At 36.3% G+C, this 144,179-nt stretch overlaps 3 protein-coding genes across 5 annotated transcripts; 1 reads left to right on the forward strand and 2 right to left on the reverse strand.

Annotated features, from left to right (window-relative positions):
• Positions 1-2,551: 2,551 nt before the first annotated feature.
• LOC121417201 (tryptophan 2,3-dioxygenase-like) lies at positions 2,552-54,487 on the reverse strand. The gene is made up of 11 exons (XM_041610858.1): positions 54,380-54,487; positions 44,042-44,294; positions 42,655-42,815; positions 25,352-25,485; positions 24,368-24,505; positions 23,216-23,326; positions 20,273-20,380; positions 16,070-16,181; positions 10,023-10,160; positions 4,055-4,145; positions 2,552-3,534 (listed from the first exon to the last, which is right to left on the reverse strand). Exons 2-11 carry the CDS (start codon positions 44,071-44,073, stop codon positions 3,198-3,200), a joined length of 1,362 nt encoding a protein of 453 aa, XP_041466792.1. The 5' UTR covers positions 44,074-44,294; positions 54,380-54,487; the 3' UTR covers positions 2,552-3,197.
• A 5,419-nt stretch (positions 54,488-59,906) lies between these two features.
• On the reverse strand, positions 59,907-96,702 carry LOC121417287 (exocyst complex component 1-like). 3 transcript variants are annotated; one of them, XM_041610970.1, is made up of 25 exons: positions 96,650-96,702; positions 89,710-89,783; positions 88,978-89,150; positions 88,513-88,640; positions 87,809-87,904; positions 86,892-86,961; positions 85,980-86,167; positions 84,916-85,041; positions 81,223-81,457; positions 80,755-80,864; positions 80,036-80,185; positions 79,251-79,508; positions 77,358-77,456; positions 76,494-76,570; positions 74,756-74,797; positions 73,323-73,358; positions 68,867-68,947; positions 68,079-68,214; positions 67,362-67,445; positions 65,449-65,602; positions 63,676-63,696; positions 63,113-63,237; positions 62,756-62,878; positions 61,021-61,092; positions 59,907-60,157 (listed from the first exon to the last, which is right to left on the reverse strand). In XM_041610970.1, exons 3-25 carry the CDS (start codon positions 89,099-89,101, stop codon positions 60,005-60,007), a joined length of 2,688 nt encoding a protein of 895 aa, XP_041466904.1. In that variant the 5' UTR covers positions 89,102-89,150; positions 89,710-89,783; positions 96,650-96,702; the 3' UTR covers positions 59,907-60,004. The 3 variants fall into 3 exon arrangements, with proteins under 3 accessions (XP_041466904.1, XP_041466987.1, XP_041467062.1); XM_041611053.1 differs by lacking the exon at positions 73,323-73,358; XM_041611128.1 differs by lacking the exons at positions 73,323-73,358; positions 74,756-74,797.
• A 14,120-nt stretch (positions 96,703-110,822) lies between these two features.
• Positions 110,823-141,878, forward strand: LOC121417481 (exosome complex exonuclease RRP44-like). The gene is made up of 19 exons (XM_041611233.1): positions 110,823-111,159; positions 116,731-116,793; positions 117,218-117,312; positions 118,311-118,492; positions 121,386-121,474; positions 122,050-122,223; positions 123,393-123,536; positions 124,159-124,281; positions 126,095-126,232; positions 130,433-130,579; positions 131,031-131,147; positions 132,539-132,640; positions 133,821-133,970; positions 134,612-134,739; positions 136,189-136,275; positions 137,686-137,842; positions 140,346-140,566; positions 140,815-140,905; positions 141,740-141,878. The coding sequence occupies exons 1-19, from the start codon at positions 110,935-110,937 to the stop codon at positions 141,839-141,841; spliced, it is 2,535 nt and encodes an 844-aa protein (XP_041467167.1). The 5' UTR covers positions 110,823-110,934; the 3' UTR covers positions 141,842-141,878.
• Positions 141,879-144,179: the final 2,301 nt, after the last annotated feature.

The raw sequence follows: 144,179 nt of genomic DNA on the forward strand, positions 1-144,179 counted from the left end.
TCAATTTTTACGAATTTGATGATTAGGAACTCCTTGCCTGAAGCACAAAATTCCACGTGTTCAGGGAGGAATGAAACTTCATTTCACATGACAATGACGAGAAAATAAAAATATTTCATATTTCAAACAATAAAAAACAAAAGAAATAGTGAGTGAGTGACATCATCAACTCTCTCATTTGGATGTAACTGGCTCGTTCATATAACTGTTTTGTGAAATGAAGCGAAACTTTAAAATGTCATAACTTTCTTATTTTACATCCGATTTTGATGAAATTTTCAGTATCACGCTTGTTGAATTTTTCTCTTTTTATTCAAATCAAGTTTTTGTTGGGGTGGACTTGTCCTTTAACTAACAAATAGACAATTACAGAAGTACTCAACAAGCATTCACTAAAATGTATGGAGCTGGTCCCAAGGAGAAAAGTGAGAGGGTCACGCAATCGTTACAAGAAATGAAGTCACTTTCTTTTTTTATGATGTAGAAAGATTCATTAATTTCCTCACTAATATCCATTGAAAATCATAAAACAATATAAACATCCCCATTTTTGCATAAAAATTCATGTTTTCCTCAGTCACAAACAACATTTCAAGACATCAACATATACGTGCAATGATAGGAAAATAGGAATATAAACACTTCTCATACATAACATTTATATAAACAGGTGCAGCTGATTTATGAAAAAAATATAGATTGTACTCTTCAGACGAACGGTTCTGTGATAAATATCAAATCCAATTGTGCATTTTTTTCAGCTGCATTATTAAGGAATATTTGTAAAAAGGAAATTTCATATTAAAATGAAGACATCATACATCATGACAAATAAAATAATTTATTAGAAAAAAATAATTTATTAGAAAAAAATGATAGAGATCACTGAGAAACTTGTGGCAATAATAGTTAGATAATGATAATTTTAGATTGACCTGGATAGAAGTCTCATGATTTTCAGCACACTAGACATGGATTGTGCAATTCAACAGTATAAAGTCAAAACTATATTTAAACTTCTGTGTGCGCATCTTTCTAGGCGACACAGATTGGCATGATCCTAAAACAAATACGCCTTTGAATGTCTGACAGATATATGGCGCTATACAAATGCTGTGCATCATCATCATCATTATTGGTAGATTCAATTAATCAACCCAGAACATTATCAGTTGATTCAACAATGCACCCAAGCTTTTCAATAGCCTCATCCACCCAATTTCTGCTTAAATCACCATATCTCTTCATGTCAGTGATAATAATTATCTTATTTTGCCAATTATCAATTGAATAAAATTCACCAATTCTGGTATCGTGTATCAAGCACAGTAGAGTATACAGTAGATATGCATATGGTAACTGCACTATATAATTGGACCACACTAATATCATATTATTTTCTTTTTCATTTTTTTTTCAACTTTCAACATACAAATCTGTAATTACAGAGAAATGCTAAGAATAAATGAGCAAAGACTACAAACATCCAATTGTAAATGTGCAATATTGAGATGAGACAAACACATAAAATTGTCGCGCCAATACTCTAATATTGTATAGAATTCAATGTATTGAATATATGATTAATTGAGCATACGTTTTCCAATAAAAGAAGAAATGAACAAACAAACAATGAAGCACAGCTTGTTGGCCTTTGGAATACATGGATAAGTATGAGTACTGCATAATATATTCCTAGTCACGGAATAACAAGGAGAGGTACGCGTAGAGGTACAGATTTGTTTGGACTGTACTACCGGTAATCTAAGTTAGCATTTCATACAAACCATTTTGGCTTAAAAATATCTCTGCAGATATCAAACACATATCGGCCAATTATGTACAAAATACAGTAATCGCTGAAGGCACATGGAGGAATACATAATATCCTATATAGGAATTTCAGACAGATGATTATCAAATGGGATTACACTACAAGCAAACAAAAACACACTGGAAAATTATTGTGACCAATTACCTCAATAATTAAGTTGCTGTAACAAAGTATAAGAGGGGTTGCATGAGTATCAGATGAATACATATGTGGGAACTTTTTCCAATATAAAAAATAGTATTAGTGGATTAAACATGCAGCCTTGGAATTTAACAAAACATGTTCATGTACAAGAAGGTCCAAACCTCTCTAATACCACTTTCATACAGTGACAGCCCAAATGGAGTTACTCCATAGTCCAGAGGGAATTACTCCACTTTGGACGGCAGTATGAAAATTCTAGGATTATTTTGGAGAGTCAAAAGGGGCCTAAGCTTTAGGGTTAGGGATTATTTTGATCAGGATTCAAAGCACAGTACTCAACCCACTTTGAGAAGAGGGTTTCAAACGGAGTAAGTCCGCACTAGAAGTGCGGTATCTCGCGCATAACTTCATTCATTTCCGCATGGGGGAGATTCTGCACGCCACACATCATGGCGCAAACTCACTTGGAAACCACAGTGGATACACCGCTGTTTAAAAGGGGGTGTAATATCGGTCTGCAGTACAAGCGTATCAACTCAATCCAAAGCTACTCGGAGCAACGCCACCTCGCCTTCAGTATGAAAGCGACCTAAGAGTAGGGACTTATCTAAAATGATTTACCATAATTTTATCTACTAATTTTGTTAATATGAAGGAATGTGCTCTCATTTTCTCATGACCCAAGAAGAGAAGTAAAATGAGAAAAACAGGTCAGAGGTACAAGACAATATCATTTCATGGAACTGCACATCCATCATATCTAAATACAATTGATACATATGCAGCATGTGTGCACAGGAAATACCATCATCCCATGGAAATGACCTCCTGATCGGCTCCTACATCTGTCTTGGATATTAAGATTCAAGTCTTCATCTCAGACTTTCAGCCCACTCAGACTATAAAAAAACAGATCTAGACATAATCATTACTTTTAAAAAAGAAAGAAAAAGATTTGTCTTCAAAATCAAATTGTTTTTGATTGCATGTAAACAAAACAGTGTTAGATTCAGTCTTTCATAGAAAAGATATACTTTACACTTTGCAAAGACAAGAACATTTTCAATATAAAAAAATTTAAAATACAAAAATAAATGCTCGATATATTCATTTCAGTAAACGTATCAACTTTGTCTGTGGCCATCTGTATTTTTACTCAATAAATGGTCCATTTAAGTTCCTTCAACTTTGCAGATGCATCTCTGCATGGTAGCATCCTTTATGCAGAGAATACAATTTGACCATTACCCTGAGGAGATTGGTCACTATCCTCCTCATCACCATCGGAAGAACTCAGCCCTTCAAAAATAGCATCTTCAGGTGTCCCAGGCAAGCTTCCCCTCCCAAGTGAGCTAGGACTAGATGATAGGAGACCTCCTCCACTCCTACTAGGGCTGCCGATGTGAAACCTGCGGAACATTCCACCGTCCACGCTGGTGTTGAGGTTGGGGATGGACAGTGTGCGCTTCATAACGGGAGTGAGGGGAGGGATGTAATTCCTGGGGAGGAGGTAGTTAGAGAGATTGAACAGGTCAAGGAATACCTTGTACCGGTCACTGCAAAGAGAGATTGAGATGAAGAGAGGGAGAGAAAAACAAATTCTATGAATAAATCACATATTTATATTTACAATTACTTATCTTTTATCCATATGGCACTTTCTACAAACATAGCATTAAAAACAATATCAACATGTGATATTACAAAATAAAATGAAAAAATGACAACAGATGCTAATCCAATTTTGTAGCCGTCTATCTGCAGTGAATGGCAAAGAAGAAAGGAAAGGAAATTTAACTTCGGACCAATCTGCCAGGTAGGTCAAGGCATCTCACTTCATCATCATCTTCTTAATTATATGTTTTATATGCTGGTTTTACAAACATATTGATAAATTGGTAGCTGACACTAGCTATTCAAAACTTTTGACAAATTCAGAGTTGAACTTTCTGCACTCTGACACCATCTGACAAAATAGTTAAGAAAGCATCAGACGACATAATCGGCAGGAGGTGATATGGCCCTTAGGCAGATCAATGCTAAGCGAGGTTTATTACAGGGATTCTCATTACTTACCTAACAGTAGATCGAAGATAGTGATAACCAGATGAGCCACCTGTTCCTGGTTTAGAACCAATCATTCTCTGAACCATCATAACATGATTATCTATGATAAATATTTTCAAATTGAGAAGGAAAACAAAAATAATGTATGGTAATATATACTGATTTTTTTCTATTATTATAGTAAACCTGCTAATCCACAATATTGAGCCTATGAGGATCAGACTTCAAAAAATAATAAGAATAATCAGTTATAATACACAATATCTTTTAGAAAAAAATCATTTGTTAACATACTGGGCTTGGGCCCAACCTTTTTTTTAGTTTGTTTGAGAGAGAGAGAGAACAGGCTAAACAATTTGTTTGATTGATCACAACTTTATAAATTCTTTACTCTCTTTTTCTTTATTTGTTTTTCTTCAGCTTTCAGTGCCCAAAGATCCACTGCTTCTATTTTGATTACACAATGTCCTTAGCTTTAACCTCATTGAAAAGGAGAACTATAAAAAAACAAGTGGAATGCTTCTGGCCGTCTCACCTGCATCACGAGATTCAACATAGCAGCAGTGCTGACTTGGAAAACTACTATAACTCGCACAAGATGTTCAGTGATACTTGGTTACTCTTATTTCCACCTTTATGAACTAGACCAATACACTTCACAGAGATAGGATGGTAATTCAACAAATACCCCCAATGTGGCCAAAGTTCATTGACCTCACATGACCTTTGACCTTGATCATGTGACCTGAAACTTGCACAGGATATTCAATGATACTTGATTACTCTTATGTCTGAGTTTCAAAAGTCAAATCAATAACTTTGCGAAGTTATGATGGTAATTCAACAGATACCCCCATTATGGCCAAATTTCATTGACCTTTGATCTTGGTCATGTGACCTAAAATGCGCACAGGATGTTCAGTGATACTTGATTACTCTTATGTCCAAGTTTTATGAACTAGACCAACATACTTTTAAAGTTATGATGGTAATTCAACAAATACCCCCAATTCGGCCAAAGTTCATTGACCCTAAATGACCTTTGACCTTGATCATGTGACCTGAAACTTGCACAGGATGTTCAGTGATACTTGATTACTATTATGTCCAAGTTTCATGAATCAGATCCAAAAACTTTTAAAGTTTTGATGGTAATTCAACAGATACACCCAAATCGGCCAGTTCATTGACCCTAAATGACCTTTGACCTTGGTCATGTGACATGAAACTCTAATAGGATGTTCAGTAATACTTGATTAACCTTATGGCCAAGTTTCATGAACTAGGTCCATATACTTTCTAAGTTATGATGTCATTTCAAAAACTTAACCTCAGGTTAAGATTTGATGTTGACTCCGCCGCCGTCGGAAAAGCGGCGCCTATAGTCTCACTCTGCTATGCAGGTGAGACAAAAACAAGTAGAATACCTCTGGCGGTCTCACCTGCATCATGCGATTCAATACAGCAGCAGTGCTTACTTTGAAAACTACTATAACTCGCACAAGATGTTTAGTGATACTTGGTTACTCTTATGTCCACGTTTTATGAACTAGACCAATACACTTACAGAGATACAATGGTAAATCAACGAATATCCCCCAACATGGCAAAAGTTCATTGACCTTACATGACCTTTGACCTTGATCATGTGACCTGAAAATTGCACAGGATGTTCAGTGATACATGTACTTGATTACTCTTATGTCCAAGTTTCATGAATCAGATCCATAAGCTTTCAAAGTTATGAAGGTAATTCGACAGATACACCCCCATTATGGCAAAAGTTCATTGACCTTTGTCATGTGACCTGAAATACGCACAGGATGTTCAGTGATACTTGATTACCATTAGGTCCAAGTTTCATGAATAAGATCCATAAACTTTCAAAGTTATGATAGTAATTCCACAAATACCCCCAATTTGGCCAAAGTTCATTGACCTCACATGACCTTTGACCTTGATCATGTGACCTGAAACTCGCACAGGATGTTCAGTGATACTTGATTACTATTATGTCCAAACAGGGGTCCACAGAAATTTGAAAACAGAATGCCATGACTTTTCCATGACTTTTCCATGACTAAATTGCTGCTTTCCATGACTTGCTTTCTGGCACGGTTTCCAAAATCAGACACATTATGATGGCCTCCATAACCTCCCTTACAGCCATCCATTCAACCCACTACCTTACTCATGACATGTAAATCTACATGTATTATCATTGGTACATGTATATGGTATGTTTCTGACCAGGGTACAGTACCATTTTCGTTTCACCAACATCAAGATTCAAAATTGTCTTGAACACAAACTCATGTAATTTCTTGAACTGACAGATTTCCAAGAACTATTTCCAAATTTTCATAGCATAGCATGCAGATCTTGTCACAAACGTGAACTATACAATAGATGTAAATGTCAAATTTTCCAGGCATATTGAAATTAGGATCCTGAATTCACTTTTACTGCAAAACTTCCACATAAAAGTCATGGAATTCTGTTTTCAAATTTCTGGGGGAACCCTGAATTATATGAAGATGAAACACTTTACATATATGCCACACATGAACCAATTATTACAAAAGAGTGACATTTAAGTTTTACAATAAGTTGACATGAAAAAAAGGCTAACAAAGACATCCTCATCCTAAAATTCTCAACATACATGTAGTGCTGCATTTCACTCTACATTACAAAAAATGAGGCCATTTGTGATACAACTTGAGGACACCAGCTAAATTAACAAGTGTATTTCTCTATATGCTCCAAGAATAATGAGGATATCTTGAAAATTGGACATTTGATGTCTATTTTGGTATTTCATTAAACTTCATTTTCAAGTAACTTTTCCAGAGAGGACACATTATTTGATGCTAAAATAGCAATTGAAACATCTTAATGTGTAACTAAGAGATTCAGAACCTTTTGAATGTATTGTGTTCTGATAGCGATGCTGGTAGTGCTTGATCAGTTGTGACTTGATATGTCAAATAATTGCCATGAATGGTGGGTAAAATTGTACAAAGCTTGAAATTTAAATTCTCTAAAATAAAATAAGAATGCAAAACTGGTTACAAAATGTGACATATTAAAATACATTGACTAATTGGCATCTTACATCATTGCAAAGAAGATGAAATTTTCATTAGTCTGGTTGTCAGAATTTAATGTCAGGAGCAATCAATTTATTCATGGCCATGAGTATTTTGAGTGAGGAATGTGGATTGTGGCTGTGTTATTCACAAAAACCTTTTTTAATTAAATGTTATTTCAACCTTGCTAGCCCTAACACTAATTGCCAGTAGTACTGGCAACTAATACCTTGGTCACATTTGTTCTACGGTGGCCGTACGGCGAGTCGAAAACAGTCGTTTTATTCATTTTTATTCAAACCACCTACATGTTGCTGGTACAAAAAACGTTAAAACAGCCGTTTTCGACTCGCCGTACGGCCGCCGTAGAGCAAATGTGACCAAGGTATAAGTAACACTGCAATTATAGTGAAAGTGGAAATGCTAGCTACCACCCCTGTGCATGTACCATATTATGATGCTAGCCACCACCCATGTACCAGCACCCCTATGCACCAGCATGCCTGCGCACCAGCATGCCTGCTCACCACAAGACCCAAAACCACTACCAACAAAACAGAATGTATGCAGACTACATGACTGTAGACCAAATAACATTGAAAAGCTCTGGAGGCAAGGGACACCACACCCTTTCAGCTTTCCACTGGAAACTATGTCCCAGGAGTTTTGTAGAATTTGGGATGTCACAAAACTGGGAAAAATGGAAATTATGAACAGCAATTATAATAGCAGAGTATGATAATTAAGTATGAGAGAATTTTGCGAGACACAAAAAACGGAAAGCTGCAATAAAAATGAGGTAAATGCAATTCCATGACTTTTCCATGACTTCATAAATTTTCCAAATTCCCTGACTTTTCCCTGATTTTCCAGGACCACAAATTTTTCCAGTATTTTCCATGACCGTTGGAACCCTGCCAAGTTTCATGAATCAGATCTATAAACTTTCAAAGTTATGATGGTAATTCAACAGATACCCCCAATTCGGCCAAAGTTCATTGACCCTAAATGACCTTTGACCTTGGTCATGTGACGTGACACTCATGCAGGATGTTCAGTGATACTTGATTATCCGTATGTCCAAGTTCCATGAACTAGGTCCATATAATTTCAAAGTTATGATGACATTTCAAAAACTTAACCTTAGGTTAAGATTTTGATGTTGATTCCCCAAACATGGTCTAAGTTCATTGACCCTAAATGACCTTTGACCTTTATCATGTGACATGAAACTCAGGCAGGATGTTCAGTAATACTTGATTAACCTTATGGCCAAGTATCATGAACTAGGTCAATATACTTTCTAAGTTATGCTGTCATTTCAAAAACTTAACCTTCAGTTAAGATTTGGTGTTGATGCCGCCGCCGTCGCCATAGGAAAAGCGGCGCCTATAGTCTCACTATGCTATGCAGGTGAGACAAAAACCTTTCTCATCAGGGTGATCTTCCTCTTGAATAAAAATAGGAAGCAAATGATTGCTGTGTCTGTTTGTGAAGGTGATGAGATAAATTACATAGCGTAGTGTGTGAGCAGCGCTTTGTAACAAAGATACATGGGAAGATTGGACAGTAGGGGAAGGCGGGGTAAGTTGAGCATAGGGGCAAGTTGAGCCACCAGCCCCAGGCCAATAATGAATGAGTCAGACATTGTGGTGGTGTCATGTATTGATGACCCATAGCATAACCCCTAACCCCACCACATTGTTTTCAACTTTGAAACAATAAGTAGTTTTTTAGAGGGAAAAATATGAATTTCAGCCAAAAAAGTAAAAAAGAGTGTGAAATAGATAAGTGCTTTATAAACACACACGTCTTTAAATATAATGAAGACATGATAACAACATTATTAGTCCAGGTATGGATCTTCATTCTTGTCATAGTCTTTTATATGATGGATGCATAATAAATGTGTGGATACAAAATTATTGCACTAAGTTCAGACTGGGGTAAGTTGAGCCAAACAGCATGGGGCAAGTTGAGCCATGGTAAATCCTATGGTAATGTATCTTAAAAAACAAACAAACCATAAAAATCGATTGAAATGCTGGCTGAAAGGAGCAAATTTACATGACTGCTCTTTTCCTTTTAAAGGATGTTAGTATTTATAGAGAATTAGCAAGTGAAAAGACTTTGAACAAAAAATTGACATGCTGGTTCTCCCCTCATACATTTTGCACATAGTTTTTGTGGCTCAACTTACCCAGAAGGTGGCTCAAACTTACCCCATATATGGGGCAAGTTGATCCATTTGACATCGTTTTTTTTCAAAGGTCACGATGACTTTAATTGTGGGGATAGAAAGTTATATATAGGTGGAAAATATTTCAGAAGAATTAAATTTCAAGGCAAGGTACCTATTTCGACAAGATTATTAATCATATCAATTCTAACATGCAAAAAGCAAAAACTGTCACAACTTACCCCGCCTTCCCCTACATAATGTAGACATTATAACATTTTGTTAATTTAATTTTTTTTTCTTAAACTAGAGATGAAAATATTTCAGAGGTTTTTGGGGTAATAAAAGACAGAATTATTCCCATGCGCTGCCCTTGGGCCCTCTCCAAACTCCCCTCTCTCATTTTCCCCCATATGTTTTATACACAGCAGCTCACCTATGTGCGATGGTTTACTTACTCAACGCTGGTGGGCGTCCTTCCCCACCTATGAGCATTTATTGAGCGTTTCAAAAAATCGTCAAAGTGTCCGGTCTTCCCCTTGTAGTATCTTTGTAACCAAAAGGAAAAGGTGCTATATCTAATGTTTCTTGGATTGGACGCTATTAACATACAATTTACCAGTAATCAGGTTGATACTGTCAATAATAATTCAAAGTTGTCGTAATAGCAATTATATCTAATAAAGAAATATTTTTGAAAGCTTACATCTCCATTTTGTGAGAAGAGAATCAATATCCATAAGCCTTGTCATAAACTGGTAGGGTTGGTGGAAGCGAACTTCTTCTCTGTAATGGGATATCAACAGCGCCCCCTGTAGAGCTTTGTGAGAGATTCGAACATCACCTGTACAACAAAGACATTTTCATTTTATCTCTTAGAAACAAAAAGACACAGTCAATAATCAAGCTATTTTACAACACTACTACCCATCTACCCTATAAATTTGCACTTCATTGGGGTCTAATTACATTACTCGCATATCAAGCCATTTCACTTGTATGGAGTGCTAGTTCCAAGCGAGCCAGGGGACATTTTATGAAAATTGTCAGCACTGACAAGTTGTCTTTCTCCGACAGTTACCTGTTACGATATCAGTATGGATATCTAAGCACTCCATACACCTCCCGCAACATGGATACCATGCCTGTTGATCGACCTGCCTAGCTGGCCTGTATAATAAACCTGTATATACGTTCATACCAAAGTCTCCACCAGAGTCCTTTGTATTGGATCATGGTGGCAGCTGAAACCAGTGATCGCCTTTGAAATGACAGGGATCAAGTAACCAGATACTGTATTGTTGGGAAGTAAACTGCATGTCTTTTTACCGAAATTCGCATGCTTCATAATCTACTAACCCAACGGGCGCCCGCGAGTCGCCGCCCGCTCGCCCCGGCTATCGCATCGCTACTGTGCCGTACCGTACTGTGCATACCCAATGCACTGTCACAGCAAATCACACAGTGTTGTGAGAAGGAGCGAGATGCTAACGGTAACTGTAAACAATTAAATATAGCCTAAATAAGTTATAACTGTGTTCAATCACTGGCACAGAGGTCTGCATCATAAGATCAACATACACTAAAAGTTGATAAATCCTAAATTACTTAATTTTCTGGACTGGAGTGTGAACAATGAATTAATATTTTCCTAATATTAATTGTAAATCTGGAGTGTGAGAAGTGAGTGGGAGTGACCAGCATTTTCACTGCATGAAACACCTAATGACATTCACACAGGGCTGTGAGTGCGTTACAGGTATCATCACCAGTCGACCTGTGACTGTAAGGAGCGTTCACACGTGGATATGATCAGACATTAATATCTACACTCATTCATTTAAATACCTAATACGTACAGCGAACATACACAATGAGTAGTGGAAAATATCCAGAAATGAACTGGGAGGCAACAGACCTACCAGAAGAGTTCCAGCTTTTCAGACAAAGAATGGAGCTGATTCTAGCAGACCAAGACATAACTGATCAGAGAAAAATGGCTATAAAAATCAAGATTGCTGTAGGCAATGAAGGCTTGCGTCGAATCAATGCATCGGGGCTATCAGAGACCGATAAAGAAAAACCGCAAGAGCTATGGAGACTATTAGAGGCACAGTTAAAGGTCAATATCAATTTTCGCATACACCGCTTAGAGCTAATGCGGTACAGGCAGAAACCAGATGAAACGATCGATGAATTCGTTACCAGGTGTAGGGACAAAGCCAAAAATTGTGATTTCGAGGAAGCTGAGTTAAATGAGCGAATCATGGAGCTAGTGATTGCGTCAACTCCAAGTCTCGAATTCCAAAAGTCATTGCTAGATCAACCGAAAGGTTACAAGGTCGAACAAATTTTGGTAGAAGGTCGTAAATACGAGGCAGTTGCTGCGAGCAGACAATGTCTTGAGACACTAGACCCTAAACAGAATATCGATTCGTTCAAGCGTAACCAGGGACGAAAAGCATGTGGTAACTGCGGACGTTTCCACAAACCTCGTCAGTGCCCTGCGTATGACGATGAGTGCCGTGCCTGTGGCACCAAGGGCCATTGGGCCAAATTCTGTCGTAAATCGAAAAATGATCGTAGTCGTAAACAGAATCGTAGATCAGATGACCGAAGATCAGACACGGTATCTGATGATCGGAAACCAAAACAAAACAAATCACGATCAAAGTCGAAAAGTCGAAAGAGTAAACCAATAAGCGAAATGGACATAACACATGATACTACCACAGATCATTATCAATCTACAGATAGTCCATTCAACGTAGCACAATTTGACACCATACACACTAGTGGACCACACACAGTTGTAAATCCAGAAGGTACTGTAGCATTTGCTAACATTGACATAATATGCCCACAGAGAGTAGGTCAACATAAGCTTTACCTAAAAGTGGACTCGGGGGCAAGTGCTAACACTATCACAGTACGTACCGCCAAAGCAATTTACGGTCCAAAGTGGGAATCAGTAGTGAAACAAACAACAATAAAACTTATAGCTTACGGAGAGACACAAATTCCATGTAAGGGTACACTAGACATAAAGTGTAGATACAAGAGTACAAAATGGTCAACACATACATTCTATGTAGCAGATGTCAAGGGTCCAGCGATCCTAGGGTTGTTAGGTTGCACTGACCTTGGAATTATCACAATTCACTCAATGGACAACAAAACACCTACAACCAATCCTAAACCTAAACAAACACCTATCACAAGTGTAAGGGATCTCAAACAAGCATATCCAAATCAGTTTGACGCTATTGGTAGTTTCCGAGGGAAGGCAATGCTTCATGTCAAGGATGATGCTAAACCTACCATAGACGCACCCCGCAAGTGCAGCGTACACTTGAAAGACAAAATCAAGGCGGAACTGGACAATATGGAGCAGCAAGGAGTCATCAGAAAAATTGAGTACCACACCGATTGGTGCAGCTCCATGACCACTGTTGTGAAGAAAGATGGATCCATCAGGATTTGTCTTGACCCCAGGAGGTTAAATGATGCCTTGAAGAGATGCCCGCACAAGGTACCAACCTTGGAAGAGGTCCAACCTGTCTTCGCAGGAGCTCAGTACTTCTCTAAGTTAGACGCGAAGGCTGGTTACTGGTCGGTTCACCTATCAGAGGAGTGCCAGGATCTCACCACATTCCGTACACCATTTGGAAGGTACTGCTTCCAAAGACTACCATTTGGGTTATGTACTAGTCAGGATATCTTCCAGCAGCATATGGATAGGATTGTCCAAAATGTGCCAGGCTGCATATGCATCGCAGATGACATAGCGATCGTAGGAAGAACGGAGGAGGAACACGATAGGAATCTCTACCTACTCATGGAGACGGCAAAGCAAGAAGGCTTAGTGTTCAACAGCTCCAAATGTACTATCAAGAAGGAAGCCATCAACTTCTTCGGTTCCAAGTACACTAGATCAGGTATCTACCCAGATCCGAGCAAGGTAGAAGCTATCACATCAATGCCATCACCCAAAGACAAAGAAGATGTTCAGAGATGCCTAGGATTATTCACATACCTAGCAGCATACATTCCTAACTTCTCAGAGAAGTCAGCGCCACTTCGAGAACTTCTACACAAGGAAGTACCATTCATCTGGGACGATGATCATGAACATTCCTTGAACAGCCTGAAAAGTGCAGTATCATCAGGTGCATGTCTACAATTCTATGACCCAAAGAAAGAGACAACTCTTGAGGTAGATGCATCGATGAAAGGGCTAGGAGCATGCCTGCTCCAGCAAGGCAAACCAGTTGCATTTGCATCGAAAAGTCTTTCCACTGCACAGTCCAACTATTCCAACATAGAGAGGGAAACCTTAGCCCTAGTGTTTGGTATCAACCGCTTCCATACATATCTGTTCGGGAAGGAATTCACCGTCATAACAGATCACAGACCATTGGAGATGATATGGAAGAAACCTCTTAGAAGTGCACCACCACGTCTACAGAGATTGCTTATCAAAGTCCAAGGATACCGATTTCAAGTCAAGTATCGACCAGGAAAAGACATGATTCTTTCCGATACCTTGAGCCGACTTCCTAATCCCAAGGAAGCACGCGATGTTCCACTAGATGTCAGAGTGGAATCCATCTGCTCTGAAGCCGAAGATTCGCACCAGATTGACTTGATATACTTCGGACAACACAAGAGAACAGAGCTTCAGAGAGAAACAGCTAATGATCCTGTTCTCAGATCACTATGGCAAATAGTCACTCAGGGATGGCCTGAGACCATCCAAGAATTGCCGACATCCCTTCGTCAATTTTGGTCTTACAGAGATGAAATTGGAGTATCACACGGAGTACTCTTCAAGGGAAGTCAAGTCATCATACCGAAGACACTAAGGAATGACATCCTTAGACAGCTTCATCTAGGACACATGGGAATCGAAAGCACGAGACGACTTGCTCGTGAGACAGTGTTCTGGCCAAACATCAACAAGGACATTGATCAGTTGATAAAGCAGTGTGAAACATGCCAGAAACACCAAGCAAGACAGCAGAAAGAGCCACTGCATCCCCATGATGTACCACCAGCACCATGGACCAGACTGGGAACTGACTTGTTCATGCTCAATAGACAAGAGTATCTTCTCGTTACTGATTACTATTCCAAGTATCCGATCATTGCTAAGCTAACCGACACATCCAGTGCAGCTATAGCAAGACAGATGACGGGAATCTTCAGTTTGTTCGGTCCACCAGAAGAGATTGTGTCCGACAACGGTCCACAATTTGTCGGGAAACCATTCCAAGACATGTGCAAGAAGTGGAATATCAAGCACATCACTTCTTCACCGCACTATCCAAGATCCAACGGATTAGCTGAGAGAATGGTTCGTACAATCAAGAATCTGTTGACAAAGTGTTCTCAAACTAGCCAAGACAGCCAACTAGCCATGATGCACCTGAGAGCAACACCAGTTGACAATAACTTGAGATCACCAGCAGAGATGTTGTTTGGAAGACCCATCCGAACCACATTGCCAAGTCACTATCTTTCGAGAGATTCTACTGCCACCGAGTTTCTCTTGAATAGGCAAGACAAAATGAAAGAAGTGCATGATCGACATGCAAGTTCTGATCTGCCACCACTGCATGTAGGACAGCCAGTGAGAGTTCTGCATCCAAGAGACAACACTTGGATACCAGCCAAAGTATCCAAAATCTGTGAAGAACCTCGATCCTACGAAGTTTCAACGCCGAATGGAGGAATCTTGAGGAGAAATAGATCTCACTTGAGGGAAATTCCATCCACCAACCCAACTCCGAAGCGTGTGAGGTTCGACGAAGAAGACCACTCCACAGAAACTCAACCAGAGGAAGACAACGTCCAACGAACACCAATGTCCAACTCTAACTCTAATCAATCTCAACAGACATACTCACAAACCACGAGGTCTGGACGCACTATTCGCAAACCAGAGAGATTCATGTTTGAAGATTGAACATTATGAACACTCTAAACTCTCAAACAAAGAAGAGAAAGAGAAGAAAGAAAGAAGACAACACTGAAGACATTAGTGTAGTTTTAAGTTTGTTATGTGCATGTATAATCATTGTACATTATTTTTGGTATGTCAAGATAGTGTTCACGAAATTATCAAAAAGACACTATAACCAAAACTTATTGTTTGGAAATATTGATTTCAGGATCAATCCGGTTATCCAAATTATTTTCAGTTTTGCACAAGATTGAAGTTATGTAAAATTGAAGATGCATACAGTTTATCACAAATTGGTATTATTCTCACAAACCAAACAATTTCTATATTATATCTGATAAATCATAACCAAGCCAAATTACCAAAATTTGCAGACTACCAAAAGTATTGTTTGAAAACAATATCATTGAAAATTGAAATTCTCAATCTTATCAGAAGAAGGGGGATGTTACGATATCAGTATGGATATCTAAGCACTCCATACACCTCCCGCAACATGGATACCATGCCTGTTGATCGACCTGCCTAGCTGGCCTGTATAATAAACCTGTATATACGTTCATACCAAAGTCTCCACCAGAGTCCTTTGTATTGGATCATTACCATAGTAACAGTCAAGAGTCAGTGCCTTTCAGCCAATCAACACCAAGGAATTCACTGAAATTGTCAGCACTGACAATTTAGTCAGTGCTGAAACTTTCATGAAACACCAACCAGATAAACAAAAACATCGCTGCTTGTTTCTTCATCATAATACTCATTATTGCCAAATCCATATTAAGACTAACCTCTTGCCAGCAGTGCCTTGTATTTCTCTGTGTCTAGTATGACATCAAATGTTTCCTTAAATGACTTGTGATCATTCAGAATCTGATCCCTTTCTTCTTCACTCTCTGCAGCCTGGCGGAGAAAGGACAGTATGAAGCAAAATTTTATTGACCTTTATAGACAAACTTTGCCCCCACATGACTAAGAAGTTTTTGTTGAATTTCTAAATATCAACCTACACGTACATACCAGTGTTGTAGTGCCTTGATGCTCGGCCTTGCCTTATGGCGCCTTAAGGCCTATTTTTTCAAAGCCTTGGCCTTGAACATTCAAGCCTTGGCCTTGAGAGGGCCTTGGCCTTGGCCTTGAGGATTTTGAGCCTTGAAATTTCAAGGCATTTTCAAGGCATTTTCAAGGCTTTTTCAAGGCATTTTGTATTTTGTACTTTCATTTGTTTTATAAAAGTAATTATAAATGTTTCAATTGTTCTGTACATCTAATGACACTAAATACTACCAGTCAGCAGCAGCAGAAGCAGTAAGTGTAATAGCAGTGCCATCAATTGCAATTATCATCACATAATTGTGTAACAAAGAGAAGTGATAAAAATTAATATTATTTATTGGTAATATGATGTAATCATGACTAATAAGGATAATGACAATATCAATAATAATGACAATAATTATGATTAGGATTATAGTCAGTGGCGTAACTACAGGGGGGCATGGGGGCACGTGCCCCCCCCCCAATCGGCTGACTAAAAAAAAGGAGGAAAAGAGGGAGAAAGGAAGAGAAACGTAGTGGGAAAGAAGACATTAATGTTCATTATGTTATAATTATGTTATGTTACATTACATAAGAAACATTTTTTTCATATAAATGAAACATAATTGGCTCAGGGCATATATGTCTTCATTGTTCCTGGTGCTCCCATTGTCTGTTTACCGAGATATATAATCCTGTTATACTAAAACCTCCCGTTTTCAAGTCAATATACACCAAACTACCAAATATATTTCCTCGCATTTCGAGTTATTCTTTTACATGTACAATAGTATGCTTCTTTTTCATGAATACTTTAAGTGATTGTCCCATTTTAAGGTCTTAATATAAAACATTTCCTGTCCGTGCTTACGTTCGCAGTAGTGAATTGGTGAAAGATGTCTGCTCTCCATCAATTCCTAGAATGAGTCCTTAAAATGTCCCTTTTTCTGTTTTCTGATCTGAATATCAAAAATTTTCGCGTTCGCATCCTTTGGTTAATGAAGTACGTATTCTTGAATTCCTACAAACAAGCCTTAAAATGCCCCTCTTCAGGTCTGAATTTCCTAAATTTTCAGCTCGCGCTTTGCGCTCGCAAGATTTGATTAGTGAGATGGGTATGTTAATCATGATTACAAGTGCTTTATGTGCATGTTTAGATGTAATTCTAACAAAATCAGCAAGCGTTTATTGGCACTCCCATTAAATGACAATGGTGAGATGTGTATAATCTTAATAGATAAAAGATTCCTAAAATATAGTCCTTAAAATCTTCCTGTTTGGGGTCAATATTTACAAAAATTTTAGTTCGCGCTTCGTGCTCGAATTATTTAGCGAGACAGGTACTATCATGATTACAAAGATTGATTGTAATGTCCCTTTTTAGGTTTGAATATCAAAAAATGTAAGCTCGCGCTTCGCGCTCGCATTATTTGACTAGTGAGATACATGTCCGTTTATCGGCACTGTCCTTATAAAAATATCTCTATTAGATCAGTATGCCTGGCAACTGGGCGCGCTTCGCGAGCTCACTAGGCAGTTCCAAGTTTTTGCTGGTGCCCCCAATGCCGTGACCCACGGTACGCCACTGATTATAGTGATTTTATGACAGGAATCATTCTGACAGATCTGACTGCAATTTTCATACTTTAAAAATAGCTTACTCTAAAGAATGATAACAAGGTTGATTTCTATTCCATTAGGTTTTCCTTGTATTATTTTCTTTGACCAACAAGAATGTTTTAAGTCTTAATGATATTCTGAAAAGATTCGGTAAACTTGAACACAAACTTCAATTTTGTCATTTCCAGATGGGCTATGGCATCAGTGGCATGATGAGCCAAAAATTTTGAGGGGCCAAGCATGGCATACAGAGCAAAATTTTAGGTTTCAAAATCAACAACTTTTGGATTGTGCTTGCATAAATTATTAAGTAAGGTTCGCATTCAACACAAAAAAATGCTTAGTATGTCTAGTTTTTAGGTCAGAATATTAAAAATTTTTGAGCTCGCGCTTTGCGCTCGCATTATTTGATTGGTGAGTTATGTATCCTATTTATGAGTACTAAATGCAGTCCAGAACAGCTTCCTTTTCTGGTTAGTAAAAATTTCAGCTTGTGTTTTGTGCTCGCGTTAATTTGTTTAGTAAGATGCACACCTTTTTCATGATAACAAAAACAGCTCGAAATATTTAAATTTCATTTCTTATTACATCTTATTACAACATCTCGCAAGGATGCCCTAACAGTGATTAGCACCATAATTGACCCAAAATCGAGTTTTACAACTTCAATTTTTTTTTCAAAACCACTTGCTCGCTATATATGCTCTCTATAGCGGGAAATTAAAGCCTAAATCAAAATATCTGTCTTATCAATTAGAAATCACTTAAAAAAGCTTTGCTGAACTGCACCAAAATTCTCATTTTGACTTATATTGTAAGTGCATTTTTGGCTTTGACCTCCCCCCACAAAAAAAATACATTCTGCCTCCCCTGTACCAGGTAGAGGAGAAAGACATATGTTGAGAATGGGCATGCCAGGATCAGATCACCTTGGTAATAAAAATTATTATTTTTATGTCTAAATCTACATGATCTATCATGAAATTATTTTCATTTTAAATGTACAAGGGTAAAAAATTTTGCTCGCTCACACCTTTTATACATTTGGTCCTGTGTGTCATGTATGCCGCCTAAGCATTGTTGTCTAATTTTTTTCCCATATATTGTACAATTGAAATGCCTTGGCCTTGGCCTTGAGGTTTTCAGGCCTTGGCCTTGGCCTTGGGTTTCCATGCCTTGGCCTCAGCCTTGGTTATTGAAGCCTTGGCCTTGGGTATTAAAGCCTTGGCCTTGGAGGTTTGAGCCTTGACTACAACACTGGTACATACATGATGAAGATCATTGACTTGGAATGACATTTCTGTTTTGGGTTTGTGACCCAACATTAAAATGATCATACAAAGTTTAATCAATCTTCACCAACATCATTCAAACTTTTGATCTGACATGCAATGCATGCTTAGATTATATTGAAAAGGAAAGAGATACTAAAGGATAAGTCCACCCCAACAAAAACTTGATTTGAATAAAAAGAGGAAAATTCAACAAGCTTAACACTGAAAATTTCATCAAAATCGGATGTAAAATAAGAAAGTTATGGCATTTTAAAGTTTCGCTTATTTTCAACAAAATAGTTATATGAATGAGCCAGTTACATCCAAATGAGAGAGTTGATGACATCACTCACTCACTATTTCTTTTGTAATTTATTATATGAAATATGAAATATTTTATTTTCTCGTCATTGTCATGTGAAATGAAGTTTCATTCCTCCCTGAACACATGGAATTCCATTATTTTAACATTTTGTGCTTCAGGCAAGGAGGTCCTAATCGTCAAATTCGTAAAAATTGAAATATTGTATAATTCAAACAATAAAAAACAAAAGAAATAGTGAGTGAGTGACATCATCGACTCTCTCATTTGGATGTAACTGGCTCATTCATATAACTATTTTGTTGAAAATAAGCGAAAGTTTGAAATGTCATAACTTTCTTATTTTACATCCGATTTTGATGAAATTTTCAGCATTGTGCTTGTCTGATTTTTCTCTATTGATTCAAATCCAACATTTTTCTGGGGTGGACTTGACCTTTAACTACAACAGTATCACATATCCACACATATTAGCTAATTAACCCATAAAGCTTTTGAGCACTATGCTCATGATTGTGCAGGCTACAGTCTATGGGGAAATTTTTTTTTGGTACAATAAAAATATATTGGACTTAAATCACGTCAAATCCACTCTGTAGAGACTTCTCAAGGCATGTTTTACGAAATTTTTAAGGAAATTACCAAGAATTAAACAGAAATGTTTTTAGGTATTTTTTCAAATTTTCAGAATTATTTTTTTTGTGGAATGAAAAGAAACATTTCAAATGAATGTAATTTACCTCTGCTCTAATGAGATAATCATTGAGGAATGCTTGAACTTGGTAATTATATTTCTCCCAGAAGTTAAACCCTTCTGGCTCCAAACCAGGACATCTCTCCAGCCAACTCTGTATACACCAAGAAAAGTTTAAAACATCACATACAATACATCAATAATAATTACATCTAGAACATTACATAATTATCAAAATTAAATCTACAACATTACGGGTACTCAGAAATATGTTTACAATATGACACACAAGTAGTTATAAAATAAATCTAAATCTGAATCTAAATTAAGTTGAGAGCATCACATACTTTTCAATCAAAGTTAAGTCGAGAATATGAGATATTTATCAAACAAATATCATTTCAGTTATCAAAGTCATTGATGCAGTGTGCCTACTTCACTGACTGCTGAAAACAACATGTAGAAATTTCACTGAAGCTGATAAATACCCCTCCCCAAGCAAATTTGTTAGGGCACTTTTTTTAGTTTCCAGGGCTCTTTTGAGAATGGCAGGGGCGATATCGTCCCGAGCCCGTGTAATTATTCCCAGCCCCTTCCCAAGGCCTAGGGTTACGTGATGAAAATATATACATGTAAATGAAAATGGCATTCTTTGCTTTTTTGGCTGTACATGGGCTGTAAATTTGTGCTACAAGGTTTCCACTTTCTTCACCTTGGTTAAGTCACTCAAGTGTAGCAAGTACAGAATAACAAAGACTTCTTAAAGAATATCGGTGCTATGTCAGGATCGAAATTCAAACAATTAACCATAACATTAATGAAATGGAGCCCTTGGGTTAAACTATAAATCTAGCACAAGACATTTGTAATTCATTCTTTCTTAGAAACTTTGAGATATGTCTAAAACAAGTTATCAGTAAGAAGCTTAAATAATTTTGCATCATTTTTTAAGTTATTCTCAATTTTTTTTATTTCCTGTATATTGTAGCCAAATATATAGCACCAGTGTTGAAAATTATGTTTAAATGTATCTTATGATGACACAACTATTCCTGCTGACAAGTATCAAAGCAACCACCACTCAACTTCCATACTACGCCTTATCTCAATCACTTCAGATGATTACATACACAGTACAGGTAATATTAACCTTATGACCTCTCTATATTGTTCATGTATATTGTGACATGTATGGCATGCTTAGTTATCAGTTCAATGTGAAGGGTATCAGCAAACAAGATCTTGACAGTAGCTTGTAACATATTCACACGTGTGCATCAGGAATAGTATCTGTTTTTTCTGATCATATCCCAATAATTACAGAATGGTCAGGTATATTGCCAGCATGAAAACAAACAACTTGTGATATCCCCGAGAGACCGTACGCTGTAATAAGCAGATATGATAGGGCTGAAAAATGACACTCTTTCCATGATATATATTGCCTCTGTCATTTTCTTCTAAACTATTAGGGTTTAATGAGTTTCAGATGAGAAATTCAGCTTGAAATATGCTATAAAGCACAGATACTATCATAATCATCCTAACTCAACTCACATGGTTCCAAGGGAAAGTGTCATGAAATGCCATCTGTACCAAACCTTCCCCAAATATTCACACCTTTTTATAGTCTTCAATTATGGCTGAAAAAGTGGCTCTGAACTTTACATGTTTGACAAAATTCATTGGGGGCGTATGCATTTATCTCACTGAATTTTTTTCATTTCAATTTTTTTAAATATTTCTTTTTTATAGTTGGCGATAATTGGATACCAAAATATGTATCATTCATCACAAGTAATTACATCTTTCAAAAATTAGATAACATTCACAGGCAAAAGTTACAGGTAACAGTGAAAAGGCAAAACATGTGAATTATCAGTCACTTAAGAAGGTGATAAAATGACAATGTATATTCTCCTCAATAAATAGAAATATGGACTATTTCATTTAAAAGTGCATCAACTACAAGAACAATAGGAGACTATTGCTGTGAATGAGCAAAAAACTATTAGATATTAGGACCCTGAAGAAGTTACAACAAAGTTCAGATTCATTCATACATTTTTTCTGATTGGGCAAGTGTGAATATGACTGCAATTTTTAGCTTCATGCCAATTACCGATCCCCTTTGAAGTTATCTCTAAAAACAAACATCAGGGATCTCATCTGTGGTCCTTGAACTTGTCAATGATTATAATAATCTAGTATATCTCCTCAAAAATGATAAGAAAAAACAAACAAATAAAGTAGGGAAACTGCAAATTATCACCTAAAGGGTACTGACCTGTCATATAATTTGATCCTATGATTGAACAAAATTAATGACCTATCGTAAAGTTCAGTAAGTTTAATTTCAGTTGTTTTATCAATGTATTAAACATGTTTTATTTCATTTAGAAATACATCCAATTCAATTAGCAAAATGAAGCTTGTTCTGGGACTTAATGACTGCATTGAAAGAAAAAAAGGCATGCGCAAGATCACACAACATTTCACTCTTGATATAAAACAATTGCAAATTTTAACAGTGAGAGTCAAATTTGACATACAAATGGTGATTGACCTCAGCTTTTCCCTAATTGTGATTCCATAATGATTCATACACCTAAAACACTGCAAAGGTGTATGTTCATTGGTTGTTATGATTGCTTTTCATGAATGCCTTTAACCAAAGAAACGTTATTTACCCACTGTTTGCTTTATATAACTTTATTGCTTTTGTCTTAATATTATGACTTCCTACACGTCAAGAAATTTATAGCACACTGTTGTTTTTTAGATTCTCCTAAACTGAAATTAACATCACACAAAGGAAAGGCAACAAGACATGCAGACAGAAAGAAAGCAATTCAATTACTTGAGAATAAATCTCTGATAAAACCACCAGATTCACCAAGTACCACTAAAATTAAAGCAATGTAAATTGTAATTTACGTCATTTACACAACAGTACACAACACAGCAGGAATAAACAGATAAAACTCACCTCTACAACATGCAATAAAGTAGGGTCTTCTTCCGATTTCTTCAAGGTAGCTTGTAACTCCTCACTGTAAACACTGGCATAATTCCGACGCTGATAACTCACTCTCATGGTCTGTAATAAAACAAAAAAAATCAATGTCAGCCTTTGTTGTTAAACCAATGTATGGTATTTTGAAAGAAGAGCTAGTCATTCACTTACAAGGCGTGAGTGCAAAATTCTATCAATTCAAAAGCATTGAATGGAAAGAAATGAAATCAGTATGAATCACAAAATTTGCAACCTACTAACCAATCATTAGTTTGGTATATATATATCCCCTTTCAAACTTTGCTTGCTGGCAAGAAACTTCAGAAAGGGTTGTGACACACATCAAACACAAAGTCCTACATTTTGAGCAACATTTATACACAATCATTGAAAATTGAGATCAACTTTGCAAACGAAACTTTCATTTTCCTGTGACTTTAAACATAACTGGATAAATTCTGGGTCCTTTTGCATTAAATTACTATTGAGGTAACATTGCCATCCAATGCTTACACGTACTTCCATAAATCCTTGATTTTTATTGACTCTTGAATATGTGACTAACCTTTGGATGGGTAATCATTTTAATGCAATGAGCCTGGTTTGCAAGATTGAATTGAAGAAAATCTTGGAAAACTAATGGACTGATAATTTTTAGTATTCAACATGAAATCACTCACTTTTCTTTGCTGTAGGACAAATGGACTACACATGAATAGGCATGTATGGGACAACACACAAAGTTTGACATGTTACACATTTCAACTGTTTCAGTGTAACTTTGAATTATAAGCATAATACATATAATTTACATACCACAATTTCCAAATTAATTTAGATGCTAATAAGGTGCTTCAGAGCATACAGGTTCATACATGTACTTTATATTAACAATGAATACTAAAATGATTATCTGTCAAAAAGCACCATTATAGGGTATGTCTTCAGCTTGCCCTTGAATATAGCATCTTATATATGAAGAACAATCCTATGCCATAGACTTTTTTCTTTACACTTTAATATGATATTGAAACTTCATAATTGTTTTCACTTTTCAAACAATCTTTACTTCCCTTAAAAATGAACACAAATATAGATATATTTTTTTCACTAATCCTTACTTACAGGTTTTATTCCCAGTCTGTTCTCTAATAATCTGAATTGGAAGCTTTGGAAACCAGAGGCTGGTGAGAGATAATCTCTGAACTCAGAGAATGAGAGTGGAGTCATCGTCTCAAGGACATAGATCTGATCAACGAGGAGCTGTTTAGAAAGACAACAACAATGACAATAAATTACATCAACAAAACAATATCCATTCTTAGACATTAGAAACAATGTATTTTTCACTGCTAAAATCCCCTGACAAACAACAATTACAAAATGTGTACGATGTACTTGCATTTTGGAAATGAAAACACTTTATTATGTACAATTTTCTAAGTGCTGCAATCTCTAAAGCAATATACCTGAGTGGCTTTAGCACAGTTATCATCCAATTCAATAAATCTGGGAAGAGATTGGCAACTGCAGATAAACACTTGCCAAAGGACACCAGTACCAAGGTGAAATTTGAACCCTTGACCTTGTGGTTCAAGTCCACAGACTTATCCAATGATCCAAAACACCTCTACATGTACATGTAAGCACATTTACATGTATATAAATTCAATGCATTATATTTCTCAGTAATCAGGTTCCATTTAATAGTGATTTATTCATAATCTTTAAGAAAAATAATCATTTTTCTTTTTAAGTATATTGTAAATAGCAGGAAAAAACATTACATGAGGACTTGGGGATGATTTCATCCCCTAAAATGCTAAAAAGAGCCCTAGAAAAGAAAAGCCCAGGAAAATCCTCATTCACTGCAATGTTGAAGCTTTTCAAATGTAGCAGGTTTAGGAAGCGGGCATGCGAAAAGTAGCCCCCACCCCACCAAAATAAATAAATAAATAAATAAATGAATAAATCAATAAATAAATAAATAGATAAATAAATAAATAAATAAATGAATAAATAAATAAGTAAAATAAATAAATAAATAAAAAATTGCCTGATATACAAGTAGTGAAAGATCCCCACTGATCTGACTTTTGTTTGACTGACCTTGAGTATCTGTACAATACGTTCCATCCTGTTCATCATGACGAGCTGATTCTTCTCGTCCACAGGCACCTGACCGAGTATATCTATGATGGAATCAATCTCAAACAATATCTGTTTGAACCATAGTTCGTAAGCTGGACATCAAAGCAAAAATAAAATATAAAACTGTTAAAAGCCTTTATATACAGGTTTACAGAGCTAAGCAATATTGTAAGGACAAATCCACCCCAACAAAAAGTCAGCTTGAGTAAAAAAGAAAAATCAAATCAAGCACAACACTGAAAGTTTAATCAAATCAGACATACATGTAAAATAAGAAAGTTATTATTAGAATTCTAAAGTTTTGCTTAATTTCTCATAATGGTTATATTCACATCCTGGTGAGTATGCAAATGAAGAGACTGGTGACATCCACTATTTTTTTTGTATTTCATTACATGGAATACGAAATATTCAAATTTTTTTCTCGTTGTCACGTGAAAAAAAAAGTTTTATTCCTCCCTGAACATGTGAAATCATCATTGTTTAAACATTTCGTGGTTGAAAGAAGAGGGTCCTTATTGTCATATCTGTAAAAATTCAAACAATTCATGCAATAAAAGGCCATGCGTTTTGAGTTGGGCCCATTTCCGTTACAACTCAAATTTTCCTCCAAAATCGCACCATTTTATACAATTGCATTTTTTTCGTATGTTTGACATCCTATACCCATAAAAGTATATATATTCTGAAAGGAAATTGTCTGAGGAATTCAAAAATGCAGTCAGAAAAGGCATAGGGTAATGTCAAAAAAAGTTAAAGGTCAAAATATGTGGAAAACTGTGAAAAAAACATACTTCCCAATAAATCTGAGAATCAGATAAACTTAACACCCTATAGGGAAATAACATGCATATTTTTACTCTTTGGGGTGAGACCTTTCCAGTGATATATAACTTGTTGGGGATAACTCTACCAAAATAACTGGGCGCAATCATCTTTCAAGACCAAATTTCACATCACAATTTTTCGGGTAAATATGTATCAATGCTTGATTTACCCCTAAAATATTAATTAGTCTTGTCTTTACATGTAGTTGCATAAATACACTTGCAAACACTAACCAGCATATTATGATATATTTACTGTGGTTATTATGAATAAAAAATGATTTCATTTGACTCAAAACGTGGGATTTGTCACCTCTTGGCTCAAAGACCGATGGACCACAGGTTGACAACTGAGAGCCAGGTTTAACATATATAGGAAAAATGTGAATGCATAATGAAAAGTTCTCATTACTGCTTTAGCTTATAACTTAGTGTGAACAAAAACAACTAACATGTTATAAATATGTACAGACACCTGGCAAAATACTTAATGTTATTTTAGAGTGTTATATTTCAAATATACACTCTTGCTCAACATTCTGCAGGACATGGTGGTCTCTTGGTACTCATGGTACTGGGTCATTTGAATGTCAATGCACAGAACATATTCTATGGGTACATTTGCCTCTGTTTTATTTAGTTTAATCTTTGTATGTACCAGTTTCATTCTCAAGTAGTTTTTTGTTAATTTTTATTATAATTTGGAAACATATTCTCTTAACACTTTTGTGCCCGCCAAATATGTGTCATCTACTGATTTATAGATGCAGTGTGATGTTACATTAAGAAAAAAGGTAAATAGCATCAGATGAGGGCTTTATTGCAACAAACAAGTTTTCATTAATTAAAATTGCATATAAGGTGTATTTGCTATCTGTTATGTTACTAGAATAATCTGAAGATTCGGACACATCAAAGTTATCACTATCAGTCTACGCTGTCAATATTGAAACCATGAGGTCATAATTATTAAAAAAATAGATTGATTTATCTCTGAAGCCTTTAATTAGTTTGTGCTTTTCTTTTTGAAATTTTTGCAGCTTCTAAATTTTATTGAAGGTGTAACCCAAAACTGTATTTTATCTCTCCTCATTTCCTATCATCCAGACAGTCACAATTTCAATCATGTTAATTTCATGATTTACATCAATTAATTATAATAATTAGCTTAACTAGATTTTAATTCGTCATGAGGACGAATTAGGTGGTCTGTCATGATTTTTCATTCAGTGTCGGCTGATGTTGTATGAAATGATTTTTTTTTAGCTATGATTGATAATCTTGATCATAGACATTATAGGAATAAATTTTTACCATTGCTAAATGTGATTATTAATGTGGTGATGACAACCGTCGTGATTACAATGATAATGCAATACGGTAAATACGACATGAAGTTTGGAGCACGTAAAATTCCTTAAAAACTCAAAAATTTGATACGATTTACCAAAATTGGCTTTCCAAAATTGCGCTATGAAAGGAGCCTTCTATTTCAGAGCAGCTAATTTTTAATCTACAGTTTCATGTTTTGTATGCAAAATCTTTTTAAAAATTCTTTATTCTGTCAACAATTTTTCTTTTAAGCTTTCAAAGAAGAATTTTCACATTGTTCAAAACTTCTGGTAAATTTGAATTATTTTTAATGAGAAATTTCACAATGCTACAATTTAACATCATTCACTTCAAAACTCATTAGTGATGTATCTGATGAAAGAATTAAGTAGATTTTTTTTTTGGGGGGGGGAAATGTTTGCAAAATCTCTGAAATTCCTAAACATTTCACATTATTTTTTCCGTCAAGCATTTTCAATATCCATTTATTAATTGTGTATGACTTTAGCATTAACTTGAAAATTCTTACTTGATGACTTTACAAAAAAAAAGTCAGGTGAAAGATTCAAATACAGGCAATTTTCCCGCAAAATTTCAGAAAATGTGTATTTAAGTAAATTGCATAATTTTTAATTTCACAGAAGGTAACTGAAAATTTGTTATATGTTATATTTAGTGAAAAGCGAATAAAAAAAATCAGAAAATTTCCACAAAATGTCCGGAATGAAATTTTTCAACACAATAGCGTTTCAATATTGTAGCGTTTACTAAGAAAATACATAAACGATGTTTTACAATGTTAAAATTACCTCTTAAAAAGTTCCGGAAAAACTACAAAAAATATCCTACGTGAAAAACCGCAAAACCAGTTGGCTTGAAATTTATAGGAAGACCGTAAAATTGATTAATAAAATATTGTCTTTAAAAAATTCTCAAAAAATAGGCCCAGAAAAAATTTGGAAAAACTTGAACAGGTCACAACACATTGATGCTGTGGTCAAAAGTGAAAATTATTCACACGTTATTTGTAGATAATTTTTTCGACTACATCATATCAAAATTTGAGAGAAAACTGACCACTAATAACGAAGATAAGGTCAAATATGCATAAATACGTTGACGTATGTTGCGAAAATGTGCAATTTTTATTTTTTTACGTAATTTTGTGATATTTATGCAATTTCCAGATGAGATATTGACTATATCGACTAGTGAGGAAAAATTGGGGGTCAACGGACTCCCTGAAGAGAAACAGTGAATTTTATATTGGCATATTTTTGCCCACTTATGACTTATTTTGCGAGTTTGCACGCGCGTGCAATGCACATTTGAATGGACGCGCATTCCGGTATTATTGGTCGTAAGAGGCTTAATGAGGTATCAAATTAATCAGAAGATCATGGACGATGGACAGACACAAAATAAATGACGACTCGAAGAGGCATAGCGATGGTAGGAGCAAGAACGCGCACGCATACCTGTGCGCGCGCAAATTCTTGACATGCTCAAAATGGCCTGAAACGTACCCAAACTTGACCACGGTTGATTTGGAAAATTTTTAAAATTTGACGCGCGCGTACGTGCGCGTCGTGACCTTTGCATGACCTCTGTTGACATGTCCTGATGACTTGTCACCTGAACTTGATATGATGCAAATATGGATGATTTTTGATGATTAGTTGCGATGATATGATCAATCATTTAATTTTACAAAATGGCGCCTAGATGACGTCATCATGATTTGATAACCTTGAAAAGTTTCGTTTCGCATGTCCATAATGATTGCCATACATGACATGAAAATCAAGAAAATTGACACGCCCGATATTGAGATAAAGTGGTTACTAGCTTTGGCAATAAAAATAAAGAAAATTCTGACGAATATAATAGGTGATCTGTCATATTCATGACAGACCACCTAATAAAGAAAAAAAAAAAAAAAAAAGAGAGTCAAGCGAGGTTTGAACCACAGACCCTAGCGTTACCAGGCAGGTGCGTTATCCAGTCGACCACGATCTTCCGGACAGACATGGAGTGCAAAACAGGAAACATATTGTCAATGTAAATTGTTGCAAGTACAAAAATGTCATGATGACAAACCTAGTACAAATTCCAGTTTTGAGAATAGTACAAGCTTTAAAATGAAACAATGGACATATTGTCTAAAGGGTACATTCTAAGGTAAAACATATAGAAAATTTGGCGAGAAAAGACCAATATTTACGTAATTAGAATACATTTACATGAGTGTGGTGACATCATGAAACAGAAAACACTAATTTTTAGTTCCGACGCCATGTTGATGACGTCACGATGTTTTTAAGGGTCAAATGTGGCATAAAATCATATCTCCAATTCATACTCTATTCGAATAGGAAAAAAAAATTGGGGGTCAACGGACTCCCTGAAGAGAAACAGTGAATTTTATATTGGCATATTTTTGCCCACTTATGACTTATTTTGCGAGTTTGCACGCGCGTGCAATGCAAATTTGAATGGACGCGCATTCCGGTATTATTGGTCGTAAGAGGCTTAATGAGGTATCAAATTAATCAGAAGATCATGGACGATGGACAGACGCAAAATAAATGACGACTCAAAGAGGCATAGCGATGGTAGGAGCAAGAACGCGCACGCATACCTGTGCGCGCGCAAATTCTTGACATGCTCAAAATGGCCTGAAACGTACCCAAACTTGACCACGGTTGATTTGGAAAATTTTTAAAATTTGACGCGCGCGTACGTGCGCGTCGTGACCTTTGCATGACCTCTTTTGACATGTCCTGATGACTTGTCACCTGAACTTGATATGATGCAAATATGGATGATTTTTGATGATTAGTTGCGATGATATGATCAATCATTTAATTTTACAAAATGGCGCCTAGATGACGTCATCATGATTTGATAACCTTGAAAAGTTTCGTTTCGCATGTCCATAATGATTGCCATACATGACATGAAAATCAAGAAAATTGACACGCCCGATATTGAGATAAAGTGGTTACTAGCTTTGGCAATAAAAATAAAGAAAATTCTGACGAATATAATAGGTGATCTGTCATATTCATGACAGACCACCTAATAAAGAAAAAAAAAAAAAAAAAGAGAGTCAAGCGAGGTTTGAACCACCGACCCTAGCGTTACCAGGCAGGTGCGTTATCCAGTCGACCACGATCTTCCGGACAGACATGGAGTGCAAAACAGGAAACATATTGTCAATGTAAATTGTTGCAAGTACAAAAATGTCATGATGACAAACCTAGTACAAATTCCAGTTTTGAGAATAGTACAAGCTTTAAAATGAAACAATGGACATATTGTCTAAAGGGTACATTCTAAGGTAAAACATATAGAAAATTTGGCGAGAAAAGACCAATATTTACGTAATTAGAATACATTTACATGAGTGTGGTGACATCATGAAACAGAAAACACTAATTTTTAGTTCCGACGCCATGTTGATGACGTCACGATGTTTTTAAGGGTCAAATGTGGCATAAAATCATATCTCCAATTCATACTCTATTCGAATAGGAAAAAAAAATTGGGGGTCAACGGACTCCCTGAAGAGAAACAGTGAATTTTATATTGGCATATTTTTGCCCACTTATGACTTATTTTGCGAGTTTGCACGCGCGTGCAATACAAATTTGAATGGACGCGCATTCCGGTATTATTGGTCGTAAGAGGCTTAATGAGGTATCAAATTAATCAGAAGATCATGGACGATGGACAGACGCAAAATAAATGACGACTCAAAGAGGCATAGCGATGGTAGGAGCAAGAACGCGCACGCATACCTGTGCGCGCGCAAATTCTTGACATGCTCAAAATGGCCTGAAACGTACCCAAACTTGACCACGGTTGATTTGGAAAATTTTTAAAATTTGACGCGCGCGTACGTGCGCGTCGTGACCTTTGCATGACCTCTGTTGACATGTCCTGATGACTTGTCACCTGAACTTGATATGATGCAAATATGGATGATTTTTGATGATTAGTTGCGATGATATGATCAATCATTTAATTTTACAAAATGGCGCCTAGATGACGTCATCATGATTTGATAACCTTGAAAAGTTTCGTTTCGCATGTCCATAATGATTGCCATACATGACATGAAAATCAAGAAAATTGACACGCCCGATATTGAGATAAAGTGGTTACTAGCTTTGGCAATAAAAATAAAGAAAATTCTGACGAATATAATAGGTGATCTGTCATATTCATGACAGACCACCTAATAAAGAAAAAAAAAAAAAAAAAGAGAGTCAAGCGAGGTTTGAACCACCGACCTTAGCGTTACCAGGCAGGTGCGTTATCCAGTCGACTACGATCTTCCGGACAGACATGGAGTGCAAAACAGGAAACATATTGTCAATGTAAATTGTTGCAAGTACAAAAATGTCATGATGACAAACCTAGTACAAATTCCAGTTTTGAGAATAGTACAAGCTTTAAAATGAAACAATGGACATATTGTCTAAAGGGTACATTCTAAGGTAAAACATATAGAAAATTTGGCGAGAAAAGACCAATATTTACGTAATTAGAATACATTTACATGAGTGTGGTGACATCATGAAACAGAAAACACTAATTTTTAGTTCCGACGCCATGTTGATGACGTCACGATGTTTTTAAGGGTCAAATGTGGCATAAAATCATATCTCCAATTCATACTCTATTCGAATAGGAAAAAAAAATTGGGGGTCAACGGACTCCCTGAAGAGAAACAGTGAATTTTATATTGGCATATTTTTGCCCACTTATGACTTATTTTGCGAGTTTGCACGCGCGTGCAATGCAAATTTGAATGGACGCGCATTCCGGTATTATTGGTCGTAAGAGGCTTAATAAGGTATCAAATTAATCAGAAGATCATGGACGATGGACAGACACAAAATAAATGACGACTCGAAGAGGCATAGCGATGGTAGGAGCAAGAACGCGCACGCATACCTGTGCGCGCGCAAATTCTTGACATGCTCAAAATGGCCTGAAACGTACCCAAACTTGACCACGGTTGATTTGGAAAATTTTTAAAATTTGACGCGCGCGTACGTGCGCGTCGTGACCTTTGCATGACCTCTGTTGACATGTCCTGATGACTTGTCACCTGAACTTGATATGATGCAAATATGGATGATTTTTGATGATTAGTTGCGATGATATGATCAATCATTTAATTTTACAAAATGGCGCCTAGATGACGTCATCATGATTTGATAACCTTGAAAAGTTTCGTTTCGCATGTCCATAATGATTGCCATACATGACATGAAAATCAAGAAAATTGACACGCCCGATATTGAGATAAAGTGGTTACTAGCTTTGGCAATAAAAATAAAGAAAATTCTGACGAATATAATAGGTGATCTGTCATATTCATGACAGACCACCTAAAAAAAAAAAAAAAAAAAAAAAAAGAGAGTCAAGCGAGGTTTGAACCACCGACCCTAGCGTTACCAGGCAGGTGCGTTATCCAGTCGACCACGATCTTCCGGACAGACATGGAGTGCAAAACAGGAAACATATTGTCAATGTAAATTGTTGCAAGTACAAAAATGTCATGATGACAAACCTAGTACAAATTCCAGTTTTGAGAATAGTACAAGCTTTAAAATGAAACAATGGACATATTGTCTAAAGGGTACATTCTAAGGTAAAACATATAGAAAATTTGGCGAGAAAAGACCAATATTTACGTAATTAGAATACATTTACATGAGTGTGGTGACATCATGAAACAGAAAACACTAATTTTTAGTTCCGACGCCATGTTGATGACGTCACGATGTTTTTAAGGGTCAAATGTGGCATAAAATCATATCTCCAATTCATACTCTATTCGAATAGGAAAAAAAAATTGGGGGTCAACGGACTCCCTGAAGAGAAACAGTGAATTTTATATTGGCATATTTTTGCCCACTTATGACTTATTTTGCGAGTTTGCACGCGCGTGCAATACAAATTTGAATGGACGCGCATTCCGGTATTATTGGTCGTAAGAGGCTTAATGAGGTATCAAATTAATCAGAAGATCATGGACGATGGACAGACACAAAATAAATGACGACTCGAAGAGGCATAGCGATGGTAGGAGCAAGAACGCGCACGCATACCTGTGCGCGCGCAAATTCTTGACATGCTCAAAATGGCCTGAAACGTACCCAAACTTGACCACGGTTGATTTGGAAAATTTTTAAAATTTGACGCGCGCGTACGTGCGCGTCGTGACCTTTGCATGACCTCTGTTGACATGTCCTGATGACTTGTCACCTGAACTTGATATGATGCAAATATGGATGATTTTTGATGATTAGTTGCGATGATATGATCAATCATTTAATTTTACAAAATGGCGCCTAGATGACGTCATCATGATTTGATAACCTTGAAAAGTTTCGTTTCGCATGTCCATAATGATTGCCATACATGACATGAAAATCAAGAAAATTGACACGCCCGATATTGAGATAAAGTGGTTACTAGCTTTGGCAATAAAAATAAAGAAAATTCTGACGAATATAATAGGTGATCTGTCATATTCATGACAGACCACCTAATAAAGAAAAAAAAAAAAAAAAAAGAGAGTCAAGCGAGGTTTGAACCACCGACCCTAGCGTTACCAGGCAGGTGCGTTATCCAGTCGACCACGATCTTCCGGACAGACATGGAGTGCAAAACAGGAAACATATTGTCAATGTAAATTGTTGCAAGTACAAAAATGTCATGATGACAAACCTAGTACAAATTCCAGTTTTGAGAATAGTACAAGCTTTAAAATGAAACAATGGACATATTGTCTAAAGGGTACATTCTAAGGTAAAACATATAGAAAATTTGGCGAGAAAAGACCAATATTTACGTAATTAGAATACATTTACATGAGTGTGGTGACATCATGAAACAGAAAACACTAATTTTTAGTTCCGACGCCATGTTGATGACGTCACGATGTTTTTAAGGGTCAAATGTGGCATAAAATCATATCTCCAATTCATACTCTATTCGAATAGGAAAAAAAAATTGGGGGTCAACGGACTCCCTGAAGAGAAACAGTGAATTTTATATTGGCATATTTTTGCCCACTTATGACTTATTTTGCGAGTTTGCACGCGCGTGCAATACAAATTTGAATGGACGCGCATTCCGGTATTATTGGTCGTAAGAGGCTTAATGAGGTATCAAATTAATCAGAAGATCATGGACGATGGACAGACACAAAATAAATGACGACTCAAAGAGGCATAGCGATGGTAGGAGCAAGAACGCGCACGCATACCTGTGCGCGCGCAAATTCTTGACATGCTCAAAATGGCCTGAAACGTACCCAAACTTGACCACGGTTGATTTGGAAAATTTTTAAAATTTGACGCGCGCGTACGTGCGCGTCGTGACCTTTGCATGACCTCTTTTGACATGTCCTGATGACTTGTCACCTGAACTTGATATGATGCAAATATGGATGATTTTTGATGATTAGTTGCGATGATATGATCAATCATTTAATTTTACAAAATGGCGCCTAGATGACGTCATCATGATTTGATAACCTTGAAAAGTTTCGTTTCGCATGTCCATAATGATTGCCATACATGACATGAAAATCAAGAAAATTGACACGCCCGATATTGAGATAAAGTGGTTACTAGCTTTGGCAATAAAAATAAAGAAAATTCTGACGAATATAATAGGTGATCTGTCATATTCATGACAGACCACCTAAAAAAAGAGAGTCAAGCGAGGTTTGAACCACAGACCCTAGCGTTACCAGGCAGGTGCGTTATCCAGTCGACCACGATCTTCCGGACAGACATGGAGTGCAAAACAGGAAACATATTGTCAATGTAAATTGTTGCAAGTAGAAAAATGTCATGATGACAAACCTAGTACAAATTCCAGTTTTGAGAATAGTACAAGCTTTAAAATGAAACAATGGACATATTGTCTAAAGGGTACATTCTAAGGTAAAACATATAGAAAATTTGGCGAGAAAAGACCAATATTTACGTAATTAGAATACATTTACATGAGTGTGGTGACATCATGAAACAGAAAACACTAATTTTTAGTTCCGACGCCATGTTGATGACGTCACGATGTTTTTAAGGGTCAAATGTGGCATAAAATCATATCTCCAATTCATACTCTATTCGAATAGGAAAAAAAAATTGGGGGTCAACGGACTCCCTGAAGAGCTACAGTGAATTTTATATTGGCATATTTTTGCCCACTTATGACTTATTTTGCGAGTTTGCACGCGCGTGCAATGCAAATTTGAATGGACGCGCATTCCGGTATTATTGGTCGTAAGAGGCTTAATGAGGTATCAAATTAATCAGAAGATCATGGACGATGGACAGACGCAAAATAAATGACGACTCAAAGAGGCATAGCGATGGTAGGAGCAAGAACGCGCACGCATACCTGTGCGCGCGCAAATTCTTGACATGCTCAAAATGGCCTGAAACGTACCCAAACTTGACCACGGTTGATTTGGAAAATTTTTAAAATTTGACGCGCGCGTACGTGCGCGTCGTGACCTTTGCATGACCTCTTTTGACATGTCCTGATGACTTGTCACCTGAACTTGATATGATGCAAATATGGATGATTTTTGATGATTAGTTGCGATGATATGATCAATCATTTAATTTTACAAAATGGCGCCTAGATGACGTCATCATGATTTGATAACCTTGAAAAGTTTCGTTTCGCATGTCCATAATGATTGCCATACATGACATGAAAATCAAGAAAATTGACACGCCCGATATTGAGATAAAGTGGTTACTAGCTTTGGCAATAAAAATAAAGAAAATTCTGACGAATATAATAGGTGATCTGTCATATTCATGACAGACCACCTAATAAAGAAAAAAAAAAAAAAAAAAGAGAGTCAAGCGAGGTTTGAACCACCGACCCTAGCGTTACCAGGCAGGTGCGTTATCCAGTCGACCACGATCTTCCGGACAGACATGGAGTGCAAAACAGGAAACATATTGTCAATGTAAATTGTTGCAAGTACAAAAATGTCATGATGACAAACCTAGTACAAATTCCAGTTTTGAGAATAGTACAAGCTTTAAAATGAAACAATGGACATATTGTCTAAAGGGTACATTCTAAGGTAAAACATATAGAAAATTTGGCGAGAAAAGACCAATATTTACGTAATTAGAATACATTTACATGAGTGTGGTGACATCATGAAACAGAAAACACTAATTTTTAGTTCCGACGCCATGTTGATGACGTCACGATGTTTTTAAGGGTCAAATGTGGCATAAAATCATATCTCCAATTCATACTCTATTCGAATAGGAAAAAAAAATTGGGGGTCAACGGACTCCCTGAAGAGAAACAGTGAATTTTATATTGGCATATTTTTGCCCACTTATGACTTATTTTGCGAGTTTGCACGCGCGTGCAATACAAATTTGAATGGACGCGCATTCCGGTATTATTGGTCGTAAGAGGCTTAATGAGGTATCAAATTAATCAGAAGATCATGGACGATGGACAGACACAAAATAAATGACGACTCAAAGAGGCATAGCGATGGTAGGAGCAAGAACGCGCACGCATACCTGTGCGCGCGCAAATTCTTGACATGCTCAAAATGGCCTGAAACGTACCCAAACTTGACCACGGTTGATTTGGAAAATTTTTAAAATTTGACGCGCGCGTACGTGCGCGTCGTGACCTTTGCATGACCTCTTTTGACATGTCCTGATGACTTGTCACCTGAACTTGATATGATGCAAATATGGATGATTTTTGATGATTAGTTGCGATGATATGATCAATCATTTAATTTTACAAAATGGCGCCTAGATGACGTCATCATGATTTGATAACCTTGAAAAGTTTCGTTTCGCATGTCCATAATGATTGCCATACATGACATGAAAATCAAGAAAATTGACACGCCCGATATTGAGATAAAGTGGTTACTAGCTTTGGCAATAAAAATAAAGAAAATTCTGACGAATATAATAGGTGATCTGTCATATTCATGACAGACCACCTAATTAGGTATCCTTTAAACTTAAAAGTTCAAATTTGACCCACTTATGATTGAAGAATAAGCCAGTGAGCCCAAAAACTATTACATTTTTAGGTTACTGTGATGTTACACATTTAGTTTCTTCATGAAATGAAAATTTATGCTCCCCTCGTCATGCTCCCCTCGTCTACCACCATGCAAAAATGGCCAATTGATGTTACATAATTGCTAATTACTGGTAAATGAAGTAATTTCAAGTTTTTCTTTTTCTTTCAAGTAATTGGTATAAAGATTCCCTTTAATATGATACCAAATATACCCATGTAGCACATGTATTTCAAGTTTTATACCATTAATTATTTCTGTGCTTGTCGTGCCAATGTAACGATACCACCTATTTGCGGGCCCAACTTAAAACGCATGGCCAAAAAACAAAAGGAGTAGCAAGTGAATGACAGTGCATATCACTGAATTGTGCTTATAACTGTTTTGTCAAAATGAAACTTTTTTAAAATGTCATAACTTTCTTTCCAATTTTTATGAAATTTTACAATGTAAGTGTTACGCTTCTTTGATTTTTCTCTTTTTCTTCAAATCAATTTCTTCTGGGTCAAAATTAACATTTAACTATACATGTAGTTTTCTGATTCATTACAATTGCCATGCTTAATACTACAATGTACATGAATACTCTTAATTCGAATTTTTCTCCTCATGAAATGGCATGCAGATAGAATCTACCAGATCAGAGCCAGACCTTTGAATCTTGGAACTTTGACACTCTGATCCTAAAAAAATTTATAAGACTATTGTCACACCCATATTCATACAAGTTTGAAGCTGGCACATCAAATGGTTATTTGTAACTTTTTGAAACTTAACAGAATTTCTCATATTAAAAAAATAAATTGGCCTGCTTACATAGAGAGCAAAATTGCCTCTCTGATCATAAAATGAATGGTTTATTGCCATTTCGTCCACTGCCATTTTGTCCACTACCCACATGGTCTAATATTTCGTCTACCATCAGTTGGTCCACTATCCACATGGTCCAATTACCATTTCGTCCAATCACCATTTCGTCTAATAGCCATTTCGTCTAATAGCCATTTCGTCTATTATCATTTGGTCTAATAGCCATTTGGTCTAATGGTATTTTTTTTGCCAATTGGTCCAATAGCCACTTTGTCCACTATCATTACGTCTATTCCCATTTGGTCTAATAGCCAAATGGTCTAAAGGCAAATGGTCTAATAACCACTTGGTCTACTTTCATTTCGTCCATGTTCCATTTGGTCTAACTGCATTTGGTCTACTATCACTTGGTCTAAACTCATTTCGGCTAACAATCATTTGGTCTAATTGCCATTTGGTCTAATAGCCAATATGTCCAATTGCCATTTTGGCTAATCACCATTTCGTCTAATATTCATTTCGTCTAATACGCATACTGGTCTACTATGCTGCACTAGCGCCCTCTACGACCCGAGTCGACTCTATTCGCGATTGTGGGCATAATTAATTACCAATTCTCTTCAACTTCTTGATTTATTTTATCACTTATGTTGACTAGTGTTGTTCGTCATTGATTACTTTGCATTAAGGAAGTGTTTTCCACCCAAAGGGGGAAGCAATGTGTGTCTTATCAAAGTTATACATACACGATACGGGCGAGGAAAAACGGAATGGTATACTGGCGATGGCGAAAGGGGGCGCCAAAAAGGGGAAGGAAAGAGAGGAAAAGAAAAGGGAGAGAAAAAAAAGAGGGAAAGAAGAAGAGAAAGAGAAAAAATGGGGAAGAAAGAGAGAAGGAAAAAAAAGAAGAGGGAAGAGGGAGAAAGAAAAGGAAAAAAGGAAAGGGAAACATCTCATGCTTCGCGCTCGCATTAATAATTTATTGAGATATGTATCCTGTACATAATAACAAAAGAAAAATGATTAAAATCTCCCATTTTTGAGATCTGAAAATAGGGAAACAGCTTCAGCTCTTGCTGCGCGCTCACATTTTTATTTATGATACATCCATCTCTTCTTGAATTCCTTCAAACAATCCTTAATCTGTTACTTCTTTATGTCAATTAACCAACATTTTCGGCAATAATTGCAGTAATTGTTCATTTTAAGATAATTATGTATCCTGTATTACAGGGAGTGTTCAAAGTGTCCTGAAATATCAAATTTTTTTTAACTCGCCGTGCACATGTTTGTATATTCATTTCTAAACTGGATATATAGTGACGTGGATTGTCAATGTCTAATTCCTTCCTTCAGCTTTTTCTCGTCTCATTCCCCGTTTTCTTTTCCCTCCTTCCCTTTTTCTCTTTTTTTCTCCCCCACCCTTTTCTCTTTTTTGGGGCCGTCAACAAGGAGGGGCGGACGCTTTGCCCTCCTCGAAATGCCTATGTATCCACTTTATGAATGCTTACAAACAGTCCTTAAAATTTTTCATGTCAGAATATCACAAATTTCGACCCGCGCTCGCATTGTTTATTTAGATGTGTATTATGTACAAATTTACAAAAAGTGATTAAAGTGCCCCGTTTTGAGGTCTGAATATAGGAAAATTTCAGCTCGCACTGTGATGTTGCATTTACAAAAGTAAAATATGTATCTTCAAGAATTCCTAAACGCAGTCCTTAAAACGCCCCTGTTTCATGTCAGTATATGGAAAATTCTCAGCTCGCGCTGCGCGCTTGCAATCCTCGCATTAGTTATTAATCTAGAGAAATGTTCAGGATTTCAAACAGTGTCAAGACTTAAGATTTCATGTGTAAAATAATAGTGGGCCTACATGAAATAAAATGTTTATAAAAAAAAAAGATCAGCTCGCGCAAGCAAAAAAAAAAACACGGAAAAAACCCTCTTCGATCCGCAGACAGGGGAATATATAAATGAACATTTTTCGAGCAACAGCCCCCCCCCCCTGCCCCCATTAGCAAAAGCTAGATCCGCAAAAGGGATGTGTTATAATTATACCCGGCAGGCCTATATACTCGCGACCAAAAATCTACTCTAGTGATTTCAATACCCCCCCCTTTCTGTTAACTCCTGGATCCGCGCCTACGTAGTAATAATTATTTTAATTATGTATATTATTTATATTATGATTATCCTTATTATTATCATTTTTGTTAATATTAGTAATATGATCATCATAATTATTATTATTAGTAGTATTATTGTGAATTTTATTATTATTATTATTATTTATTAGTATCATTATGATGATTATCATTCTTATTATTATATCCATTAATTGCTACAGCATGAGTATATCACAAACATTATACTCATCATTATTGTCAATACTACTAGGCCTACATTTATTTTAGGCGCAGGCGGGCTTCTAGCGACGGGAAACGAACAAAAAGGGAGAGGATAGTACAGGGAAAGAAGAAAGGACAGATCGGGAAGAGCTCTTTTTTGGGGGGATGGGGGGGGGGTATATTGATCAATAATATTTCTTTAAAAGGCTATATTGTCTTTCATATGTTTATCGTATTTTGATATCGGAATACAATATTCTCCTTTCCTTTTTTAAATAAAAATTGAGTGACAAATTAAATTAAAAGGACCCTTTTCCATTTTCCCCATCTTAGTTCCCCCTTTTATATGTGTGTGTGTGCGTTTTAGGGGGGGGGGGTGGGGGTGCCTGAATTGCTGTACCCACTGAATCGACCATTGCGATAGTAGTTATCATCATAGTTTTTAGAGTTTTTTTCAAACTAATATCATCAATAATTTCAAGGTATTAAAGTCAATTCGCTCCCCTCCTCGGATAACGCAAATTATTTGTATTAGACGAAATGGCTATTGGACCGAATGGCTATTAGACTAAATGGCTATTGGACGATTTGGGAATTGGACGAAATGGTTAGTAGACGATTTGGTTGGTAGACGAACTGATTATTGGACCTAATGGTTGATGGACGAAATGACTATTAGACGAAATGGCAATTGGACGAGTTGATAAGTAGACGATGTGGATATTGGACCAACTGAAATTAGCCGACATGGCTATTGGACCAAATGAACGGTGGACGAACTGGTTAATGGACGATTTGGCATTAGACCAAATGGATTTAGACGAAATGGTTGGTAGACGAAATGGTTGTAGACGAATTGGCTATAGACTAACTGGCTATTAGACTAAATGGCTATTAGACGAAATGGTGATTGGACGAAATGGGTGGTAGACGAAATGTTGATGGATGAAATGGCATTAGAAGAAATGAATGTAGACCATGTGGTGAGTGGACGGGATGGCAGTAGACGAATTGGCAATTTACCAAATGAATTACACCTAGCCTATAAATGGGATTTGATTGAATGGAACTGAATTTTCTTTTAAATCAGAAAGGAGTGAAATAAGGTATTCTTTGTTAAACAATGGACAAAGAGCAGTTCACTCAACTGTATAACTGAAACTTGAATTGACCCTCAATTTTGAAGGGCAAGGTCTTTTGAACTGTTTACAGCCACAGGGCATATTTCTACACAATATTGCTTAAACTCCACAATACATGTCGAGAGAATTAAACAGGGCATGAATCAAAATTTTGTTTATAGTTGGTTTTAAAAAATAGGATCAGCTATACAGACTGACCGAAAATATTATAGGTAGGTTTTCTTTAACACCAGAAATGAAAAGGTTATTGATGCGATTATCATTCATTTTCCCCTTTATGAATTCATTTCGTATTGAACTGCCATTATGGCAGGGTCCTTTTAGAAGGGCACGTAAATGAACAATGTATTCCTCCAAAGATTGTAAGTCAGAATATAATAGAATGATATGATAAACGTCATCAGTTTACAATATGACCTACATGTTACAAAAAGGGTCAAATACATGTATGTAGAATTGAACGTGCACAGCTCTCCTTTTATACATGCAAGTGAGGTCATTGATTATTTCTCTCTCTCTCTCAACTGAATGTTTATTAATGAAGAGTAGACAAAGCCCTACATGTAGTAAAATTAAATTCATTTAACTAAAATTTTACAGTAGATATCATAAAAAATTGACATCATATTTTCTTGTGTCCTTGATTCTAAATAGTAAAACTGAATCATAAACTTACCCTGATGTGTAATGATGAAGAGATGCTCATCATGCACAGGCATACCCGTAGGGTTTGCACCGCTTTGAAGACCAACACAATCAAGAAGCTTGTCTAGCTGAAGATAGCTACCATATGTGAGCTTCTTATCATCGCCTTTCTCTGTATCACCATGCGGCACCCTGTTATACAATTGAAGAGATCCATTTAAATTCTAATTCAACATACCTTTATTAAGTTTCAATACATACTACATACAGCAAAGAAACATAGTGATGTGTACTTTAAGAAATGTATAAACCATCCCTTATTAATAAAGGTGATTTTAAAGCCTGTGTAAAGCTTCAGAAATGAGGATAATCTATTAGTGTTAAAGCAATGACAAAATTTTTTCTAACATCTGATTCTTTATGAAAATATGAACTGAATTATTAGTGTATCTATTGCCATCTTTTGCCTTGGTAAGTTTTTTTTTCATGTTTCTTCAGAAATGATACTTTTTTTTTATAAATCTCACAAATTCACTGGTTGAATATCAGAAAACTACAAAAAATATTGCATCCTGAAATTTTAAGCCCATTCCAAGCTTTTAGAAAGAGGTTTTTATTATATCAAAAATGAAATATGTGGAGATATTTCATTTTGATCAGGCACCTAATCAAAATTATTTTTTAAGCACATTTTCAATTTCATATCCTTCACAACATGGCTGTTTTAGGGCATACACATTCATATATGATTAAAAATAGCAACATTCGCCTTTGTTGGGATTTAAAAAAAAAAGAAAAAGTCTACTAAATAACGAGCTTTAGTCTGAGGAGAACAGGCCTTAAATTTCATGGGAACATAAAAAAGGACAAAATAAATCTCCAAGACCATTGAGGGGGGCATCAAAGCTAAGCAACAGGGCAATCAAGGTCAAAGCTTTAACCCTTCCAATCTAATCTTGTCTAATTTCATATTAAAGCCCTGTGAGTAACTGTAACTAGTCAGGTCATGATAATTCATGTTGAATTATAAATGAATAGGTAGTAAAGACTAAGATAAGCTTAGTTAAAATTAGGGGACAAACTAAAATGAAAATGATTCAGGGAACAATCTTCAAGGTGTCAGGATTGTGGGAAAGGAGGTAAAGGTTTCTAAAAGTATGAGCCATGCATTATTGCAAGGGCAATACCCAAGGTGTCTTGGATATCAATCAAAATAACAAGAAGTTAAAAAGAAAGTAAATTTTATTTCAAAATATCTTAATTCCCCCCGCCCCACAACAGAATTCAAATGAGGTAGGGAGGCAAAGTAGGAAAAAATCTCATTTATTCTTTAAATTCAGCATCTTAAAAAGTACTAGAAGAGTATCTTAACATGAGATTTTTTTCCGGGGGGAGCATTTGAAGATTTCTATCCTTACCGGTCACCACCGCCTCCAAATGGGCAAGACATTCTGCTTTAGAATATACAGACTCGGTTTTACGTGATGAGAGGACCTGGTGGAATCCAAACGTCACTGGATGATGTGAAATACTGGGCACTGGCAGCAAGATTTGATCTACAGATGTTCAAGTGTTGACTTTAAGTCTGATAAGGATGCCTCTATAATCAACTTCAGTGATTTTTACTGCTATTATGCATACAATGATATGCTGGTAGTGATTTATATTATGCTGTAGAGAGAGAGAGAGAGAGAAATGTACATGGAATATTTAAGTCTTTTCCAAACCAAGTGGAATGCCTCTGGCAGTTTCACCTGCATCATGTGATTCAATACAACACCTGTGCTGACTTTCAAACAACTGTTGAATGAATTATTCTCACACAAAAAACCCCCAAACAAATGATATTAAAATTCTATCTTTATTGAACTTATATGACATTTCACCTTGGTCATGTGACCTGAAACTCTCATAGGATGTTTAGTGATATTTGATTACCAACTTACCAAGTTTCATGGAGATCCATTAACTTTCAAAGTAATGGTGGCAATTCAACAAATACCCCCAACATGTAAAGTTCATTGAACCTAAATGACCTTTGACCTGGTCATGTGACCTGAAACTCAGGCAGGGTGTTCAGTAGACTGAAAAATCGGCTGTTTCAAAGGAGTTTTTTAAAAACATTTTCTGATTTTTTTTTGGTCCTCCTTGATAGACGGAAGTCTTCCATAGGAGTCGTATAGTCTGCTGTGCAAACCCTTCACTCGAGTTAACCCTAAAAGGACTGGGGGGATGATGGCCTCCCCTCGACGCTTCGCGCGATATTTCCATGCAAAAAGACTGCACCGCAAAATTTTATGACTTTTTTCTCGCGCAAGTCTCGCGCAAGTTTTGAGACCAAATTCACAACATAAGGGTATAGCATTGTGACGCCAAATGACTTTTTACGAGACAATGTCATGCCAAAAATGGCTCAATTTTAGTCTATGAGAGATGAAATTCATAAGAGTGATTATTTTTCGTTCTAATTGGTCTGCTTAACTAAATATGGTTTAATTTAGTTGTTAAATGGTCTGTAATAATTTCCATTGAAAAAAACCCAGAAAAACAAAAGATTATGAAAAAAATAAATACATAACAAATTCTAAGAACAAGGAAATACATTTATATTAGAAAAAAATGGCTTTCACAATTATTCTTTGTTGAAACATTTAAATTAGATTACAAAGATGACATCTGCAAAAAAAAAAAAAAAATTCGAAGTGAAATAGGGTGTTAAATATATTTGCATATTTTATTCATAATAAATAAAAAATAATTTTTTTATACTAGGTTTTTGTTTACAAGGAATAATATTGCTTTACAAATCTGAATTCAGAAGGGGGAGGGCCAGTCCTCAATACATCTTAAATAGCCCAGTCAGTTATTTCACAAAACAGTTATGCACATCCTGCTCGGCATGCAAATGAGGGGGGCTAGGGGCTTCAGCCCACCCGCCTTTTTTTCCAAAACCGTGTACAAAAACGTAAAAATAACCATAGGATTGTGATTTTTTGCATGGTCAGCCCCCCTCCCCCACTTTGAAAACCAATCGGCGGCCCTGAAAGGAACATGTACCATTGCAAGAAATGCATCGCTTGAGTTACGCGCTTGCGATTACTGCGGCTGCATAGAGTATAAGTGCAAGTGACGCGTATAGCGGTATCCTCAGCAGGGCCAAGTAGTATTGGATATACATGTTGTAACCACACGCATGACACGTGTGTGGCTGCATGCATGTGGCTGTATACACTGCATGCATGCATGCTTTGTATTTCACTGACCCGAGAGAGGTATTAAAAGGGACTGGGAACCTCGAAGCTATAAAAGGAATGCAAAAAAGTTATAAATTGTAAAAAAACTTTAAATAATGCGACCAAAATACCACAAACAACCCCCCTCAAGACAATCTGCGAACAATTTAGCCATGTTTAGAAAAATTCCAGCACGATTAAGTGGAAAACCACAAAGAAAAGCACTTTCAGACAAATGAAAGGACACACAAGATTAGCCAAATTATAGTAAGGATATGGTTCAGTCAAGTTGGTCATTAAATTGTCAAATCTGTAAAAATTGAAATGTTGTATGATTCAAACAATAAAAAAAGTAGAGAGTGAGGGAAATCATCATCTGTCTCATTTGCATGTCACTGAGTCTGAGTTGTGCATTATTATCACCGTTTTGTGTAGAATAGGCGAAACAAATAAAATGTCATAACTTTCTTTTATACATCCAATAATTTTGATTAAATTTTCAGCACTATGCTAATTTGATTTTCCTCTATTTGTTCAAATCCACATTTTTCAGGGGTGGACTTTTAGGTGCACAGACATGGGGCTCCCCTTTCATACTACGAAGTTACTCAGTCAGAGGTCTAACTTAGACCCACTCTCGTGTATTGCAAGGTTAGCAGTATACTAACCTCGCACCATGAACCGCGTTCGGCAGTGGATTTAGTCGCGCATGCTGCGACCCCATTTCTTCTGCATGGTGTCCACAACACATTACTTCTATGGCTTGATTTTTATGTGCGCGGCGGCATGAACCCTGGCTTGAGTGCAGCGTTCTCGCCAGGATTTTTCTTACGCGTGTCGCAAACCCGCCGATTCGGTGGTGGCCGATTTTACACGTGATGTTTTGATTTTCACATGTGCTTTGATGATTTGATCCCGGTAAAGTCAAGTTTCATTGCCAATCCGCGAAGTTCACTGTAATATTGTTCTAATCGGCGGCGCACACCAATACCTAACTTAGAGTTGATATCGGCAAAATGTTGAAATGTTAAGTTGCTGTTTATCTAAAAATGTATGGGTCTTTTTGTCTGGAAATGTTTTAAAGTGTTTTGAGCTGTATTGACTTAAAATATATTTGAAATACCTTTCGTTATGGACTCCCGTTCTCCGAGAAGAAATATAAATCACGCATCTATCAGGACATGTTTTAACATTGTTTTGAGGTGCTTGAGTTGAAATATATTTGATATGCCTTTCGTTACGAAATCCCGTTCTCCAAGAGTAAATATAAATCACGCATTTTTCTGACAACCGCGGGAAAGAAAAATAAAAGAAAATAGAAGTCACAAAAGCTCAGATTAATGAACGATCTATGAGGTATGTTTTAAAATTGTTTTGAGGTCCTAACGAGTTTAAATATATTTTATATACCTTTCGCTATGAACTCTCTAAGAATAAAAATCACACATTTATTCTGACAACAGCGGAATTGAAAATAAAAGAACAGAAGTCACAAACATCTAAGTTTAATGAACGATCTATCGGGACATGTTTTAACATTGTTTTGAGGTGTTAATGAATTAAAATATATTTGATATACATGTATCTTTCAGTACGGACTCCCGTTCTCCGAGAGGAAATATAAATCACGCATCTATCAGAACATGTTTTAACATTGTTTTGAGGTGTTTGAGATGCCTTTCGTTATATATGGACTCCCGTTCTCCAAAAATAAATATAAATCACGCATTTTTCTGACAACCGCGGGAAAGAAAATAAGACAAATTAGAAGTCACAAACATCTCAGATTAATGAACGATCGATTAGGTATGTTGTAAAATTGTTTTGAGGTCCTAACGAGTTTAAATATATTTTATATACCTTTCGCTTTGAACTCTCTCAGAAATAAAATTCACACATTTATTCTGACAACAGCGGAAATGAAAATAAAAGAACAGAAGTCACAAACATCTAAGATTGATGAACGATCTATCTCAGGACATGTTTTAAGATTGTTTTGAGGTGTTGATGAATCAAAATATATTTTTGTTATATCTTTCAGTACGGACTCCCGTTCCCCGAAAGGAAATATAATTCACGCATCTATCAGGACATGTTTTAACATTTTTTTGAGGTGTTTGAGTTGAAATATATTTGATATGCCTTTTGTTATGTACTCCCGTTTTCCAAAAATAACTGTAAATCACGCATTTTTCTGACAACCGCGGGAAGGAAAATAAAACAAAATAGAAGTCACAAAAATCTCAGATTAATGAACGATCGATAAGGTATGTTTTTTAAAATTGTTTTGATGTCCTTACGAGTTACATGTAAGATATATGTTATATACCTTTCGTTTTGAACTCTCTAAGAAATAAAAATCACACATTTATTCTGACAACAGCGGAATTGAAAATAAAAGAACAGAAGTCACAAACATCTAAGTTTAATGAACGATCTATCGGGACATGTTTTAACATTGTTTTGAGGTGTTAATGAATTAAAATATATTTGATATACATGTATCTTTCAGTACGGACTCCCGTTCTCCGAGAGGAAATATAAATCACGCATCTATCAGAACATGTTTTAACATTGTTTTGAGGTGTTTGAGATGCCTTTCGTTATATATGGACTCCCGTTCTCCAAAAATAAATATAAATCACGCATTTTTCTGACAACCGCGGGAAAGAAAATAAGACAAATTAGAAGTCACAAACATCTCAGATTAATGAACGATCGATTAGGTATGTTTTAAAATTGTTTTGATGTCCTTACGAGTTACATGTAAGATATATGTTATATACCTTTCGTTTTGAACTCTCTAAGAAATAAAAATCACACATTTATTCTGACAACAGCGGAATTGAAAATAAAAGAACAGAAGTCACAAACATCTAAGTTTAATGAACGATCTATCGGGACATGTTTTAACATTGTTTTGAGGTGTTAATGAATTAAAATATATTTGATATACATGTATCTTTCAGTACGGACTCCCGTTCTCCGAGAGGAAATATAAATCACGCATCTATCAGAACATGTTTTAACATTGTTTTGAGGTGTTTGAGATGCCTTTCGTTATATATGGACTCCCGTTCTCCAAAAATAAATATAAATCACGCATTTTTCTGACAACCGCGGGAAAGAAAATAAGACAAATTAGAAGTCACAAACATCTCAGATTAATGAACGATCGATTAGGTATGTTGTAAAATTGTTTTGAGGTCCTAACGAGTTTAAATATATTTTATATACCTTTCGCTTTGAACTCTCTCAGAAATAAAATTCACACATTTATTCTGACAACAGCGGAAATGAAAATAAAAGAACAGAAGTCACAAACATCTAAGATTAATGAACGATCTATCTCAGGACATGTTTTAACATTGTTTTGAGGTGTTGATGAATCAAAATATATTTATTATATCTTTCAGTACGGACTCCCGTTCCCCGAAAGGAAATATAAATCACGCATCTATCAGGACATGTTTCAACATTTTTTTGAGGTGTTTGAGTTGAAATATATTTGATATGCCTTTTGTTATGTACTCCCGTTTTCCAAAAATAAATGTAAATCACGCATTTTTCTGACAACCGCGGGAAGGAAAATAAAACAAAATAGAAGTCACAAAAATCTCAGATTAATGAACGATCGATAAGGTATGTTTTTTAAAATTGTTTTGAGGTCCTAACGAGTTTAAATATATTTTATATACCTTTCGCTTTGAACTCTCTCAGAAATAAAATTCACACATTTATTCTGACAACAGCGGAAATGAAAATAAAAGAACAGAAGTCACAAACATCTAAGATTAATGAACGATCTATCTCAGGACATGTTTTAACATTGTTTTAAGGTGTTAATGATTTAAAATATATTTGATATACATTTCGTTACAGACTCCCGTTCTCCGAGAAGAAATATAAAGCACGCAATTTTCTGACAACAGCGGAAACAAAAATAAAAGAACAAAAGTCACAAACATTTTAGATTAATGAACGATCTATCAGGACATGTTTTAACATTGTTTTGATGTGTTGATGAATTAAAATATATTTAATATACCTTTCGGTACGGACTCCCGTTCTCCAAAAATAAATATAAATCACGCATTTTTCTGACAACCGCGGGAAAGAAAATAAAACGAAATAGAAGTCACAAAAATGTCAGATTAATGAACGATCCATTAGGAATGTTTTAAAAATTTTTGAGGTCCTAACGAGTTAAAATATATTTTATATACCTTTAGGCTTTTGCTATGAACTCTTTAAGAAATAAAAAAATGAAGCTACAGCCAAAGCAAGTGATACCTCCTTCGTCATATAAGGTACATTGCGTAATACCTTGGGTGAAGCAGCTGGGCGAGATCTGTCATCAGGACACTCGACAACAAATTTAGATAATCTGCCAAGATTTGCTGAACCATTAAATCAGGTAAACATGAGATGAAAATCGTTTCTCTTGGGTATCATTTGGGCAGCCACTGAGGTCATTTTAAAACATGAGCCATGAGAGCGATTGCTTTGGGTGGTGACGGACATTTCAGTGATTTTTTTTCAGTCAGCTACTATACAAATAAAAAAAATTATACAAATTCTAATAACTTTTAAAGTCTTTGATGGATTTTCGTAAAACTTTCATCAATGCTTATCATTATGTTTAAGTTCTGCTATGTTTACAATAAACTTTTTGTCAGGGTGAACTCCCGCTTTAATGTTTGGTCACTTGAAAATGACACCTACGTATCACGAACGTGTGTTTTCAGTAAGTTAATTTTCAGTTGGGAAATATTGGAAATATACAAAATCACTTATTCATTTTTACCATGCTTTATTTTTTTCAGGTTGAGACTTCAAAAATGTGTTGACCATTTTCATCATTTTGCAATTCAAATTCCCTTTAGAGAGATGTTGCAAAGTCTTAGGCATATTTCTGATCTGTACGATGCAGGATCTAGGGGCGGGGGAGTTGGCATGACATATCGATTAAAAATACCTAAACATCGATCTCACGCCACCCCCCCCCTAGAACATCAATCAATAGAACTGTACACACATGTGAAAAACAATACAAGAAATTATAGTCTGTTTTAGATGAAAGAATGAAAAACAAATGGTGAATCCAGCAATTAGCTGTCATACAAATAACATTAACATCTCGCTCCCGGGATCTCGCTTTTTTCCTTTCACAAAATCATCCACATGTATATCGCAAACCGTTTTAACATTCATTCACATTTTCTAATATCAAGAATTAATTTCTTGATGTCAAGTATTAATTTCTTGATATTAAGAATTCATTTCTGATTTCGAGGGTCAATGTTTTGCAAGAAATCATTCTGATTTTCAATCAGAAATTCTTGATATCAAGAAATTAATTCTTGATATCAAGATCTTCATTTTCATTTCTGATTTTGTGCATGCATCAATATATTGCAAGAAATCATTCTGATTTTTATTCACAAATGAATTATTGATATCAAGAAATTAATTCTTGATATCAAGGTCTTCATTTTCATTTCTGATTTCGTGCATCAATATATTGCAAGAAATAATTCTGATTTTTATTCAGAAATTAATTCTTGATATCAAGAAATGAATTCTTGATAACAAGAAAATCATTCTGATATTTATTCAGGAATCAATTCTTGATATCAAGAATTCATTTTCATTTCTGATTTCGAGCGTCAATGTATTGCAAAAAATCAATCTGATTTTTTTAAAGAAATGAATTCTTGATATCCAGAAATTATTTTTTTATATCAAGAAATGAATTCTTGATATCACAAGAAATGAATCTTTGATATCAAGAATTCATTTCTGAATTCAATCGTCAATTTATTGCAAAAAAATCATTCTGATTATTAATCAGGAATGAATTCTTGATATCAAGTTAGAAATTAATTCTTGATATAAAAATAAAAGTTTTTTGGTATCAAGAATTAATTTCTTGATATCAAGAAATCGTTTAATGATATCAAGAAATGAGTTCTTGATATCAAGAAATGAATTCAAGAAATTAATTCTTGATATCAATAAATCTAATAATTTTTGATATCAGAAAATGTTAAAATAGCTTGCCATACGCACGTCGCTCACCGGCCAAGCCTATTATATTAGAGTTCATACATCCAAGAATTTCAACAATTATTTCGTTGTTACATGACAGCAGAAATTGAGAATGAACATTAAGAATATACTTAGCAAGTAATTACCAGGAAAATTATATGGAACAATTCATTTTAAAATCAAAATTACTTGAAAGTTATCAGAATACGGTATCATGTAAGAATGAAAAGTTACGTCGCATCGCGGACAATTCAGTTCCAAACATTGCGTGCAGGTCCGGCTCTGGCTCAGCTAGCTACCCGCGCCAGTGGGCTGGCAAAGCTAGCGTGGCTGGGTGGCTGGCTAGCCGGCTGGAAGTGGAAATGCGGCAGTGTCTATGCATGGATATTATCCGGTCAAGTGATAAGATCGTAGTTTGTCTGTTGCCGAAATGATTCTGAAACATTCTATATTTTTGAGGATTGATGATGAATAATGCAACAATTATTTTCGATGATTTTCCCTCACCGTTTTTATAATTTTTTTTTTGCCCGTGTCGCTCACTTTTTGCGCGTGACGCACCAGGAGCTTGTGGAATTTGCGTGTGTCGCATGCGACGCGTGTGTTCTACACTGGCGAGAACGTTGCTTGAGTGACTTAGACCAAGATCTAACGTAAGGCCTACATCACTACCCTCTAAAAAAGTAAAATGATTAGATCTAAATTGAAAAATATTCTTAAAGACTCTCATTTTTTACTTTAGTTAGACTTACTAGACTTAAATCCCATTTCTGCCTCATCATGCTCATTGCTCTAGACAGCTGAGCTAGCTAGCAGCCGTCTGTTTCGAGGAGTCTTTTAACATTTTAAAAAAAAAATTCTCCTTGTACACAGACGGCTCGCTATCGTGCAGCCACCATTAGGGGACTTGCAATGCAAAATCCCCCCGTCGGGGCTCTTCAATTTTTGTCTTTAAAGAATAAAAATTTTGAAAATTAACGCGGCGCGCGTCTGTCGCGCAAACTCACTTCCCCGTTTTATCCGATCTTAAGTACATAAACATATGGCCATTGAGTCCCCTGTACAGATCGCGCTAGAACTTCGTTTTCTGTATTTGGTGAGTGACTGAAGCCAACGGAGTTTAGCTGAACAACCAACAAAAAAGAGACCGAAGCTTTTTGGTCTATCAAGTAGGATGGGGGGTCGGGTGTCCGGACACCTTATCTTTTTTGAAGCCTTCTCTTGACTGTGGATTACACTAAAAATATGAATCCATTACTTGTAATCATTTTCTATTTTGTTCTTTATAATATTTGCTAACATTTTGTACTAAAAATTGATGAAACTTTGCTGGAAAATTTTTCCAAATGATATTCTAAAATTGATCGTCCGGACACACAACCCGTCCGGATACACAACAACTCGGTATATCATTGCTCATGTCATGACATGTTCTTTGAGGCTTGACGCGAGTTTTTTTTTCTTTTATGGAATTACGGACAATTAGGCCCTATAACATATTTATCTAGGCCTAGATCTTTAGACAGTAGAGGCGCACGGCCAATATTGGAGACTGTCTCCAATGTGGGAGATTATCTCCAATATCAGAGACTTTTGTAAAGAATTTGGGTATCCAATTTCAGAGACAGTCTCCAATGTTGGAGACCAATTTCCTTTGTTTACATTTGCTGTAAAAGGATTACCTTGGCGGCAAATAAAAATGTGATAAGCAGATTCCTCGTGAAAAATTACCCCTTTTCACCGTCTACTTTAAAAATTCACCGTCTACTTTTGTTTTGATAAGGATTTTTGTTGTCAATCACACACAAAACAAATGGGCTTCTGACCTCAGTGAGACAAAATTTCGGGTGGAAAAAATCATGCTTTTGTTGGTGTTGTTTCTTTTGTCCTTTTACAAAGCAAGTCTCCAATGTGGGAGATTGTCTCCCCTATTGGAGAGAGTCTCCCATATTGGCCGTGCGCCTCTACTGATAGATTTGTGTTCTAAAAGATTCTAATTTTAGTCAATTAAAAACACTGTTGCTGCTGTCATCAGGGCTGGATAGGGTATTTAGCCCATGTGCATTTTAAATATAAAACTCACAAAACCGTGATGCCGATTATTTAAAAAACACGGATCAAAATTCGCAGGCATTATCGTGATATAGGTAACCTGCATTCACTTCATACAGCAGCGCTTTATTCAGTCGCACGCACGGTTCCCTATTTCCACCTCCATTCACTTTGTACACAAATGCGCGTACACAAATCTATGAGTGGTTTCCAAAACCACGATTTGGCCAATTCGGATGCATAGAAACCGGTACCATCAGCTGACCACGCGCGAGTGGTCAACCGGTTCCGTATTAAATAAAATTGATTACATTTAATTCTCACCACTACCACCGTCAGGCAAATTAAGCCATTCAATTACCATTACCATGCTTTAAAGGTGGCATCATGGTCTCCTCTTTTTTTTCCTTTATTACTTACCTCTTTACTCTGCAATTATTAGGCCTACTTCGAAGTCAAAACTTCTAAAAGTTCGAATGCGAATGCGTGCCGGCTATATTTATAGTATACAGTATATAGCTTGGGTGCTTGGGTGCTTGGGTCATTGCGCGGGAGTACGAGAGTGTATGAGTCGAGAATGTAAACATTCGCCGTATATATACCGTGCATGCAGTGCATGTAAACCCGATTAGATATCTGCGCATGTATAGCATGAACGAAATACAGTGACGTGAATGGGTGTTCTGGGGGGTGTGTCCTGGGTGTGGCAGATCATGTTCAACATGTGTTTACTGTTTAGCATCATTTCATAGGGGGTATCACGCTCACGTCGTGTGAAGAATAATTGCAAAATATAATTTATAATTGCACTTGCATCCCTTGGAAAATACCAATCTTAACAAAGCTCACCTTAATCTGCAGGAGTGCATTCGATTTTAGATGACGATGATATGGCCCAGTATACCAAAACTCTTTCCCGAGATTTATATCCAGTACCCCTGAAGTTGCCCATTATTAGTCTGTCTATATCCAATGATGCCCACAATACTCTTTCTACAGTTGCGTTAGAGGTATATTTTAGAGATCGAAGCACTTCAAAAATTAATTTACCTTACGTGCAATCACATCATCCGGATCACATACATTTATCATATATATGGTCAGTCGTCATTATTACATCAGTAATGTTTCTACTATTCTCATTTAGAACACTTCATTTCTAATGGAACAGCATTATAATCACTCGATCATTATCAGAAGATCATCATAATCTCCATCACCACCACTCTCACCATATACTAATAATCAACATCTTCATCTGTCTAACATTAATTGACATCATTAGCACTACCATCATCACAGCCACTGCCATCATCCCTATCATTACCACCATCGTCATCAATATCATCATCCCTATCATTACCACCATCGTCATCAATATCATCATCACTACCATTACCAATTAAACATATCACCCACATATTCATCATCATTGTCGTCATCATCACTATCATATCACCATATAATCATCACCACAATCATAATCCATTACCATCATTAATCATCATTCCCATAATCATCACCACCATATCATCACATAATCACCATCACCACCATCAACACCTCCAGGCAGTACCATCATCATCACCTCCAACATCATCATCATTTCTATGCATCACAACCATAACAACTATTTTTTACATCATCAATAAAATATTACATAATGTTAGATCACAAGAGGGATAGCTTTCCAACTGTTCGCAGGGAAATTCCCAACAACATATTCTGTATTCCCTCGATCATCAAATAATGAAAGAAAGCATGTTAACGCCTGGCATACACTACATGATCCTTTACGATCTGATTTTCAAAGAAATTCAGCCAATAAAATCTTAATGATCAAAGCTTGGTTAAGACTACTGAAATAGAAATTCCAGTCTATATGCGGGGGGGGGGGGGGCACTTACATTGATGAGAGGATACCATGCGCGACCCAAAAAACACGTAAAAAGGATGTCTTTTTCAAGATAGGACACGTTACATACGTAACGTGATAAGAGTGTCAATAACACAAAAATAATGTAAAACGTGTTATCTATTTCACTAGGAAAGCTATGTGTTTAGGGTCAAATTTGCGGGGATAAAACAAAATCAAAATGTTTTATAAAGGATGTCCTTTTTGCCCCAAACATTAAGTGTTTAGAGTCTGATTTGCGCAAGGTGTGGTGCCGTACCAAACCAAATGATGTGTAAAGGTAAAACCGACGACCGACGGACCCGTGACATAAAACAATAAAATATCGCTGTACTTGTTTAGGGGTTCATTTCAGGGACTACTTGCCAAGAGTATCGTTTTGTTTCCAATACTTGTTAAGGGTAGGGTTTCACACGCCAATATTTGCTAAGGAGTGCATTTTCAGAATATGGAAAATACGTGTTTAGGGTGCTTTTCGAGACCCCGTGGTCGTGCATGGTATCCACTCGTCAATGGAAGTGGCACCCCACCCCCCCTGGGGTCTATATTAAGCATCCCATTAGGAATAAAGCAAATTCAATTCCAAATCATAATGATATCATCATCAGATGTGACTTGAAGCAAATTTGGCCTGTACTCTGACCACACAGTTTGCAGGAAAGCATAATTCTGATCTTTAATATTGCTAGCACGATGCCCAACTTTAAATGAAATAATTAAACCTCCTGAACTTTCACATTTAATGCTAAATAACATTTCTTTTACAAATGTGTTGTGTCAAATCATGTATGGTGCGCCCGGCAATAACGGTATACAAAATGAACAGTCCCATACATGATGATTTAAAAGTTGATATCTTTTAATAATCATTGCACTTTGAGCTTAATCTACAAGACATATACAAAAAGTGATATATTCTTATAACTATACTTGCATACATTCTACCAGCATTAAATCAATCACATTAATTCAGCTGAACATAAAGTCTGTTTATATGGCATGCTTTATATACATCACATGATTATCAAATATCACTTTTTTGTCACTTCATTTCCCATCATAATAATAATTCACTGGAATGGAAGTGGCCAGAGAGCATAACTAAAATACTCAATTTTCAGAATGTACATTGAATAATGAGCATAATACAGTAGAATGGTATACAATAGTATGAGATACAAATTAAGTCCTTGTTAACGATTTATATGGATTCTTTTTCCTTTTTTTTTGCTCAGGATAGGATGCACTCCTTACTTGAGCAAACATGCATATGGGATACACTGTGACCTTTGACCTCTTTATCAAAACCTATTCTAATAAGGATGAACCAGACTGTCATAGCCATAGGGCATAGTTCATAAGACCATCTTATATCTTACCAATATCATCCTTAAAATGTATTTCAGTAAGGTGAGAATTTTGTTCAATGTAGGACCTAGAGCTGCCAACCTGAACAAGATAATTTTAGTATTAGTTAAAAATTAGTATTTTGGTGAGATCATCAGAAATACTATAGGAACAACACATAAAAACGAAACACTGGCAATCAGTATTTTGCATGAAACCATCAGTATTCTTCTCATTTTTCAGTACTAGTTACTGAAAATCAGTATTACTTGGTATCTTTGATAGGTGCATCATCAAAGGCCCTAGTGAAACTATAAAAACAAATAAATCCACTAAAAATGTCTGTTTGTTTTTTTTGAACCAGAAAAGACAAAATGACTTCTTATAGTTGTACACAATCTAGAAAAGAGGCATGTTTCCAGTCAAGCATAAAAGGTAAATAGATGGCCACACTAGCAAAGAAATTAGGGAAGTCCATTCCACAAACATAAAAAAGAAAGAACATAAATGTAATTTAGCAAAGGTAATGACAATGGCAAGATATCAGTAATCAACCCTTGCTCCAATAATTCAATTAGAAAATAGAATCTTCAGGAATGAGATATGTAAGCCTTGCTATCAAATAAAAATAGTCTGCCATCTTTGCAAAATAATAAAAAAAATATCAATATGGGTAAAGGGATTTTTTTTCAGAAGCAATCTGCCTTGAAAATCAAAGGAGCTCTATTTTGAAAATCAACAGCATTCTTTATGTGAGCTGTAAGAAAATGCCACTTCATATCTATTCATGAATATAAATATAGACTAATGTAAATAAAAAGACTCCAATAAATTCTCAGATTAATGGGCCCTCTATTTGAGTTTTATTAAAACACGGTTCAATATCTGTGTATTATTGAAGTGTAACCAAAATGTTAGATTTCGTTCTTAAATCTTTTACTCATGTTTTATGTGTGCTGACCCAAAAAGCGAATACACATGTCACTAACGTAACATTTGCTCCTGCAACAATGGCTCCCCCTCTAATTTCTTTGAAGATACAAGGATAGGGTTGGGGTTGTGGGTTTTTGGTTCAGAATGATGTGAGGATTAAGATTTTGTTTGTTTGGCTTAAGGTACTGATTTTCTGATGAGGTTTTGCAGGAGCAAATGTCAAGGAGCCTACTCATCACTGTAGAAAGCAATTCTGTAGGAGGGGGGTTTTCCATTACATGATCAAAGTTTTCGTTCATCTAACCTCCAAATTTGCTCTTTTCTTATTTAACTCCATGAACTGCTCAAGCAATGATAATTTGGAAAGCATGGCAAGTTTTCATATAAATGAGAAAACAAGGAAATTCATGCCATGGATATCAATGATTAAGGGGTCAGATTTACATGATTTATGGAATAAACCTAGATGGGATAAGGTATTTTAGGCTTTTAAATGATATCATTCAGTATCTATCAGCATGACACATTGGTTCACAAATATGAACTCTGGTTAATCTGGTGAATTAATTTCTCTCATACTAATGAGAAGACTGATGAATTTCTTGAACAAGAAACAATAGTTAATGTTGTGACAATACACTGTAGAGCAAAAGCTCAGACATGTTAATATATTTCTTCATAAAATAAGTCGTAAAAATGTGTGTCTTGAGTGGAAACAAAACGCGACATTTGACAATTCATAGTATTTTACCCAATCTCTCACCAGCACTTCTTCATTTGTTTTCACTTTCAATAAATGAAGGGTTAGATTCAGAAAAAGTTCCTTTTGTGTTTAACCATCAGTTCATCTGAGAGTCCTTCTAATGGGACCTTCACCAGGTGTCCTATAACCAGACCTGCCAACCTCTGGGAATGAAAAATTGTATTCTGTGATAAAAAACTGTATTTCATAATAAAATGCGTGGCGCACTAGCTCATCGCGGCGCTAAAGCTGCATGCAAGCTAAAATGTGCAGTGCTCTTGCAGATGAAAAAAACAACCACATTGAAACATGTGTATAGTCACCCTGGTTTCAAACAAAATGATTGAAAAAAAAAAAAGTTACCTGAAATTACATTGATTTAATAACCATATTTGTGTAAGTTTTATGAAATAGAGACATATAGAGATGATTTTTCTCAATAAATTACGATTTGGTAAAAAAAAAAAAAGGTTCTGGTTGGCAGGTCTGTACAATGCATTCACTGAAAATTTGCCTTGAAGGAAATGGATGGTAGCTTTATCTCCTGGGACCCATAACATAAAGCTTAGCAATTGATTGCAGGGCTAAATTTAAGATTGATCATACACAACATTCAATGCAATCAATCATAGAAATCAACCCTACAATTGATCACTAAGCTTCATGTTACAGAGCCTTGACAGGGAAATTGCCAATTCGTCCACTGCCAACTCGTCCACTCACCACATGGTCTACCTTCATTTAGTCTAATGAAATTCCGTCCATCAACATTTCGTCTAACAACCATTTGGTCCAATCATAACTTCATCTAATCGCCAGTTCATCTATGACCATTTCGTCTCATAACCACTTAGTCTAATTAATCATTTTATTTTCATTAAGTTTGCACAATTAACACCTAGTCTAATTAGACCAAATGGTATATGGACTAAATGGCTATAGGACCAACTGGTTAGTAGACAAAATGGTGAGTGGATGAAATGACAATTAGACCATGTGGATATTAGACTAGATGAACTGATGGTAGACCAAATGACAGTAGACGAGTTGGCAATGGGATGAATTGGCATTGGACCAAATGAAAATAAACCCTTGGACACACGGAAGTCTAGTGAGATTGGGCAATGTCAGTAAAGAACTGCAGGACATCTTGGATGGTGAATTCCAGTGAGATCTTAGATCCTGGGTAGCAGCGGCCAATCATCGTCTCTATGTGTTTGTACTGACGGAGGAAATCCTCCTGCATCATTCGCCATACAACCTATAAAAAACATAAAGGAAGGACATATCACAGTAATGAAATAGATGGTAATGACAGTCTCATTGAAACCACTGCCTACGGGAATCTGCTGATCCTTGGTTTAATCGTACTTGAATAAGAGAATCCAGACTTTTGATGCAACCATAGATCCCACTAGTTCTAGTAGGATTCATGGTATAACAATTGATCCATTATTGATTAACTCAGAGTGAATGATAGGTATGTCTATTCTGGCTATATCTCATGATCTCAATATGTGCCATGCAATGCTTAATCTGAATACCACATTGGAATATGTTAAGTTAAGGACAAAGCAAAAATATGAATTTATCCTTTGTAAATGTTAGAAACCAGAGAATTAAGACAAAGTACTGACATTGGATGAAGCTGCAAATAATGTCCTCAGAGGAGTTATTAACAGAGGGAAGTTTTAAGAGAAGTATTGCTGTTTAACTAGAAGAATGTTGTTATAAACTAGGCCAGACCCAAATGTTTACAAGAGAGCAGTCTGTTTTTACTAAACATACATACCCGCTTGTATCTTATTGCCAAAACAATAAATGCAGACTGGTTAGTCACAGCCCAGAGGACCTTTTCATGAAAGTTTTCTGCATTAACAAGTTGTCATTATCACACAGTTACCATAGTAACACTCAGAAACATGTGCTTCGCAGTTAACCGTAACTAAGATAAGTTGTCATATCTTGAACATTTGTCATCAAATTGTTATATCTTATAACTATCCTTAATTTTCACTGGCTGAGGAGCAAAGACAGATAAAACAGACTTTCTTAGATAAATCATCCAACAAGTCCTTTCAGATGACAAACATTGATAAAACATACATCTCCTTGAATACCAACCTGGACAAGATTCTCTTCTTCACAAAGAGTCTTCTCAACTTTCTTGATCAAACTCTCAAGATTCTTCTTCACCTGAAATTCAGATACAATCAAAATTATTGAAACAAATATTGAATATTCACCCAAGGTGAAGCAATTATTCTGATGCAAAATGTGTTATATACCTCTTCTGAATTGAATTTCTCTCAACCTGAATAGATTTCTTTGGTCCTCATAGATTTAACTCAAGCAAAGTTACCTGTATATAAGCCAGGGTGTTAGTATGCAGCAACTAAAAACATTGCAGTAAGTGCTATATAAATGTTGCATATTATTATCATAAATCTTGTATCTAAACAACGTTAACTCAAAGCAAGAATGACAACACAGGGTTTGATTTCTCTATCAATATAGACATCTTAGACTGTCTTTCTGTTTATTACACAATATACAAATAATGAACGTTTATGAGTGCAATGGACAGAATACTTCATGAGGTGAAAGATGAAATGATCCATTCAACTCGGCTACGCCTCGTTGAATGGATCATTATTTCATCTTTCACCTAATGAAGTATTCTGTCCATTGCACTCATAAACATTCATTATTTGGTTTATATAACACCTAAAAAATGATTTTTTTTTTTAATATGAAATTCATGAATTTCGATGCAAAACATGCTCATGCAGTGCGAGTTCGGTCTGTTGATTGCTACGTCATTACGTGTGCACTGCTGGTGCCTGCAGTTGCAGTCTCGGTGCTCGAGTGCAATGGACAAAATCGTATGGATCCAAAATTGCACGGTTGATGACGTCATTGCAAAATTGGCTGAATGAACGATATCAAACAACCAATCAAATCACAAGGATCTATCTAGGTGTCATATAATACACAATTATGTAAGTCTGTCTTCTTTAAGTTGATATTTTACATTCATGTTCATGCTCATGTTCACACTCATCTTTAACCCTATCTAGGCTGGGGTATTTTGGGAGTTCATATGGCCGGGGGGGGGGGGGGGGGCCTCGCAGGCCCCCCCTTGGGATCTCTTCCGTCAACCGCGCGATCGCGCCGAAAATTGCCATGCAGGTTGTCTGGGATATAATCTACAAAATTGTGTAGTAATTTATTTCATGCGAATTGTTATTATGTAATTATGCTAATTTATGCGTAATTAGTATGCGAAATCATACTTTTCCCTCTAACTCCATAAATAAAGCTCCAAATGTTCTAATTTTTGGCATAGACACTCTTTGTGATGTTCTTAGCAAATGTACATGAAAAAAATTGTGATATCAGATCAATTTCTTATGTATTATATTGTTTTTTGCAATTTCTTATGTATTTCTTTGTTTTTTGGACCCTTTGTTTTTCATTGTTTTTTCAATGAAATTCGTTGGGGACTCTTCTAAGATCATAAACAGCATAAAAGACATACATTTAGGCCAGCAAAACTAAAAATAATCATACATTTATGATTTTTGGTTGAAAACACAATTTACATTGACTTTGTACACAAAATCATGTTTTTGAGCAATTTTTGGTCTGACATGCACTTACATAACGTTGCGTAATTTCGGAACCGCGTACCCGGATGACACAAAATTGGTCTCAAAAGTTGCGCAAGACTTGAAAGTAAAAAGTCAGTGAGCAGCGTGGTCAAAAAATTTTGCATGGCAAAAATATCGCGCGATTCGTGGGGGGGGCCTCCGAGGCCCCCCCCCCCGGCCTAGATAGGGTTAAGCTAATGTCTTACCTCTTTCTGTGGGTATTCCTTGATGATCTTGCGTAGTTCTTGTTTGCTGAACTGGATTTGATAACCAACCTCTTCTTCCTTCACTCCCTGAGATACAAGCACCTGAATACCTTCAAAGAAATGCTGAAAAAAAAAACAAAAACAATTATGTGAAAAATCTAAAATACATAGGATGGAATTTTAGCATTTTCTTTTGATTTTTTAATATAAAACATGATAACAATCTACTCAAATTTTAAACATAATATCTAGAACATCTATACAGTAAACATGCATTTCATTACAGATGATTTCTGCACATCCGTAATAGGCTACCCACAATAATACACAGTCTCTACTGGGGAGAAATGAACTTACATTGAGCTTCTCCATTGGTCTTCCTAAGGAGTCTCTGACATAGGATTGTAGATGATCCTGATACTGTTGTTTGGCTTCCTTACGCTCTGATTCTAGACAAGTAATCTTCAGTCTGGACAGAACATCTGAAGAGTTGAAGGTATAGCATTATTAAAATCACCAATCTTTCTTTACTCACATACAAACATCAAAGTCACAATTTTATACAACGGCAGATATGGTTCATAAGAAATGGACTTGAAAACAATTAAACAAGTGTCAAAGAATGTGCTCATGAATATCAAATAACGACTTTTTATTGAAATAAATGCCAAAATGCTGGTAGAAAGCATTCAAATAAAAGATATTCATAAACCATTTAGACATGTTTGTTAGTAAATCTAAAATGCAAATCCACATAATCTATGTGTATACTACTTATTCATGAAAAAGCTCTTAATACAAAATCATCGCTTGCAACAAGTTGTATACTGTTGTGAAATATTGAATAATTTCTCCCTACTTAATCCCATTTTATCCTATAAAGTACAATCTTCAATAAATATTTACGTTAACATACTCACCATGAAGATGATGAAAGTTTTCTGTAGAATAATTGGGAAAAAAAATTGGGAAAAGGTCAAACAAACAAGTTATGCTCCCTCTTTTGAAATATTTTTAAATTTTCTTATAATAAATCCAAGTGGAGCATATATGTAAAGATGAGAATATATGTAAAGATAAAGAAATATGATGTGATAATTTGAAATATTGATTTAATTTGAAGCATTTTTGATCATATAAAGAAGTGTTGTATCTGGCTGAAGTCCACATAACATAAAGCTTATCAATCATGGGGCTTTATTTTACAATCAATCACACACACAAAAATACTGCAATATATCTGTGAAAGCAGTCCCAACATTAATTATTAAGCTTAATGTTACCTGGGGACCATTTCATAAAGCTTTTTGTAAGTTAAAGGGGAAGTTCACCCTGAAGAAAACTTTGTTGTAAAAATAGCAGAAAAAATAGTAAAAAATATTGGTGAAGGTTTGAGGAAAATCCGTTAAAGAGTAAGAAAGTTATTAGAGTTCAAAATTTTGGATTTGTGACGTCATAAACGAGCAGCTGCCCCATGTGTTATGTAATATAGAATGTATGAATTTCAAATTTTCATGGTTCCTGATGACTTAATTTTGTTTTCTTTCCACGATCGGGTGTGGAATGATTTGTCTATTGATATACAAAAGTTACAGTGAAAACCATTTTCAATTTTCTGAGAAAATGACATTTCGTTGATTTTTTTACCATTCGCTATGTAGGAATGCTGCTCGCATATGACGTCACAAATCAAATAATTGAAATTCTAATAACTTTTTACTTATTTGATAAATTTTTCTCAAACCTTCGGCAATATTTTTTATTATTTTTTCTGCTATTTTTACAATAAACTTTTTATCAGGGTGAACTTCCCCTTTAAGAGTGACTTTAACAATGACTGGTGATCCTTTCTTGTGGGTAATGATATTCACCATTAAATGTTCATTGGTGATTATTTAGAGCAGAAGAAAGTGTTACCAGTTAACTTACTAACAGCTTCATGAAACGTCCCCCAGGCCCAGGACAATCAATCTTTGAATGACAGAGGTCACTTTGCCCATAGCCAGATACCAGACTGAAATACTATTGAGGTAAATGCTGTGGTCATTAAAGAGAAATGCCAGTAGTTGCAGCAAACACTGATTTCATGAGAAAGTCTGTAAAAACAGGCTTAATTGTCAGTATATCATCGAGGATCTAGATCTGGTAGTTACATAAACCTAACTTTGTGAAATCTTGAAATCTACGCTGAAAAATGTTTACACTGAAGATCACCAACACAGATAAGTGCACATGGGACAGTGCATTATTATTGCTTTGAATGTCGAATGTCGCTTGACCCGAATCCTGTGCTTATTTGCTAATTTCTCAGCAATTACACAATTTCTTCCAGAATCCTTTGGCACATATTGTTTATTTATACAAACAGACACTTTGGTGGTTATTTCATTGGATTGTGTACGAACTCATTTTGATATCGTTACCACAACTGGATTTACCTTTAATGTATTTTCTGCAGGATTATAGTACTGTCTTTTTGTATTTCAAACAATTTACAACATATTTTTTCTATATCAATGTTCTAAACATCGGTTGAGAAAATGGGTATTCATGAAAGAACCAAGAATTACATTTTCACTAGAGAATACACAATACCATAAGTAATAACACATTGCATTTTTATTTTACAAACTTAGTCGAGAGTTAATAAAAAAAAAGCAAGGTTTCATGGGGATAATAGGAAATGTATTTACCAAAGATGATGACATCACTGGGTGTCTTTTGATGTTCCAGGGCTACTCTATGGATGTTCCTAAACTGGGCCAGGACCAGCTTACTATAAGCCTTGTCTAGGTTTCCTCGTAAGTCTGATCCCTTGAACACAGACTCTGCTTGACATGCAAATGTCTAAAAAAAAAGAAAAGAAAAGAGAATTAGAGTTTTGCATTAGTGCTGGCTTTCATTTTTTAAAATCTATCCTACTGCAAAAATGACAACACAATTAACAAACTAATACAATTGCGAGAGGCCAGACATAGCTATTTCCATATCCCACACCCTCTCCAATCACAATCACTAAAAACACATAATATTATATATTCATTATTACTGTAGAACAGTTTAGTTAAAACAATGGTAGCAATTAGTGGGATCATTAAAACAATGGGAGCAATTAGTGGGATCGTCTCTGAAATAATTCCTAGTATACCATAAGTAACGTACTATAAACCGCACCCCCAACTTTGGACTAAAAAAAAAATAAAAAATCCTTCTCTCATTTACATACATATTTGAGGTACAAAGAAACAACAAGTGGAATGCCTCTGGCCGTCTCACCTGCATCACGCGGTTCAATATAGCAGCAGTGAGCTTGAATACTACTCTAACTCGCACAAGATGTTCAGTGATACATGGTTACTCTTATGTCCACTTTTTATGAACTAGACCAATAAACTTACAGAGATATGGTGGTTATTCAACAAAAAAAACCAACATGGCCAAAGTTCATTGACCTTACATGACCTCTGACCTTGATCTGTGACCTGAAACTTGCACAGGATGTTCAGTGATACTTGATTACTCTTATGTACAAGTTTCATGAATCAGATCCATAAAATTTTAAAGTTATGATAGTAATTCAACAGATACCCCCGATTCGGCCAAAGTTCATTGACCCTAAATGACCTTTGACCTTAATCATGAGACCTGAAACTTGCACAAAATGTTCAGTGATGCTTGATTACTATTATGTCCAAGTTTCATGAATCAGATCCATAAATATTCAAAGTTATGATGGGAATTCAACAGATACCCCCAATTCGGCCAAAGTTCATTGACCCTAAATGACCTTTGACCTTGGTCATGTGACGTGAAACTCATGCAGGATGTTCAGTGATACTTGATTAACCTTATGTCCAAGTTTCATGAACTAGGTCCATATATTTTCTAAGTTATGATGACATTTCAAAAACTTAACCTCAGGTTAAGATTTTGATGTTGATTCCTCCAACATGGTCTAAGTTCATTTACCCTAAATGACCTTTGACCTTGGTCATGTGACATGAAACTCTAATAGGATGTTCAGTAATACTTGATTAACCTTATGGCCAAGTTTTATGAACTAGGTCCATATACTTTCTAAGTTATGATGTCATTTCAAAAACTTAACCTCAGGTTAAGATTTGATGTTGACGCCGCCACCGCCGCCGCCACCGGAAAAGCGGCGCCTATAGTCTCACTCTGCTATGCAGGTGAGACAAAAAACAAGCTGGAGCGGTGACAAAATATTACCGAGTATGCTTGGCGTCTCTTTTAACTTTAGCCAGGGAACTTCACTACTCTGAATCGAGAATAAAGTCAAAATTAGTGTCATGAAGGTGGGTGCGTTTGTTATGGAAATATTTAATTAAGATGGTAATATTCACTTCCCATTACCGCGGCTCATACCCCTCTTAAACAACATTGCCAGGGTGGATACGCCCGGCCACTCGATGTGTTGTGAACTGGCAGACATGTACAGGAGGGGTTACGGCAGGCTGGCTCAGACCCGTCACCGTGTATAAAACACACCCCCGACTTTTGCTTCTATCCCGCCGAGAAAAAGGTGCGGTTAATACACTGTTACTTACGGTACACACTTTCTTAATGAAGAGAAGGGAAAACAAACCTCAAATTCTTTGACAAATGGAAGAATGCCACATTTACTCTTCTTGGATATCCTTGTTTCCTCTACAGAGCGAATCAAATGGTCCTGGAAAGTAAATGACAGAAAGAGAAGCTATCAAAGGATGTATCGTGACAAAAATGTGACATTAGTACAGATGAAACAAACCAAATTAGAAAATCATACTATACATGCATTTCTTACACTATCATTACAAAGAAGAAATGATAGTAACATAATTTATTCTAGGTCAAATCTTTTGTTACAACAGATATCTTACTTACACAAAATGCAACTTGAAAGTGTTGTCTATCATGTTTTTGCACAATCAGGGGAGTGTTTCACAAAGATTGAAGTTTGACATTCACACTTGGATTCCCAGTTGCGTGCTGCACGCAACTGGGAATCTAACGAATTCTGTCCGTTTTCCACAACCATGGAAAACCACTGTCCCTACGTGCAGTGTATAAGGCATCACCCCATTGGTCAGAATATGTAAAGAGGACATGAGATCGATACTGTGTATTAATGATTCAAGCATGACTCTATTAAAGTCACACTTAACTCTACGAAACATTCCGCAGGTCTTCAAAAAGTTAATCAAATGGTTGTACATTTTCTGTAAAGGAGGGATTCAGTAACATTGATCATCACTTTATATTGCATTGAACTGCATTTGAGCTGACCTGCACAGTGAGTGGGAGGAAGTGTGAAACTCACCATGTACTTGTCAAAGTTACGTTTGACTTCTACCAGGCAGTTGGCCATGATGATACTGAAGTAAGAGGCAGATTTAGCTTGTGTTTCACTAGACATCACATGAGGGCTAATTCTCACAAGCATGTAGACTGAATTACTGTAGGATTAAAGAGAAATTTAAATACAGTGAAAAAAACAAGATAAATCATGTCATAACATTGGTTGCAAACAACATTGAATTTATTATTGTTCATTACAAATGCATTCACATAGATGTAACAAATATTCATGAACTTGAATGTCTAATTTTTCTTGTACTTGAATAATTTCCTCTTATTTTCATTTCATATCAGTTGACAGAATGAAAATTGATATTCTTTTTCAATAATTATCAAAGTCAAATGACTTTTATAATACGACTAACTCACTTTTCTGTTATGCAAAAATCTAATATGTTCATTAAATATCATGATCATGAAAAATCCTATTTATTACAATAAACAGCAGACAACCTGGTTGCAAGTAAATACAATAACAGAACATGTTTTTCCTATCCTCAATTTGAACTAAAGGATGATTACTCATTCATGAAAGCATTTGAACAAAGCAAAGAAATGTTACAAATTTATAGAAGAAAACCTGTATTCTATTGCATTATTTTACATCCTATTATATCATAAATCACTAAAGTAACTAAAGATTACAGTACTCAAGTAAATTTATATGAACCATGGTTCTCGGCATGTTTCAATTTGGGACCCCCTCCCATATGACCTTTCATAATACAGAATTCAAAATGGCTGACTTACAAGTTATCCATCCTCTCAGAGAATGTAACGAATGACTTGAATTCTGGCTCTAAACACTGGAATAGCTCTCCCATAACCTTCCTGTTTGAGATTAACAAATGGAGAATATAAAAGAAAATAAACAGGTTATTCAACAAGTCCAATTTTATATTCAAGGGGAAAACTTTTGCAAGAAGTGGAAAAAGCACGTACAAAATTCATAGGGTGCAATTGAATGTGTTCTGCTTAAAGTGTGGTGCTTCATCCTGCTATACTCCTGATTTATATTATAAATTTCCCATTTCAATCCTAATCACATTGATCTTTTTAGAGAAGGGCAGGTACTAAGTCTGAGCTCAAAAACAGGAAAGATCAATTTTAAGATCCAAAGGGGAATAATGCAAGTCATATCAGCTTTCACGAAGCTGTTTGTACACGAATAAAGGGAATATCAAAGTGGAATAATTTTGAAAACAATGTACATGTATATCAAACTTATGAAAAGAAATGTTAAACTCTTACTACATCAAACCTTTAAGGATTCTTCAAAAATAATGGTTTCAAATGTAATTGTTTGGTAAAGTTATTTAATCAAATCTTAAATGTAACTATTTGGTAAAGTTATTTAACAAAATCTTAAGAGGATGCTCCAGGCTGAAAATTTTAAAATCTAAATAAATAGAGTAAAATTCACCAAGCAAAATGCTGAAAATTTAATCAAAATCAGATAACAAATAACAAAGTAATTGAATTTTAAAGTTTATAGCAATATTTTGTGAAAATAGTTATATGCACATCATCATGAATATTCATTAGGTGGGCTGATGATATCACATCTCACTTTCCTTTTTCTTATGTTATTACATGAAATCATTATTGTTTCATTTTTTTCATACAATTATGAACATTGTGCCTCCTTTATAATGAAATAAATTGCAGCATAGAATATCTGATGCATTTAATCAGTTGTCAATCCAATCTTTTCAGTTTTTGGTAGAAAAAATTTGAATAAATCTAATTTCATATAGTAAATACAAAAGAACAAGTGGGGATATGACATAATCAATTTTGCTAAATGAATATTCATGAAGACATACCAAGAACTCAAGAACTGTTTCGCCGGAATAATGCATATCTTTAAAAGGCCATTCGTTGTCTGATTTTTATCAAATTTTTAGTGTTTTTAGTGTTTTGTTTGTCTGATTTTTCTTTATCTGTTTATATCATATTTTCAGCTCGGAGAATCCCTTTAATTACTATGTGTGGAATAAATCATTATTGCAGAATTTGAAATCCATTTGTCAAAAATAAATACATGTAGGTCTCTGTATTAAGGTTCAGTACAAAAGGAAAGTGCATTTAATTAACCAAGATAAATAAATAACTTTAATCAATTTTGTTTCAAAGTTTAGTCAACATTTTCTGAAGATATCTATAAAAAAAAACACACACACAAAACTGCAATAAAACTAAAATAAGAAGAACAAGGAGAAAATAATTCCTGGAAAAGACCAGTTAAGGAAAAAAAAATTCAGTCCAGTACACATGGATAGGAACTACTTCAAAGATAGAATAGTAAACACCATTATCTATAAAGTTTGGTGGAATTGTAGAAAAAAGTAAAAAAAAAAGAAAAAAAAAGATAGAAATATAAATGCGAAAATATACTAAAGTACATGGTTAAAAACACAATCTTCTGAAAATACCTAAACAATAGTACTCTGCATAGAATGACAGAAACAGTAAAATTCAAAGCAACAGCAAAAAATGCAACTTGTTCATTCAAATTTATAGATTTTGATAACAGTGTCACCATAAATAAATGAAAGCAAACACTACAAATTCTAAGAATCTCTATAAATGCATGGATAAAGCAATTGATAACAGAAGACAATGAGACCTTGATAGATAACATGATGAAGAAAGTGTCACAGTGATAAGGGCCCAGTAACATAAAACTTAACAATTGATCACAAGATACTTCTGAATACTCTTGCAAGCTTAGGTATCCATGACCAGGCTCTTGAATGGTTTAGATCTTACCTATCATACCATTCACAGTCTGTCGTTCTTGATGGTTTCACATCCTCCTCACAGTCATTAGGTTGTGGAGTACCGCAGGGCTCTGTAGGCGGACCGACCTTATTTTCAATTTACCTACTCGGTCTTCGGCATATTTTTCAAAATCACCCTGTTCATTACCATATATATGCCGATGATATACAGGTTTTCGTCTCTTTTCCTCCGGACCAAACTCAAGCTTCCCAAGCTTTGCGCATTTTGGAAAATTGCATTTCTGCCATTGACACCTGGATGAAATCAAACTCACTGCAACTAAACCACAGTAAATGTGAGTTCATGCTTTTTGGCTCCAAATCTCAATTAAGTAAACTTAACATAGACTCCATCTTCATTGCCGGTAATCCTGTTCCTCTCTCTGATTCATGCCGCAATCTTGGTGTCATTTTTGATTCCCAAATGTCAATGTCAAATCAGGTCACAACTATTTGTAAATCTGTCCGCTATCAACTGCGCAACATTGGTTTCATTCGAAAATATTTAACTCGTTCTGCAACAGAGAAACTTGTGCACTCACTCATTTCCTCACGTCTCGATTTCGGTAATAGTCTTCTCTTTAATATACCTAACTCCAAAATTACCCGACTTCAAAAACTTCAGAATTCAGCAGCTCGCATTGTTTCTCTGTCAAATAAACGCGATCACATCACTCCTGTTCTTAAAGACCTCCATTGGTTGCCCATAAAGGATCGCATAGTTTTCAAAATTCTACTTTTGGTCCATCATATCATCAATGGATCCGCACCCGATTACAACAAATCTCTTATACACCGCTATCAACCTGCACGCACACTGCGATCATCCCAATCTAGTCTCTTGCATATCCCACTATCTAAAAAATCCTGGGGCGATCGAGCCTTTGCTCATGCCGGACCAGCCCTGTGGAATTCACTACCACAGGAGCTGAAGAACTCAAACTCTGCAACATCCTTTAAGGGCAACCTAAAATCGCTTTTGTTCACCAGCAGGTACTAGGTTTGAAGACAGTAATTTTTCCTCATTTTTAAATTTGCCCTCTTTTTGTACTACTCTTAGTTCTCTTTACTTTTATGTCTTACTCTCTTAAGCGCCTTGAGCATTTAATCAAAATGGAAAAGACGCTATATAAATTATATGTATTATTATTATTATTTATTATCATGGACTGAAATTTTAAAACTGTTCATACACAATAATCAATACAATCAATCGTATAAATCATCCCAATGATCAATCACTAAGCTTTATGTTAAGGGAGCCTCACTACGTATATCAACAAGGTGACACTATTGCAGATGACAAGTGTAAACAGAGAATGAAGACCGCAGGATGCTAGCTACATGTATATCCCAACCACCACCATATGTGAAAGGAACACAGTGATTCTCATACAAGAATGAGCATGCATAATAACTGTAGATTGAAAGAGAGGGGATTGAATAAGAGCAATAATCAATTGTGATTTCTAACAATTATGATAGATGGTATCACAATGGCAACATTAGGCCAAATGCAAGCCTACCAACCTGTAAATATACACAATAGGATTAATTCATTTGAAAAATAGGAGTCACAGCATATTTCCCAAAGATGACTGTACATAATATCTGGAGTGAACAAAAAGGAGTTTTCTTTCCCTATATGATATAATGTATAATAAAAATTTTCCCCCAAAAAGGAGTAATTCTTTTACAAAGGAGTAGTTGGCAGGCCTGCACATGGCAAATCACCAGAGTATTTTAACCCAATATTTAGCATTTCTTTGGGATTTGAGCATTTAGATCTTTCGATCTCTCTAGGAAATTTTCAACTTGATATTTCAAAGCCTCTATTTTCTCCTAGTGAGCAGGAGAGTCTGCCCCCTTTTCACTATTTTTCATCATGGAATAAAATGTACATCAAACTTGGGCCGTGTCAATTAGGGAAACTACGCCATTGTTCAAAACTTACTTTCTTCACCTGTTTTAGGCAGAGCATGTGTTTTAAAGCATTTTTTTTCAACTTTGAAGCGACCCACTTTACTAAGAAAAGAAATTCTACCCCAGTGCCATTCTACTGCTAAACTAGAATCTATCATTATGCTTTCTAAACTACTCACAGAAATACAACTTGCTTTATCCCTCTTTGATTACACAAAAAAATAGCTTGATTTAAACTTTAATTCTTAAGTGGAGAGAAAATTACAAAGTAGGAAAGAAATTCTCCGCTGTTGGTCCATGAAGAACAGTGATAGGGCAAAAAGTTAATCAGTTCAAATAGTTAAGATGTGCTACTTACTAGTCTACAAGGGCTCTACATAATCTAGTAGTGAACAAGTTAATATTGAGAGAAAGCACACAGGGATCTTAAGAGGCAAGTAGGTGAAGCACACTAATATACAGCAAATAGAATAGTTCTTAAGCTACTGCTAAAATGTTACCTCATTCCATGCGTAGTCATCTTTCCATCAACATCACTTTTGAAAGTTTGGTTTCACGAAAATGCAAATAAAATATAGGACTTGAAACGACTATAAAAAACAAGTTCTTCCACAGCATACTCATACAAGCATACTGCACTGTGCATATTAAATACATCAATTTTCAATTTAAAATCAGAGAGGGATAAATAAACGATGGAAAAGAAAAATGGATATATCAAAATGCTGATCTTTGAAAGAAGTGTGTGGCCAAAAGAGGAATGTGGATATATACATATATCAAGCAAAGCAAAGCTGAAATGGTTGAAATTGTCTGAAATATATCCATCACATGCAAACAGTAATTTCATTCCAGTGATCTGATATATTTCCATAATGTACAGTTAAGATTTCTAAATGTAATTTTATTTAATAATACATTTACTCCATTGTGACTTTCATGAGCTCACTTCCAAAATACTAAAACCAATTAGACTATAATGCATAAAGTAAAATAGAGTATCTACACTTGTCAAAGTTAGAACAGTTTTGAAATTTGTTATTGTTATATTCAAAGCTGCAATCAGTGATCTTTAACACATAAAGCATTAAATTTATTATGCAAAAGTGTTATAAGACTCAACTATTTTTTTTGCACTGTGTTTTTATTTCAAGCAAATATGTTTGTATCTTAAGATAGTCAATATCTATGAAAATGTGCAAGCATATAATTGGAGAATTATAATCAAATATTATCATGAATATAAATGGAAGAAAATAAAACAAAAAATAAGCAATGAAATCATAATGGAGAAAAATTGATTGAAAGCAGTGTCCAGCCCATGAAGTATGTACATGTGTGACATGTCAATGTATATAAAGTGAATATATCAATTTATATATATTGGCACTCAAATAGTGCAAATATAATGAGCATTGGATATGATCAGAACCAATCTGTTCATAAAGATAACTGGATTAAATTGCATTGTTAATATAGTATTATGCAATGGCATCACAAAATCCTCTCTTGCATTTAAGATTTGGATACCATTTCTTGGTAGATCATGATGAAATACATCCAAAGCCTGTATGGGGGGGGGGATCCATCCATGGGGCCCAAAAAATGTGGCTGCATGAATACCCACTAAAACCCATTGAAATCAGTCAAAATTTGCAGGGTTCCAAACAGACTCAAACCAGGCCAATAACAGTGATTTCAATGGGGGCTAATTAGGCATTCATAATCATGAAGAAAGTGATGAAATGAAAAAAAAATGATGACATCATACTTTTAAACTCTTAACCAAAACAATCTATTCAAAGAATCTATTTATCAGCAATTGACTCTCTGCACAATTAAATTCCATAACACTTGAAGAAAAAATATATTGAGCAAATAAATTTCAAACTCCGACAGAGAATAATACAACACCCTGTATGTTCAATCTTACCTGAGGTCAGGATTTAATGCAAATGCAACTCCTTTCCTTTCCCTAGAGAAAAATAATAAAATCTCACAAATGAGCTTTACAAACAAAAGCACTATTGAGAGACGAAATCATAAATAAAATTAAATCATATACTATATAACTGGGTAAAATGAAGTAACTAAATTCAGTGTAAAGCCAGTTATAAGGAGGGAGTTTGTTATTTTGATGTGTATATGTAACACTTACTTTAAAATGAAATGAGTTCAAATTAATATGACATCAGAAAATCATAATACACAAATGAATGATATTATAAGACAATGAAAGGTTCAGGAGATCAAGTGATGATTTTAAAAGAGAAATTAGATTTCCATGGGCTTAGATAATAGCAATATACTGAAGTTCTACATCATGTGATATACTACCACCATTTATTATAATCATGGGTAGTTTTGACCCAATTGCATGTAGGCTCTTATGAAAGGAAAGGGGCGGGGGAAGGTAGAGGAAAAATACTGGTTAGAAAACATCAGGGAATGAACTGGCTAGGTATTAAAATGACAAAAAAATAAAGTACCATGTAGACAAAAAAAGGGAACGGAGGAAGATGGTAACTGATTATGTGGATTAGAGGGTGTTTTATTACCTTGTGTTATATTACTATGATATACTGCTTATCTAGCAAAATCCAACGCCAAGATCACAGCAATCATCAGTTTCTTTTACCCTTCACTTATTCGGTAAATGATTTATTTAAAGCATTATTTGATCAGCAATGATGCGGTGTGTTGCCTCAGTTGGTAGAGCGTTCGTCAAACCCCGGCCGCGTCAGACCAAAAGACATTAAAACATGGGAGTTGATTATTTTACTACTTTTTCCAGTGTACATGGTTCCCACAGAAATTTGAAAACAGAATTCCATGACTTTTCTATGACTAAATTGCTGCGTTTCAATGACTGCGGGAGTTATGTAGCATTTGGGATGTCACAAAACTGGGAAAAAAGGAAATCATGAACACCAATTATAATAGAGTATGATCACAGAGTATGAGAGTTGCGAGACATGACATACTGGAAAGCTGCCATAGCCAAGAGGTAATTTACAAATTTTCCAAACCTGACTTTTCCCTGACTTTCCATGACCACAAATTTTCCCAGGATTTTCCATGAATGTGGGAACCCTGAGTGTAATGCCTAGGAATCTTTACCACAAAGTATTGGGCTACACCATAAAATATGTTCAATATGTCCTATTAAAGTGAGTAAGAGGGACTCACATTGTTGCAAATAACAATAAGCCATCTATCTGAAAAATTATCATAACCTGGAATCACAACAGACAGTTTATACAAGTTATAAAAACTCCAAAACTACAGCTTATTTTCATGGTAGAGAATGGGTTACACTCAACAGCGGTTGAATCGAGACTTCTGCACCAATATACAGGTCTGTACCCTTCTGCAGTCTGTTTATGCATGCAGGTAACCAGAACCAACAAATAAAGACATCCGCATACAATGTCCTGACCATGAATAAAGCAAAACTTTCAAAATAAAACACTGACCAAGAGAACAGTGTTTCACACAGAGTAACTTTGTAAAGGAACATTGAGTTGAGCAACATTGTGTACATGGTATTAACGTAGGTCTTTTGAATCTCCTGCAGGAATATGACGTGCAAAAGGTGTTCCGAATTGCTTGCCTGGAGATAAAAAGAAAGAGTTAGAAAAGTACGTATTGATATCATGGACATTTCTTACTCATGGTTGTCTTGTTTCTTGTATCTGCTAAATGTACCTCCATCCACCTGGTCAGCCATAGGGAAGTATTCAGCATCCTTTATGTTAAAGATAAACAAAGAATACACAACAGAGAATGACAGAGAGATAGAGTGTGTGGGAAAGAAATAACTTTATGCAAATTAGATAGAATATCCAAAATAACGCATACTAATTTATTATATTCATGTACAGAAAATAACTTGTCGGGTATCGCAACGCAGTTTGCTCAACATATTTTAAAGACTGCTTTACAAAAGTTCTTTTGTGAATCAGATTTTTTTTTTTACATAGATCTCGGTTGAGAGCATTTCTCTTACGACCAACAATGGTAAGCAAACTTGGCAAGCGAAATGATTCCCTGATGTACATCAATTATATCTAATCAATAAAAACAAGATTTATAATTCATAAAGGTGCCTTCAACTGTAGAGTTACAAAGACAGGGAATGAGATGCAATTCAGATATTGAAAAATATAAAGGAGGTGCCGTGGCCGAGTGGTCTAAGGCGCCTGGCTATACATAGAAAGTCCTGGGTCCGCTCCCCGGCCGCAGCACCTATTCCATGAGAAAAGCATTTAATGTACAATGCTCTTTTATCCTGCTTTCAAATAAATGAAAATGCTTTATGCATTATTGGTAACTTGGTGTGCACTTGTTTAAAAATACATATATATAAAGTCTCTGAAATCATTTTATTTTTAGTATACAGGAGTCCTTGATTAGTGGTAGAGTGATACATGTTGCCAAAAGTTTGTACAAGTATGAAACCTGTATTTCTTTCAGCTGCCAGACTTCAGAAAGTTTTGACATTCAACAATTTAATGGAAACACAATCCACTCACCATGCCTTCTGTATCCAAACCATAGCCAAAGAACTTGGTACAGAAATCTTGCTCTGAGTTGCACATAGGTTGAATCTCATTTAGAAGCTGGGTGAAAACCTGCACATAAACAAATATATTAAAATCTTAAGCCAGTGTCTTCTGGTTGATTGATTTATATTTTACTGCTCTAATGCAAAATCTGAAAGTATAAAGAAAAGCAGAACAAGAAGCAGGTGAAATGGGAGAACAAAAAGAAAAATAGGACAACAAAATTGAGGAAAGAAAAAAAAACACAAAAGATGATCAGGAACGAGGAAAGAGGTGGGAAAAGAAAACTAAGGAAAAAATGAGGGTGGTGGCAGCAAATAATATTGAACAGGAAGAAACAAAAAGGGGTCCCCCGTAAACATACATGTATAAACCAATACACTAATATATACCCCATTACAAATTAATATATTTTCCTCTTCTTTAAAGGTCAAGTTCACCTCAAAAAAATCTTGATTTGAATCAAGATAGAAATTTCAAACAAGCATAATGCGGAAAATTTCATCATGATGTAATCATTTATTATAAGGTTTTGTGTATTACAATGGTTGTGAATAATAGCTGCTAGAGTCCAGTAATACAATAATTTTCAAAGAGATACAACATCCAGTAATGTAAATATAATGTGAGTTCTACACTGCACATGACATTAAATCAAATTGCATTTAAAAGGAAAAAAGAGAGTGAAGGGAAGAAAAAAGGTTAGGTCAGACAACTTTTGAGGGTTCATTGATTGACAGGTTGTATATTACACAGGAAATTCTTGTGGGTAATTTACATCAGAGGCATCTATGAAACTTACAATACAGGTGTGTAACCATAGAAACCTTGTAAATTACAGGAGATGAGAAATCTACAAGAAATATCTGGGAGTACATTTTGTGGCTGAATCTGTAAACAAGGAGTCTAATTTACAAATATTCTTGAGCCATTTAAAGTGTGAAGATCATTTTCAAGCTTTGAGCAAATTACATAAGAAAAAGCGTCTCCTTGCCTCTTCTCCAACTCCTCTATTGATTTTTCTTATTGTTCTTTTTTCCCCCTTCCACCCTCTTCTCTTCTCCTTCCTTCTTTCTTTCCTTCCTTCCTTCCTTCCTTTCATTCTTTCTTCCTCCTCCTCTTCTTTCTTCTTCTTCTTATTCCCTTTTTTTGCTTAATGTTCTTCTTCCTCCTCCCCATTTCTTTCAATCTTTTTTCCTTCCTTCCTTCCTTTTTTCTTTCTTTCTTTCTTTCTTTCTTTCTTTCTCTCTCTCTTTCTTTCTTTCTTTCTTCCTTCCTTCCTTTCTTTCTTTCTTCCTCCTCCTCTTCTTTCTTCTTCTTCTTATTCCCTTTTTTTTGCTTAATGTTCTTCTTCCTCCTCCCCATTTCTTTCAATCTTTTTTCCTTCCTTCCTTCCTTCCTTCTTTCTTTCTTTCTTTCTTTCTTTCTCTCTCTCTCTCTTTCTTTCTTTCTTCCTTCCTTCCTTCCTTTCTTTCTTTCATTCTTCCTCCTCTTCTTTCTTCTCCTTCTTATTCCTTTTTTCGCTTAATGTTCTTCTTCCTCCTCCCCATTTCTTTCAATCTTTTTTCTTTTCTTTCTTTCTTTTTTGTTTTCTTCCTCTTCTTCTCCTTCTCCTAACCCTTGTCCCACTTCTTTTCACTATTCCTCCTACTTTTTCTAATCCTCCTCCCCTTTTTTTTCTAGCTTAATATTCCTCCAATTTCTTCTCTACATCCTCCTCTTATCTTCCTTCCTCACCTCCTCAATCATTATTTATATCCTTCTTTTTTCTCCTTGCATTTAAACTATTTTTATTAATAATATCATTTCCCATTCCAAAGAACAATACAAACAGGAAGACAAAATCCTAAAACCAAAACTCACCATGTCAAATTTCTGTTTCTCATTGAGGTCTGTCTCCGCTGCTTTCAGGTTGGCCGAGAACTCCTGGAGTGATGGGGTACTGGCCTTGGTCCTGGTCCCACTCCTGGATGGTTCTGGGGTTGCACTGCCTTTATCTCCCTTCAGACCAAACTTCTTGATATCTGTTGTCTTTCCTTTCATCATGACAGCTTGTCTAGCTCTCTCAAAGAAGTCCTTTAACTCCCTCTCATAGACCTTCTTCAGGTTGTCTGTGTAGATCTAACAAAGACAAAATAGTGAGATGGAGAACAAAAATAGTTCAAAATCTAAGTGTTTATTTTTTTCAGAAGCTTTCTCTCATAGACCTTCTCCATTACTTGGCGAACCTGTCCCCTTCCTATGTTGGGCAAATATATTCCATCCAACATTTAATAATTTATATAACTATTTTGGAGTATTAATTGCTCACATATATAATTGAATATTTTCATAAGTTTACATGTATGTACATACAGTGGTGCTATAAAGTTAGAGAACCCCAGCAGAAAATGAACATATTTAAAAGAGTTCAAGTTCTGCCATGTTTTAGATATTTAATTGTGAAGTCGGGTGACAATTTGTTTTTTCTAGGTTAGCCCAACATTGCAGTGTTGTTGTTGTCTACATTTAGCACTAAGCATGACAGAGTGCATTTTGTGGAGTGGTTCACTAACTTTATAGCATCAATGTATATAGTAAACTTGTAGCTACTTTCATTATTTTAAAATAAACCATTCAATCTTTAATATTTCATTACTTCAACTTACTTTCCCTAGTTGCTGAAAGCTTGTGCGATCTGCCTTTCTAAGCCACTGCATGAGTTCAGCATAAGGAATGAGATCTCGATGGAAAGTAAAATGCTTAGGAAGGGTCAGTCTATTACCTAATGTAAGCATCATCTCACTCATGTCTGCACCCTGTAATCAGAAAAAAATATATATAGTATAGTTCTAGTAAATCTTATATCAATTATTCATTAAGTTGAATAGTAAATTAAATATGATAGATTTTTAAAAAATGAATGAGGCCTGGAGCTTAATTCATTTCAACTGGTACAGAGTATAGTAAAAAGGTCTTCAAAATTCTATATTAGATTAAAAAATATTTACTTTTATGCATGGAATATCTTGACAAATATAGAATGAAACAAATGAAATACACTGTATGTATACATTTTTAAATAAATTATTTTCTGATGCATATTGATAGGTCTGTATAAAAGGAAATGACATACAAGATTTTACATCTGCAGTTCATTTCACACAAACTAGTAGATTTCCAAGATGTTGGGCACTGATGCATATGAATTACTATTATGGTATCTTTGCAATCCAATAGTACATTACCATAAAATTATTTTTCATGCAATGAGGTCCTTGAGTCATGAAACAATAATTGCAAATTTCAGCATTCATGATTTTATGCTTAATCGAAACATAAGTTAACTTCTCACTTAAAGATATCAATATTTAAAATGTATTCTTACCTGTTGTATAAAGATGTTATTGAGATGTATGGCAAGTCTTTGTGCAAATTTCTCTTGTAGATTAGTTAAGAGTTCTCTTTGTTCTACCACTGCCCTCATCTTGCCAAGACCTGCAGTCAAAAATAAAGGGAAAAATATTTTCTAAGAATAAAAAATATTAATAATAATCTTTCTACTAGCAAGGATTTGAGAAATCATTAATCGAAGTTAAATACTGTTTTGGTCGCGAATACCGTAAAATGACATAACATTATCAAGATCTGCTCAAATAGCTGGCATAAAGATCCTCAATTACTCAGAAAAGTACTTGTAACACGATTTGAATTCAAGAAAACATATCAACAGGAAAATAGCTACATGCACTTATTTACTAAATAGAATTTTCCGTTTCCACAGACCTATATTAATGAATACTCAATCAATTCAGTTAATCCATGTCCAGTTGAACAGTTTCTAGTTCACACACACCTGGTAAGAGCTCTGCATCCATCTTCTCCTGCAGAACCTGAGCTGCAGCAGTACAGTCCATGATGCCTTTGGGTGATCCTAGATCCCTGTCTAGTAGGGCTAACTGCTGCTGGTGAGGCATGTCCAGCTTCTGCATGATTGTCTCAACAGCTGTCAGGAGCTGACCATGATTCTGACTCTGGATCTGGATCATAGAATCCTTCTGCTCCATGATCTCCATGTGGACCCGCACACCCTGGAGACGGGAAAATTTTTTTTTAATGTATTAAACAAGAGGCCGTTACAGAAAGATGTTTATAAGCATGAGCTTATGCATGACTGATGACTCTTTCTTGGGCTAAATGGAATACCACAAATTACCTTATCATGGGAGTGCATTTCCAAACCTCAAAATGTGAAAAATATTACATTTTCCATTAAGTGGCTTGTTACAAATGAGATGTTGACCTAATATCCAGAGAATATTCTCATGTTTTACTATTTTCCTTTTCATTTCCTTTCATTTGTTTTTCTTCTGTTTTTCCCCTCAGGCATGAACCTGGAAGGGGGGGGGGGGGACTGCTACACAAGCCCACTATCTCTATGCCAGTGCTGCAAATGTTTTTGTCAAAAGAGCCTTATATAATAATATAGGTATATTTACCCAGGGAAGCCACTTCAGTTATGAAAACTGTTCTCCCAGCGGGCCCTGCTATTATTATTACCCCGGCTTTAGCTGGGCTGCCTAGATGCTCAAAGCATTTAAAGAGTTTCTTCCTACTTGGTAACCATTCACTTCACCTGGGTTTAGTGCATCACAGTGTGGATAAATTTCTTACTGAAAGAAATTACGCCATGGCTGGGATTCGAACTCCCGACCCTCTGTTTCAAAGTCAGAAGACTAATCCACTGGGCCACAACGCTCCACATTATATCACATATGCAGAGATGCCAACTTTTGGAAATCAGAATTAGGGAGGATTTGCAACCGCCACCAAATTATGTGCGCATAGCGCACATCTCGAGCGCAGAGCGCTCGACCCTTGCGGCTGGGGTCCAGGGCCCGCCTTAGGGCCCTGGAAGCTCTGGGTTTCTAGATGCTCTCTGGTGCAATCTGACCCTTATTTTGGGGCATTTCACATGTTTTGAAATAAACATTATTCCCACTTTTTTAACATAAAAAATATCAAACATGTCAAAAATGCATTTTCACATGTAAAAAAAAAATGAGGGGACAAATGAAGTACCTGTTCAACAACAATAATGAGGAATTATCACTATCGGCTATAGGCAGGTTGTGTTCCACTATAAATCCAGTAAAGAAAAGCTCAGCGCTGGTCCCTTGCTTGGTGAAAATAAAGACAACAGGGTACTAGTGGAGCTAGAGCTCGAAGATCTTGTCTTCGCAATGTCCGTAGGCCTATGCCGTTTGCTCCCGAACGTTTGTGCTTCGGAATTATCATCACGACCTCCCTGCTAAACTGAAATGTCCAAGCTGCAAATTGCGCAAAATGCATGGTAAATTCCTCTTTCTGACTTCCGAACACACAGGTACTGGAGACTTTATTCAGTCTTATACTTCTGAGAACATTTCTTGGTCTTCTTTTGTTGATTTTCCGCCATTTTGTGTCAATATCAACCCATCAAATCACACACCGTTATTCCACCGCACGACTTGACAAATCCAGTGGCCGTGAGCGCACACGCCTCGCGAAGCTAGCCGGGCCTACCGGCCTGGTGCACAGTGGATTTCCGTTGGGCATATCACATGCACCAGCTTTTCGCTGCTCCTCATTTGTCTACCTTTCACACAGAATTAAGTAGCAGCGAACGTAATGGAGTTACTACATGCTAAAGTTAGCAGACGATACATGTCCTTCCAATCCAATTTGATCAATTAATGCAAAAAAATTGTAATTTCGGGAGGATAAGGATGGTAATCGTAAAGGCGGGAGTTGGGATGAATTTTCGGGAGCCTCCCGATGAAATCGGGAGGGTTGGCATCTCTGCATATGGACGACCTGACTATATAGTGCGTCCCAGAAAAAACGAAACCGAGATTTAGCGATCATTTATCATTACTTAATCATAAATAATATAGACAAATGACCTACCAATTTAAAGCTTAGAATCTCCTCTTTCATCTGATATTACTTAGATTATTTCTCATTCACGCATGAGTGAGCAAATGCAATTTGAAGAAAGGATATCAAAATCTCATTTGGCGGGGGGTATCTGCGTTTCAAAAAGAAACCCACATTTTTGAAAAGTTCAATATCTCCTCTTTAATTTGATACCTAAATTACAGAAAATGGTCACGAAATAACAAAGTTCTGGTCATTTGAAATAAGGCTTGAATTTCAATAATTTCATAAAATGAAGAGGTTCTCTAGGATGGCTTTCAAACTCTCTCGACACTCTGTTTTGTTGACGATCAGCCATGCATTAAATCTTTTGTTCACCATCGAAAGCTTCTGTGGGAAACCGGTGAAAACACGTTTATCTCATGAAATTATGGAAATGCAAGCCTTATTTCAATTGAACAGAACTTTTTTATTTCTTGACCATTTTTTGTAATTTTAGTACCAAATTAAAGAGCAGATATTGAACTTTTCAGAAATGTGGTTTTCTTTTTGAAACCCAGATAACCCCCGCCAAATGAGTTTTCGGTAACCTTTCTTCAAATTGTTTTTGCTCGCTCATGCGTGAATAAGAAATAACCTAAGTAATATCAGATGAAAGAGGAGATTCTAAGCTTTAAATTGGCAGGTCATTTGTCTATTCTATTTATGATTAAGTTATGATAAATGATCGCTAAATCTCGGTTTCGTTTATTCTGGGACGCCCTGTCTAGTACCTTGAGTAACTACCTACAGCAGGAGGGGGCATACAAACATGAGGAACAGAAATTGCTTTATCACGATATATTAAAGGGGAATCCAACCCAAATAAAACCTTGTTTTAGAGAAGAAAAAGAAAAATCAGACAAGTTGATAGGTGAAAGTTTAAACAATATGGGACAAACAATAAGAAATATATGAATGTTTAAAAGGCGTAAAAATTGGTAATCACTATACCCATGGAAACTTCAAATTGGCCGCATATGTGATGTCATATTGATGTAAGGCAAGGGCTACTCTTCCATGTACTCCAATACATAAAATGGCTAAAATGTCATTATTTTCAAAAGTTATACTTCAAATTATATTTTTCTTTCATGATGACATAAAAAAATATACTACTTGGGTTATATTTAGATTACTGCCCCAGAGGAATGGGTATAGGAGAAAACCACAAATCCCTGATAATTAAGTACATGGCCTATGGCTTACGGAAAGTTGTCCATGCCCCTTGTCATAATCTACTAACAATACATAGTCTTCGGGATCTCAATTTCAAATCAGCCATAACTCTCTTATCGCTTGTCCGATTTCTTACAAATTTTCCAACACAACATTTATGACCATGGCTGGGTTCCCCTTCAAAACTGGAGATAAATTGAAAACATGAATGAAAAAAATCAAAGCCCTACTTAAACCTCTGTACATGTTTGCTCTTTTGTTCTATCTTTCTGTGGATGACACACACATAAGGAATTTCAGATTTAATAGACTAGCCCATGACACAGAATCTTCTCCAATTAACATTGCATTATCACCCATATTCATGAGAAAACTCAATCTCCCTGATGCCTGATAAAGAGAATATACTAACCTCTAACATCTTGTCATACTCATCAAGACTAGACTCCACCTTATTGACCTCTCTTAGACTGTCATCAAGAAGAAACATAAGTCTAGCAACCTCCTGCTGAGACTCTATGATAGAATGGATGTTAGCCTGATGGAGGAAAAAGGTCACAGGTCACTTTATACTGTCACTAAAACCAAAGGGAAAGTTAATTTGAACTGAAATACATAATCAATAATTTACCCATAAACATAAAGAAGGTTCCATAGATTTTCATGGAAAATTGTTTATGATATTTAGTAATAATTTGTATGAGGCTTTGTCAAAGACTTAAAATGTACTGAAAGTAAACTTGTTTGGAGGTGTAATGGAAGAATGCATTAATATACAAATAGCGAATAGGCACGAGTGCGAGATTTAGCATTAAGTGAAAGAAAGATGCTCTATTCAACGAGGCGTTAGCCGAGTTGAATAGAGCGTTTCTTTCTTTCACCGAATGCGAAATCTTGCTCCATTGCACGAATAAGAATATTCGCTATTTGTGTTGTACAACGCCTCGGAATCTAGCGAAAATATGAAAAACCAAGAGTTTTTCCCTGCAGTAATCTATGAAAAGTGAGCAAAAATATTGAAAGCGAAAAGCAAAATCCCACAAGCGCACATGATCTTGGACAGCATTGCGCATTTAGCCAGCGGGCTGTACGCGCATTGTCACCTTATTCAATGAAATCGCATTGTGACGTCACCTCTTAAAGCAGTGCAATGGTACATTTTGGATGGTACGTCTTGTGTGCAACGGTACGAATGTGTGACATTCAGTCTCCCATTTGATCGCGTACAACAAGCTAAGTCGGCGTTGTACAACAAGCATTAAATCAAAAGAATACGAATAATGATATGTAACAATGATAAATGTGTTTCTGTTTGTTTAATAGCATATTGTGAGTATGCAAATGACAATGAAACCTAATTAAAAACATACAAGCTTTCTTTACTTTCTTATTTTTGTCATCATTAATTTGTTATGTTACAGTTATCAATGAAATCATCATCTGTGTTAGATGTTTAGACTTTCTACTTATACCTACCCCATCAAGAACAGACAAGTCATTGGCTAAGCGTTCAATGAAAGCCTCCGCATTGCCAATAGCAAATTCACATTCAGCCATCATCCTCTCTAAATCTGTTTCTTCTCTTCCTGATAATGCTTGGTAATCTTCATTGCTAAGTTCATCCTCTGATTGAGCTACCTTTGCTTGCTCCAATGATAAATATTCTGACAAGAAAACAAAAATAAATGATGAAGGTTTGCCAGACACCATGTACATGTACGAGAAAGACCATTGAGCGAATAACGTGCGAGCACCAGCACAATCAGCTTGCACCACACAAAGATTATGCCAACAGGAATATTCTTTTAAGGACATAATGGTTAGCTCATGAGACATGAATTTCATATTGTACATAATTATCTCGATATCTGAACGATTGCTTAGTCTTTTAAAGCTCCAGCGATTCCTGTTTGAACTCAGTTTGCAATCATTAACAATGGTAGCTGATGATTTTTATCTTGACTCTCAGGAGAAAGTAACTATTAATTGCCAGGGACACAAAATTCAAATGTTGGGCTTACAGGAAAATTGGCAATTAATGTAAACTAATAATCAATTTGCAACCATTAGATAAAGATCACATATTGGAACTAAAATGATAGGGACACAAAATTAAAAGGTTTGGCTTCCAAAAAAAGGGTCAATTAATGTAAACAAATAATTAATTCGCACCCATTAGATAAAGATCACACATTGGAACTAAAATGCCAGGGACACAAAATTAGAATGTTCGGCTTACGGGAAAAGTGGCAATTAATGTAAACAAATAATCAATTTGCAACCATTAGATAATGATCACATATTTGAACTAAAATATCTACATTTGAGTTATCAAACAGATTGATAAAGTGAAATGTAGAATGAAGTAAAGTGAAATAAAAAACATACCTTCCAGGAGGGCTGGCTTGACATTAATAAAATCTGGTTTCTTCAGCTGCTTTAAGTATCTCTGGCTCAACTGTAAAACAATATCAACAACATCAAAACTTGTATCGATGATTTATCAAGACTTAGTACAATACAAATATAGAAATTACCTATCATTGTAGAGCTTTGAGTCCCCTCTTTCATCTGGGTCCAGTAACACAAATGTTAGCGATTGATTGTACGCTTGATTTCTATGAAAGAGTGTACATTATAGTCAAGTAATCAATCATAGAAAAATGTTCTACGATCATTGCTAAGCTTTGTGTTACAGGGCCCAACTTAATATGATTCCCCATTCATGCTTGAGTGAGTAAAAACAATTTGAAGAAATGATATGAAAACTTCTTTTGGCGGAGGGTAACAGAATAAAATAAAAAAAAATCATGTCTAAAAATGTTCAATATCTGCAATTTCATACCTCAGACAAAGAACATGATCAAGAAATAAAGTTCTGTTTCAATAAAATAATGCTTGTATTTCTATAATTTTGTTTAAACAAATGTGAATTCTCAGATTCCCTATCGTAGCTCTAGCACTATTAATTAAAGACTCCATGCATAGCTGATCGTCAACGAGTGTAGAGTTAGTCTGGCCACTAACCTGTAAAACATCTTTATTTAATAAAATGATTTACATTTCATATCTAAAAAAAATTATTGAAGTTTTCAGACATGGGACTATTTTTTCTAAAGTCAGAAAATGCCCGCCAAGTGACTTTCTGACATCCTTTCTTCAAATTGTTGAAAGAGGAGACTCTATGCTTTACAATGATTGCTAGTGCTATCCATTTTGAGTGGCGATGACTTTTGAAACCGCCCAACGACTGTTTTATTACTTGGAATTCAAACTACAATAGGGTAAAGATAGAATACACAAACCTTCCAAAGTGATGAAATAAAAGCATTCTTCTCAGCTACATTGCTTGCTATCCATCTATAAACCTTCTCAAAATGGAGGTCAAAATCAGGAACATCCTATGATATATCAAAAGAAACACAAATTCAAATATCAAAATTATGAAAATATCCAAAGGGAAATGCACAAAAAATTAACGATAGCATCAATTTTTAAAATGACAATATTGAAAAGACTTTCAATTTCCTTTCACAGATTTTAATCTTGATAAATCTGTCTTCAATTTAGAAAACCTACTACCTCAATCCAACTCATCAGGGTCTGAAGGGAAAGGGTAAAAAAAAAGATCATCCAAAAAATTTTAACCATTGCTGTTCTTCTCAACATCCTTTTTGCATGTTAATCTCAGCTGAATAAAGTGACTTAAGAACATTGATAATTATTCATGAGGATGATGTACTGAAATTGAATACCCAACATTATTTCCTACATATCTTGTCCTTAATTTATATAGATCTTACTGATAGATCCTATACACCAGGTGCACCACAAGACAAACAGATAAGTTTGGGAGAATTTGGTATGTTCATATGATAGCCCATGAAAGCCAGGATGGCTTTGATACTATCTATTTCTTATTAAGTAGCTGAGAGCTAGGACATTTTCTTCTTATGAGCATCTATACATCAACATACAAATACATGCATCAATTCTTTAAGTCACTCACAGTTTTTGAATCTTTGCCATCGCATATCTTCAGCTCAGCTAGTGGCCAACTCTGTCTCTTCTTGAAAGCATCTTTATCTGTCTTCTTCACCTTATGGAGGAATACCTGTGCTGGTTGATCTGTAGTCACTATAAAAGCAAACAGAACGAGTTCACATGTTAAATGATCTTTTTAAAAAAATCAAATACTGGAGATCCAAAATAAAAAAACAATTTAAGCTGCTAAGTTATAACAGACTTACAATTGCTTATATTTAAGAAATTCTTAGTATTTTCCAGAATGTGAGCCTTATAGGGACCATATTTATGGCATGTATAGAAATTGTGCTTTAACAGTGGTCAGACTAACAAGAGCTGCTACTTGAATAGTAATGTCTGACATATTAAAAAGTCAAAATGAAACAAACATCAAGAGATTTTGGTGATAGAACATGATTTATCTCAATGGTGCTGTGTTTACACAAACCTGTTGCACAAAGGAAGCTAACTTTCTTCTTCTTGCCAGCTTTAGAGACATGAACAACCCCGATGAGACGTTCATCATTTGGTAAGAACACATCACGCTGTAGAGTGTGACGAATGGCAGTCATATTGACAAACTCCAACTGTACTCAAGCACCTTGGACTTTAATTTTCAATCTGCAAATTATCAAAACAGCACAATCATATATTGTTTTTTATAGCAAAGTATTGGCTATACTTTTTATTATTATTTACCATCAACATTCAAACAATTGTTTAATTAACTCAGAAGGCTATGCATCATATTATATCAGATGGTGTGCATGATTGGCTTCAAAAACATGTGAAATAAAAAGGATAATAAAAAAATTCTCTTTTAAAAGTTCATACAGACATTTTATCATCTTAGTCTTATCTTAAAACTAAGAGAATTTAATCAATATTGTACCTTGTCTCATTTTTTTTATGATTTGAAGTACAAACTTGAAGAATTGAAGAAATTCAAATAATTAGTATATTCCATTTATCCTTGCATTTTTATTAACAAATGAAATTTAAACAATCACATATGCTTTTTACAAATAGCTCTAGTATCTATAGGCCATACCACTTTCATATTGCATGATAAGAAGTGATAGGGGTACCAGTCTGAAAATGTAAATCAGTCTTGTTTTTTTTTTAACAAGGATTTCGCTTTCCCCCACACCACAAATCTAATTATGGAAAGTTCATTCACCTGTCAGATGTTGAGAATGCTTTAGTGTTCCAGTCAAAATAAAATTCCTCTAACTGCGATTCAAGCCCAGCCTCCTGGAGAGAGAGGTGAAAAACATACTGCCTGCATAAACAAGAATTTGTTTTCTAATAGTGATTCTTAAACATATGATAAACCACTTCTCTAACATTTCTAAAAATTGGCGGTAACCTTAGAATTAGATGTACCTGTAGTCATCATGTTCATGTCTACATATAGTCATTTACAATTAGATCTAAAATCATCAGTTTATTTTGGCCAGTTGGGATCTCTTAATCTTTGAAGTTTGAATATGATGTCCAACTCTGAATTTGAGCATTGCTGTGTGTAGATCTTGACACACCAAGGTTCTGAGTGCGTAACAAGTGATGTAATCTAAACGTTACGTGCATGCATGAACGATATCAGAAAAATATCTGCCAAAGAGAAATTGGTACTTAATCCTCCGGAGTTGGAACTAATCATTGTGTGCCTAGTACCGTATCTCTCAGAAACCACATCCGCTGCTACACGGGCTGAGTAGTTCATGATGGGTGCACGCTGGAACAAATCAAGAACCACAAATTTCAGGGTCTCCGGAACAGAAAAAAATTCTATGGCTTTATTAGATGCTCTAGCTAGAATGGAAATTTAGATTGAAAATGGGTGCACATACCATATTGATCATATTCAAGTGGCCCAGCCCCAGGGCCAGGGAGCCGGAGTCGACAACAGACGACAGTCACAGAAATCATGGAAATTATTTTTCACTTTAGATTTTTATTTTTTCTTAGGTCTAGCAGTAGAGGCGCACGGCCAATATGGCAGAATGTCTCCCATAACAGATATTATCTCCAATATCAGAAACTTTTGTAAAGAATTTGGGTATCCAATTTCAGAGACAGTCTCCAGTTTTGGAGACTAATATCCTTTGTTTACATTTGCTGCAAAAGGATTACCTTGGCGGCAAATAAAAATGTGATTAAGTAGATTCCTCATGAAAAATTACCCCTTTTCACTGTCTACTTAGAAAATTCATCATCTTCTTTTGTTTTTATAAGGATTTTTGTTGCCATCCACACACAAAACAAATGGGCTACTGATCTCAGTGGGACAAAATTTTGAATAGAAAAAATCATTCTTTTGTTGTTGTTGCTTCTTATGTTCTTTAGCACAGCAAGTCTACAATATGAGAGATTGTCTCCCTTATTGGAGAGTAGTGCTGTTGTCGATAGGCCTCATATCGACATTGATGTCGACATACGAAGGATTTTCAATGTTTCCGACATGTCGACATGCACGCACCCACATCGACATGCAAACATAAAATAAAAAGGGGTCTAGCCTAAAGTCACGAGTATAAAGCTTAGCTGAAAAGTTGGAAGCTTTTATCCACAGTAAGTGGCGCGATTAAAAGGTTTATTCAGCTATAAAGCGGCACATTAAATGAAAAAAGAATACCTGCGAGCTGCGCGGCAGCAGAAATACGTCAGTGCCTGAGTGTGGGCCGGCCTGCCCGATCGAGCTGCCCCTCGACGATCGCGAGCGTAGCGTAGCCGTAGTAGCATTCACCGTACCCATCCATATGTACCCATCGCTATTCACCGTGCTTGATAATACGTTGCTCCTCAATGCATTACTTTTCACATAAACGTTTTTGTCAAAGTTGTGACCGCCGCAATTGAGCGCTTATTTCAAATCACGAAGTCACAGAAAACTTCCCTTCCTTCGTTTGGAGATCGTTGCACGGATCGCCGCGGAAGTGATACTGAAATTATCGGTTGATTTTCATTATTTTTTAATGTCAATTGGAGGAGCTTGCGTTTGCAGCACATGTGTACCAGCGTATAATACGCAATGATCACTATTGTAATTAGTGATTCTCAAATTGGCTCCGAGTGTTACTGCACAATGCTTTAGAGACCGGATCGTGGTACAAAACTTGATTCTCCAGAAAAAGATGTGGATTAAATCAGTGATTTTGAAAGTGAATTCACTCTAGCTTAGTGAAAATATGTTTTCCCGAACTGAGCCTGTATTATATACATGTAGATCTAGATCTAGTGTGGGGATATCACTCGTGTCAAGGTGAATACGTTTGATTGAGAGTGTTATGTTCCACGATCACGATCGAATGATTTTTTTGTTAGGGAGCCTAGGCTAAATTACGGTCCCTTTTTCATGTCGATATTGTCGATGTCGGGATTAATTTTTAAGCGACATGTCAACATGGATTTTTGTTCCCGACAACAGCACTATTGGAGAGAGAGTCTCCCATATTGGCCATGTGACTCTACTGCTGGCTAGGCTAGGTCAGCATGGACTCAGTAGGTGAAAAGGTGACAAAAATAACAAAAAGAGTAAATGTGACTAATGTGAGCTCTTGCTGAAAGTAACAAAAGAGTAAAGTAGCGCGAAGTTGCGTATGCGTGAGGAGTGGAAGTCTCTACACATGAGAAACGAAATCCTCTCAGCCATCAAGAAACTTATACAAACTACTAAGTGGAAAGATACATATCACCAGACATGACAAGGCAACAACATAAGGAATATTGGAAACCAAGATGAATGGGGAAGGTTTGGTGATACATCAAGGCCAGATTGTCACTAGTTGGAAGAGAAATCAGTCTAGAAATGCAAGTATTAAAAGAGGCAAAATAGAATTTCAGGGAACAGACATTGGATCAAATCTCCAGGAAAGAGTTACCCCACAACCAACTCACCAACAGACACACCACAGAAATGATGATAAAGACAGCGATATGGAAAGTGAGATTGAAGTAGATGGAGTCTTTGGAGCAGTGGATGGAAATCATCATAGCCAATGACTTGGAGACATGAATGGAGGACCAAAAACAAAAATTGTGGGCAAAGATATATATGGAGTACTTATCACAAAATAGATTAACAGTCCTCTATACTAATGCAGACTCCATATTGAACAAAAGTGAAGAGCTACAAATTTCTATTGGAAAGCATAACCCAGATATAGTAACGATATGTGAAGTAGTTCCTATCAAAATCAGGCATCTTAAAAGTGACAAATTAATTACTTAAATTCAAAGAATATGATCTCTACTCAAACATAGATAAGGAAAACTGCCATAGGGATATTGTAATAGATACATTTGCACAAAACTCAAAGTACACAAAGTTTCATTCAACTCTGAATTTACCGAAAGTGTTTAGCACTCTGCTAAGCTGAAAGGGAGAGAAGAACCTTTGGTCGGATGTATTTATAGAGGCCCATCTAGCTAAATAGAAAATAATAGAAAATAATAAGTTACTTAACATTCATGGAGTTGGCCAGTGAAAGTGGAAAGAAGCATCTTTTGATAATGGGAGATTTCAACTTTCTGGACATCAACTGAAAAAGATCACATGTGAACTCGACCTCCAATAACGCATCGTACATGTTTCTCAGTTCTCACAGCCACCCAGGAAGCATTCCTACACCAGCATATATATGAGCCTACACGATATAGATATGGCCAAAATCCAAATGTTCTGGATCTTGCATTTACAGCTGATGACCTAATATCTGCAATTGAATAGTTACCTCCACTTGGACTTAGTAATCATGTGTGTATATTGACTAAGCTTGAAATACTTCAGGAAAAAGACAAAATGCCAGAAAGAGAAAGACACCCAAACATCCAGAAAGGACACTACAAGTCCATGAATGAGACTCTTGAAAGCTTGGACCTCATTGCTTCACAATATAAAAGAAGGTGTGGGAAATTATGTACCAGTACGCAAGTGTAACAAAGATAAGAGACAAAATATTTATGTAACAAAAGCTATACTTAAGCTGTCTAAGAAGAAGTCATGCTACTGGAAATGCTATTCAGATGTGAACAGGACTAGAGAAGAGAGAGAAATCGATTACAGAGAGTATGAGGCTGTTCTCACTACATTCCTAAAACTAGTTTACTGGAAACTAATTTAGTGGAAACTAGTTTAACGCGTAGTGAGAACGGTCAAAGCCGTCTTGGAAGTGATCTTCCAAACCAGTTTGGAAAACCACCTTGCGATGTAGTTTTCAAGATCGCTTTGCCTCGTTAAACTGGTTTTAACGTGAGGACACAACCGTTCTTCGGGAAGCGATCTTCGCACATTTTTAGCGCGCTACTCCACACGACATGTGTAGAATATCTACGCTGCGGTTTCAAATTTCACGCGAAATGTGTCACCCCACTGAGAGCGTTTCCATAGCAACAAGAGTGCTTTACGTGACGTGATTTTGAAAACCACTTTCGTGTGATCAAGTGGGAACGCTAGCAAAGCGATCTTCCAAAGTGGTTTCCAAAATCGGTTACCAGTAAACTAGTTTAAGAAAGCGTAATGAGAACAGCCTCTATAAACGAGTGAGGAACCTCATTAAGGAAAGAAACAAGAGCAGCAAGTAAGAGCTTTGAACTCAACCTAGTTGAGAATATTGGCCATAATCCCAAAGCTTTTTTGGCGTTATGCCAACAGCAAGGTAAAGAGTAAAAGACATATTACAAGCTCCATAAGGGCAATGGACAACTTACTGAATCAGATAAATAGCAAGTGTCCTTAACGATTATTTCTCCAAAGTATTCACTAGAGAGGACATAGACAGTATACCTCATATACAGGTTCCTTTGCGAAAAGACCTACCTACATGTACGTCGTTAAGTGAAGTCACAGTACAAGGGATAGATGTCAGCAAAAAGTTAAAGAATTTGAATACAAATAAGTCACCAGGACCTGATGGGTTGCATCCTAAAGTAATCTTACTAACCCGTTTCACGAAATGCTTCCTAACTAGAATCCCTTGATATCGATACTATTGGTACAAAGAGCAGACGAGACGTAGCCTTAGTCACAAAATAGCATAATTAAACCCCCCCACCAAAATATGATAAAACTGCAACTATTGTGATAAATTTGGAAATACATCTAATCAAAATAATAGCAGAGGCAAAATATGTACTGCATACTTAAACCATGACAAGTGGAATGCCTCTGGCCGTCTCACCTGCATCACACGATTCAACATAGCAGCAGTGGTGACTTTGAAAACTACTATAACTCGCACAAGATGTTCAGTGATACTTGGTCACTCTTATTTCCACGTTTATGAACTAGACCAATACTGGAGAATGGTATTGCTGAAAAATGAAATTATGGATTTAATTCATTTCAGGACTAAAAAATCACATGTGAACGTTGAGATGGGTACCCCTGGGAGAGTAAATTTTCATAGTTTACAGAACCACAATGGTTTTCTGGAATGATAATTATGTTTATTAATGGTTCCAAACATCAAAATATAGTTTAACATAAATTTTAAAAATCTTTAGATACTGAAACACAAGGCTCGACATTAGCGGTGGCCCAGGTGGCGCATTAGGCGTAGGAAAGTGTAAAAATCAATATAATTCATAAACTTTTTGTCTTAAAAGATGTTTTGGTCAGTGTCTTATGCATCTAAGACTAAGGGAAGAGTAGCCAGGAGGCTTCTAGAGAGTAAAAATCATTTACTAACGTAAGGTTACTCTCAACGAAGCCAGGTCTTCCTTCCTATTCATTTGCATGTATCACCAAAAAACCTGAAACTTTCGCCCCAAGATTTCTAGGCCTACTTTCTTTCTAAAAGATGATATTTTTAATTTTCTCAAATTTTTTATGAATTCTTGTTTAAAAATAAAATCCATAGCGTAGAAATGTTGGAAATGAAGTTGTATCCCATGTACGGTACATGATTTAGGGCTAGGCCTAGACTAGAGATCTAGCTTCTAGGCCTAGAATAGATCTTTTAGAAAGTAGAAATCTTGGGATGCGAAAGTTTCAGGTTTTTTGGTGGTACATGCCACTTGTTCACTGCAACCATCCTGCCTGTGGGGAATCTACAGGTAGGACTACATGTATGGTATGCCAATGCTGTACATAGCACACACTTTGAAAAATCATTAAAATAGGCCTATCACTTTTGTCACCAAAATTACTAATTTCCATACTGTTGCAATTTATTTTTTATTAGTAACTTGGGAATAATTTTTGTATTCACCAGAACGCTCAAAAACTTGAATTATTGGCATATTTTTGTGTACGTCCTCTATTGGTGGAAATATGGCAAGAAATTTTTCATTTTTCAATCTCTAATTTTAATTAAGAAAAAAAATAATTCAAAGAATTAAATTTGCATAAGTGCCAAGTAATATGATGAATAGCTGTAATGAAAACTGACAGTGGAAGAAAATCAACCATTTGTCCCATATAAAAAGAGAAATTAAGCCAAACATTGCCACCATTATTTTGCCACACATGGGAATATAACTGAAAGTGAGAACAAGGTTATATCATGAGTGGTACACACGCAAATGAATAGAAAGGAAGACCTGGCTTCGTTGAGAGTAACCTTACGTTAGTAAATGATTAATCATTTTACTCTCTAGAAGCCTCCTGGCTAGGGAAGAAGAGTGTCAAGATGTCAATGATGATGTATAGGCCTAGATCTACATGATCTAGTCAGGATTTTAACTAAATTTCAGTCATCATTGCGTCCTGAATGAGTGACCTGATTTAGTGATAAGGCCTACACATGCAGGCTTGCACGAACACACTACCGTCGGTGAATGGGGATTATAGTAAAATGTCAGAAATTGTCAAATAAATCCCCCGAAACGACGGTTATTCCTGTCTAAAGTTACACAGCCAGGAGCCAGCCAGTGCCAGCCCCGGCGCCATCCGAGCCCGTAACTTCCCCGGCCCTGGCCGGTCCGCGTTATACGGTACCGGTACCTCTCTTCGCTGTTTTTAACACGGGCTAAATTAACAGTTCAACAGAAACCAGCGCGCAAATTTGTTCCACGAAATCCTCATTACCTGCAAGCACACCAATAAATATCATTCCACATGGCACCTATAATCATCTTATATTTATCAAAGAATACTGATTAATTTCACTGTTTACCTGGCTTGGAATCTGGATGCAGGAAGGATCGACCTTATCAAACTTTTGACTTCCGCTGCGCTGCGCGCGCTGGGCCGATCGCCGAGCGCGCGTACACGTTGGATATATGGATATGAGTACTGATATGAGAATGAATGATGATGATGATGATGATGATTGATGATGATTATGAAATATGAATGAGGATGATGATGATGATGATGACGATGATGATATAGATGATGAAATATGATTGATGATGATGATGATCGATGATGACGATAATGATGATGATGATGATTATGATAATGATGATATGGGTGACGATTATGATGATGATGGGGATGATGATGATGAAAATGATATGAGGATGATATGTGATGGTGATGATGATGATGATCAAAATTTAAAAAAAATCCCCATAGGAAAAAAAATATATTTTTGTCAAAATGGAAAATGCCCTTTTCAAAATGAAATACCCTTTTTGAAGTTAGAAAATCCCTTTTTTTGGCTCGCCTATATAATAACGTCATAACTAATCCCTATTGTTCTAAACAATAGAAATATGAATCATAATATGATCCGATTGTTCTAAAAAACATAATGGATTAGGCTGCCAGATCGATAGAGATTCCAGGGGAGGGGGATAAGATTGAGTTTTGGACAGGCAGTGTTCGTCAAATCCGTTCAGACGGGTACAGTGGGATGCGATCTAAACAAGAAAGTCGCGTTGACGAAGACGGGTGCCGACAGTCACGATGGGATGAGGGACAGGCGCGTACGCAAGGGGGGGGGGTTAGGGGTTCAACCCCCCCCCCCTTTTTTTTTTTTTTTTTTTTTTTTGCTTGTCTCCCCAGAGGTCGGTCTGGTCAAGGAGTTATCGGGCAAGCGCCTGATAACTCCTTGGTCTGGTTACGGACAGTTCCCCTACCCAATAATGTATATGACAGCAATAAAAATGAACAGAATCTCATGTTTCCGACGAAAAACACAGAAAAAATTTCCGCTCGCTTCGCTCGCTCCATTTTATTATATCTTTTATTTCCGCATATCACCGACATGATCACGGTATCGCCATTAACAAGGCCATACATGATTATCATGATGTATACTTATGAATACAAGTGAACCAAGACAAAGACATACGTTCTCTTACAAAATATGTTTTACCAATATGAAAACCAAAATGACGGAAAACGCTAAAATGTCGGTTAGCTCGCTCCGCTCGCTCGTAATAATTTATGAAATTCCATAAGTATCTAGTCTCCTGTTCAAGGCCGTATTATGAGTGTTACGAATAGAAGGACATGTAGCATCGACTAATACTTGATTTACTAACAAACTATTGACAAGAAATGTATGTTTTGACGGGAAAACGCGAAAATTTCGGCTCGCTCACTCCGCTCGCTCGTAATCATTTATGAAATTTCTCAAGTTTCTAGTCTCTTGATCAAGGCCATATCATGAGACTTACGAGCAGAAGGACATGTATCATCAACTAATATGTAATCATTACCAACAAGCTATTGAGAAGAATTGTATGTTTTGACGGAAAAACGCAAACATTTCGGCTCGCTCGTAATTATTCATGACATTTCTCAAGTTTCTAGTGTTCTGATCAAGGCCATATCATGAGTGCTACGATCCGAAGGACATGTAGCATCGACTTTGATACCAACAAACTATTGACAAAAAGGTTATGTTTTCAACGCAAAAACGAGAACATTTCTGCTCGCTCGCGGGTCATGACCGCACTGTTACATACCCCATCCCCACTTAAATGTTATTGTCTTATTTGCAGCGCTGAAAAAAAAAGAAAAAAAAAATCATCACCTCCCCCCCCCGCTCATCACTTTTTAGAGACTGGGCGGGAGATTTAAAAAAAATCAGCTCGAAACCCCCCCCCCCCTTCAAAAATCCTGCGTACGCGCCTGATGAGGGATATACAATAGATTCTTCGACGAGACCAGCTGGCGACCGTCTAAGAACGACGGTCACAATGGGATGAGGGATAGAGGTCTTCGGACGGGTGGCGATCTTCTAAGATGGTTACAATAAAAGGATGACGGGTTCACCTTCACAGTTGGTGCTGATAAAAAGGTGAATGGACGCATGAGTAAGGATCAGACACGGCGTGAGATTGCGTGATATGTTGCAAGATGCGAGACCACCACACTTCATTTGAATAGTTGAAAAAAGACATGCTTTCACTTGATACTGTGAGTTCAATCAAATAGACCAGGAAGAAACAACAAAAATAAGAAGACGATATAAAAAGGCGCGAACCTTGAACTGATATTTTCATTCACAGCTATATACAGATATAGAGATGATCGAACTCACTCGCTCCAAAAGCCCCGTCACATTTATTCGGAATCAGAAGGAATCAAGCAGAACCAGCCAGAATGAAAATTTTTCGAAATTCGAGCCACATGGAGAGAATTTCGAATTGATCTAAATTTGTAAAAATGCCGTTCGATGACCTCAATGCTCCTCAGTGCCTGACTGACGTTGCAGCAACAGCTAGCTAGTCTGCAGGCGCAGACCCTGATTGGAAGATTAGCACATACTTGGCTTGCTGAGAGGGCCTTCAGTACACAAGGCATGTGTAGGCTGCGCATTCAGACCCTTAACTCGAGTGAAGGGTTTGCCCTGCAGACTAACAGCTAGCCGTACTCTTAATATGCGATTCGATTCTCCCATGAATGCGATCGGAATGTTTCGATTGTTGTTGAAATGTCTTCAGAATATTTGGAATGCAGTCAGAGAGCTGTTGTAGGCCTACTAGCTGCACTTTGAATGCCGTTCGCCTTCCAGTTAGAATGCACCTCGAAAGTTTTGAGCCCGGGGGGGGGGAACTCAGTATATAATGCATAGTGGGTATGTGCCGCGGAGGGGACCCCCATTTTTACACCCAAATCCGTTCCAAGGCATAGCATTTTTGTCTTATTGAGAAAAAAAAACAAAGAAAGCCGCTCCAAGGCATAGCATTTTGTTCTTATCGAGAAAAAAGAAGAAAGAAATCCGCTCCAAAGCTTCGCATATTTTTCGTTAAGGCGTTCCGGTCGCATTGATCTGCTGCAAATTTGGTGAAAAGCGGCCGCCGAGCGCTGTCCGACCATCGTTTCTGTGCGAGCGCAACCAGCGGAGGCCGCGCTAGCTGCATCATGCACGCATGCCCGTTCCATAAGACATATGCACGTACTCACACACTGGCGATCCGTTCCAAGGACCCCTGTTTTCACAAAATTGTAGTTCCGAAGCCCGTTCCGAGGACCCTCCTTTTTACAATAAGCCCGCTCCAACATGTCCAAGGCCCCCGTTTTTTGTCTCGCCCGCGGCACACCCCTATCACTTTTTTGGTCGAGTGCCCCCCCCCCCCCCGGGGGTTTGAGCATGGAGCAAAACATTCGGGCCGGGGGCTGGACACAAGAATGGACCCGAATATTTGGAATGCAGTCAGATTTTTTAGAATGCACTTCGAATATCCAGGAATATGCCAAGAATTTTCATTCCGACGGCATTCCGGCTCATTCCTCCTAGTTTGACTAGGGTATTACCCCGGGGGTATTACGGAGTACATAACGTTATAATGGAGACGGTGGAGAGGATGCCGGATTTGATAGATGTGGACGGAGAGCTATATAAGGCAGGAGGAGAGAGTGAAGTGGGGAATACCAGTCAGCTCGATACGGCATAGGCGGATCCAGGGGGGTCGCTCCCCCCCCCCATTGGCGGAGCAAAAAAAAAGGGAAAAAGAGAAAAATGAGAGACTCGAAAGGAGAGGAGGAAGACGAGTGAATAAAATAAGAAGACTTGCAAAATAAAAAAAATCTTTCATGTCAATATAAAAAAAGATTCGCTCGCGCTCGCATTGCCTTTTAGGTGATTTCATATTTTGTTCAATGTGATCAATATACAAAACATATTTCACCTCGGAAACTGAACTTTCATTATTTTATGTGATTTACAAATTGATTCTTAAAAAGTGCTCTGTAAAAAATTCAGTTTTATGGTCTGAATATTAACATTTTCTGCTCGCGCTAGCTGCGCGCTCGCAAATTTTGATTTATCAGGTACCTATTTTCGTGTATTCCATATTATATAAAGTTTTTAAAAATAGCTCTTTTTAGGTCTGATTGTCAAAACGTATCGGCTAGCGCTGCACGCTCGCATTTTGATTGGCGAGTTATGTCCCCTTTTAATGATATTTTTTTTTCAATCTTTATCGATCAAAATATGAATTACATTACATAGTTTATACAAAAAATATGGCTCACAATTTTCGCTCGCATCAATTGTTAAAAATATATTAACTAGTGCATCCTATTTATAATTACAAAAAAATGTCCAGTTTTGGGCCATAATATCATCAGATTTCGCTCCCTCACTAGGCATTAATTTAATAATTAAATTGTCCGTTTTGTTTCATCTCGCGTTTAGCAAAAGGACTAGGAAAATTAAGTGCTTGAAATTATAGAGCTGAAATTGACTCTTTTCCAGATCGGAATATCAAATAGTTTGAGCTCGCGCTTCGCGCTCGCTCTGATTTTCATGCTAAAAGATTATTTAGAATGTCTGGATTCTAGGTCTAAATATGAAACACGCGCGCATGCCAGATACTCAACTTGTTCTCTATTTAAATCATTATCCAGTTTCAGATCACACACACAAAAAAAAATCTGCTCGCACTTTGTGCTCGCATTATTCATGTAGGAAGGTCCCCTATTACTCATTCTTTTCATGATTTACAAATCATGAATAGAGTGTCTTTTTTTCCAATCGCGCTTCGCGCTCGCATCACTTGTTTAGTTATATAGCTATCCTGTTCACGATTATAACAAATTGATAAAATTTTCCATTCTTTATGTAGAAATTTTATTTTTTTCAGCTCGCGCTTCGCGCTCGTATTAATTGATTGTTGAAATATGTAACATCTTCATGGCTAAATTCAAGCAGTCCGTAACAGGTGCCTTTTCGATCAATTCAAAACGTGTATAAAAAAAATTCTGCTCGCGCTTTGCGCTCGCATTATTATTATAAGGAAGATCCCCAACTACTCATCCTTTTTCATGGTTTACATAACATGAATAGAGTGTCTCATTCAGTAGGTCTAAGTCTCGAATTTTCCGCTCGCATGCTTAGTTATATACCTATTCTGCCTAAGTTATTTAAAAAAAATTGCTTAGAATTTCCATTCTTTAGGTTAAGAGCTTCGCGCTCGCATATTTGATTTTTTTTAAAGAAATATGTAGCGCCTTCATGGCTATACTGCATACAGTCTTTAACAAGTACCTTTTTCATCAGTTCATTTCTGCTCCCGCATCGCGTTCGTTGTAATTATTTAATTGCATACACATCTTCTTCAGTATAACAAACATTGCCCAGAATGTTCAAATTTTAGGAAAATGCAGAAGATTTAAAAAAAAAAAATAGCTCGCGCTTCACGCTCGCATTATATATATAAAAGGATATATGATATTATATATTATGTTGATTTATTAGAATAAAGCTAAGAAGTGATTATTAGGACTCCCCTTCAAAGAAAACAAAAATAATCTTCGAGCGTCCGAATGGGGAAAATATGACTGAAAAAAATTCGCCCGCCCCCCCCCCCCCTATTGGTGTAGGCTGGATCGAACTCTTTTACATTCAAACAGCCCCAATTATGTAGCTAAAGCTGGAACGTCGAACTGTCTCAGCTATATGTGGGCTACCTAAAAATCAGCCTTTCCAAGATGACGGTAACAGAGATGTCGATCAGACAGCATCCGACAATGTCCGAAGCCTTCTACGCCACATCGACGGGATGGAACTGACGCTTCAGATAGTGCATCGGGCTTTTGGAATGGAGGAGAGGCTAAAGACAGCAAGGGAAGCAGCTACACAGTAACTGAGTGATGAAAAGTTTGATAATATGTCGAAAGGCATGCGTGATGACGAAGCTAACGAAAAGGATCATGCGAAAGTACTATATGGGCTTTAAACGCAACTTTTTCGACCACTCCACTTTCTTAAGGCATAACTTATTTCTTGAAGAGGACGATACGAATCAGGAAATCGTATCTGATAATGATGATGTTGAAGTAGATATTTGGAACTTAACTGAAGAAAAATATAAATATAGGACAATTGATTGATATACTTATACGATGGCCTACCTATAAAATAATAAATCCGTATGATAAATAAACTTTGTTTTCAATATATTTCAAATAAACAACTACATGTTTCAATTATCTCCGACGAATCGTGACATACCGACTTTACGTATTACAAATAATATAATGAAGACGTAATGCAATATCCGATTTTCACATAATGTAACATAGTTACTTGGTTTTAAAAATAAAATATCTTATACATCGAAATCATACTGTATTCGTCATGATTTTCATTCTATTATAGGGCATATCATATATGACGAAGGCCATGGTACATGGATTTCGTCAACCCCTGTGAAATGAAAACCCCCGAAATATATGAATTATTTTAGATCAAATGGTGAAAAAGTGAAATTGGTGCAATGACGAACTGAATATTAGAAGAATTTCTAAAGCCTGAAGATTGTTATTCTGTAAAATAACAGAATGATGAAATTGTGATATGACGGAATAGTAAAATGAGGGAATGAATGAAAACGGTATGACGGGATGGTGCAATAACGGTATGGAGGAAGGGTGAAATGACGGTATGACGAAGTGATGAATGATGATGGTATAACGAAGTGATGAATGATGAGCATAGGCGGATCCAGCTTTTGGCGAAAGGGGGGGCGCACTGCCGAGCGGCGCACATATTTTTGCACTTCACCGGCGCCATAAAAGAAAATGTTGAAAAAGAAAAGGGGTAATGCCTGACCCTGTCAAAACACGCACACGCACACACACACACATGCATATATATATATATATATGACTCATATCATAAAGATAACATGACTCATGAGATAGAGACACATATTTCACCGACAAATTAATGCGAGCGCGAAGCGCGAGCTGAAATTTTTAAAGTATACTGACCTGAAAACAGGAAAAAGGTGCCTGTTTAGGACTGTTTGTAGTAACTCATGAGGAGGATACATATCTCACTACACAGATAATGCGAGTGCCGAGGGCGAGCTGAAATTTACTTATATTCTGACCAGAAAGCTTGGTATTCTAAGCATTCTTGGTACCAATGATTAAGATGGGTATCTAAAAAAAATGCGAGCGCGAAGCGCGAGCTTAAAATTTTGATATTTCGATCTGAAAACATTACAGTTTAATGTACGTTTTAATAAAGAAGAAGATTATATCCAACAAAAGATTATTGCAAATCGAAGCGGGAGTTCTTTTGAGGTTCAGAACTAAAAACGGGACATTCTATTCACCTATTTAATCATGAAAAGTATGGGGTTTTGCTACAGAAATGATGCGAGCGCGAAGCGCGAGCTGAAAAATTTTATGTTCCAATCTGATAATTTGAGCACGATTTTTAATAAAGAACGAGTTGTGTAGCTCAATCTCGTTTGCTGATTTCTGTGTAACATTACCATCTTATTGTTTTTGCACATTCGGAATTATTGGGGGAGGGCAAAACGATCATTCTTGACCGCGCCGCCGATCTAGATTTGGTTAGCAATAGGCCCTTCTTCATTATTCTACCGGCGTTTATTTATTGAAATCAGGGGACGCTGATCATTCTTGACCGGCGCCGATTTAAATTTAGGTGGCGCCGGTTAAGACAAAGGCAGCGCCGATTTGTCTTGACCGGCGCCGATTTAAACAAGTAGTACTGATTATTTTTACCGACGTTACGTAAGATTCAGGCAGCGGCAATCCATAATCGACTGGCGCCGATCTAGAACCAGGAGGCGCCGATTATTCTTGACTGGCGCCGATTTTTAACCAGGTGGTGCTGATTATTCTTGACCAGCCCCGATTTAGATATAGGTGGCGCTGATTATCCTTGATCGGCGCCGGTTAAGAACTCAGGCAGCGCCGATTTTTCTTTACCGGCGCCGATTTATAACCAGATGACGCCGATTGTTCTTGTCCAGCGTCGATTTAGATTTAGGTGGCGCTGATTATCCTTGATCGGCGCCGGTTAAGACTCTGGCAGTGCCGATTTTTCTTGACTGGCGCCGATTTAGAACTAAATAGCGCTGATTATTCTTGTCCGGCGCCGATTTAGATTAAGGTGGCGCTGATTATTCTTGATTGGCGCCAGTTATATGCAGGCAGCGCACTGCTACCGGCGAAGTTGTTGGGAAAAGGGTAGTTAAAAGAAAAAAATAAGGAAGATGATATGATTACGCTTTGCTGGGGATAGTCTTTCCTTTACTGTTGCTAATGTTATATCAGTGTATATTTTTTTTAAGCAGCGCCTTTTCCCTTTCTTTCCTTTATTTTTAATTTTTCAAGCGGCGCCTTTTCTTTCTTTGACTTTTTTTTATTTTCTTTATTTTGAGCGGCGCCTTCGGCGCCGCTCAAATATTAGGGGGGGCGCGCGCACCCTGCGCACCCCCCCTGGATCCGCCGATGATGAGGGTATAACCATGATAACGAAGTGATGAATGATGACGGGATGGTGGAACGAGGGTGATGACCGTTTGACGGTATGATAGAATGGTGCATGGTGGTATTATTTTAAGGACATTCAGGTAATTAGGAACATTTTAACAATCAATGCTTCTTGGGTGGAATCAAAATTTCCATAAACAGTAGAAAATAGAAATTTTCAATCGAATTTGAAAATGTACAAAATAATTAATGCAGCTAGGAATTAAATGAAAAAAAAAAGATCTTTTAGTCGATTATCATATCCGCTCGTTTTATCGATCCGTTTGATGGAACAGCAAGGTTTATATGTATATGTAAGCTGTATATACCCTAAGTTCATTTAAAGGTCAAGTCCACCTCAGAAAAATGTTTATTTGAATCAATAGAGAAAAATTAGACAAGCACAAAGCTGAAAATTTCATCCAAATCGGATGTAAAATAAGAAAGTTATGACATTTCAAAGTTTCGCTTATTTTTAACAAAATATTTATGTGAACGAGCCAGTTACATCCAAATGAGAGAGTCGATGATGTCACTCACTCACTATTTCTTTTGTTTTTTATTGTTTGAATTATTCAATATTTCAATTTTTACGAATTTGACGATTAGGACCTCCTCAGTTGCCTGAAGCACAAAATGTTAAAATAATGGAATTCCACGTGTTCAGGGAGGAATGAAACTTCATTTCACAGGACAATGACGAGAAAAAGGAAATATTTCATATATTAAGATGCAAAGGAGGTGGTGGGTGAGTGATGTCATCAGTTCCTCATTTGCATACCGACCGAGATGTTCTGTGAAATGAAGCGAAACTATAAAATGCCATATAACTTTCTTATTTTACATCCGGTTTTGATGAAATATTCAGTGTTATGCTTGTTGAATTTTTCTCTTTTTATTCAAATCATGTTTTTGTTGGCCGGGTGGACTTGTCTTTTAAGGTGGGTAACTCTCCTGTCCTTGGCTATACTCTCCCCTATAACACGTCGGATCCAAGTTCTCCCAATCTCACGACATACCTCCAATTAAACCCGAGAGGGAAAGGGAAAGAAAGAGAGAGGGAGAGAGAAAGGGAAAAGGTGAAAAGAAAGGGACAGAAAGAAAGAACATGAATATAGAAAATTGAAGGAAAGCGGGAAAAGGAACGAGAGAACATTTGAGAAAGTACAAAATATCCCGAAATATTAATAATACATTAGCATGATGAACAAGAGAGGGATCAAAAGATATGACTAAATTGCACAGGCAAGAATTGCGGGAAAATGGGAGAAAGAGGCAAAAAGAAACGGGAAATGAAGGGAGAGCCAAAAGCTAAATTGAAACTTGAATCAGAATATGAAAAAAAGGGACAAAAAAAAAATCTTGATAACACGACCGGGCTGCCGAGAATTGAAAATATAAAGAACGGGAAGAAACTAGAAATATGTGGATTGCGTAAACTATATAAGCTTGCTAAATTAATGCATTAATGGTCGCGATTGGGACAAAAAAAATGCTTAGCCAAAGGCTGTTATATATATCCCCCTGAAGTCGATCATAACCTATACAAGTAAAGCTTTACGCCTGCTACATTTACCGTACAAAGGCTAAATTTTCAAAGCTATTATCACATAATTATAATTTAATTTCAGTATCATAGGCCAAATTCTTCAGGCTCGCTTCGCTCGCTGGCGACTTTTTACAAATTTTACCACATTTGTTATGTTGTGCTGCCTCAAACTATTTTGTATTATCCGCAACTGCTTTTTGAAGTTATGTGGTGTGTAAGTATATCCGCGGTTCGATTAAAAAGTGGCAATCTGTAATGTTTAAAAATATCACAAGGTTCCGGGGGCTCCGCCCGGACCAGTGACGGAACCAAGAGTGAGGCACGAGGGCATTTTCCCCCAGTGAGTTGGCCCCCACTTGCCCCCCCCCCGATATTTCAAAATGAAAATTAAAAAGAGGTGTGTTAATGTTGTCATAAGCATCCTTCTGCAAAATGCTGAAACAGCTGTTCGTTCTTTCAATTTTGACAATTTGTCATCAATTCAGTGTTAGCTCCATAAAATATATGACAACATGAATCTTTCAGGTCATTTTATAAAGTTCAAAATAACACTCGCGCTACGCGCACACATGGGACATCAAAATCCAGTGTTCAAGTCAATAGAGTTTTCATTGTTCGTTTTAAGCGAGATACACATCCTGCAATTTTCATGAATAAAAATATTTTCAGCTCGCGCTATACGCGCTCGCATCATTGTTTAGTTACATGTAGATAGCCATCCAGTTTATGATAGCAAAAAGTGCTATAGAATTAACGGTCCAATTATCTTTGAAGGGGTAGTCTTATATAAGCTTTATCCTTTTAAATTAAGTACATGTATATATTTATCTCAAAAGCCTTATTTGAATAGTGCGAGCGCCTAAGCGCGAGATAATTTTTCTTTTTTATTTCATGCATTTTGTCCTAAAATTCATGGGTGGAAATCCCGGGAGGGGGGGGGGACAGGGGGATGCGCCCCCCTACCCAAAATAGTAGGGGGGCAATATCAGATGTCCCCCTACTATTTTGGGTCTTTTATAATGGAGAAAAATACATCACTTCACAATCGAAATAATACATGTATTTTGGACTAAATGACCTTACATTTTTGGTTTTGGTGAACCCTTTTTTTTTTGCTTGTCAGATTTTTTTTTGTTAAAATTTTAGGTGATAACTTTTTGTTTTGCATGTCAGATTTCCATGCCCTGGTCCCCCTACCTTTGGGGAAAGATTTCAACCCATGCTAAAATTTACGAGATGTGTATCCAAATTTTGATTTGATCAAAAAGGATCTGTTAACGGCTGCTTGCAGTTAGCCATGAAGACGCTTTATATATTTCAACCATCAAATAATGCGAGCGCGAAGCTCGAGCTGAAAATTTTGACATTTCTGCCTAAGGAATGGAAATTTTAAGCACTTTTTGTAATCGTGAAAACTGAAAAGGATAAGTAAATAAATAATTGATGCGAGCGTGAAGCGCGAGCGGTTAAAATTTCACACCTAAAAGTTTGACAGGCTCTATTCATGTTTTGTAAATCATGAAAATGATGAGTAATCTTCCCACATTAAAAATGCGAGCGAGCAGAATTTTTTTTGTGTGGATAATGATTTAAAATAGAGAACATGCTGCGTGTCTAAATAAACATGCGTTCGCGTGTTTCAGATTCTGACCTTGAATCTGGGCCTTATAAATACCCTTTTTATCATGAAAATCAATAAAGCGAGCGCGAAGAGGGAGCTTAAAATATGAGTGATATTCTGATCTGAAAAAGGGTCAATTTAAGCTCTGTATTTCAAGCACTTTGTAGGAAAATTTGACTGCCCCCCCGGGGAAATTGTGAGTTGGATATGGATCTATGTTTCATTATTACTTTGAGTTTTGACAAAGGACAGGGACATTCTAAGAACATAATGTAATCATATGAAAATGATGACTATTTCTATTTCTCTTCATATAAGCGCCGGGCCTAAGCGCTAAATGAAACTTGTAGACATTTCAAACTGGAAAGAGCGATGATTTTGTTATTTAACTAATTATCTTATTTATCAATCTAATAAGCTTAATGCGAGAGCGCGAAATTTGTTAGTATTATAAGTATTATTGATATCATGGCCTGAAAACTGGATTTAAAGCACTTTCGAAATTAAATAAGATGGATTAGTTTATTTATTTATTTATTTATTTATTCACACATATTCAAACAGGTTCACAAGATCGGAGATAAAATTACTGTTTTGCATCTTGGTCCTGGTGAATGATTAGTTAATGTATTTTCAACAACAAATGCGAGCGCAAATCGCGAGCAGAAATTTTTGATAAACTGTCATGAATTGGGAATTTTATAAGTAGTTTGTTACAGAACTCATATTGAGATATTCATAACTTACAATCAAAATGCGAGTGTGCAGCGATATAGCTTATACGTTTTGACAATCTGACCGGAATAAGGATATTTTGAGAACTATATGGAATACAGGAAAATAACAGGTACCTGACAAATAAAATTTTGCGGACGCGTAGGGCGAGCAGAAAATGTAAATATTCAGACCATAATTTTTACAGAGCCCTTTTAAAAAATCAATTTGAAAATCAAACAAAATAATGAAATTTCGATTTTCGAGCTGAAATATGTTCTTGTACATTGACTCAAAAATTCGATATTTTAAGTTCCATACATGTAAATCACTAAAAAGGCAATGCGAGCGCGAAGCACGATCGAACATATGGTGACATGAAAAATTAAAAAAGAAATCATTTTCCAAGTCTTCCCCTCATCTAATTATTATATTCACTCGTCTTCCTCCTCTTATGTTTCCCCTTCATTTTCTCCTCTCTTTTCCCTTCTTTTTCTATCTATCCCCCCTTTTTGCTCCGCCAATAGGGGGGAGGGGGGGGGGGGCGGGCTAGAGTCCTCGGCCCCCCTAGATCCGCATATGGTCGGGGCGGAGACCTCTTGATATCAAAGCCATTTTAAACCTTACGGATTGCCGCCCCATATAATCGCGGGTATACAGTATATATATATACTGTATGATAAAAAATAATGATTGGTTCATTATGCAACTGCGTTGAATTAATGTTGTGTAAAAAACATTAATTCAATGCAGTTGCATAATGAACCAATCATTATTTTGAGGGGACACAACATATAGCTGGAAAATTTGTAAAAAGTCGCCAGAGAGCGAAGCGAGCCAAAAAAATTTCCCTTTGAAATAAAATACAAATTATGTGACAGATTTCCCATTATATTCAGCAAATAACACATTATTTGTTTTCCATCCATTTCATTACGTTGCCTCTTATATTTTCTTTTATTTCCCATGGTACGTGGAACCAATTAGACTGCCCCTGTACCCCGGTGATTGAACGTAAAGCTTAATGTAGGAAGGGTCCATACAGGGGGGGGGGGTGGCGTTATAGAGCCTTCGAAGGTTAGATGAAGCCCCTACTGAATGGCGGTCTGGGGCAAAGCTCCCGGTAGCTTTGGAGATTTAGCCAAAGTAATGATTGCGACCGTTATTGCATGAATTTTAGTAAGCTTATAACACAGTTTTAAATACAGTTCATCTTTCTTCCCGTTCTTTATTTTCAATCCTCAGCAGCCCAGTCGTGTTACTAAGTTATTCTTTTTTTTTCTTGCCCCTTTCCTTTGTTTTCCAATCATAGCTTGTGGCTCATGCCGATTTCCGATTTTGTCATATCTTTTAATTCATTTCCCTAATCAGTAGGGCTATTTCGGTGGCTTGTTGTTTCTCACAAAAGTTCTTCTTTCGTTCCTTCCGTTTTCCATCTTTTTTTTCTTAGTTTTCTTTCCAACTTTTCCGAGTCCCTTTTCCCCCCTTTTCCCCTTTCCTTTCCCTCTGGGCCCTTTGATAGGCCTAATTCTTTCTCCCTCCTTTCTTTCTTTTCCCCGTTTTTACAAATTTTCCCCGTGAAATCCGCTAGCGGTGGGGGCTGCCCCCTGCCCCCGCCTGTTACGCCACTGATCGGGGCTCATTCCCCTTCCCCCGTGCTTCCCCTACCCCACCCCCATTTGCTCCCTTTTAATGCTCAATCTCCGACGTTTCGCTTTGTCGGTACGGCTGCCCCAATTTTTCATTTTGATCGTGATTATAGAAGACACCATATCAAATGGTAAACATGGTCTCGCGTGCAAATATCTTGTGCCAACGAAGAAGATCAAGATTTTTTTAAAGGTTTTTGTGATCGTTGAATAAGGTCAGTAAGTAAATCATGTTGACTTCCAGGAGTTTTGTGAAGAAGACTCGGAAAGGAGGAGTGATGAAGGTTGTGAGGGAGCACTATCTGAGGGACGATATTTGGTGTGGATCCGCTGCTTGTTCCAAATGCCCGATGGACAAGACGGTCTTGGAGAAGGAGCCAGTGCCCGAAGTGGAAAACACGTTGTGCCGCTATCCTCATTATCTCCTTCTTGATACAAATGTAGTTTTGCATCAGGTGAGCTGCCCTCTTGAAAAGAATAGGATGTCGTGATTGTGGGCAATTTAATGGCTGCTCAATTACAATCAGTTGGAACAAGAACATCAAAGATTTATTATAAATCATTATTAAATTATGGGCCTAGCATAGCATTAGCAAAACTTAAAAGTCATGAAAGTTAAAACTTGAGGGGGGAAAGTCCCGGGGGGGGCACTCGACCAAAAAAGTGGTGGGGGTGTGCCGCGGGCGAGACAAAAAACGGGGGCCTCGGAGCGGGCTAATTGTAAAAAGGAGGGTCCTCGGAACGGGCTTCGGAACTACAAATGTTTGTGAAAACGGGGGTCCTTGGAACGAGTCGCCTGCTTGTGAGTGCGCATATGCATCCCCATGGAACGAGCATACGTGCATACAGCTAGCCCGGCGGCACGGGCGCCGGGTGCGCTAGCACAGAGGGAATGGTCGGACCTCGCTCAGCGGCCGCCTTTCACCAAAATTTCGGCTCATTGTAGCAGATCAATGCGACCGGAACGGCGTAACGGAAAATATGCGAAGCTTTGGAGCGGATTTCTTTCTTCGCTTTTCACGATAAGAAGAAAATGCTATGCCTTGGAGCGGCTTTCTCTGTTCTTTTTCTCAATAAGACAAAAATGCTATGCCTTGGAACGGAAATTTGAGTGTGAAAATGGGGGTCCCCTCCGCGGCACATACCCACTATGCATTATATACTGAGTGCCCCCCCGGGGGTGTTTATGAAAGTAAACTAAAAAAAGAAGAAAAACACTGGCATGACTGGTGAGTGGTAGTCTTGAAGTTGAGGACTCGATCCATGATGATGTTTTTTTTAAATTGGAGTCTGGAACTGCCCTTCATATATGTATAATTATAAGAGACACGTAAACAAAGATGGATTTCCCTAGGAAATCCATCTTTTTTATTAAATATCACGTAGGCCTAAATGGTTGTGATTTTATTAATCTCTACACCTTCCTACTAAAGCCGCATGTCCAATAATACATTGTATATGGGAGACTCTCTTCACACAACAAACAATTGTCCATAAACTGTGTACAACGGATAGATCGTCTCCGCACAGCGATTCGGAGACAGCTGATTGGTCATTCGTGCAGATCACGTCCACGTGGTCCCAAAAATAATTCCTTTGGACTGCACGCAGAAGTATCGGTATCCGGTCACGATGTGAATGCGGGAAATTGTCTTGGTTCGTGATTGGATCGCTCTGTTATCGATCGAAAATTATAAAAACTCTGCAATTTCATGCATATTCACGCGACGCATGCTTACTATATTTTCATTCATCAATCGGCTCTCGGCAGTGGCTGGATGACGTCATGTAATAAGCAAAAATGTACATGACCACTAGCGTTCACATTCCGTTATCCTTTGTACACAATTGTTCACTGTGCTCCAATATGGAGACAATCTCCCGTATTGGAGACTTGCTTTGCAATAGAACAAAAGAAACAACACCAACAAGAGCATAGTTTTTTCCACCCAAAATTTTGTGTCACTGACGTCAGAAGCCCATTTGTTTTGTGTGTGGATGACAACAAAAATCCTTATCAAAACAAAAGTAGACTGGATTTTTAAAGTAGACGGTGAAAAGGGAGATCTCCTTAGGTGGTTTCAAACCGCCTCGATCACAAGAATCCCTGTTAAATTACGAGAACTTTTTTTTGGCTAAAAAATACCCATTAATTATTCCTGCATTCACACCACCCCGAAACGTACCCTTCGGGATAAGTTCCCGAAGTTACGAGCATGCGCAGTATGGTCTGATAAGCAGGCAAGGCGCGAGATTCAAATTCACTTGCCCAGCAGCTACCCACGCCGCCGTGCCCTACGACATGCTGGGCTAAAAGTTCCCGTAATTTGCTTTCACATCGCCAAAAGACCTGCGACCTTGGAAAAATCCCCGCGAAAGTTCTCGTAATTTCGCCAAGTACCTACTATTTAGCGGGTATTTTGATATAAAAAATAGTTCTACTTTATCAAGATTTAGATCTTTATGCAGGAAAATGTTATTTTGTGTTTATTGATCGAATGCATATTATCTCACATCTTACATTAGTGCTGCCCCCCCCCCCTTTTTTTTTTTTTTTTTTTTTTTTTGCTGCAGGAGTGTTTCTTTTAATTTTGATCTGGGATTTTTACTCCTTAATTTTGTCAATTGTAATGTATTAATGTATCGCGTGGTGACCCCTTTCATAAGCATTGCTTCTCTGGGGTCTCCGAACCATCTATTTGTTTGTTTGTTTTTCTGATACTTTGTTGATACTGTATATTGTACTGTTTTTATCCTTTTGATGGTTGAATAAATAAATGAATTGAATTGAATTGAATTGAATTTTCTTTCGGGGAAATTATGCATAGTTTGCTTTCACTTTACCAAAATACCTGGTATTTTCTGATCGGGGTTAATTTCCCGATCAGAGAATACCTGGTACTGACGAACTTCGAGGCGGTCTGAAACCACCTCTTGTCACATTTTCATTTACGGCCAAGCTAATCTGTTTGCAGCAAATGTAAACAAAGGAAATTAGTCTCCCAAACTGGAGACTGTCTCTGAAATTGGATACCCAAAATCTTTACAAAACTCTCATATTGGAGATAATCTCTCTCATGGGAGACAGTCTCCCATATTGGCCGTGCGCCTCAACTGTCCTACGCCCACTTACACGTATTGCGAGGTTATAGTATAGTATACTAACCTCGCATCATGATTTCCCTCCCGCTTCGGAGGCTTATTTCCTGGTCGCCGGGAAATAAGCGGTATTTACCACTTTTCACCGGGAAATATAATTTTCCACTCACTTTTCTATAGGGATTGTCAAATTTTTAACATAAAAAAAACAAAGGTGGCGAGTATGGTTGGTCTGGTGTGTACCATTTGTGTGAGTGTGTGTGTGTTTGTTTGTTTGTGTGTGTGTGTTTATGTTTGTGTTTGGGTGTTATCTATGTCTGTTATCATGAAATGCTGAAAAAAATACAATAAAATACTAAAAAGATCCCAAATATACATCTAATTTAGATATGATGTTCTTCATTAAGTCAATCAATAAAATACCATATTCATAAATACCTACAATACATGTACATGTATTAATGAGCATAAACTTGTATTAGCATATGAAAAAAATGCCATGTGCTTAAAAAAAACATTGGAAACAATGGAGCGTGCTCCAAGATTGATTTGTTTACAATAGCTTTTAATCAATATGAATATGACAAACTGTACAAGTTATTTATTTTACATTTCCCATTAAACATTCAGCTAAAGTATGTCAATTATGTTGTTAATGTATTCATCTACATGTATATTTCTTAAAGGAAACAACTTTTGACACCTCTTTCCACTTTTGTGTACATTGTATAAGTTGTGCTTTTTAATTTTTGTGTTTGCTGTATTTATTAAACTGCTTTTAAAAGTTATATCAAAAGAATTGCAATGTTAAAAATGGCATTATCTGAGTTGTGTAATTTTTTAGGCTACAAGAAGATCTTTTTCTTTAAGCAATATCAAAATTCAAAACCAGCAACCACTAGTACACACTGATACATGTCCAAACTAAAACTCCTAACATACAGTAGAATACTGAGCTTTATTCACACTTAAAAAAAAATCATCTTGTAATGAGATACAATGGCATGTAAGGAGTTGAACCCCGGGAGAAATATTTGTTTATACATGTTTTAATATGATTATTCAATTTCCAGGAACATAATTTGAGTTTGTGTACGTATGTGTGGACTTAGATCCTATGTGTGTTTGGGAATGTACATGTATGCAGTATGGATTTCATCTGTTTGTGTGTTTCTACTATGAGTTTTGCGATTCTAATTATTTCAGAACACTAATTTCATTTGTTGAGGTTAAAAACAACTAAAATTATTGAAAAAAAGAAATTATAAATCATATTTCCTGTTTTTTACATATTTACCGGATGCCCATCTTATTTACTGGACCCTATTTACTGGTATTTATCACCGGTAATTACCGCTCTGGTATTTACTTCCCAACCCTGCCATGAACCATGTTTGGCAGTGGATTTCTAACTAGTGGGTCGTGCGTGCTGTGATCCCACTTCTGGTGTCCACAACACACGACTTCTATGGCTTGATTTTTCTGTGCGCAGCAGCATGTAATGAAACCTTGGGTGTCCTATGCCTAATGCGTAGGAAGGTTTAAAAAATTAGTCAAAAAAAATGTTAAAAAATAAAGGTTTCTTACCTGACTGATGTCATGTAGATCCCTCCATCCAAATGTACACAACACAAATAAATAGGGTGTGTGTGTGTATTTGAGTTTTGTCAGACGTGTATCAATCAGATATGATTATTCACGTCTGGGACCGACCTTTAACGTCACCATCCGAAAGACCAGGGCTCGAACCTCGAACCTCTGCATCATTTTTTAATTTCCCCACAGCTTGGATTACAGGTGCACGCCACAACGCCCAGTTGTGGGTCGACCCTTGAACAGCTTTAATGTATGACTTACATCCGGTTAGCGATGCTGTTTTGAAGAACAATTTATAGATAAAAATTATTATTTCACAAATACTAAAATTTATTACGTGATTATAAATTATTAGTATAATACTGCTAATTATTTATAATCATGTAATAAATATCTAGGGAAATCCATATTTGTTTACATGTGCCTCTTATACATATAGAAAGGGTGGTTCAAGACTTAATGATGAAGAAGTATGTATAAGTATTTAAAAAAGACATCATCATGGAGTCCTCAAGCCTAGGTGAGTGGTGACATGATTTATTCTTGGCTTGCTCGCAAAAGTTGCATTTAAAATATGGTCTGACGTAGGCTTATAAATCTGCTGTTTTAGATTACTTTTTCAATATTTTCTGATTTTTTGGTCTTACACTACATAGATGGATGACGGTCATTTGCAATTAGGCTTGTGATGGGGAGCAAACAACCACCGCTTACTACAGTACAGTGTCTGGAGAAACTAGTCTAAGGCCAGGGTGCACTTTTGCACCCTCCTCAATTACTCATAAATTTTGCTTTATGATAGGGAAACAAGGAAGAAATAAAGATGAATTTATATCAAATACAATCAGCTTAAAAGCTTTCTGAAAAAATATGCTGGAAAATAGCAAATTTTGATGACTAACAGATCTGGATCAGCCAGGTTCTTCTTTGATCGCCGTCAGCTACAACTCTTTCATACGCTCAGCTTTAGCTGTGCTGACGGCGATCGGAGAAGGTTGGGTGGGTGATACAAAGAGTATGATTGATTTGATCAGCCTCAAGTACATCAATGTCATAATTTTTTCTTTAATAGGAATTTGCACAATGTCCTTTGAATAGTAAGAGAAGCATAGTGAATTTCAAGAAAACAGTGAATGTATGAATATACATCATATATAGAAATTTTGAACAAACATGTATATTAGATGGTGACATTGCTGGCTTTCCATAGTTGCAATTGATTGGATCAATCATAACTCTTTGTAAGACAGGGCCCAGAAGTACAACTCCCACATCACATTGGTATCTAAATATGTACATTTCTTAAGGGTATTTTTCTCTATCTTTCACAGGTGGATATACTGGAGGACAAAGCAATTAAAAATGTCATTCTCCTGCAGACAGTCCAGAAGGAGGTATGGGCTAAATACAAATTTATTGATTAAATTATGTGTGTATTAATTCTATAAAAAGAAGACTTGTGGTGTAGGTGTTTTCAAGATGGTATATTGTGAGAAAGAGACTGGAAATATGAGAATGTAGGGGAAGTGATGCCACTAAATCACGCAGAAGTGTAGAACAATCAGTTCTCATTTCTAAGAATTTTTTAGCTAAATATCTGAAAAATGCTAGTGCTGTCTGAAATTGCATTGATTTTTAGATGTCTATTTTATTAGGTTCCATCTCACACTGTTATATTGGCAGTTCATCTGTCACTGAGAGATAACGAATTTTTCTGTTCAATTCAAGACTTTGCTTTTTAATCACATTATTAATTGTGATAACATTCAACAGTCTACTTATTGACTATTAAAATAAAATATCACTTTCTATTTTCAGGTCAAACACAGAAGTTTGCCATCGTACAAAAGGATACGAGATCTCATTGCAAATGACAAAAAGAAGTTCTATGTATTCACAAATGAACATCACAGGTGAGGATATGACTTCACTTTGATTTATCATCATTTATGGTCAATATTGTGGATTTTACAATTCACATTCTGTTTTAAAAATATTTTCAGTCAGAGAGATAGATGCCTATAATACAGACTTGTCCATGTGACTAAATGCTGGATGCAAGTATTTATAATCATTTTGGTATCCTAAGTAAACATTTTCTTTTCTCTTATTTAAGAGAACTATCGATAGGATTTAATATGCCATGATCATCCTCTGCACAATTGTGTGCTCGATAAGTGTATAGCCCATGTATTATCATTATTAAAACACGGTCAAGGCAGTGGCATGACATGGCTTTGAAATAAATCAGGTCAAGTTGTTTTTGCCAGGTTATGATCAGGTAGAAGTATTACAACACTGGTATTATAAAATTTTCTGTTGCCCACAGGCCTGGTTGCCCATCTTACTCAGTGGGCATTAGGGTGGAGCTGTCATGAAACTTGTTAGCAAAATCAACTAGAAATAGGTAATGAATATCATCTTGGCCATTATCTTGGCAAGATTGCTGTAGCTTATTGTAGTGGCTTGTTGCTATCGATAACAAGCTTTATTCAACATGACCAGTCAAAAAAAAAAAAAAAAAAAAAAAAAGTACTGTGTTTCATGAAGCTTCTTTTGAATGATTTTCACTGACTGATTGTGCAGAGCCAATCAGATCCAAGGATTTCAGTAGCTTATAACATTTTCAGTGGAAATCGCCGGCTTCATGTTTCATGAAATGCTCCCTTGAGGGCCAGTTACATGTAGGAGATCACATCTAAGTCTGCAGGCACAGACCCTGATTAAAACTTTGATCAGCGAGTGTGTCTCCACGCAAAGACTAGCAGATACAAAACTTGCTGTCTGAGCGAGAGGGCCTTCAGTACACAAGGCATGAGTAGGCTGCACATTCAGACCTTTAACTCGAGTGAAGGGTTTGCACTGCAGACTAGTCACAACTTGCCCTTTATCATTATTTCCTTTTCCACAGAGAGACATATATTGAGATAGAACCGAAGGAATCTCCTAATGATTTCAATGATAGAGCAATACGGAAGAGCCTTACTTGGTATGATAATCACTTCAAAGACACTGAGATCAAGATTGTCCTGCTCACCAATGATGTTGATAATAGAGATAAAGCAAGGAAAGAGGGTTGTAGGGCATTCACAGGTAATTATAGAGATGGCATTGCCAGACTTGGAATTAAGAATAAAAATGTTCTGTTGCGAGGCTTGCAATAATCCAAGGCCATGACCATGGGTAGCCCTGTTGACTGGCCTTCACACTGCTCTCATTTGCCTTGGAGATCTGGGGCCCGTCTTACAAAGAGTTGCGATTGATCCAATTAATCGCAACTATGGAAAGCCAGCAAAGTCAAAATATAAAATGCATGTTTGTTCAAACTTTTTTCTAGATATGGATGTAAATCCATAAATTAATTGATTTTTTTGACACTTTGGTGTGGTTTCCTTTATTTACAAAGGACATTTTGCAAATTTCATGGCGAAAAAATTATGGATTTCCGTAGAGTTACGATTGATTGGATCAATTGTAGCTCTTTGTAAGACTGGGTCCTGTTGTGCACTTTCTAATTTTTTCCCATTCATCCTGTAATATGTAAATGTGCCCTAGATAGAAAAGTGGCCTTGCCCTAAAGATGTGAAATTGACCTGTTGTTTAACAAAGTTGCATTGCAAAGTGAGATTGCAGTCATCAAATTCCTACAGTTTTTTTGCAGTGAGAGCTTGCATCTATAACTGTACAATAAATCTTTTGTCATTTGGTTTGATGTGGGGATCTGTATGTAGGGAGGGAGGGGGGGGGTCAAATGAAGCTTTTGAAATGATCAGTTTAAAGCCTTTTATTTTTATGTTTTGTTAAATCCCCCTAAAAAAGAAAAAAAAAATTGTAGTAATGTATTTCACTGTTCCAGTATATGAACAAGTATGTTCCTGTGATGTGGATGTTAGAATTAAGCTTTTTCGGTATTGATATTTTCAATACCGGTATTACTAATAGCTTCAATACCGGTATACCGACTAATACCGAGTAAATTCCCAATTTATTGTGCAAACAGTGTCCAATGTTTGTTTAGCCCTGATATGGCCTCGGATAAAGAGGGGATGCTTGTGGTCAGCTGAGGAATGCTCAGCATGGTCCATTCTCATTGACAAAAACTTTCTCTTTCTTTACCAAAAGTTATACGATCATGCTCTCTCCCCAACGAGAGCTGTGAATTACCTGTGCATGTGTGCAAAATTATCTCAGCAAGCACATGGTACGAAATCAATAAGTCAAGTTGCCAAATGCTACACCGCACAAACTCACTGCTACTTACTTTGCTAAACGTGTGTACATGCCCTAACTTCCAAGCACCAAAATTCCCTGCTAAAAATGTTAAGGATATATGCGTGATTTTCCCTTCACCGATCTGGCCCCACTCATTCACATTCAGATTCGCCCCTTTTGTTTACCACTCACATCAACACGTGTTCGTCGAAGGTTCAAAGTTTGTTGACCTCAAATTTTGACGTCTCGTAAATAACTTTTCTTATAAATGTCCATTGTGTTGAACCCCCCCTCTTGTGAATCTCCACGTTGTCTAAAAGTAACCCCCCCCCTAAACTTCTTATCCCCCGGCTGCCTCTTTTTCACTCATTTTTTCTTGCTTTTGTTTTTCTTCATCTCCCCAGCCCCTTAATTCTTCACTCTCTCTTTCCCATCGGCCCATTCTCTCCCCGTCACCACCCCTCTCTTACCGCCACGAACAATCAACATCCTCTTCTCCGAATCTCGATCTTCCCCTCTTTTTTGTCAATTTCATCTTTCACACATGCCAAATTTTATTTGATCAACATCTTATCACGCCACGAGACCATCATAAATTTAAATTACAATCAATCCAATAGTTTATTTTATTTTATTCATGACCGCACATGCACAAAACGGATACAACACCCATCACAAATCACACAAATATTCTCAGCCACTTTCTTACATTTACGATCACTTCACAGATCAAAATAAACAAAGAGGGATGGCGTAACATTTTTTTCCTGTTGATGTTATCAACATTTTATGTCTTTTTTTATTTTCATATTCAATTTATTTATTCATTAATGTATTATTTTTTCTTTATGTATTTATTTATTTATTATTATTTTTTTTTTGGGGGGGGGTCAGACGATTTTTGTAGCAGGCTTATAGTATAAAAGTAAACTTGTCATAATTGAAACAAGTCAAGAGCAGTCCAGAAAAAAAATTGCATAAAGAAAAAAAAAGTGTTAATCCCTGTGGTTTGTCTGTCAATGCACAGCACCCCCCCCCCAAAAAAAAAACTCAGTGGACATTCCCATTGATACAAGTTAAGAGCAGTCCGAGAAAAAAACTTGCATAAAGAAAAAACAAGTGTTAATCCCTGTAGTTTGTCTGTCAACGCCCCAAGCCAAGGTTGATACTTTGTTGAAGCCCGCAATACACCACGTGGTCAAAAGGCAGGCTAGGGAGTGTTTCAAAAAGAGTTTTGTCAGTGATTTTGTTTGTGTAGAGGGATGTTACAAGCTAGGAAACCCTCGCATGTGATTGGCGGAAAGCAAATCTGTTGTTGAAACCACTGAAAAAAACTCTTCATGAAATGCTCTCCGTCTCGGTCGACTTTGTTGTTTACTGTAGCTGTGTCGAGTGCATGGAGCAGAGCCGACATATGCACCCCAGTATCAGTAGCGGTGGGGCCGAGGCCGTATGCAGCGGCTAACGGAGCTCAGACAGTAGTTAAGGGGCGATGTATTCATTTCGAGGTTAGATTATTGGATTCTGATTTCGTTAAATATGTTGAGAGAGCCAAAGAACTTATTGTTTTGGCTTAATTTTACTGTAAAAATACCCATAAATGACAATACAGAAGAAAATACCGGTATGATATTTTCAAATTTTGGAATAACGGTATTTCGGTATTGAAATTTCAACGGCGGTATCCATACCGGTATGACTTTCATACCGAACGGTATTACTAATACCGGTATATCGAAAAAGCTTAGTTAGAATGTTTGTTTTGTTGTTACAGTCAATGAATATGTGAAGGCAATGGAAGGCAGACCTGAGCTGATGGACAGACTGGCTCAGATTGAAACCAAGGAAAGACAACGCAAGGCTGTAAGTCGCTCCATACAAAGCATTCAATCATTACAATGTAGGGCTATTCTGTTTATCAATATCATTGAATAAATACCTGGCTCAAATTTTCCAGACAACTCTAATTTCTGACCAGTTAATCATATCATTTAAATCCACCACAGCACTTGGGTCTTTGGCAAGGCTTTAATCTATATTTGCCACTCTTCACCCAAGTATAGTAAATGGGTACCGGGTAAGAAGAAATTCCGTGAATGTTTGTGCACCTGATTAGGGTAGGCGTGCTACAGTTAAACTAATGGTATGCAGCCCATTGTGAACATTATAATATTGTCTTCATTATTATTTTTTCATATTCATTCAGAGGCAATTAAAGTTCTTTAAAATGCAACAAAAAATTAATGAGCATGTTCCAAATACACACTTCTCCATTGTTGAAGGTCTGTTTACATTGATATTTGGATTTCTGTGTGGTTGCAAATCTTCTTTCAATGTGTCCCTGGGTTATTGAAAATATCAATAATGTAATCACCTAAAGTGACTTTTGGCTACGATTGTTTGAATTTCTTGGGATATTTGATTCTCTCCATTGATAGAATGATAGTGACATCACAGCACCAGGAGGCAAGAACGTTCTCTATCCAGAGCACCTTAGCTCTTGTGAAATCAATGCTGGTATCAAGGAAGGGAGATACAAGAAAGGGACATTCAAAGCAAGCAGAGAAAACTTTAGGGAGGGATACGTCAGTGTACAAGGAATGGAGAAAATGGTAAGAGTACAAACTTGTACGGTTAAGAAGTTAGTAGTAAAGGAACTTTGTTTAAGAAAACAAAAATGTTGGAAGAGATTGTCATAGAAGAGGAAGTGAGTTTAAAAGTGTATAAATTTATAGGCCTCAATTCATATTCTAGAAACATGGTTTGTTCTGATTTCATTGTGATTAAGCATATAAAGCCCATTGAATAATAAACAAATATACCAGGCTTTGAGTAAGTATAGGGAGAATTATTCATCCGAGGTTGGACTGGCATTACTATCCGAGAAAATAGTAATTTGGCCAGTACAACCAAGGATAAATAATTCCCGCTATACTTTTGAAATAAAAGCCTGGTATATTTGTTTTATATCCTACATTTAATAACTGAATAAGGTAGAACAATAGTTTATCTACTCTTGTACACGTAGTTCATCTTTTCCTAATCTGAACTTAAATATAGATAACGCGCTGCACAGGCTGATCTACCTTTTTTCCGAAACAATGCGCTCAGCGGAACGTGGATTTGTGCCTGCGCCGTCCCTTTACGGGACTTGCCCGGTAGAGTCAACTCGCTGACCGGTGTGCCTGAGAAATTGCATGATCTGTGACATCAATGATGGAATAGTCAACTATTCCATCATTGACGTCACGGAATAGCACATTTTCTTCGGTGGGCGTTTCATTTTCTACATCATCGCAAAATAGTGCGAATAAGTTTGGTCACATGATGCTATTTAAACCAATCAGCATACAGGATTTGATTTATGTAGGATATGATATTGTTTATCCCACAGTTAAATGAAATTACTCACAGCTCTATGAAAATTATGGAAATGAACCATGGTTATAGTATTAGCAATTATTTATGGTTAGTGTTTTGGATTATGTGACTATTTGTACATTGTGAGGGAGGAATAAACAATACCTTAAAGAAATATGTCTGAGGCCCTTTTATAAGGACTTACTCCTATGGTAACTTTGCAATTGTTATAACTACCATAAACATTTTTATTGTGGTTGGTTGCTGATCCCTGTTACCATGGTAGTTGCCATAATTTCAAAGTCACCACAGTTGTATCTATTTAATTAATAGGCCCTTGATCTTCAATAAAAACTTTTCATGTATACAATTTGATGTACAAACTCTGTATTGAATTGTAACTCTTGTAATTTAAACAAAGGTTTTCATCAAAGGACTGGCCAATCAGAACAGAGCTGTGCAGGGTGATATTGTAGCAGTAGAAATTCTTCCAGAGTCTCAATGGACAGCGCCCTCTACTGTTATTGCAGAAGACAAGGGATCAAAAGAAGATGTACTAGATGAGGTGAGATGTTGTTGGATTTTGAAATATTTCTATTCATTAAAGGTAATGCAACATAGTAAAACCCACCAGTAGCGTAATGAGCAAAAAAATTTGAGGTGGCCAGATGTGGCTTATAGGGCAAAATTTTGAACTTTTTTTTTAAATGCCAAAATGTAATTTTATTACAGATTTTGATGTAAAACTCAGAACAATGTATTTCTCCCTTTTCCATTGGTTTTATTTTGTCCTCTCCCTTTTTTCTTTGTTGTGAAGCCCCTCCCCCCATCTGTAGGCATTGAAACCGACAAATAAAATGAGAGGGATCATGGGCTTGTATACTGAATTGACCAGGCCAGAACATGCCTGCAAGTTGTTACTGAAATGCTTATATGGGATAAACTGATTGGTTCACTTGCAGTAGTTTGGAACCAGCCTGGATTTTATCTAGCATGTCTATTCTTGTTTGAAGATTTCATGATGTCACATTACATAAAGTTTTCAAATAGTATTCAGTATTCCTTTGTATTTCTTGTAATTCACTTTTTTTTATAACTTCCATGTCATTGTCTTAATAAAGTTTAATGTTAAACTGACAGTGCTAATGTTGCTCATTCCTAATTTGAGTAAAAATTCTATCTCTCAGGATACTGACAACTCAATCAGCAGTCCTAAGAAGGGAGCAATACCTACATGTCGCGTTGTTGGTATCATCCAGCGTAATTGGCGGCCATTTTGTGGTGTTATTATGCCTCCTGCAGTCCAAGGGGTGAGAATTATCTTCTTTCTTTGTAGCAGAAACTGTATTGTGTACAATCTTTTGAAGCTCATCTGGGTCATGAAATAATATTCATACAATTACAACACATATTTTCCAAAGGTGACGAGTTGAAAAAAAATGGCAAACAAGAGACTTTGGCTTGTATTCTCAAGTCAGGTTCAAATTAGACCAAGGTCTAACTCTGCAAAAAATTGTGGGGAGCCAAAATTTTCAAAAATTCTTTTCATTTTTGTCTCACCTGCGAAGCAAAGTGAGACTATAGGCGCCGCTTTTCCGACGGCGGCGGCGTCATATCTTCGTCAAATAACATCAAATAACATCAAATCTTAACCTGAGGTTAAGTTTTTGAAATGACGTCATAACTTAGAAAGTATATGGACCTAGTTAATAAAACTTGGCCATAAGGTTAATCAAGTATTACTGAACATCCTATTAGAGTTTCATGTCACATGACCAAGGTCAAAGGTCATTTAGGGTCAATGAACTTAGACCATGTTGGAGGAATCAACATCGAAATCTTAACCTGAGGTTAAGTTTTTGAAATGTCATCATAACTTAGAAAATATATGGACCTAGTTCATGAAACTTGGACATAAGGTTAATCAAGTATCACTGAACATCCTGCATGAGTTTCAGGTCTCATGATTAAGGTCAAAGGTCATTTAGGGTCAATGAACTTTGGCCGAATCGGGGGGTATCTGTTGAATTACCATCATAACTTTGAAAGTTTATTGGTCTAGTTCATTAAACTTGGACATTAGAGTAATCAAGTATCACTGAACATCCTGTGCGCGTTTCAGGTCACATGACCAAGGTCAAAGGTCAATGAACTTTGGCCAAATTGGGTGTATCTGTTGAATTACCATCATAACTTTGAAAGTTTATGGATCTGATTCATGAAACTTGTACATAAGAGTAATCAAGTATCACTGAACATCCTGTTCGAGTTTCAGGTCACATGATCAAGGTCAAAGGTCATGTAAGGTCAATGAACTTTGGCCATGTTGGGTTTTTTTTTTTGAATAACCATCATATCTCTGTAAGTTTATTGGTCTAGTTCATAAAAAGTGGACATAAGATTAACCATGTATCACTGAACATCTTGTGCGAGTTAGAGTAGTATTCAAAGTGAGCACTGCTGCTATATTGAACCGCGTGATGCAGGTGAGACGGCCAGAGGCATTCCACTTGTTATAATTTTTCATGTTTATTTTGTTTCCTTTTGAATTGGCATTGAAGAAAAATACCTCAATATATTTCAGTTATCATTCCCAGATAATTTGAGTGTCATTTGAGTTAATAAATTGGATGTGTACTCTAAGGGAATTTGTGCCACATTTAGCTCTTCGTAGTTAAACCACACTTTTAAACCACGATTTAATTTAAACCCGACTTCAGAATACGGGCCTACATCTATGTCTGTTAGTGGTTTTGGTTGGAAATGTTTTGATGCTAGTTGATTTTATCATTAATTGAATATATATATGTACACTGTATTTTACAAAAGATACCTATAAAGTAAATGCAGTCCAAACTTATTAATTAGGCTTTCATATCAGGGATAACTCTATTAAATGGCCTTGTCTCTGGCCAACATGCCTTTCTACAATTTCACAGAGAAAGAGAAATGTTGGAAATTTTCTGTTTGATTGTATTTCAAAAACATAAAAAGTATTTTCTGGTGAAATCATTATTTAGGAACACTAAGCATGACATGCCCTTGATACAGCAACTAAGATATGAGGGAATAAAAGTAAATTTGATTGCTATTGTCGTAATTCTGATCTATGTTCTCTTTCAGGGCACCAGACATCTCTTCATGGCAGCTGAACGGCTTATACCAAAGATCCGTATTGAGACACAGCAGTATGAGACATTGAAGGGTAATAGGATCATAGTCAGTATAGACTCGTGGCCAAGAGATTCTAGGTATCCTCTAGTGAGTATTAATTTCATCAACTTATTTTAGGGTGGGTGAACAAGGCCATAGGCTAGTCTTAAAAATACATCATCCGTTAGCAGTTTGAGAAATGCAGTGGGAAGCCTTAGTGATAGGAATGATCATAGTCTGCATAGATTCATGCCCAAGAGATTCTCAGTATCCTTTCTTGGGTATTAATTTCATAAATCTAATTTAGGGTGGGTAAAAAAAAATTGAGGTCATATGTCAGTCTTTATAATCCATCATTCTATAACAGTTTACGAAATGCAGTAGTAACTCTAAACCAGCGATAGGAATCATAGTTGGCATAGATTCATGGCCAAGAGATTCTAGGTATCCTTTTCTGGGTATATATTTCATAAACCTAATTTAGGGTGGGTGAAAAAATTTGAGGTCATATGTCAGTCTTTATAATCCATTATTCTATAGCAGCTAACGAAATGCAGTGGGAACTCTAAGCCAGCGATAGGAATCATAGTTGGCATAGATTCATGGCCAAGAGATTCTAGGTATCCTTTCTGGGTATATATTTCATAACCCTAATTTAGGGTGGGTGAAAAAATTTGAGGTCATATGTCAGTCTTTATAATCCATTATTCTATAGCAGCTTACGAAATGCAGTGGGAACTCTAAGCCAGGGATAGTAATCATAGTTGGCATAGATTCATGGCCAAGAGATTCTAGGTATCCTTTTCTGGGTATATATTTCATAACCCTAATTTAGGGTGGGTGAAAATATTTGAGGTCATATGTCAGTCTTTATAATCCATTATTCTATAGCAGCTAATGAAATGCAGTGGGAACTCTAAGCCAGCGATAGGAATCATAGTTGGCATAGATTCATGGCCAAGAGATTCTAGGTATCCTTTTCTGGGTATATATTTCATAAACCTAATTTAGGGTGGGTGAAAAAATTTGAGGTCATATGTCAGTCTTTATAATCCATTATTCTATAGCAGCTAACGAAATGCAGTGGGAACTCTAAGCCAGCGATAGGAATCATAGATGGCATAGATTCATGGCCAAGAGATTCTAGGTATCCTTTTCTGGGTATATATTTCATAAACCTAATTTAGGGTGGGTGAAAATTTTGAGGTCATATGTCAGTCTTTATAATCCATTATTCTATAGCAGCTAACGAAATGCAGTAGGAACTCTAAACCAGTGATAGGAATCATAGTTGGCATAGATTCATGGCCAAGAGATTCTAGGTATCCTTTTCTGGGTATATATTTCATAAACCTAATTTAGAGTGGGTGAAAAAATTTGAGGTTATATGTCAGTCTTTATAATCCATCTTTCTATAACAGTTGGGAACCCTAAGCGAAACGATATGGAGATAGTCGGCATAGATTCATGGCCTAGAGGTTCTAGATATCTAGCAAGTATACATATCAGAAACTTATTCTAATGTTGATGAGATATTTTGGAGAATTAGGCTATACATGTGTCAGATCAAGAATTAATAGATAAAATGAGGGGCCCACTTTAGAATGAGAGAAACCAAAAATACACTGCAACTTGATTTTCAGGTAATCAGAAGTGTACAGTGTATTATGTTTAACCTCAACATTTTCTGCAACAGGAACATGACTGTTCACTGGGTCACAGTCTACATGTATATTGATCACTGACTAGCATTTCATTATTTTTTTGTCAGTGACTCTCACTGAGCTTCTGAATCTATTGGATCTGATCTCTGAAAAAAAAAATTATAAGTCACTTTATGACATCATCCCTTGGACACATGGGATGTCAGTAGGTAAGTATGTTTTGGGCGTCGTGGTCGAGTGGGTATGACTCATCTTTTATTCTGAGGAATGTGGGTTCAATTCCGAACCATGGCATGTTAACAGCAAGAAATATACACCCTTTTGCTGCACTCAACCCAGGTGAAATGAATGGGTATTCCTCGAATGCTTGAGTGTGTATCTACCAATTGTCAAGCTCAGTAGAGTATATTAATACTATTACTACGCTATATAAATGGTCCATGTTATTACTATTGCAACTGAATGCAAATCACCTTCAAATTTGGGTTTAATCAAAGGACTTATGCTTGAAATTAGGACTTAGCTTAATTTAGAATTGAACTTTAAAATTCTTGCAACCCCAAGTAGGCCTGGGAAGAATAACCTTTTCGCCTTTCGAAGTTGGCCAGTGTAAACAATCAAATAGTTTGAAAAGTTGTTATTCTTGGATTATCAGAAATCACAAGAAAACTTCTCTATGTTCATGACCTACCATTGGTCACACATAATGAGCGAGCTGACTCAATTAAGTGACTCAGTCGAGTATCCCAATACAGCGCCTATGATATGCACATCAACATAGCTGCATTGCACTTTGTTGTCAAATTCAAAGATTATAGCTGTTTGCATTCGATAATGAAATGTCTTAAATCAGTAGTCGATGACATCTGGCGATCATTCAATTAGTGTAAAAAGTATATTGAAGTATTCGGTTGCCGATTGTTGATAAACTGATCCAATGCATCGATCGTTTTACTCTCAGGACTATCAAACCACAGTTAGACTTTTTGAATTATTTCATGCTTTCACTACATGTTTCTAATCAGATTCATGTCAGGAAAAATAGGGTTGCAAAATGTATTAGCTTCAGGAGTTGTTTGAAATTGTGATGAAGAAATCATTATGTTCTGCACTCATCAGAGTATGATGCTCAAATGATTAAATGCAAGGTGCTCTGTTCTTTTGGTTGCGTCTTTGTGATGCATTGCTTCCTCTCCATTTGTAATTCTATCATTAGTTTACATTTATAATTCCTATTAAAAAATACTAGAAAACATCTCTTTGTATAAAATCTTGTTTGCTGATAATTTATTTGATGTTACACTATTGTCTCGCTTCGTAGCTTAGTGACTAAGGGCCACTCCTCTCAACAGCAGCGGTAACGGCTGCATCGTCAACATTGAAATCTTAATCGAGGTTAAGTTTTTGAACTGTTATCATAACTAAGTAAGAAAGTGTATAAAGTCGCCTAGTTATAAACATAAGATTAATCAAGTAGCCAGTCTCTTTGTTTCTCTCTTTCTCTTCTTCTAATTTCTCTAATTTTCTCTGTTTATTACCTTATTACATTACGGACTGAAATTCGCTTTGCTAACTTACAGGTTCAAGAAATAAATAAACTAGAATGTTGTTTTTTAATTAAAAGACTGACTTTGAAGTCGACATCTAGCTCCTTTGCAATGTGACTAAGTCCATTCTTTCTCTCTCGCTTTTCTCTATTTCTCTTTCTTTCTTACCTTGTTTGGTTACGCATACTGAATTAAGCTTTAATAAAGGTTCACGAAACAAAGAGGTAAATGAAATCAGAATGTTATTTTGTGATTTATAAACAAGTCTAATTTAACTCATAAAATTATGTTATTATGTGAAGTATCTTTAACTGAGGTAAAAGAATGACTTATTGGAGTAGCCAATCTCTTCCTTTCTGTCTGTCTTTCTCATTTCTCTCTACTTCTCTCTCTTTATTACCTCGATCAGTTACAGATACTGAAGTTAGCTTTGCTAACTTAAAGGTTCAGGAAAGAAATATGTTTGTCCTGAATAAAATTTTATTTTTGTGGTCTATGAACATATATATTTATTTTGTGAAGTGGATTTTAACCCATAAATTTATGTTTTTATGTGAAGAATCTTTTGCTACATGAGGTAAAAGACTAACTTGAAATTCAGCATTTAGCTCCTTAGTAGATTAGCCTTATCTCTTCTCTTTTTCTATTTCTTTCTCTTTATTACCTCGATCAATTGTGGATACTGAAGTCCGCTTTGCAAACCTAAAGTTTTAGGAAAGAAGTAGCTACAAAAAAATGTACATGGAATTTGACTGTTTTGCTTTTCCGATGGCGGCGACTACAGTGGGGACAGCATCTTCAACATTGAAATCTTAACCAAGGTTAAAGTTTTTTAGATGTCATCATAACTTCATGAAACTTGGACAAGAGTAATCAAGTGTCACTGAACATCCTGTGTGAGTTTCAGGTCACATGACCACGGTCAACTTTCATTTAGGGTCAGTGAACATAGTGTTTTGTTATCATACAAGTGGTGTTTTTTTGTGAGTTATTAATCTTTTCAAAGTCAGCACTGCTGCTATGTTGAATTGCGTAATGCAGGTGAGCCTGCCAGGGGCATTCTACCTGTTAATTTTATTTCTCTCCCTTCATCTCAGGGTCATTTTGTTCGTAACCTTGGTGCAATTGGAGACAAAGAAACAGAAAATGAGGTGTTGTTATTGGAGCATGACGTACCCCATCTTCCTTTCTCTGAAGCAGTGCTAAGTTTCTTGCCAAAACTGCCATGGACAATCACAAAAGAGGTAGGTTTATTGAAGCAGCATGAGAACATCTGGGCCCCGTCTTACAAAGAGTTATGATTGATCTGATCAATCACAACTATGGAAAGCCAGCAAAGCCAACATATAAAATGCATGTTTACCAAAAAATTTCTAGATAGAATGTATATCCATAAATTCATTGATTTCTTGACAATTTGGTGTTCTCCTTTGTTTACAAAGGACATTTTGCAAATTTCCTGTAGAAAAAGTTATGACACTAATGGATTTCCATAGAGTTACGATTGATTGACCCATGTATACCAAGAGATATCTTCCCTCTATTCTTCTTGTGATATAGAACGAAGCTGCAAGAGAAGATCTGAGGCATATAGACATCTGCAGTGTATATTCTCCAAGCTGAACAGATATTGATGATTCTCATTATTAGGTTATTAGGAATACTAAATTCCCTCCCACTATTCTTGTGATGTAGGATGAAGCAGCAAGAGAAGATCTGAGGCATATAGACATCTGCAGTGTAGATCCTCCAGGGTGTACAGACATTGATGATGCTCTTCATTATAGACCATTGGAAAATGGCAATGCAGAGGTGAGTCCTTGTTGGAATGCTTCCCAGGGAGTGGTTTGTGCATTGTGTGCGGGAAAGCTAGGATCTGATGAGCAGGGTGAAAGCATCTTTTTAGCACTTAAAAGACTGTTTTGATGTATTGAGCGCTATATGAAAGTGGAATATTATTATTATTACTTTTATGAGAATACAACATGAAGTTGGGGTTGTTTTATTTTAGATAATGCTCCTTCAAACTTGGTGCTACAAAGCTTGGCAAAATTTTGTTTGCAAAACTAATGAAATATAATAAACTAAAAAAAAAATGTTACAAAGGCACGTTTGCACACTGAAATTTTTAATGATTGTTCATGGTATCATTCAACATGACGTGGTTGTAACAGTGAATTTATGATGATATATAAGAGGAGTCCTAACATATTGAAATTATATTGATATTTTTTTTCATACTAAACACTGTAAATGCCTCTATCCCTGCTATTTTGCAGGGCCAGATACATGTATTCCTGTACTATAGATGGGGTTACCCCACTTTTCAAAGACTTAAAGGGGAATCCAGCCTTGGCCATAAAATGTTGTGTTGGGAAGGAGAAAAATAAATAAAACAGAATGGTGAAAGTTTGAAAGAAATTGGAAAAGCAATAAGAAAGTTATAGCTGCTTTAAAATTGAGATCACTAATACTATGTAGATTTCAAATTGGCAACTGGGTAAGTAAGTTATGACAAGGGGCAAGGACAACTTTCCCATAGGCCATGTACTTTATTATCAGGGATTTGTGGTTTTCTCCTAAGTACCCATTCCCCTGGGGCAGTAATCTAAATATAACCCATGTAGTATATTGTTTTATGTCCTCATAATTTGAAATAAAACTTTTGGGAAAAATGACATTTTAGCCATAATATGTATTGGAGTTCATGGAAGAGTAGTCCTTGCCTTACATCACTATGACATCCCATATGCGGCCAATTTGAAATCTCCATGGGTATAGTGATTACCAATATTTACAACTTTAAAAAATTCATAACTTTCTTGTTGTTTGTCTAATATTGTTCAAACTTTCACCTATCAACTTGTCTGATTTTTCTTTTCCTTATAAAAACAAGTTTTTATTTGGGTTGGATTCCCCTTTAATGAAAAAAAAGGAAAATGGACCAAGCTTAACCCCGGGCTATAGATGGGGCTAACTTGCCATTTACCCCCACATGTAGTACAGGGTTCAGGACAATTTTGTCTGTGTGAAAATGGTATTTGAGTACTCTTTTGTTTATCTTTTGAAAATTCCGTCGGACAGGAGATCAAGCAACCATCTTCAATTTGCTAATAAATAAAATTCAACTTTATGTTTTTTACTGAGATTTTTGACCTTGTAATTTTTAAACCCAAATTTTTGCCCTTATAATTTTTTGTCAGGTGGGTGTTCACATAGCTGATGTCAGTCACTTCATTAAGCCAGGAAATGCCTTAGACACAGAGGCCTGTAACAGAGGTACAACAGTTTATCTTGTTGACAGGGTAAGTTTCATTACTACTTCTACTTCTGTACTTCATTGTTTTAAACTCTGTGAAGTATTTTGATAAGTGTTTGTTGAGTTGTGCTTCTGACGGTTGGTTTTGAGAATTGCTTCATTGTCATGACAAAACCTCATATCTAACATTTTGGGGAAGAAAATTATTTCTTGTATGATTAGAGAATTCCTGAATTGATACTCTGTCTTAATCTGTACTCTCTATCTTATAAATGTGAAGTAACTACGCCGCCCTACAGGGAATGAGATCCATTGGATTGTGTATAATGGCAAGAATGTTAAACACAAATTCAACACAAGAAAAATCTCCGAGAGTTACCTCAAAATTCTGGCTACTGACTGCAGGCTTTCTTGGCGATGTGACCCGAGCTGACCTTAGTGACATAATGATTAATGGTCAGCTTATCGACATTTGGAAGCACGTATCGCCCTCTGTCCTTGTGGAAAGAAGGTTTGAACACTGAGATTTTTTTCTTGCATTGAGATCAAAGTTCAACTTTTTTTTTCAATCAACATATGAACTTTCATGATTGCATGATTGATATTTCATTAACCGTCGTTATAGGTGATTGGGGTGGTAACAATTCTTTGGAGTTCCAGTGTATGGTACTTCGAGGGGTGATGAGGTGAGATTTGCTTTCACCAAAGACCCCTGGGGTTGTTTCACAAAGATTTAAGTATGACTTAAATCACACTTAAATGCCGACGCGTATCTGAAATGCAACGCGCAATCTAATTGATCAATATTTTGTAGTGCGCGTCCTCTTTGCATGATCTGACCAATGCGGTCATGTCTTTTATACCGCGCGCAACTAGGCATATAAGTGCGACTCTTAATCATACTTAAATCTTTTTGAAGCACCCCCCTGGTGGGTGTTTCATAAAGCTGTTCATAAGTTACTAGCGATTTTAATGTAATTGGTGATCATATCTTGTGGTAAATGATACACACCAGATTTTCATTGATGGTGATGTAGTTCATATGAAAGGATCACCAATCTTATTTGTAAAGTCGCTAATAACTTACACACAGCTTTGTAAAACACCCACCAGGAGTTTATTAATATCAGGTTCATGTAGATCTCTCCTCTATAAAAAAAAAAAAAATCAGTCACTTCTTCATTATCATTATCTGTAATTTTATTTCATTACTGTCTTGTCAACAGAGGATAGACATGGTACCAGATCTTCTTAGTTCTAACCTCTGTTCTCTAAGGGGTGGTGAGGTAAGGTTTGCCTTCTCAACACTCTGGGAGATGACCCCTCAAGCCGAGATTGTCAATGTTAGATTCACAAAGAGCATCATCAAGTCAAGGGTAAGACTTGTACTGAATATCTCTACTTTAGATAAATTTGTCTATGGATTCCTTATTATTTTTAAAATTTGGTGTGTAAATTTATTCTTCATCCTATCACAAATGGGCTCTTGAAATCATTGATGGTGTTTGCATTTCAGGACCCTGTAACATCAAGATTAGAATTGATAGAGGGATTTCATTTGAGTAGTGATTTCTCTATGACTTTGGGCAATGTTATAGTTCATGCATTTCTGTACATCCTCTGAATTTGTATACATTGATATGTTGTCATGTACATGTGCGATTTTTGTTAGCGCAAGAGTGCGCTTTGTGTAAGAAAAGAAGATCCAAGGTAATCGTATGATTTATTGTCTCTATTTCTTTGTTTTCTTTTATATTATTGATGGAGTAATCGTGATATAGTCATATCAGGAAGGTCATTGTCTTAAGCTCCCCCTCTGATATGACAATATGTAAACCACTATTTTGTAAGGGGAAGCACTTCTTGTCAGAAATGAATGCATTCGTCATCACGTGTGACCTACCCTCTAGTTGGTAAAATTTTGTATTTCCTTCATCTCTCTGTACATGTATATGTAAAGATTGTTCATTTTTTTTTACTGAGAAATAAAAAAAGTCTCATTGATTTCTCATTGTAGGCAGCATTCACGTATGAAGAAGCGCAGAACAAGATTGATGATAAATCCCAGAATGATGCTCTAGCAATAGGTCTAAGAGGACTCAACAGGATGGCCAAGATACTCAAGCAAAAGAGAATTGATAATGGGTAAGTGGTGTTGGTTTTCTTCTCCCTTCTCCCTCTCTTCCCAATCCCCTTCCCCTCCGTCCTTTTTTTAGTCATTCAATTATGAAATACCATTGACTATCTAAAAAAAGAATGGAGAAGGAAACAGCATAATTTCTCAAACATTTCATAAACTGATATCTGGGGCCTGTTACAGAAAGATCTGCAATCAAACACAAATCTAGAAATCATACACAACATTGATTTCAACCAATCAAGAGCGTGCATTCAGGATTTGCGCTTGATATTTTGAGATGGGTTCTGACACAACTGTTTTTGCAACAGGGCCCTGGATGTGCCAATCTTCAGGGAGTTGCCTGATTTCAGACTGTGACAACTTCCCATTTCAGGATGTTTTTCAGGATTTATTGTACAGCAAAAATAATGCTTTCATATGTTCTGATGCATGTTTCATAAAGCTGTTCATAAAGTTATGCACTACTTTATGCACGACTAGTCCATGTTTTTAGGAGTTAAAGAGAAATGTCAGTAATTGCAGTAAACACTGATTTCATGAGAAAGTCTGTAAAACCAGGCTTAATTGTCAGAATATCATCGAGGATCTAGATCTGGTACAGTTACATGAACTGAACTTTGTGAAATCTTGAAATCTACGCTGAAAAACGTTCACTCTGAAGATCACCAACACAGATGTGCACACGTGGGACAGTGTATTATTATTGCTGAAATAAAGACCCGACGGAAGTGATTGAATCCGTGCTTATTTTGCTTATTTCTCAGCAATTACACAATTTCTTCCAGAGTCCTTTGGCACACATTTTTTATTCATACAAATTGGGTGGTCATTATATAAGATTCTGTAAAAAGTCATTTTGAGATCGTTACCAAAACTGGAATTTATCTTTAAGGCAGCTACATGGGGATATACTATTCAGTACGAGAAAGGGTCACCAGTCTTGTGTGTGAAGTCTTTCTTTCTTAACTTACCAACACCTACCTGGCTTCTTTTCAGGCCCGGTAACTGACCGGTATCCCCCTGTGATATATCTTCGATTATTTTGTACTTTTGTAACCCAAGAAGAAGAAGACAGTGTTAAACTTAACAGGATATAATCATTCAACAAGGTAGTAACATTGAAAGATGGATTTACAGCATTTCTTGTTTCTGTCATTATTTGTATTTTCAACTAAGTTTTAGCCGGAGTAAATGACAGTAATATCCTGGTTACTGGTCCTCTTTGTAAACAGCTATTATACTAATGTAAGAAAATCTGCACATTTCTTTCATTGTGAAGTCTGCCCAGTGTCTTTCTCCTCTTGATCATCCAATATCAGTGTAAAAAAAACAAAAGGAGAATTGGAATAGGAAAGAGGTTGAGAGAATTTTCTGCTGAAAGAAGTAGCAAAAGAGATAGGAGCAAATCTCAGTCCCCTTTATTTACTCATTCTCTGTCATGTCTTCCTCTACAGAGCTCTGACGTTAGCATCATCTGAGATCCGATTCAGTATGGACAGTGAGACTCATGATCCTATTGAAGTTGAGAGGAAAGTCATGAGGTAAGTCAACCACGTCAGGCAAACTGGAGGGTGGTCTTTAGGCAATATCATGGTGGCAATGTGATTCTTTTACTGTTGTTTGTAGAGTTTATTCAACTAATCCAATGGTTTTTAGGCCTTGAATTTTGATATTTTGAGGGTAATTAGAAATACCACTTTCTTTGTGGCACATTACTGTACATATTACAGCACAAACAAGAAAAAAGAAAAAAAAGCACCAACCATCTCACATGTCAATGAAATGAGAATTAGACCTCTTAAAGGGGAAGTTCACCCTGAAGAAAACTTTGTTGTAAAAATAGCAGAAAAAGTAGTAAAAAATATTGGTAAAGGTTTGAGGAAAATCCGTTAAAGAGTAAGAAAGTTATTACAGTTCAAAATTTGGGATTTGTGACGTCATAAACGAGCAGCTGCCCCATGTGTTATGTGATATAAAATGTATGCATTTCAAATTTTGTATGGTTCCTGATGAATTAATTTTGTTTTCTTTTCATGATCGGGTGTGAAATGATTTGTCTATTGATATACAAAAGTTACATTGAAAACCATTTTCAATTTTCTGACGAAAATGACATTTCATTGATTTTTTACCATTCGCTATGTAGAAATGCTGCTCGCATATGACGTCACAAATCAAATAATTGAAATTCTAATAACTTTTTAATTATTTGATGAATTTTTCTCAAACCATCGGCAATATTTTTTATTATTTTTTCTGCTCTTTTTACAATAAACTTTTTGTCAGGGTGAACTTCCCCTTTAATAGAGCATCCACGTCCATTGCATGGAATCGCCTTGGATTAATTCAACATATAAGGTTACATAAGGTTCAGTTCTGGACGCGGGATCTTCTGCTCCTCTATGTCCAGCTCCTGGTGATATACAGTGACGTTTGTAGAAATGGCACGGTCTGGGGAGGAACCCTATAATCAAATTTGAATTCTGCTTTACGCCACGAAAAAAATATCAATCCTCTTTTCAAATTGTAATATATCCTTAGACACTACTACAAACTCAGGAAGACTATTGCATTAGTTACAGAACATCAATGTTAAAAAAAGTTCTTATGTATAATCTTATCAGCTCTTATCTTGGAAAGCTTGTGTGTATGCCCCCTTGTATTGATGAGAGAATTATGAGAGAATTATTGTGGAGAATCTTAAAGGTTTCTATCATGTTACCCCTAGAGGTTGCTGGCTAATATTCTGGTGTCCCAGAAGATAGGGCAGGACATCCTACTCTTCCCTCTTAATCTTTGTAATCTATCTGCTTTCTTTCAGAGAAACCTACTCCATGGTTGAAAAGTTCATGTTGTTGGTTAAGTTGGCTAACATTTTGGTGGCCTAGAGCATTGAGCAGGACATCCTATTCCTCCATCTTCTTCTTAGTAATCTATCTGCTTTCTTTCAGAGAAACCAACTCCATGGTTGAAGAGTTCATGTTGTTGGCTAACATCTCTGTAGCCCAGAGGATAAGACAGGAGTTCCCTCAGAGTGCTTGCCTTAGAAGACATCCTGTTCCTCCACCTTCAAACTTCGAACCAATCATCAAGGTTGCTCTCACAAGGGTATGTCAAACATTTACAATAAATGATTTCTTTTAACCCTAATTCTCCGGGGGGGGGGGGGGGCATAATGGCTCCCCTCGACAATGTTTGCGATGTATCTGCTGTGCAAAATTTTTTGACCTCGCCGCTCACTGACTTTTTGTCTCACCTGCGAAGCAGAGTGAGACTATAGGCGCCGCTTTTCCGACGGCGGCGGCGTCAACATCAAATCTTAACCTGAGGTTAAGTTTTTGAAATGACATAACTTAGAAAGTATATGGACCTAGTTAATAAAACTTGGCCATAAGGTTAATCAAGTATTACTGAACATCCTATTAGAGTTTCATGTCACATGACCAAGGTCAAAGGTCATGTAGGGTCAATGAACTTAGACCATGTTGGAGGAATCAACATCGAAATCTTAACCTGAGGTTAAGTTTTTGAAATGTCATCTTAACTTAGAAAATATATGGACCTAGTTCATGAAACTTCGACACGAGTTTAATCAAGTATCACTGATCATCCTGCATGAGTTTCACGTCACATGACCAAGGTCAAAGGTCATTTAGGGTCAATGAACTTTAGCTAAATTGGGGATATCTGTTGAATTCCCATCATAACTTTGAAAGTTTATGGATCTGATTCATGAAACTTGGACATAATAGTAATCAAGCATCACTGAACATTTTGTGCAAGTTTCAGGTCTCATGATGAAGGTCAAAGGTCATTTAGGGTTAATGAACTTTGGCCGAATCGGGGGTATCTGTTGAATTACCATCATAACTTTGAAAGTTTATTGGTCTAGTTCATTAAACTTGGATGTTAGAGTAATCAAGTATCACTGAACATCCTGTGCGCGTTTCAGGTCACATGACCAAGGTCAAAGGTCAATGAACTTTGGCCGAATTGGGTGTATCTGTTGAATTACCATTATAACTTTGAATGTTTATGGATCTGATTCATGAAACTTGTACATAAGAGTAATCAAGTATCACTGAACATCCTGTGCGAGTTTCAGGTCACATGATCAAGGTCAAAGGTCATGTAAGGTCAATGAACTTTGGCCATGTTGGGGTTTTTTGTTGAATAACCATCATATCTCTGTACGTTTATTGGTCTAGTTCATAAAAAGTGGACATAAGAGTAACCATGTATCACTGAACATCTTGTGCGAGTTAGAGTAGTATTCACAGTCAGCACTGCTGCTATATTGAACCACGTGATGCAGGTGAGACGGCCAAAGGCATTCCACTTGTTACTATGAAGTCTCGCGCAAATTTTGAGAGAAAATTTGTGACACCCGGGTACGTGGTTATGACATTACGCAACATTATGTAAGTGCATGTCAGACCCAAAATTGCTCATAAACATGATTTCATGTACAAATCCAATGCAAATTGTGTATTTAGCCAAAATTCATAAATATATCATTATTTCTACTTTTACTGACTAATCTGAATAAATTTTGCCATGTTTATGATCAGAATTAAGTCAGGAACGAATTCCTTCGAAAAAAACATAAGAAATCGGTCATGGTACCAGATATTTTCATTCACAATTGTTAGGAATGCTGTAAAGAATATTTTCACCAAAGAATAGCATTCCAGGAGCTTTATTTAGTAAATCAGAGCAAAAAGTATGATTTCATGAATAAATTAGCATAATTAATTCATATGAAATAGAAATATATGAATTCAGTGAAATTTACCAATGTAAGTGCTATTGATAGAGCATTTTTCACTGTAGCAGATCAACAAATGATTGTGAATTTGCAATTAAGTTCAAGGCATGATTGATTAGGAGGGATCCTTTCCAATTTTTCTGTGTATAGACAAAGCAATGGTGAATTGTGAAAGTCATCGTGAAAGTCTGCATCGGTCAAAGCCATTGTTGCACCATGTTGAACTTGTTTGAAGTTGTACTATTAATGAGATTTAACCCTAATTAGGCAGGGCCTTTTGGCTGTTCTGTGACCGGGGGGGGGGGGGGATTCAACCCCCCCTTAGATCTTGGCCGCCGATTGCACGAGCGCCGCAATAATTTGCATGCTGGTAGTGTGCAATGTAATTTACAAGGCTGTATGGTAAAATTTTCCTAAATAATGAGATTTTATAGGAATTAATTATGCTAATTTATGCTTAAATCATACTTTTTGCTCCAATTCATAAAATAAAGCTTCTAAAATGCTAATTTTTGGTAAAAATATTCTTTGTAGCATTCTTAACAATCATAATTGAAAATAGCTTCATTTTAGGAAATCAATTTCTTATGTATTTTATTGTTTTATGAATTATGTATTTCTTTGTTTTTCAACCTTTTTTTCCTTTGTTTTTTTCACCAGATTTATTGCACAACGTTTTTGAAGCATAATTATGCTAAAATCAATTAATTTCAGCTGTTTAAAATCTCATAGACAATGTATGTAATGCATGTGTAATTGATATTATTATATCCTGATATTCTATTAAGTGTTTTTTAATCTATGTATTAATCTTGAAAATTATCACCATCTTGTTTTTGACAGGGCTTTGAATTGCAGGTTGACAGTGGTAAAGCACTCGCTGATTCCCTAGATAAGGCCAATATTCCTTCCATTCCATTCTTCAACCAGTTATTACGTATGATGACAACGCGATGTATGACACAAGCCCTCTACTTCAGCAGTGGGATGCTACAGGAAGATGAATACCTACATTTTGGTTTGGCCTCACCAATCTACACTCATTTTACATCTCCCATCAGAAGGTATGCAAAGATTTATGCAGTTATCTAATTTGACTTTTCCAACATCACCAAAATTTGCGGTTCTGTATATTACCTTTGCTGCTCATAAAAACCCCACCAAAATTGTGAATAATAATAACTACTAAACATACACAATGAGTACAGAGTGGCAAGAATATCAACATGAATATGCAAAAAAAAAATGTTTGCTTGTTCAGTTGTTGAATAAAAGCAGTCAGTGATTAACCCCTCAGTCTTTGATTTTACAGATACTCTGACGTGATTGTCCATCGGATGTTAGCTGTTGCAGTCGCAGCTGATTCCTGCTACCCAGATCTCTTGGACAAGACCAAGATTCAGGTGAATATGTGCATGAATAAATCTGATTACTACAAAAGGGAAGAAATCAGGCCACCATTTCATGAAATCTATCAGCACTTATACAATATTTAGTGACGCAGTAACCGGAGTAAAAAGTCAGAAACCAGTGCTTGTTTAACCAAGGATTTCACTGAAAATGTCAGATCTTAAAATGTAGTTAGCACCTGCATCTCTCATGAAAAGGTCCCAGGGTTCAATATCATGAAAGTGTCCTTACAAAGCTTGTCATTTATGTTGTTGGTTCAAAATGAGATACTGGTATATATGAAACCTGTTTGGAAAATATTGTTAGCCTGAAACTTTTAAGATTATTCATAGATTTAAATAAGAAAATGATATAATGTCACTTGGGTATTAATACCATTTACATGTATCTATATATTTGAAAAAAAAATGATGGAATCTTATAAAAAAGCTGTATGTTAGAAATATGGCATTGATGATGACCTCATATTGTCTCAGACTCCTGGAAAGAATTATTTTAAAACAAAAGAATTTTACCACATAACTCTTTTTTAACTGTCCTCAAAATATTTTTATAAAAAGAAACAAGGTGATAATAATACTGTGGATAATGGTTATACAATTGTTCATATTCATTAATCTTGAAAGAACTGAATGACTTTATAAAATTTATGTAATGTAAATTGATAATGTATAATAGCAACATGCAATACATGATATGTCATTATCAATTGGTGATACATCATTGGAACATATGCCATGAAGTGAGACTTTGTAATTTGAAAGTGTACTTTGCGTAAATGTGAATATTTAGAATTCCATCTGTTCTCTATTCCTCTGTGTGTTTAGGAGATCTGTGACAATTTGAATTATCGTCATAGGATGGCACAGTATGCAGGTAGAGCATCAGTGGATTTACATACTCAGGTAGGAACTTACTGTGTGGTGTGAACATATCCGTGTATATGTGTGACTTTATGAAAGAGTCATTGGCCCGAATTCACTAAACCATCAGTTGAACCCATGGTCTATGCAGATTTCCTGTATAAATTACGCTTATTTACTGGGTATATTGAAAAATGTCCAATGCTGATGTGCGCTTTTGTCACAGTACACCAATTTTTTTCTGACTTATGATCTTATGATTCATTTACAGATCGAGCATACTGATCTTATGATTTTCCTTACAGATCGAGCATAATGATCTTAAACAAATGGGAGTAATGCCAAATAAAGCCTCTTTATTTACTATCTATTGTCCATGGCGGACTGCATTTGCATATTATGCATATTAATGAGTCAGAAAGAAGAGGATCGAGGGTATTTGAATTTCAGTTCATTGTGATTTAGCCGTGAACCAGAATAGCCTGGTGGTTAAGTCGCTGCCCCGAAAGCAGTAGATGGCAGGTTCGAATCCCACTGGTTTCAATTTTTTCTGACTTATGATTTATGATTTTCATACAGATCGAGCATACTGATCTCATGATTTTCATTACAGATCGAGCATACTGATCTTAAACAAATAGGAGTAATGCTGAAAATTTGTTTACAAATTGACACCAGCTGCGATTGGTTAAGTATGTTATTATATTCATGAGTCAACTGTTTTGAAGTAGTAAGTCCACTTTTCAACTGGTGGTTTTTGAATTTGGGCCATTTTGTTTCTCCAAGGATGTATTTGTGGTTGTGTAAACATTATTATTAGGCAGTGCTGCACCATCCCGAGTGTGCTCAATTTCGAGATTTTAGCCAGATCGGCCCTCTTCACGATTAATCTCGAGATTCAAGAAACCCTGTCTCCACCATCGCAAGAAGAGCGATTCCTGCTCGAGCAAGGCAACAAGCCCGATATTCCGAGCGTGCGCACTGTCAGATCATGGAGTTTCAACGGCCCGCGCTTTTGAATAACTTCCCGCGATATGCAATCAATGTACTCCTTTCACTAGCACTTTCGGCGAATTTGACCGGTGTTATGCAGCAATCCTCTCAGCTCAGCCATGCTCAGCGAGTGAAGAAGTGATGTATTCTTTGTCAGATATTATGGTGGAGAAGGAGGCAACGACAGAGAGAGAGGGAGAGAAGGAGGAAAGGAATGCTATTTGCTCACATTTTGCGAAGGAATAAGACGACACTGCTGTCAGTGTTATTGACCATGACCATCGTCGATGACGAGCGCCCCCCCATTGGTCTGGTCTCTCCCAAAATCCATCGTTGCTGATTCGAGAATTGATGAACGCTATTCGCGATAATGTCTATTTGCGTGTATAAAGTTCACTTTAGCATGCGTTTGGTACGATTGCGATGTGTTTATGTTTTGATAAAGGCGGAAGTGGAACGTGAATTGCATTATGGACTGACGTCATGAATAAATTACCTCGAGTCCAATCTCGAGTGCATCTGCACCTATGAATTAGCTGGATAATCCATACAATAGCGCACTATTTTGCAAATATTCCCGAGTTGACTTGGGATTGCAATCTCGAGATTAATCCTTCGAACTAGCGCAATAATTGTGTCTCCATTGTCCATCAGGATAACTTGCCGGATCAGAAATAACGCGCTAATTTGAAAACTCAGGATGGTGCAGACGGCCCTATTGAGAACTGAATCATGTGAATGCTTTCTGAGGATACATGTGAAACTTATTGTCTTGCCTGTTAGAAAGCTTAGCTGTGATTAATGGTATACATGATGGAAGACCATGACAATCTTACATATGAAAAATGTATCTGTATATTTGAGAAATATCCTTGATGAATGAGGTAATGTGAACTTATTCTTGATCAGAAGGATTTGTTTGTTTAGTATGCTCATCTTCATGTGTTATCTGTGACGAAATATGATGATTGAATGGAAAACCTTTTACCATTTCCATAATTTCAGGTTGAATTGACTTCAGAACAACATGGGTAGGCCTTTTATCCTAGGGTATATATATAATACAACAAATTTATATTGTGAATCATTCTACTATGCTTGGATAAGATCTCCTGTTGGTTAAACTAAAAAGATTGGTCTACCTCATTGCTCCCTGGCCCAGATGATTATCCATAATTGATTTCAAAATTGGAACACAATACAACTTTTTATTGAAGATAAAAAAAAAACTCAGTAAATCAAATAATGATTAATTGATTTATCTTTGATGTTTCCATTGATTTTTTTTAAGGTTCAAGATGAAAGATTTTAAGATAATTCAGTTTAGTCTGCATGAGGAGTTCCTATGAAATTTGGTTTCTCTTGCACTTACAATAATAATCAAGAAAATAGAATCAAGAAGTAAATATAT

The sequence above is a fragment of the Lytechinus variegatus genome, chromosome 1, assembly GCF_018143015.1.
Source record: "Lytechinus variegatus isolate NC3 chromosome 1, Lvar_3.0, whole genome shotgun sequence".
Classification (NCBI taxonomy): Eukaryota; Metazoa; Echinodermata; class Echinoidea; order Temnopleuroida; family Toxopneustidae; genus Lytechinus; species Lytechinus variegatus.

Excerpts from the sequence above, each read along its gene's own strand:
- LOC121417481 (XM_041611233.1), top strand. The coding sequence starts at position 110,935 with ATGTTGACTTCCAGGAGTTTTGTGAAGAAGACTCGGAAAGGAGGAGTG. Across the intron at positions 123,537-124,158 it reads AAGAAGATGTACTAGATGAG|GATACTGACAACTCAATCAG; the intron begins GTGAGATGTTGT and ends TCTATCTCTCAG. Across the intron at positions 132,641-133,820 it reads CAGTTTATCTTGTTGACAGG|AGGATAGACATGGTACCAGA; the intron begins GTAAGTTTCATT and ends TCTTGTCAACAG.
- LOC121417201 (XM_041610858.1), bottom strand. The coding sequence starts at position 44,073 with ATGTCTTGCCCATTTGGAGGCGGTGGTGACCG. Across the intron at positions 25,486-42,654 it reads CTTCATCATTACACATCAGG|CTTACGAACTATGGTTCAAA; the intron begins GTAAGTTTATGA and ends TTTGATGTCCAG. Across the intron at positions 16,182-20,272 it reads ATTATCTCATTAGAGCAGAG|GCTGCAGAGAGTGAAGAAGA; the intron begins GTAAATTACATT and ends TTTCTCCGCCAG.
- LOC121417287 (XM_041610970.1), bottom strand. The coding sequence starts at position 89,101 with ATGACTGCCATTCGTCACACTCTACAGCGTGATGTGTTCTTACCAAAT. Across the intron at positions 88,641-88,977 it reads TAGCTTCCTTTGTGCAACAG|TGACTACAGATCAACCAGCA; the intron begins GTTTGTGTAAAC and ends TTGCTTTTATAG. Across the intron at positions 76,571-77,357 it reads GTTTGGATACAGAAGGCATG|GATGCTGAATACTTCCCTAT; the intron begins GTGAGTGGATTG and ends TTTAACATAAAG.